Source organism: Pyrgilauda ruficollis, unplaced genomic scaffold, assembly GCF_017590135.1.
Source record: "Pyrgilauda ruficollis isolate IOZ18807 unplaced genomic scaffold, ASM1759013v1 scaffold14, whole genome shotgun sequence".
Lineage (NCBI taxonomy): Eukaryota > Metazoa > Chordata > Aves > Passeriformes > Passeridae > Pyrgilauda > Pyrgilauda ruficollis.
The window spans coordinates 7,602,193-7,744,778 of record NW_024512543.1 but is presented as its reverse complement, the minus strand read 5'-3'; the positions used below and the strand labels follow the sequence as shown (position 1 = coordinate 7,744,778).

The window sequence follows — 142,586 nt, the reverse complement described above, 5'->3', positions numbered from 1 at the left end:
GTGCTTACTGCTGCCCATCCCAGGAGAGAGTGTCAGGCTCCGCTGTGTTGTAAAATGGCTTATCTAGCTGTAGGTCTGAGAAGATGTGCTGTGCCACAAAGAACAAGCTTTTGACAATCATTATTTGTAAAGCCCTTTGGGGGCACCTACAAAGAAAGAAAACTTACAGTCGTTTTTTGCAGCGGACATCTTCACCTCAACTGACATTGAGGAGTTCCTGCGGGAGGCTGCCTGCATGAAGGAGTTTGACCACCCTCACGTCACCAAACTGATCGGTAAGACAGCACTGCTGCTCGTGCCACAGAGCACCTCCTGTTCCGGCATCATCCCACACAGCCTCACTCTCCCCAGCAGTGCTGGTGCAGCCTCCTCTGTGCTGCCTGGAGTCCTGCACAGGTCAGCACTGCTCCTTCCCGGGCCCCAGGGCGTTGGAGTGTGTGTAATGCTCCCCACACCTGCCCTCACACATCAGGAACAGCCATCTCCTATTTAAGCTGGTGCTTTGGTTCTTGCAAATGCACCAGGGAGACTTTGGCTGGCTGAGACGTGTCTGAACTGCTGTGAAGTGTGAACAGGTGGGCAGGTAGGCTATAAATAGGAGGAAGATTGTGCCTTTCCAAAATACTGAGTAAGAAGCAAGATATTCGTGGGTGGACACTTTGGAATGCAGGTATTTTCCAGAATGGGGAGATTGCTCTGCAAAGCCTGGGGTTGGGGCTGTCTGGTCTGGAGTGATCCTGGAAGCATTTATAGTTGGTCCTGCAAGAACAGCTGAGGCACTAGGCTCTTAGTACAGCCTCTGAAGCAAACAGGGTTAGAGGCATCTTACCACCTGGCATAAAGTCATAGAAGCTTGGAGCATGAAATCTACCTACCAAAACTTCACATTTTCCTCCAGATCTGTCAGAGGAAGGTGCAGCAGCCTGTAAGATTGCTCCTGGGAATAATCTGTTTGCTAACACCCCTTTTGTCTGTGTGTCCCCACCAGGAGTCAGTCTACGAAGCCGTCCCAAGGGCCGTCTCCCAATTCCCATGGTGATCCTGCCCTTCATGAAGCATGGAGACCTCCATGCTTTTCTGCTGATGTCAAGGATTGGGGAAAACCCATTTGTAAGTCTGTCTTAATGTAGAATTCCTTCTGGGAGGTTAGGGATTTTCAGAGAATATATTTGGAGCAGCTCAGGATTGGTCTCCCAAAGGCACTGGCAGGTGATTGGATTTTAATACCAGAGGAAGTTCTGAGATGTGGTCTTAAAGTATTTCATTCCATGCATGCTGGGGACCAGCTCCTCCATTCCATCCCATCCCCTCCCTGTATTCCCCATCCCTGCTCTGTAAAGTGGCAGCAAACCTTGCAGTTTTGTCATATGTGCTTGAAAACCTCTGGGAATAGAAGCTAAACTGTTATTTCTTACAGAACTTGCCTGTTCAGACACTGCTCAAGTTCATGATTGACATTGCCAGCGGGATGGAGTACTTGAGCTCAAAAAATTTCATACACAGGGACCTTGCAGCTCGGAACTGCATGTAAGTGATTCATGAGTTTTTAGAGAAAAGAAAGACCAGAGTGGGTGAGGGAGGGATGAAAAACCTTTTGCATGACAGAAGTGTGAGAGATCCTGTCTAAGAATGCTGATCCTTGCATTAAGTGACAATAGACATAGGGGAGTCATGGTCATTGTGGTGGGGTGTGTGGTGGTGCTGCTGGGAGCAGGGAGCAGCTCCTAAAGTTCCACTGATCTTTCAAACAGACCCTTTTTATAATGAACTTTTCTACCATTGGTTTGCAGATAGAGTTTCATAGAGTTCATTACAATACGTGTTTGTAATTAGCCACTCCAGTGGTTGTGTGTCAGCATAGGCTATTTGTTCCACAATATAAAGTAACCAGCAGGAGGGAATGGGTTTGGCTGTGTTAGGAGAAAAGAACTTCCATTGTATCATGAAGTCTGTATTTCTAGTATCTATTTTGAGGTCTTGATTATCACAATATAAGAATTGTAGTTTCCTTGAAAGCTTGTGGAGAATGCCTCTAAAAATATCTGCATGGTGAACACACTGTGTGATCCCACTTCACTGTTCTTGACACCAAACTACCTTGACTGCTTTGAAAGAAAGAAAAGTCCTTTTTTTATCCTTTCCACTCTGCTTCTTCCCTGAGAATGGAGTAAGGAACAGCTCATTGTGACAGCAGAACTCTGACCAAAACCACAACAACCAATAAAATCCACAATGAGACACAGATTTCCAAAGGCATTTCAGTGTCCAGATGTACAGTCAAGGAGCTTGATAGTTATGATGAAAAATGATGGGTTAGCCTGCTTTGGCATTTATGAGAAACCCATAGTGATTTTCTATTTTCGTAGACATCCTCCAGAGGAAGCTGAATGCCTATTTCAGCACATCTTCTGGGGGAAGCAGTGAGTTCTTTATGTGGCCTGGGAGCATGAAGTGTTTGTGGCCTTTACTTGGAGTGTCTGCCAACATGTGTAGGTTTAAGTGGGTGACAGAGCAATTCAGACGACTAATCAGGCCTGGAGAGATGTTGCAGATCTAGCAGTTCAAGCAGTTTTTACAGGCAGTCTAGGCAATCACCCTATGATTTTTTTGATTTCCAATATGGAGTGCAGGCCTTGGTGATAGCAGTGAGCACTGCAGATGTCCTATGATAATCTTGGAAACAAAAGTGTCTGAGTTTGCTTTGTGTAAGAGTCTAGACCATCTGAGCCTAGCCACTTCCTTACTTCCTTAGTCATGATTAGTTCCCTGTTAGTCTGAAGGAACTAGTTTGATACCGCTAAGCTATTTCACATTGGTCACCAAGTAGATGAAATCATTCTCCTTTTGTGTAATATTTGGTGAGCTATATACTTTTTTTTTTTGTTTTTTGCCTGAGTCAGCCAATAAATGCTTCCCTTTCCTCAACTGTGAAAACTTTCTCATAGGTTGGATGAGAACATGAACGTGAGTGTTGCAGACTTTGGACTTTCTAAGAAAATCTACAGTGGAGACTACTACCGCCAGGGCTGTGCCTCCAAGCTGCCAGTGAAGTGGCTGGCTCTGGAAAGTCTGGCAGATAATCTGTACACAACACACAGCGATGTGGTGAGGTTTGCTCCGGTACATTGGGGACCACTTGTATTCCTGCTGGAGTGGAGGAATCCCACTGAGCGTGGGAAAAGGCCCTGGTGATAGGAAAGGGAGTTTACCTTGCGTTTGAGGGATCATGTTAGAACTCAAGGCTAAAAAGATATGACAGTGGTTAATGGCAGAAGACATCAACCCTTTTCTTCTTGTTGTCCTTTTGTCCTATATTTTTCAGTGTTTATCCCCTTCCTCTTCTTCATCTTTCCCCTTCTCCTCTTCCTTTTCCTCTCTTTATGCAGTTTCTTCTCTCTCATTCTTTTTCCTTTCTCTTCTGCCTGAGAGTTTGAAGGTGACATTTGAAATGCATGTGACCCAAACACTTACATACAAGTACCATGCAGCAAAGGTGCTCTGTGCTGCAGAAGGCATTGGTGGAACTCCATAGATCTGAATACATCAGTGCTTAGACACTCCCCATACCTTTGCCCCTGGGGAGCAAGGCTAAACCCATTCATCTGAAATTGTTACTTATTTTCCTTTTGGGATTTTTTTTTCTGATACCATCTTCCCTCTTCCTTCCTGCCTTTTGATCTATTTTCATACCAGTTTTGTCCTTCAGTCCTGTGGTCTTGCCTTTCCAGCTATCCCTGTCACAATGTCCTTGAAGAGATAACCAAGAGTGCCCTGTAATGGGGCTGCTGTGTTGCCCAGCCATTGCTGCGTCCACTGAAGACAGCGTTTAATGATTGGTGATCACTAGTTCAGCCAGTTTACAACAAACATTGGACAGGGGTTTGCTTATAAAAATAATAATTTTTTGCACCTCACACACCTTGCAGTTTAGTTGAAAAGTACAAGTATGGCTGTGCAGCGTAGAGCAGAAATGAATGTGAGCCATACGTGTTGTGTTTGTTCCTTGCCCTGCCGATTGGCTAAATTCTGCCTTCACTTGTGCCTGTACATTACTAGAAACCCAGAATCCGGTTAAGTGAATTAAAATCTGATTTGTGAGCCCCAAACCAAAATCTTCTTCAGCTGAGAACCAAAAAATTGATACCACATACCTTAAAGAGCATAAGTAGGAAAGGTCTGCAGGTGGAAGACAGGAGTAGCTCCCAAATCTTCCCCTGCTCCACTGCAGGAAAGGGCTGGACAGGGCCTTCAGCTGTCTCCTAAGATGATGTGCCAGCACCAGCAGCATCTGGTGGGTCATTTCTGTTTTCTAGCTAGAGTTTGGATAGTCCTTGCATCGCTGCTGCTCAGATGACATTACCCAGCACAGTCTGAGCGTACTGAAACCAAGCCCAGCGAGCAGGGAACGGTCTGTTCACTCCTTCTGTGTGCTGTTCTCTTTCAGTGGGCGTTTGGGGTGACCATGTGGGAGATTGTGACCCGAGGGCAAACCCCTTATGCTGGCATTGAGAACGCAGAAATCTACAACTACCTCATCAGTGGGAACAGGCTGAAGCAGCCCCCGGAGTGCCTGGAAGATGTGTGAGTACTTCCTCACCCTGCTGACATGATTTTTTTGAGAAATTTGGCTCGCTGGAAGGAAACAGAGGCAGCTGGCTGGGATGCTGATCTGAATCTCTCCACTTTCCCGTACACAGAGCCATTCACTAGAAAGTCCCTGGGTTAGCTACTAGATATTCTTTGCTGGCAGAGCTCCCAGGAACCTGTGGTAACTACACAAGCAGCTAACTTGGCTCAATGGTTTCAACAGGGTCAACATCAGCAGCTCTTGGCTTTGAGGAAACTAATTGTGTTTCCAGAATCACTGAACCCTGCCTTCTCAGGCCAGCATCTGAGCAAAGGGATGAGTTCCATGGTGCACCCTGAAGGCTGAATAGAGAGGCAGTCTAGCAAGACTACAAGGAAACTGGATTGCAGAGGCAGTGGCCTGCATGTGTCTTTCAAAGCTTGGCCCAGTTTTCAAATTTTGATCTACTACTCCTCTCAGAAACAGCAGGCTGAAAGAGAAGAGAACAGATGGGACAAACTAAGGTTGTGTAGATCAGTGTCCCACCTTAAATTGTGTCTAGGAACAAATCCAGGACAATCTTGGAAGATTCTGCTTGCAGACATTTTCAGGCTTACAGGAAGGACCTAGATAGTCCATGCTGCAGCCTGTGCTCCTGCCTTAATCCTGCTGCCAAGGGATCACTCTTGGCCAACAGGTCACAGGAAATGTTTGCTCAGGAACTCTTCTTCTATGAGTGGTGGTTGGAGATCTCCTCACATGGGGCTGGGATCCCCCAGGGAGTGGCGCCATAACTTATCCCAAGGTAAAACTTGCCTTGCCTGGATAAGAAGAAATAATTTCACTGAGGGCCCAAGCAAGGCTCTGTTTTCTGTGTGTTGTGCCCAAAGCAAAATATAACTATAAGCACAAATTTTAGTGGTCTAAGAGCTCTTTCATCCCTCTTCCCTCCTGCTCTGATGGTGGATTATTTAATGTGGTTGCTTTCTCCTTTTCCTTTTTTCCTACATAGGGAATAATCTGTACTCATGTTACTAAATCTGAATACTTTTATCTTCTCAGCAGTTCATTGTAACTTTTACTGAGTATAAATGAAAACAGTTATATCACTGCTTAAATTAATTACATGTCTGCATCTTGACTGCTCTGAGGAGCTTTGGTTCCAAGTTGTGGAGCTTATGGCTGTAAGATGTTAGAGATGCAGAAGGTAGAGAAGAGACTCAAAAACCTACTAGATAGGCACTGGAGAAAAATCCGTCAAAAACTTTTGAAAAGGTACAACCATTGTTTTGTGAGGTGCTTGAGCTACAGGTTATTGAGACCTGAGAGAATATACCAGAAAGATCTCACTACATGCTCACCCTCAGCTTACATGCTTTCCCCAAATGTTGCTACTGGACTCTGTCAGGCACAGGGTACTGAGCCAAAGGGACCTTTGGGCCCTTCAAATGGATTACTCTCCATTTTCCTTCGAGTGGATTATTCAATGGACAGCAAAGGTAAAAAGCAAGTATTTAATTTGGTTGCACAGAATTAGAAGTTTCTGTTTTATCTGCAGCATTTATAATTATTTCTACTGTGAGGGATGTAAATGAGGATTAAGACAACTGAACCATAGAAGCTTTCTTCTAAAAGTAGTGTGAGATCAGAAACAGTCTTGTAAATCTGATCACAAGGAATACAAAAAGTAAAATAAAACCCATCATGAAATGCTTTATTTCCCAGTAAAGGCCATATCAGATTTTTTTCCATTTACAAGTTCAACTGAGGTTCATTTGTATGCAGTGCTTTTCAGTGCCAGCACTGTGCTTTGTTCCTGTTCCCTGCAAAACTGGCAACAATAACACCATAGGAATGCAGCTGCCAGTCTTGTGGGTGATGCACAAAGAGGAGCAGGACAATGGCTCTGGCCGTGCTCCAGCGCAGCGCTCCGGCCGCGGGCCTGGCCGGCGGGAGGGCGGCCAGCGCAGACACTGAGCTGCGAACGCAGGGCAGCAGGGCTCCTCTTCCTTTGCCCAAGCACGGGCCAGCAGAGCCAGTGATTGTCTCCTCGTGCTGGCTCTGGGGCAGCCAGAGCTGAGCTAGCTGGCGCTTGACCGCAGGAGGAAGGCTGTAGGATGGCACCTGCTAATGGCCCTAAATGTGTCTTCTGCACCGGGGTGGCACCTTTGTAGTTGAAAGGCCATTTCAGCATCCCTCTTCCAGCACTGAAGCTGTTGCCCATTCTTTAACAGCCCTCTAAACAAACCCAGCGTGCCTTTTTCCAGTCCTGTTGACAACCTGTCAGCAGCAACAGCAGCACACTTCTGTTACTCTGGGAGCTGAGTTAACATGGCATGAAAGAAAGGATGCTCTGGAAATAACATGCACCTCCCACAGTTTGATCTTTGTTTTCTTCCTGTGATTTATCTGCTCTTGAACTAGAATTTGGAGGAATGGCTTCAGCTGTGGCAGAGGTTTGTGAGGGTGCTATTTGTGAATAAATTCAGAAGCTAATACTAGGTGATGTCACACTCAAAATCCTATTCTAGCTCCCTAGAGACTGTGGAACTAGGGCTTTACCAGGAAATTCAGCATACTTTGACAGGGCTTTTGGGTTTTTGATGCCATCTAAATAACATTTTTGATCAAAGGGAGAATGCCCTTGAAAATGGGAAGAAACAAGAAATTAGATCCATAATGGCCATCCCTGCTGTGTCACCTGTGCAAGGCCAAAGCTGACAGGTTTTGGGGGAACTGTCTTTGTTTTTTAAGCTTCACTGCCCAGAGCCCCTGTTCAGAGGTGCAGGGCATGGCTGTTCCACTTCTCAGTGCTCTTGTCTCCCTGTGTTTTGCAGCTATGATCTCATGTGCAGATGTTGGCATCCTGAGCCCAAGCTACGGCCCAGCTTTGGAGTGCTCCGGTCTCAGCTGGAAATGATTCGCGGGAGGATGTCCACACTCTCTTCCAGTCAAGATCCTCTCTATGTCAACATTGGGAAGGACAAAGAGGCGTCTGCAAGTGACCCTGTCCTGCACGCCTCCTTTGGAAATATGGATGCTGAAGAGACTGTTGCTGGGGCAGCTGCTGCTGTCACAAGTGACTATCGCTATATTATGAGCCCCTTGTGCCTTGGAGATGATGCTGAGGGTGAAAGGCATTCAGATGGACAAGAAGGGGAGAACAAAAGCCTTCTGTATGAGCTAGAGACAGAAGGAGAGAAGAGTTGCTAGCCTGTACATAGCAGTGACACTCTGCTTCCCTGGGACTGGATGTGTGCAGCGTGGTGCTGTGTCTCCTGGGGCTCTGATGCCGGATCTGGAATGGCTTTGAGCAGCACTGGCCAGGGCTCTTGGGCAGCTTCTGTAGCTTTCACCACCCGTGTGGGCTGCAGTGGCAAATAGCTTGGAAGGACTGCAGCCCCAACAACCCCTCGGATTTGGGGAGGGAGGCAGTAGGGTTACAGGTTGACCACATCCTGCTGAAAGGAGTTCAGAGCTAAGGCAGCAGTCAGAGTCTGTGCTCTGCTTCTTCTCACTGAGTGCTGGAGCAGAGCTGAGTACACCTTCTGTTCAGTCAGTGCTTGCTCTTGTGTAGATGTTGTCTTCAATCCTGGCTGCGTGACTTTGGGACTGGTACCCCTGAAAACTCTAGTGGGTATTTATATTGTCATTCAGGACCAGAGGGCAAAATTCCCCTCGTGTTCACTCAGCAGTACTGCCTAGACTTGTTGCCTACCTCAGTGGTTCTCAAACTGATCAGCGGATCTGCTCCTACCCAGCACTGAATTTGAACATCTGGCTCATTTCTTGCAGTGACATTTGCCGCTTCCTCAGTCCAGAGCTCTTTTAAGAGTTTCAGACATTTTGGTGAGCAAAGAAATTAGAAAAAAAAAATGAAAATCCAGCATTCCTCTTCTCCCCATGTACCTTTTTTTATGTCTTTCTTTTTCTTCTGTTTGATGCCAGTTCAGGCCTGACTAGACTTGCAGCTGACATTAAAATGCAAAGGGAGGGAGAGCAGCTGGCTTGTGTGAGGGCAGAATCCAACTTCAAAGGAATGGAAAGGAAGCAGTGTAGAGAGGACTTTACAGCAGTATGGGGAAACAGTGTTAATTAATGCTAAGTGCTGCCCTCCAGGAGAGGAAGAAGACTGAGATAAAGAATGACAGACTTGCTCAGTTTCAGCAGGAGCAGGATTCAGTATTTGCTTCAAAGTTGGATTCTTTCAGTCATTCTCTTTATTAGTCCTATGTCTTCTTCAAATAATGAAGAACTGTAGCTGCTACAGTGACATGTGAAATCAATTTCAGGAAGATGTGTGTTGAGGGGAGGGATCAACTGGAAGATTTCTTTCTGAAGAGAGAGGCCTCATGATGAAAAAGCTTGAGAACCACTGGCCTTCCTATTTAGGAGGCTTTCTGGCATGCTGTAAAAGTCACATAAAACATGGAGTAGTATCACTACAGCCTTCCAGACAGGGCAAAATTAATGGGTTTGCTCTTTGGGTTTTGTTTTGTTTTCCAATCAGCATGTCTGACTCACTGTAACTGCAAGTGCTTGTGTGGTTTTTAATAATTTAATATTTTACTGTAAATCAGCATTTGTTTTGTGCAGTGATTCCCAGCAAGGAAGTGCAGTTACATCTTACTCTACTTATCCTAAATATTTGCTAGATCTTAATTTCTTTTATTTTCACTGCGCTGAAAAACTTGGCAGTATTTCTTAGGATTCCACATTGCACTTCCTCAAACTAATACCACAAATGTCAGCATTTACTGAGTTGGCAAAGGTGGGACCAAAAAGTCAAATGAGATTGCAGACTTGGTATCAGAACACTCCACCCTTCGATACCCAGTATTTGCTTATTGTAAGGTCGGGGTCTAAATATAAAATTCAGGTCAAGCTTCAGGCCTTATTAGAACTCTTCCTAGGGAAGGGGAATTTCAGCCTGGGACTTGAGCATGGGTCCTTTCTGTTAAGTTTCCTACTGAACAGAGATGTCCCAGAGGTGTCTCCAGAAATTCAGTATGGTTTCTCAGTCACAGATACAAATTCTACCATCTTACACTCCAGGCAGTACAGGGTTTTCTCTTCACTTAGCTGGAATGCTGTAAATGAAGGTGAGAAGATAACACCTAACAAAGGGTCACAAAAAAACCTGTGCAGTGCACTTTTGCAGTGAGGGCAGAAGGCTATGCTCCCTGCAGCTGCCTGGGAAGTGCAGATGTACATATAGACTCTAACTCTGGGAAGCATGTCTTTAGTTTTTATGCATTTTTTAATAATAAAACCTGTACTGTGTTTGAGTCCCAGCCTCTTAACTGCGGCAGAATGTGTGATGATGCTCACTAACTGTGAGGGGTCATAGTCAGCCTCAGCTGAAAGTCGTCTTTCTTCCTTCACCAAGCATGGCTGAGCTACTTCTTGGGGGCAGAACATGTTTGGCCTGCCCAGGTGACAGTTACCCTGCATTGCTCCAGCCTGCAGGGTATTATGAAGAGATTCGCAATTTGGAGATTGTGAAGGCCAAAATCTGATGGGCAGGGGCCAGTGGTTCCACAAAGAGAGGCTCTGTGGCCACCACTTTGCAGGAGCCTGGGGAAAAGCCCTTACTGGGACATGGTGCTTCCCACCCAGGAATGCAAGACCTGTGCGTCAGTTCCTCCCTGAAAATTGTCACGTGCGCCCATCCAGCTACTGGCAGTGCTCTCAGTGGAAAAGAGCTTTGGAGGAGGTGGGTAGAATTCAGCTCCTGACTCAAATGTTCCAAGCACAACATAAAAGAGCCCCTGGATTTCCAACTTGCAGAGAAGAAAAGGCGTACCTCGCGCTTTTATTCTTCACAAGCAAACAGCATGCTGCACGCCCTCTGCCTGCAGCTCACACAGAGAGGAAGAGTGATGGGAAACGGCACAAGCGCTCACCCCCCATCTGCAATGCAGGAAAAACGACTTCCAAAGCATGAAGCAGCTGATTTAGTTAATATTTTAAGGTTGCAGTGCCCAGTTATGTCCCTTAGATCTGTTTCAAATGATGATTTAATCCTTTTGCATAAAAGCCTGGAAAGACCAGGTACAAATGAGGCTGTGTTGTGGGTGGGAGAGGCAACACTAGAAGAAGAACTAGTGAAAAAAGAGGGAGGGAAGAAGATTTTAAAATGGGGACAGATGGGATGAGCTGTCAAGAGGGAGTCAGAAAGCAGAAATGTGAAATTTTATATATGACATACCAGAACAGAGATGGCATTGCCTCAGCTGGGACCGAGCAGGTATCTGAGGTAGGGGCTGGCTGTGTGTTTTGGTAAAGGATGAGGTGCTCTTTCTGGTCCAGCTCAGGTGCCCTGCAGTATTTTTTTGTCTCAAATCACACAGAGGCTTACAGAACTGGCCTGGCCCTGCATCTGCTTGGGGACAGCACTGTGATCCTGACCCCAGGGAAGCTCCAGCCTAACAGCTCTGATTTAGGCACCAGCCTGGTGCACTGTTTTCCTAGTTAAACAAAATGTTTCTCCCACAGCCACCCTTTTTTCCACCACCCAGTACAACAGTGCAGTCCCTCCCATCTTCCCAAGCAGCAGCGCTTGCCCGGTGTACTGGGGCAGTGGGATGTCCAACATGTGCGCATTTGTGCTGAAGCAACTTCTGTCCCATTCGGGTAAGCCTGACCACGCTCCTTCATCCACATCTCCCTGAGACAGGGAGAGACAGGGTCTCCTTCTTTTTAGCAGAGGCTCAGGCCACGTGGGGCAGTTACCAGCTAAGTGAGGCAGCATGACTCCACAGCACCTAGCAAGAGCACGGCAGAAGCTCACAGCACTGTCTGTGTTGCAGAGGAGTAGTCAGTGCAGGAGGACACATGCCCCTGTCGCCTCCAGTGCCAGGGCTGACTGATGAGCCTCAGCTGGGCTGTGCTGGCAGCTCAGCCTGCAGATCTGGGGATGCTCCAGCCTGATCCAGTACCTGGTCAGTGTGGGGAACGGTGTGTTCAGGGCTGGCAGCTCAACAGATGCTTGCAGAAAGTGCAGGGATATACCTTAGAGCTACTGCACAGCTACACTGGAACCAGCCACCTTTGTCCTTGACCTGTGTTTGGAGGGAAGTGTTGAAGTCTTAACTCTGTAAAAACACTCCCTAGAAGTGAAATGCAATTAATTTTGAGTAAAAATCTGAGTGTCGCTGACCAGTGAAAGCAACAATATTTGCACATAAATATTTTCCTGATTTGCATTCTATACATTGCTGGTAGTACTCATCCTCCCCTGATGCTCAGCAATCACCAACTTTTGAAAATTGTCTTATTTTTCACCAGGGATTTTTGTGAGGAACCTTCATAGACAGTCGTAATTTTTACTGATTTGTTATTTCACACCTGCTGCGCTCCCTTAAAATAGCAAGTTGTTCCACAAACACTGGTTTCCTGTGGCTTTGGATCCAATGGGTGTTTGCAGCCTCTGGGTGAAGCTTACCCCTAGTTACAAGACTTTTTCCCTTGGTGGGATCTCTAGCATCTGATACTCATTGAATTTCCATCTGCAGTGAAGGTACTGATGTGGAAGTAATAGGGTCTGCCACATGGAGACTTTTTTCAGAAAACTTGTAGGAACTTAATTATCCTTCAGACCTCAATCTTGCCATCACATTTGGCTGAAATAAAGCAGTGGATTCAAAAGCTATTAGGGCCAACATGTGCAGCTGGTGATCAGAGAGCCTTGTTACCATGGGAAACAGAGCTAGAAATCAATTACTTAGTCCAAGAACAGAAAGACTGATGGACATGGGTTTTGATTGCATTTTCTGTCATATAAAGGGAATTCAGTGTCAGTATGAATCAGACCTCAGTCACTGCACCGAGGTCTAGCAACAACAAAGATGATTGACTCCTCACTTCCTAATTACTCCATGGATCCTCCAGCTTGAGGCATGCCAAGCCAAGTCACTCCCAACTGCAGTTAGGGAAAATGGAACATCTTTTGGTTATATTTGACAGTAGGACTGAAATTAGGGAACAGGTAATTCAGCAGCACAAAAAGTATCTAAACAGCTTTTGTTTCCTCCAGTTTATTTCCACTGCCTTGAAATAGATCTGAAAGAAATGTGAGACCCCAGGAAATAGATGGCACTTGTTGATTTAAGCTTTGCTCAGTTCAGTATAGATTTTGTAGAACTGGACTAGTTTCCAGAAGAGTCTATAGGAGCTGGCTCTTGCCAGCATGTGGTGCAAGGAAGCACAAAATTGTGACAAGGAAAGAGGGCTTGCATGCATAAATGATCCAGCTGGGGTACAGGAGATTGCAGCACATACTGATAACCATACAGCACCAGTAAAGGTGACAGAAGGGGGGAGCTGACAGAAATGACGGGTCACTGGAGAGCAGCAGACTGCACACGGCAACATGGCAGTTATTGCAGCAAATTCAGAAGGTCTCTGCTCTCTTAGTTAATACATAAGACAACGATCCTGGCTGCTACCCTGTCATTACCTGAGCTGCGTGGGAGACTGCTGCTGCCTCTACTTCTGCCAATGAATGCCTCTGCAACAGCGACTTTTGCTTGTGTGACACAGTGCTAGCCAGAGCAGAGAGCCCTTTGGTCACTCATTGCTGCATCTCACTGTTCCTTCTTATCAAATTACCTTTAAAGAAGCTAAAAGCCCCCAAGGTTCCCACTGCTAGATGATGTAAAGCAGCGTGCCTCCCCAACGTCAGGCAAGGTTCAGAGCTAATTAATACATTTCCTGGTATTATTTGTCTACAGAATCCCTCTTCTTACACAAAGATACACAAAGAGAAAGAGGAGCAGAAATACTGTGCAGGTATGTGGCAGGGCATATGAGGATGGACTGAGCTTTAACAGCCTTTTGGTGACCATGAACCTTGTACCTGAGCTGCGGGCTGTAAGGGCAAAGGGAGATGCAGAGTTGGGGCTTATGCAGGGGACCTAAACTGCATTCCAGAAAGAAGCAGACACTTAGCTGTTGCTAGAAGCCCTGCAAAGTAAAAAAAACCTGTGTCAAATCTGAACTTCAAGCCTTAGCATTTCATCAGACAGCTGGGGCAGTTTAAGATGCTCTCCCCAATATTTGTTTGCTCCCTCTCTGCTGTAACTGGAGACCCCATCAGCCAGGGCCAGCAGTGCTGGTACTGCTGAGGGTAGTGAAGATATACCTGATGATGCACAGAAAAGGATGAAGCACAGGCACATGCTTCTACCAGCACTGCTGAGGGGGTGGAAATCTCTGGCAGAGCAAACAGCCGGTGACTTCTCACACTCCCTCCCCCCATCTGATTCACTCCAGCTTGTCTGCCAACACTCCCAATTATGCCAATGCACTTCCATTGAAACTGATATGCTGGGCTGTACCTGAGGCAATGATCAGGCTCACTATGGAAATCTTTCCCATATTTTCCACCTATTGATGAAGTCTCCCTGGGAAACCACTGAAACTGATCAGGGCAGCTGCCCTACCGACCAGTGGGTTTTTCTGCAGGCATCATCAGGCAAGGATCCAAATGAGAGGGGCTGAACTTATTAATTTATGGCAGAAATTAGCACAGCTCAGTATTGCTCTGTTTCCTTTCTTAATACTCCACAAAATATTGCCAGTCTGCTGAGCTCTGTCAAGATGTAGGGTAGGGAGCTGCAGTGCTGGAACTAAGACACAGTTGGCCCACAGAGACATTTTTTGGGGGATTTATGCTCACACACTTGACCATTTAGTCTCAGTGGAGCAGACCTCATCCCAGAGGCCCTCTGCACTGCAGGTCTGAACACCCATTGCTGATAGTGCTGTAAATCTGTGAGAAAGGCACTGAGATCATCAGATCAGATTTCTGGCATGAAAATGGCACAAGTGAGGGAAGGATGTGGTATGTAACCTGGAAATGCACCCAGTCTGCCTATATACCATGCCCTGACCTCTCCTGGGTGAAGATGATCTGCTGGAATGACGTTGGTTTTCTTCCTTGAGCTCATTCAGCTGCTGAAGCATTATGTGGCACTGCTGAGCCCTGATGCTGATCCCACAGCAGGGGCACTGCGCAGCAGCTCACGGAAGTCCAGGGGATGATGCCGTCACAAGGCTGGCAAGAATTCAACATCGTGCTTTGCAGCTTGCCTGTTTATCAGAAACCTGTGAATGTAGAAAATATGCACTTTCCTTTGTTCCAGGAAGGCTCTAAAATTTCATGAGAAATAATTAATGGATTTATTTCCTCAGTAAATATCTCACAGAACATCATTGACACTGAATTTGGCAAATAAAGAAAAAGCTGTTCTAAGCACAACATTAGTGCAAATGGGGATTAAATCTTAAAGAGGACAAGGCTTTCTGCGGTCCTGCCATACAGTAGCAGGATGAGGTGTATTTGTGTCTCTCCCACAACTCTTTTCCTGAATCTGCTAGCACAGATGGAAGCAAGGCACTGCCTTGTTTTCACCAGGTGTGGTTAAAGGGCACAACATGCCTTTCCCTCAGTGCAGATGAAACCACAGACAATGGCTTCTGTTATAGCAGTTTCTTCTCACTTGAGCTCTTGCTTGCAGGGAGGATGCTGGAAACAGGAGCAAGCCTTGGTGGTGGGATCCCTCATGCACAGAAGAGCCCAAGGCAGCCTGAAGTGAGTAATCCTGAGAAAGTTCAGGGATTGATTATGTTTTGTACCCCCAGGGCCAGCTGCTGAGGGCTGACCAGTGAGCCAGTGTTGGCTGCTCCAGAGAGAGCTCCGGGAGGGAAGAGGTGGGTTAATGTGCCAGTGGGGACATTTTGTAGTCTCTAACATGACATTTGTGTCTCAGAAATGCCAGTCTTCTCTCCTGCAGAATGAATTGGAGCTGATCTTGGGACTTGTATAACAGCAGACTTTGCTTGATTTTTAAAATCCCTCATATTCATTGCTTATAATCCTAAGAAATATGCCCATAAAGGCAGTTGAACATAGGCCCTTCAGAAAGCTGAAGTCATTTAATGATCTGCAAGTCTATAGGGGAAACCTTTCCCAGCAGGTTCTGTTTTCCCTGCAGCTCTCCCTGCTGCCTGCCCAGCCATGAAATCCTATTTTGCATCCCACAAATGCAATTTCAATACCTCCCTATGGCCACACACACTCTCCTTCCTGTCCCTGCCCCAACTCAGATTGAGAACAGTATCCTGCCTGGCTTGGGGCAGCCCCAGCACCACCAGCAGCCCCTGACACCGCTAGCACTTACACCCACAAGGATGCTGTGCATGGCCAGCCGGATCCTTCCCTTTGCTGACCAATTCAGGATCTTGTCACCATGCTACTGAACTGTTCTAAGGGTCCTTGGCAGCAGGCACATTTCTTGAGATGGCCTCAGTGCTTCACTCTGCTTAGTGACCTTGCTGGTGAACAGTGAAGGGTAATCCTGCTTATGTTTCTGAATGTTTTTTTATCATGGTTCAGTTGTCAAGAAGGAGTAGCAGATTGCTGAGTGAGAGAAAAATCTATATTCTAGCTCCATACAGGCTAAGATTTGGGAGATTTTCCTGGCCAGACTACCTCTGCTCAGTTATACCTATTGACTCCTGCAAAACTACAGGAAGCAACTGAAATGAGAATTTGGCCCCAAACTAGTAATTTTTTCTTGCATTGACATTCAGCATGTAAAACCTGATGAGGTTTCTGGATTTGGTGAGCTGCCCTATGAAGCAAGCTTGGGAGGGATGCAGAAACATCTTCAAGTGCCAGCTCTCAGACCATGCAGAGTTCATTGCTTGTTTGTGCCCTAAGCTGCTTGTGCAATTTTGTGATGTGGTTATGTTATTTATCAGCAGCATCTGTGATGAAACTCCATATTTGATAATTGCCTTGTCTGTGCCTTTTTAGTAGTTTCTCTGGAAACATTTCAGTGAAATACATAACATGAAAACGCTGACTTGAAGTGGACACCTTAGAATGTCCTGACAGTCAGTCCCTCCTCACACTGACTGGGGGAGTTTTTACTGGGGACAAGCTGGGAGATGGGCTGTGAGAAAGCATCCACTGCTCACAGGCTGCCCAAGGGCTGCCAGTTCCCAGACTGGTGAGGAGCTGGACTGAGGAAACCATCCTTGTCCAAATGGGTACAGCACAAGCCAAGGCTTTGGTCTGTGACCATGCTCTGACTGCACTGCTCACCGATGCAGCTGTAGCTTTTTGAGCAAGTTTCCTTGCCTCAGGCCAGACTCAGAGCTGGTGCTCTGCTGCCAGGTGTCTGAGCTGGTCTCTGCATGGCATGCCTGCCTCAGGAGGTTTATTTTTCCTTTGTATCAGCCTCAGAGGTAGGATGTGGGTAGCAGACAAGTGCTTAGGGCAGTAAGTTGCTTTGAATGGCAAAACTGTCCACCCTGCTGCTTAGTCCTGCCAGGGCAGCGCTGCTGGGGCTGGGAGAGGGGGAGGGGAGAGGGTGCCCTCATGCTCAAGTGGGACAGCTGATACCTTGGGCTCCCCTCACCTGCTGTGGACGGCTCAGACACCCTTGGGGAGGGCAAAAATTTTGCCAATGCATGGGAGCCTCTAGATGGTGTGCAACAGGCTAAGAATGGTTTCCAGCCCACCCAGAAAACCTGTGACCCCACTGCTCTGCTTCTGATCAGTACCCCAGTGCCTGACGCCTGCCTTGTCCCTTTCCCCTACTCCTCTCTCTCCCTTTTCCTCCCTCGCCTGTTACCCACCGGGTAGGTCTCCCAGTCTGGGGAAGGTCCAAGGCCGTGACCCCAGTATGCCACTGGCAGTCTGGGCTGCAGGGGCAGAGCTCTGCCTCTTGCGGGAGGGACGAGCTGTGCCTGCTTCATGTCTCCTTTCGCGGGGAGGGGCTGCAGGGCATGAGAAGAGTCTGTCTGTTAGATCTGTAATATCGTTTGGGGCTCTCAAAACTGCTTTAAATGAGGATGTTGCAGCATGAGGAGTACTGGCTTCACATATCTGAGAAATCACCACCACTTTCAGTTTAAAAGGAAATAATTCTAGAAGCCAGGGAGAGGCTTGGGTGCTGTCGGGCAGTTCAGTCAGGAGTGCTGGCATCGGGTGCCTCGGCGCCGCAGCTGCTTTCGCCCTGCAGCCGGCAGACGAGTGCGGGCGGTTTGCAGCTGGAGCTTCCTGCGGGGCTCCGGGACAGCTCCGCGCTCACGTGGATGACGAGCGACCGGCGTTCGGGTTCCCGTGTGCGGCGTGCCTGGGGCCGCGGAGGAGCGCCGGGCCGCGGGGACGAAGGCACCCGATGCCCGCGCCCGCCCGGGGGAGCCCGGGGAGCAGGGCAGCCCCCGGCCCCCCGCACGCCGTGCCCCGCACAGCACTCCAGGGCAGGGCAGGGCAGGGCAGGGCAGTGCCCCGGCCCCCGCCCCAGTGACCAGCGGGACTCGGGCCGGTGGCGCTGCGATAGCGACCTGAGCCGGGAGCCGCGCCGGCAGCCTCCTTCCTCGGGCCGTGCTGGGGCAAGGTTTAACCCCTCGCTGGCGGTGCCGCCCGTCACCGTGGGGAAGAGGTAGCCCAAGGCCTGGGGACGGTGGGTTTGAACCATTCGGGCAGGAAAGGGTTTGCTAGGCTGCGGTCTCTTCAAAACGGGAAAAGGAAGGAAAAAATACTGGGCTCGGCTAGGCTTGTGGCAGCCAAAACTGCGGCATACAAAGCAGTTGGGAAAGACAGCGAGGCTGGGAGAGCTCCGCCGGGGTGATCGGGGCTACTCCCTTCGGCGAGCGATGATCTTTGGCCAGATCCCAAAGGTACCTTGTGCCCGTAAGGACCTCGCCTGCAGCAAGAAAGCCAAATCCCAGCGTCTCATCACTGATGCATTCCCAGGGGGTTTCTGCGTTCAATAAACACCGTGCCGAGAGTAAACTGCAGAGAGACGCGCCGGCGCCAGCAGCTCCGCTCCTGTGGGTGCTGCCCAGGTCTCCCAGCTCTCCGTGCAAGGGCTGAGGCGAGGAGCTGAAGTGCAGCCCTGCGTCAGCCCTGCCTTCTCTGGGCTGGGGAAGGCAGCAGCTTGGGAATTCGGAGGTCGCAACTGTCCCTGGCCCTCGTGGAGGGAGGCTGGGACGACCCCCGAGAAAGAGAGGATTTAGCCACCTTGCAGTTTTCTGTAAAAGAGGGAGCAGAAGCCCAGGCTCAGAAGCACAGGCTCCTGCAAGTGTCCAGAGACAGGAAAACGTAAGAAGGAAGGCTGCAAGGGGGAGCAGCCTGGAGACCTCGATGAGGCCTTGGGGGGGCTTTATCACATCTGTGAAACAAAAACAGAAATAAAGTTAGGGGCATGTCTTCTGCTTTGCCTGCCATTTTTCCTTGTCGAATTATTTAAGAAAACCTGGACAGACGTTGCTCCACACCTTACCTCTCCAGTCCCAGCGGCTGATTCCTGGTCTCTGGCTTTGGAAAGAAGAACCTTTCTTGCTGTACAATTGCACTGTAATGCGCAGCTCTGGTGATCGGTATAAAGAGAAAGTTCAGGTTTAAATTGTGACGAAGATGCACAATAGCAGCAGCTCCAATGTAACCAAGGGAAACTCTTAGAAAGCAACCATCATCAATGAACCCTTTCCATGTATTAAGAAGGTCATTATTTGGAATGCAAAATCCATGCTGCAAAGCTAGTAAATGTCAGCTTCACAATTATCTCAGTGATCTTTATCTGGTTCCCATGTGTGTAATGCTGATTTCATTAAAAATTCACAAATTATTTTCTTCATATGATCCTGACTCGCTTAGTGCCCAGGAAGTTGCATCCTTAATCTGACATATTGCAGGCTTTGAGTGATTGATTAAAGCATTTACATAACATACTTCAAACATAAGGGTTGTGGTGGTTGTTAAATGCAATTATTGTCATTTAAAGGTAATTATTTTTACATTTTGATTAATTATAAATTGATATTATTGATGGGAGAACAAAATTTGTTTATAGGGGTTTGATTTCTACAGTCATCAGGAATAAATAGAGCAGGTAATGAGTTTGGCAATAAAATGCCAGCCTTAGGCACAGACCAGATTTAGCACCACCCTTTCTCTTTGTATCACACTTCCTTCCTCCCACAAACTCAGCCCACTCAAAACCTGCATAATTTCTTCTTATAAAAGGATGTGCCTGTTTCTGCTCAGTTTTTTAAAGCCTTTATTTCCTAAATATGCTCCTCGGTAGGAACACTCCTATTGGATTTCCAGGCCCATTTTATCACTCTTAATGGGATGGGTGGGGATGGAAGAACTGAAAAAGCTGGGTGTTGATTTCAAGTGAAGAGGCCCGCAGTGAACGACGTGTGAACAGGAGGGTGGAGAGAAATGGGATAGTGAGTGGGAACCCCTGGGTAAACAGATGATGTTGAAGAGCAGTGTGGTCCCCGGGCAAACACGCCCCTGGAAGAACAGGTACTGACTGCTCTTTCTCCACTTTCCCCTTTTAAAGGTTTTACTCAGAAGGGAAAGGAGGGGGAGAGGAGGGTAATTGTTTTTATTGCTTATTTAAGGTTCCTCAATCTCTAATGAACTTTAGTTTCCCAATACTTAGCTTTCAGAAAAAATAATTAGCCAACAAACTAAAGGCTTCTTTTTGCAAAACATCACTTGTAATTTGGGCACCTCTGCTGCAAATGATGAGTACATTTTTAAAGTTAAGATTTCCCAATCTAACTTGCATAGGAACTTCTTCAACACAGCAGCCACGGGATATACTTCTTTCCAATAAATGATATTTTTTGCACTTAGAGATCAAAATAACACTTTTTCTTTATGGGTTTTTTTTTTTTTTTTTTTTTTTTTTTTTTAGCTGCAACACGCAGTTGGCTCATTTCTGTGATATTCACAAGCATCATCAGGTTTCCTTCAAAACTACTCTGGTCATAATGTCTCTTCTCTCTGAGAAATTCTCAAAGACTTACTTCCCCTCCATGTGTTATCTTTTATTTTTCCAACGCCAATATCTTTGATTGCCTTGGCATTACTTCTTTATCCTTTTATATGTTTGCAACATTATTACAGTTAATGTCAAACAGTAAATTTTATTTGGGTGACGTTCCCTCGGTTTGGCCTATTAAGTAAAACAGATCCTGCAGCTGGGAATTGGGCACTTCACCCCTTACAGCAGCAGGAATTTCAAAGAAGCTATCCCTCAAACAGCCCAGAAATTCCAAAAAGACAGGTCCTAAGCCACCAGTGCTTTCTCCATTGACACCCAAACCCTTCTGAACTTAGGCTGTAAGATTGTAAAAGCCCAACAAAAGTTTATGTACCAGTTAATATACCTGTAACCTTTGTATACAGATTCCTCAAATATAATGTAAGACATGAGGGAAGATATCTTTGATCTTCTCAGTGACCTGAGAACCAGCCACTCAATTCAGTATCAATTCAACACAAAGTTCAATTTTGCAGAAATATGAATCTTTGTCTAATGAGACACTTCCCTTTTTACATCCCTCATGGACTCCCCAGCCATATTGTCACACACTCTCAGTAATATCACAATGCCTGGGGAACGCAGATTGCTGCAAAGACTGAGCACTTTTCGAGGCCAAGATCTCCAACACAGAAATTTCAGCCCAGGGCTACATTATGGTGCTGTTTGCCACCAGCTTTTATTTAAATTTTAAATTAGTTTCCATTACACGTGATCTGCCTTTACCTTAGTCAATTTGAAATTATTTTTCAAGACTGCACTGGAGGCGTGGCCTTCCTCATTGATGCAGCTACAATTGCCACACAACTCGGCCAACCCGCACACGTCCATGTTGCCCAGAGCTCATGGGGGTTTATATATATGTATTTTTTCCAACCAACATTTGTTCTTTACTTAATTGCATACCAAATACAGACTTGCTGGATAAGAGTCTCCAGAATCACCTTTTGCCTAACCACGCAGGACTGTTATATTCAGAGGTATTAGTGAATATATCCCTATGCTGACGGGCTTTTATTTAACTCTTTCGGCTCACAGGAAGCTTCCCGGTAACTCGGGGATTGGTGTGAGTGCAGTTCCGTGGGCGCTCTACAAACACTCCCGTTCCCGGGAGCCCTGCCGGGTCCAGATCCTTGTGCCAGCGGCAGCAGCACCCACAGCCTGGGAAATCCTGAACTCCAGCATCGCTCCGTCGGCGTTCGCTCGTAGCTGCAGCTACCGCCAGAACATCGCACCCCGCAGCACACGAGCCCCTCTTCCGTCATTTGCAAACGCGGAAGGCGGAGGAAGGACGAGGAGCGCCGGGAAGGCGCCGCAGGCGGCCGAAGCCAGCGCGGTGTGGCAGCAGGAGCGCGCCCGCGGGGCCGGGGCCGGGGCGCCCGTGGGAACGCGCTCGGGGCGCGCCCACCCCTCGGGAAGGGCGCGCACGCGGAGCGGCCACCGGAGGCGCTGCCGCGCGGCCCCACGCGCGAGCGGCGTGTTCTCCCTCGCGCACGGCAGGGGGAGGGGCGGGAAGGGCGTGGCCGGCGGCACCCTGGGAGCGGAACTGCGTCGGCGGGCGGCTCCGGCCAATCGGCGGCGCGCCGCTGGCGGGGCGTCGCGAGGCAGCTGCTCCGCGCGGCCGCCGCCGGTGCCCGGTGGCTCCCGCGCTCCGCCCGCACGGCCGCGCTCCGGCACCGGCCTCGCGGGGGCGGGAGAGGAGCCAGGGGAAGGGGCAGGGAGCGTGCGCAGCGCACGTGATAGACCGCGGCGGCCAATGAGGACGGCAGGAGGTCGCGCGTGGCGGGCGAGGGCCGCGTGGGCCGGGGCGCAGCCGGGCGGCGCGCGGAGTCAGGTAAGAGCCGTCCGCCCCCCCCTCCTTCTCCTTGGAAGTTTTTCACTCGAGGTGGCGCGAGGCGTGCGCGCATCACGTGAGCGCGGCGGCCGCCCAATCACGCGCGCGCGCGCCGCCTGCCCGCGCGTTGCCGCCGCGCCCGCGTTTGAGGCGAGGGGGTCGCGCGGGGGACGGGAACGGGACCGGCGGCCGCTCGCTCCCCTCGCGCGCCCCCGCGCCGCTCTGTCCAGGGGTGCGAGCGGGCGGGACCCGGGGGCGCGGGCAGTGGGTAGCGGCCGGCGGTCACCTGACCGGAGGGGTTGTTTAAAGGGACCGAGCGGCATCCGGGCGCTCCAGCCGGGAAGGGTCGGGTGAGGCCCGGCCCTGGGCAGCTGCCGCTGCTCCCCGAGCCATCGCGCTCCCAGGCACCGGGCCCCGGTGGGGGCGTGGCCGGTGCGCTCGGCGCCACCCATGAGACAGGGCCGGGGTGCTGGAGAGCCTCTCCCGGGGAGCGGCCCCGGTGCCCCCTGGGTGCCAGCGGGCGGCACGTCGCGGGGGGCGGCCGCGGGGGCGCGCGGGGCAGCGGTCGTTGGCCGCCCTCGGTACCCCTCGGTACCCCTCGGTACCGTCCTGTTTGGAACTGCTCGTACTGAGCTGATGAGTTTAGAAGGGAGTCGAAGCGCGAAGGCGAGCTCATCGAGGGAGTAGCTAGGCACGAGGGCCAGCGGCTGTTTCAGCAGCCCGGGGAGATGAGTGGCTTCCCATTATACGGTTGGAGCATCTTGCCTGACTCATTAAGATGTCAAATCTTGCACAACAGTCACGCTGCCTTGCTCCCGACATAAACTGTGTGAGGGCATGGGCCGTCTGTAATCGCAGTTGATGGGATGGGCTGGAGCCCCGAAGATTTGAAGTTGCTGCAGACTGAAAACCAAGGGCGGTTTAAAGAAGAGGGTAGGCTGAAGCTTTGGTCTTGTCCTTGCAGGTGTTCTGCCTGATGCAGCTGCGGCACGCTTTCAGTGCCCTCGGGCACAGTGCCTTGTGAATCTGCACAGAGAACTGGAAAGGGAAGTTGATTCTGCTTGAAAAGTGTTCCCATAGGTGAGCATTTTTGTACATCTTTTTTGTAGGGAAAAACCCCATATTTCTTAGGTTTGGTGGAGATGGGCAGCACTCGTTCACTTGTGCATTTCATCTAACAGCAGATGGCTGTTAACCTCACCCGTTGCTGGCTCAGTATTGGTGCAGATGCTGTTGTGCCTGCCGTGGGGGAAAACGTGCAACTGGAGGAAACCACTTGTGAATAAACTTGTTTGGTTACCTTCCAGGAAAAAAAAAAAAAGGAAATTCTTTCTCTTTGACTGTAGGCCACTTCTTAATTTATACACAAATCCACTAGATCATTTATTAAGTTTGTGGTTGTTTTTAAAACCTTTTAAAACCTTAATTTTCTTAAGAAATGAGCAGTCCAAGACATTTTCCTTACAAACACAATGAAATAGGTCTCTGTCTAGTGGAGTGAGAAAGAACTCTTCTCTATGAGGAGGAGGCTGTTGTCTGTTTGCTGTTTCATAGACAGCAGAGGATCTCCAAAAAACACTGAGCCGTGGCATGTGCGTAGGGAGCAGTGCCATTAGCTGCAGCGCCAGCAGGGCTTTCCTCTTGTCTTATTCTTCCATAACTAAGGATGTGTTGGTTTGCTTTTTTTTAACCTTTCTTAATACTGAGTAACCTTAGAACAAAGACTCAAGTTTTGATGGAGTGGAGTTGCTCTCTTCTTTCCCCACAAAGATGGAATGTGCTTTCACTGTTGGATTTTGGCTAGTTTTAGTACCTGGAATAAATCCTTTGCTGAACTGGATAAGAATGCAGTGAGAATGATACGTGTGAGAAGGATGATGAAGGTATGTCATAAGAAGAAAGCAACCAGAAGAAAGCTCTTTTATTTTTTTTTTTTAATCAAACCCAAAACAGAAAGGCATTAAAGGAATGTGAACAGCATAAAAGAGAGAAAATGAACGGGAACTAGATAAAACCTATCTACAATAAAAATGCATTCTTTGTTCCAGTCACAATCTTCAGGAAAATCCAATTTGGAGAATGACAAGACTGTGACCCAGTTACTGTTAAATAAATTCTTGGGATGTTGGAATTCTGCTGTTTTGCTAACTCTCATACAGTGCTTTATGTTGATTTGGTGTGGGCTGCCTTACCACACCAAAGTCAATAAACAGTAATGAAGATGGATATAAACCTGGAACACATTGCCAACAGTCTGGACTTTAATTAGTGTCACTTTTTTTTTCCCCCTTACTTAAAAGGGGAATACAAGTTCCTTGGCAGTTCTAACATGCTGAGCCATTAGTGGCTCTGTAGCTATGAGTATTGCTATAAAATAACTGGATGAGTAGGATAGTCCTGAGCTCAGGACTATTTGCCTCATTTTTCTTTTCTTCTATGATGTGGACAAGATCCCCAGCTGAAGATTCATGTATGTGATAAATGTTCCTCATGATGGCCATAAAGGGATTGAAATTCATCAAAATGATGCTATTCCTGCTGACTATGTCTGGTTTCTGCCAGTATTGCATGGCAAAAAGCCTAAAGCATTGCTTTATTGTTTTATTTTGTGATTTTTGGTAGTTGAAATAATATGTTAAAAAATACAGCATTCATTGAATGTATGAGTAATGGGCATATCAGTGACTGATGAAATATGAGAAGTAATGTAAAATACATTAACCTAAATATAACATGTTGTATACATGTTAAAAAAGATAAAAAAGAGCATTTATTATTAGTTAACTTTCGCTTTTCCCCCTGGCCTCTCACCAGTGGTTCATTCTTAACAGAAATCACAGAATCATTTAGGTTGGAAAAGACCTCTGAAATCATGGAATCCAACCTTTGACCCATCACCACCTGTCATCTAGACCATGGCACTGAGTGCCACATCCAGTTGGGTGCGTTTCCATTTTGCAATCTTCAGTGTTTGGGAAGTGTTTCCCAAAAGTTCAGGTAACTCTTGAGAAATGTAAAATACTGTACATTGTATGTTGCAGGATTAATGCTGTTTGACAAACTACTGACTTTATGGGGAGCTGGAAGTTCGGACTCTATGGCATGGTATGGCTGTTGGAGAGGGGAAGCAGGAGTTTCTCTCTTTCCTCCACCCTCCCAGGTATGTGCCTTCTTCCTCCAAAAGTAGCTGCTGCTCTTGCAGGCGTGTAGCTCTCAGTTGGTGAAACACTTTCTGAACTACCACCTATTCATCCTGCAATAGTCGGGACTCTTGAGTGTGATGTGAATTTGGTGTTAGTATAAAGCAAAGCTCTGGGCTGAAAGCTGGCAGTGCACAAGCTGTGTCAGACTTTTTGTGGGCATAAGTGCTTTCTGACTGCAGCTGTAGCATGTGTTTCTGCATGCTTGCATCAGCAAGAAAGCTAAAAAACGTTTTAAAAATGTCTGAAAAACATTTTTTCCTGCAACAGTCCATTTCTTTCAATTTTTTTTTTCTTAATCTCACTTTTTGTCTAGATTCTGCCACCACTTTTGTCTTTTATCTTCTTGGCACTGAAATATATTTCTTCACTAAAGCTAAGAAAATAATTTAAGCAAGTTTCCTATCAAAAATAACATTAGGTAAACTTTTCCTAAAGCAAATTTGCCCTGGTTCTGTTGCTTAAGGACAGAGGTCTGGAGCTGACATAGATGCTGCTAATTACTAGAGACATCTGTGTACAGCAAAAATTAAGCTCTGGGAGACTGCTGCTGGTCTGGAGAAGGAGTTGGAGGCCAGTGGGGCTGGTTATGGCATAGAAAATGGAACTAGATACCTTTCTGTATGCAGTTTATTCCAGAGTTTATGTTGGATTAAGAGAATTTCCTGTGGATTGCTACTGTTAATCATTCTCCAAAGTGGCAAAACGTTATCTAAAGAAAGAGTGTTTTTTGTATTTTAACTCTTCCAGTGTGCATATTGCTCAACCGTTCCGGCTGTAACATCACTAGGTTTTCAGCTCTTTAAATGCTTGTGGATTTTGGTTAATGTCCAAAACGTGGGATTTTTGAGCCCAGTCAGGGCTGTCTGGTTGTAGTTAGTGGTAAACTTTAGACTGCTGTAATAAACTGCTGACCGCTGCTGTGGGTGTGTGACACTGGCACAGCTGGTTTTGATAGCTGTTGTTTCCAGGTCATGAGTGTAGTTTCAGCTAGTGCTTGCTTTTAGCAAGTGAATTTAAGAGCTGAAAGCCTCCCTTATGCTCCAGTAATGCTCCTGTAGTAGTGTCTTTCACACTGTGCTCTGTGACAGAAATGTCCTGTCATGTATCTGCTTGTGTTGTAGCAATCTTTGTATTCAGGGGATTGTTAACAAAAAAATGTAATCGAGGCCTCTTGTGTGTTTTTCACAAGTTGGCAGCTGTTCTGTTTCGCCTAACTATGTATAGTTACATGTGTGTACACTCTACAAGGTGTGTTGTTCTCCTACATATACATCTCCAGTGAAGCCTGGGACCTGTGACCCTCCAGTTCCTGCTTTGTTACTGAATCTTTACCACCGGTTAAACATAAGAATGGCTGAAGAACAGTTTGTTGCTGCAGCTCTAACAGTCACAGTTTCTTATTAGTTGTGGCAGGTAGGCTTGAAGGGGTGCTTTATAGCGCCATGTAGGCGTTGCTGAAAACAGGAGTGTGATTTACTGGGTGCTGACATGCAGCTTGTAAAAACTGTAGTTCATACCTTCAAGGGAATATGCCTGAAAGAAGCATTTGGGGGAAGAGTGTATGTCTTGGTTGTGAACTCGAGCATTTCAAATACCTTATAGTAGCCAGTAATGGGATGGTTGTAACTCCCTCTGATCAGGGATTCAGTAGGTGCAAGCCAGTTCAATTCTGTGCTGCCAGTTCATGTTTAGCACAAACAAGTTCTTAGAACTGGTGTTCATAGTGATCTAAATGAGATGATGTTCTTTAGTGCAGCACTGCTGTTTCTTGTCAGCTTTAAGCTGCTTAGAACTGGATTACTTAAGCTGGTGGGAGTCTGTAGTGCTGCTGTGAGTTCTGCTGATGAATCTGTTCTCTTGATGAACCAGGGGTTCAGTTGTGGTGCAGGCAAGCATTTCTACCTGCTTTAGTAAAATTGTAGCAAAATCTCTGGCAATGTCAACAGTCTCTGGTTTGTTTCTTTTATCATGACTGGAACATGTGGCTTTTGGGCCGTGAACATGGGGCACTGTCTGTTCTTTAGTTCTGTGTCTGTTCTATTGTCAGTTGTACAAATTACTCTCTTGTTGAAAAAAACCCCACTTATTTCTGTATTGTCATTGTTCAAAAGCAAACTGTTTAATACAAAGTAGCATCTCTATCCTGTGGCCCTAAAACTTGATGACTGCTCCACAGAATATGTGATGACTGCAGGTATAAAATGACTGTCCCTGAAATTGGTGTAATTATTTCTGACTGGATTTGTTACAGGAAAAATACTATGCTGGGTCCAACACCTTGAGGCTGTTGTAGCTCTATGCCCCAAATATGACCAGTAATAAAGCTGAAAATATACTGCTGGTAGCTACAAGCCCATAGAACATATGCATACATGACATTTATGTGTAAACATGTCTGGCCACACCAATCAGGTAGACACAGCAGAGACAGCCATATCCTGCTCCCTTCCCTGTCTGAGCAGGAGGAGGTCATACACGTACATGTGTGTGTATATATCTACATATATATATATATTTGTATGTGTGGTAGATATCCTTCAGCAGCAGTTTAGACACTGTTGGTTCCTGAATCCCAGTCTCCCTGGTTGCTGGCATGTGGACACAGCAGCTCCTGAGGCCACAGCAGTGCCCTGCTCATGTATCAGCCCTCCACCCACAAGACCCTGCCCGTTAGAGACAGAGGTGTGCGTACACACAGAGCTGGTGGCATTCCTCTGGGCCTCCATACAGACCCTTCTCTATTAATGCTTTGATGCATGTTTGTCAAGTCTCTTAGAAATGTATTTTCCTTAGTTCTGTGCTTCTGAGATAATTTCCTGTAGCATAAACTTACGTTGCCAAGAAACCTCCACAGGGGTGCTGACCTTTTGTAATGTTGCTCTTCTTCTGCCCGTTTTCAAATAAGACAAAAAAACCACAACAGATTGAGGAGCAGTCCTGACAAAGTTACAGTTTGTGGTAGGCAATGGTCAGTGCAAAATTTGGGAGTATGGGTGAGCCTGGACCTTGATGTCACTACACTAACTGATGTCTTTACCTTCTAGCACCATGTGTAAGGCTCTTTTGTTTCATAGTGGGTAGATATGGTGTTGTAAAATAAATAACCTTAATGAGAAAAAGGGTGGGATGGAGGGCTTCATGGAGGTGTTTTTGCCTGCAGCTGTGATGCATTTTGGTGTGAATTCCCTTAACGTTCAGAATTCTGTTTTAGTGGGCTTATTGTCAGAAGTGCCAGGTTTATAACATGTAATTAATTCCCTTGGCGTCTGTGAACGCCTGCCAGGCTGGGCATGGGGTGGCAACTGCGCGGCGCCGTTCTGCGGGCGGGGGAGCTCTGTCGAGGCCGAGCCCGGGCTGCGCTGAGCCCGGGCTCTCCGTTTGTCAGCGGGTCGGTAACACCGCCCAGGGCCCGGCTCAGGGGGGCGGTGTGACAGGTCTGTGTCTGCCCTCCCAGAGGCACCGCAGCTGCGGCGGGCAGTCTGCGCCGCGCTTTGGCCGAGCTAGCTCAGACGATGGAAATACCGCTGACTGCGTTGCTTCCTCAGCCGAGGGTTTCCGCGGGAGGTGGACGGTTCCTGCGGGCGGCAGCGCTGCGAAGTGTGGAGAGGCGCGGTGCGCGTTGCCGGCGCAGAGAGCGGTGCTCCTTTCCCGGAGGAGGCGGCCGCCGCCCTGGGCACGGGGATGGCGGGGCGGCGCAGGCCCGCCGGGGGGCGCTGTGCGCCGCGGGCCTCGCGCGCACTCCTGGCTGGCAGGGAGGCGGAGCCGCGCGACCGGAGCTCCGGGGCCTTCGACGGCCGCCGGTGCGCGAGCGATGCGCGCGCGCGCCCGTTCGAGAAGCTTCCCCGCGCGCGCGGCGCTGCGCGGGCCGAGCCGGGCCGGGCACCGGGCCCTGCGCTCGGCGCGGGCACGTGACGGGCAGGCGGGAGGGAGGGGGATGCCGGCCCGCTGCGCGCCTGCGCGCGCTGCGGCGCCATGACGTCAGCACGGTGCGCACGCACGTTGTCCCCAGCTGGCGGACACACGGTCCGCGTGAGAAAGGAAGCGGGAGGCCGCGCGCGCTTCGCGCACGGTAACGACCGGGGAGCGGGGCCGCGCCGGGAGCAGCGGCCGCGTCGCGCGCGAACCCCGCGCGCCTCTGCGCGCGCCCTCCGCCTGCCGCCCGAACTGCGAAAATTGACACCAGGCGCGGGCACGGGGCAGCCCCGGGGCTCGCGCGCCGCCGTCGCTCCCCTTCCCACGGTGCCTCCCGGTGCCCGCCCCGGAGCGCCGTGCGCGGAGCCGCGTCTCGGTCGCCGCGTGGGGAATTGGGTTGGTTTGTTTATTTGAGAAGGACGCTTTCGCGTCTGATTGTCGTCCTGCTTTTGGCGGGTCTTAGTGCGCCTTGTGAGTGGTTTCGGCTGCTGCACCCTGCTTGGACTCTGCTTCTCAAATACAAGGTCTCTGTGTAGAGAGCGGAAATCTGACACTGTTCAGAACTTCAGCTTCCACAAATACACGTGTTTCCCCTGAAATACTGCATTAGAGTCTATGTGCTATAGTAAAACAGGCTCCTGTGTGTCACCAAATGTAATAAAATATATGAAATTGTTTTCTGGTAACAGACTGTGCTAGTGCTGAAATAACATAGATTTTGATTACTCTAATTGCCCATAATCACATTTTAACCACGCACGTCTTAGACTGACTTGATACTGTGCGTGGTGCTTGTGATAGAAATAGCTACTGCAGTACGACATAAGAACTTTGAGTGTTGGAGAACAGAAACTGTTACTCTGTAGGTCTTTATATGCATAGAACTTCTGCTGAATGCATGGTTGTTGAGCTTTTTTTGTAATTTTTTTTTCCGGTATGTCTTTAGTAAGATAATTTAGTCAAATAAATTTAAAGGAATCAAGTAAATGTAAAGCTGCAGGCATTCTGCATACGTTAAACCAGATCTGAAACCACTTTGATGGTGTGTTTCCTTTATGAGCCAGTAGAGTTTTGGTGCATACTGCACAGCATTAATGTGAACTCACTTTGTAGCTGTATGTTTACTATACATATAAATGTGTTACATGTGTATATGTAAAGTAAGTTGGTGGAAAATCATGTAGAACTTATGTGGTTCCTTTTTCACCACTCTGTATATCTGAGATTTATTTCTGTTCTTATAGGTGAATATGAAAACACTCGTTTCTTGGGGATAACCTTTTGCATTGCTGGGACTTGAGGTGTAATCTACTGAAAAAGCAGAGCAGTATACTTGAATTCATTTTGTATTCTGGACTCTGTTAAGGGGTCCTCAGTGGGTAGGTGGTTATGGGTATGTTTGTGGGGAAGAATTTCCTCTGCAAAGTTAAACTGAAAACCAGACCTTGTAACTTCACAGGTATCAAAACCTGTGCAGAACAGTTTTGGTTTATTTCCTCCAATTTAAGTTTTACATTACGTTTTAGAGTGTGATGTGTAAGGGGTAGAAATGGATCTCTCATATTTCCTAGCTGTTAAGAACATTTATCATGTAAATGATAAATGGGGTATAAATTGTCTCTTGAGCTTTGAGGTCATTTGCCACGTGCATGTGACAGCTTGTTAGCACAGAGGGGTTTTTCCTCCTACAGTACCCCAGTCCTAACAATACAAAGATGTCTTATTAAATATCTAGTTCATTTAAAACTTGTGAATTAAGAGTTAATTCTCTTGAAAGAGATATGGTTGTTTTCTAATCCATAGAATTATAGAATTGTTTTGATTGGAAGGGACCTTAAGGGACATCTAGATCCAGCCTTCCTGCCATGGACAGGGAGACCTTCTGCTAGACCAGGTTGCTAAAAACCCCATCTCCAGCCTGGTGTTGAACACTTCCAGTGTTGAGGCATCCAAAGTTTCTCTGGGTAACCTGTTTCAGTGCCTAACCACCCTTGTAATAAAGAATTTCTTCCTAACATCCAATCTAAATTTCTGTCTTTCATTTGAAGCCATTTCCCCTTTTTCTATTGCTGCCTTTGTAAAGGTCACTCTCCAGATTTGTTGTAGGTCGCCTTTAGGTGCTGAAAGGCTGCAATTATTATGTCTCCCCAGAGCCTCTTCCAGGCTGTACAATCCAACTGTCTCAGCCTGTCTTCACAGGAGAGGTGTTCAATCCTTCTCAACATCTTTGTGCCCTGTCTGTAGACTTGCTCCAAGAGGTCTGTGTCCTTCCTGTGCTGGAGACCCCAGAGCTGGATGCAGCACTCCAGGCGGGGTCTCAGCAGAGCAGAGGAGCAGAATCCCATCCCTTGCCCTGCTGGCCATGCTGCTTTGGATGCAACGCAGGATGTAATTGGTTTGCTGGACTGCAAGTGGCATGGGTGGGTTGTGTCCAGCCTCTCACCCACCAGCACCCCCAGCCCTTCTCAGCAGGACTACTCAATTTCTTCGTCCCCCAGCCTGTGGTTGATACTTGGGGTTGCCCCAAGTCAGGTGTATCACTTTGTGCTTGGACTTGTCAAATCTCTCATCAAGCTTATCCAGGTCCTTTTGGACATTCAGGCAGGTTAGCTTTGCTTACCTTGCCGGTACGGACCCATGAGGGACACCACTTGTGAACTGTTGATCACTACCCTCTGGATGGGACCATTGTACCAGTTTCCTGTCCACGGAACAGACCACCCATCAGATCCATTTCTCTCCAATTTAGAGAGAAGGAGGACTGTTTCAAAGGCTTTATGGCTGTCCGGAGAGATAACATCAGTAACTCTTCCACTGAACTCACTGTTGTAGAAAGCCACTGGGTTGGTCGGGCAGGACTTGTTCTTGGTGAAACTGTGCTGGCAAATCACCTTTGTTCTCTATGCACCTTAACATCGCTTCTAGGAGGATCTGTTCCATGATCTTCCCAGTCACAGAGGTGTGGTTGACAGGTCATTAGTTCCCAGAATACTACTGTCTACTCTTTTTTAAAAAATGGGTGCAGTATTTCCCTTTTGCAGTCACCTGGGACTTCACCAGACTGCCACAAATTCTTGAATATTAGGGAAAGTGGCTTGGCACATCAGCCAGTTCCCTCAGGACTCTGGTATGCATCTCAGCTTCTGATCTCCACCTCCCACCAACTAGGTATTTGATATAAGAATAAATAATTTTTTGTCAGTGTTGTGTTCCACATGCAATAAGGATCAAAATACAAACATCTGGATGTGGAAATAGGATTTCTGTGTTACCAGAAGTGCATATTATAAATTTTCACATAGAAAAATATACAGGATATTTGAAAAATGAACTAGTTTATGATCTTTTGTTACAGTGTTGACATAATCCTTAACCTGGGAGGTAGACACACAGAAGTGGAATTGTGTATATACAGATAAAAGTAACTTCTTTAGTTCCCTAAACAGTGATTATGCTAATCATAACAGTACAAATGTTTTCTTGTTTGGTTTAAATTATTTCCCTAATTGAGAAGATAAAGGAAGCTAAGGCTGCCAATGCTTCACATTCATCCATTTAATCTTAGCTGACTGGTCTTTTGGGGGTTAGTTTGTGTCTTTTTCCAGAGCTTATCCATTTGAAGTATTGTGTCCTTTCTTTTTCTCTCTGCCCTTGACAGACAGTTAGAAATTGCTGGGGCATGTAAGCAAAGAAATTCCAAACACACAAACTTTGACAATTTCAATAAAGAAATTAAGAGAAAATGTTTTTAACTATTCTTTTTTGTTTCCTCCTCTAAATTTTTGACAAGTTGTAGACCTCAGGGAACTCTTTCTTTCTGGCAGGACTTTTGTCTTTGTGTCAGAAATATGCTATTTGCTCTCCTGAAAACTTTTGCATGTTGTGCCTGATGTTAAGTGAATGATCTGCAGACTAGAGGGAGTGTCTGAACAAAGTGCTTAGAAATACCAAGCAAAGCAAGGAGTTCTGTTGGGGCAAACCCTGTATGGAAAAGCAATTTAAAGGTGTCATAGCCCCCATGTCTATAAGGTCAAAATTGTATACACACATGCAAACTTGATTTGTTACACCCTGGTTGTGCTGTTTTATGGTACTGCTTATCTTTTAAGTTTATAATGTGGAGAGCTATTGCAAAAAGGATGTCTCATGCTACTTAATTACTTTCTTAGACTGTATTGGAATAATTTTAGTAATAAATGTGTTTTCCTTTTCTTCCAGAATGGTGAACACACGTAGAAGATTATCAGAACTCTGTAGAATTGGCATTTGGTTTGAGAGCTTGTGAAAGTGCTCATCATGGAGAAACAGCAGATTGTCTTGGCTAGCCGGGACGGAGGGACTGTGTCTGGTGCAGCGCCTGCTTTCTTTGTCATCTTGAAACAACAGCAGGGAAATGGAAAAGCTGACCAAGGAATCCTAGTAGCAAACCGTGATGCTTGTGCTCTCGCCAGCAGTGTATCAACTCCAGTCAAACCCAGAGTCAAGACCTGCCTCCCAGCTGACTGTGTCTCAGGGGGCATCACTGTCACCCTAGATAACAACAGCATGTGGAATGAATTCTACCATCGCAACACAGAGATGATCCTGACGAAGCAGGGCAGGCGGATGTTTCCGTACTGCCGATACTGGATCACAGGGCTGAATTCCAGTCAGAAGTACATCCTAGTCATGGACATATCCCCCGTGGACAACCACCGATACAAATGGAATGGCCGTTGGTGGGAGCCCAGTGGGAAGGCAGAACCACATGTTCTAGGACGAGTGTTTATTCATCCAGAATCCCCTTCCACTGGTCAGTTCTGGATGCACCAGCCAGTATCCTTCTACAAGCTTAAACTTACCAACAATACCCTGGACCAGGAGGGTCATATAATTCTGCATTCTATGCACCGATATCTGCCACGACTTCACTTGGTGCCTGCAAACAAAGCCACAGAAGTCATTCAGCTGAACGGCCCTGATGTCCATACATTTACCTTTCCACAGACAGAGTTCTTTGCAGTTACAGCCTACCAGAACATCCAGATTACCCAGCTGAAAATAGATTACAATCCTTTCGCTAAAGGGTTCAGAGATGATGGGCTGAATAGTCGGCCTCAGCGTGATGTGAAACAGAACAACAACTTAGAATTGGAAGGAGGTGGTGATGTTTTTAGCACTCCTGGCTTTTGTGGTCACCCTGCTGAAGCTGATGCATTAGATGTGCATCAGAGAAGTTTAGATTCCTCATTCATTAGTCAAAATCCATCAGACACTGAGCTGGATAAAGAGTCCTTTAATGCTGAAGGAGACTTCTTGGGTCTCCTGGACAGTGACCTGTCTTCAGGTGTTATGCCAAAGCTAAAACAAGAAGTCTCTGAAAGGTGGGTTAACACTGCATTTTCAGTACAACCGGTGGTTAATTGGGATGTTTTGTGATTAAATAACAGGATGGTCAGTGTAGAGGCTTGCAGCTAAAGGTTGCATGACCTGAAATGGCAGAACAGTTAGTATTACTAAAAGCTTTTCTTTGCTCAGTCATGGTATCAGTTTTGACTTTCTGAGGTGTCTGGAGAATGCAAGAGTTCAGTATTGTTTTCTGTGTTGCTTTAGTTCATTGTTGAGAAGCATTGAGGGATTTCTCTTAACCCTCTTAGCATTTTAGAAGACTAAATTAATTTTTTCAGAGTTTCAGGCAGAGCACATTGCAGTCATCAAAACGCTGCCTTTGCTTTTAGGATTGCTCACCACATTGACATGCTGTCTATCTATAGCTTCAGTTTTCATTAGTGAAAGTGAATGGTGTGTGGGTATTTGGGTTGCATGTGTGTAGGGATTGCTGCAAGGCAGTTGTAATTGGCAGCCAGCCACTGTTTTGTCAATAACTGCTTGGTGTGAATTCTTTTATTCCACAAAGAAGTGTGAGGTAGCCTGCCTGTTGGTAGTCAGTTGCCTCATATTTGCTCTGAGGTGAGGGAAGTACTTCAGAACAACTTGGTTTTTCTAAAGCCAGCCTGGCAAAACCTATTGTTTTACTGCACTTTTGCTTAGTTTTGAAAATCCAAGCAGTAGTGCGGAGCAGTGAATAGTTAATGTCTATGTAGAGATACTTGGAATGAGAAGAAATCATTTTAAAAAACGTAGAGGTTTCTTTTCTGCCATGTTGGTTCATGTCAGTTTGTTAATACCAGGCTTAATCTGCCAAAGATTTAGTGACTAAAGCAGCCTTTGTAGACCAGTACACCAGAAAATTATTTAACTGCAGGATATCAGGATGATGTTAATGGTTAATGGTGAAATTGGAGGTCAGTCCTTATTGGAGAAAAGTTATATTTATGATGTAGTAATACAAAGGCTGTATTACTATACAACTGCAGTGTGTTTTAGAGAGGACAGAGGTTTCCTCTGTTTTTCTGTCTTGCAAGAAGGATCTCTTTGCCTTTTGAGCAACTGAAAAACTTTAAATTATAAAGTTATTCACACTTTGACACTTTATTTAATTTATTTGTAGTAATTCTTAAGAGTACTAGAATTGTTTGGAGATTTAGAGTGCCCAAACCTTTCTTTTGCAGTATTTTCATGTGTCAGTCTGTTAGAAAAAAGGTCTTCTAGACTTTGTTCTCAAAAAATGCTGTTCTAACCCAACTTAAATACTGAAAATACACCTATTACAGAAAATATGGGCTTTTTTTAGTTCCTAAGGGCATGGAGAAAAGTTTAGATAAGTTTGCATGTTTGAAGTAAAACTCAGAAAATAATTGACAGCTTTATTTTGCTTTCATAGTGGTACTCATTTGCCTGGAGAGGGTCATTGAAGCAGATTTAGTTGAGAATTGTTTATTCCCAAGGGATAAAAAATGTTTTAAGGACTCAGGGACCTTCCTTAAAAATAGGTGATGTGAATTGGCAGATATAATTTCTTTTGGTCCAGAGCGTGTTAGATTCCTTCTCTGGTCAAGGCAGGTGATCTCTGAAATATGCTGAAACCTGTGCAGACTAGAAAAGACTGCAAAGTTTTTGTTGTCTGGTTTGGAAGCACCTGTCATTGATGAATAAATGTTACCACTGTCCTAGAACCACTTTACAGCATTGGCCAGCTTTTTGTTACGTTTTTGTAATACGTGTGAAAAAGTCAAATTCTTTACTTGGAAAGAGAAAATTGATCTTATCCAAGAAATGGCAAAACTGTCTTCGTAAGTGCTGGAGTTTTCCAGAACATTAGTTCTCCTCCTTTATTCTGATCTGTTCACAGTGTTTCCATGCCATACAGTTGAGTTTCACTTGTCAGCTTTCAAGGACAACACTGAGAGTATGACATTTTTCTTAATCAAACCAAACACATTAATATTTACATATTAATGAAGACTGGGAAGTTGTGGTTTTTTTGTTTGTTTGGGGTATTTTGTTGTGTTGTTTTTTTGGGGTTTTTTCATGTGTTTTTTGTTTGTTTTGTTTTGTTTTTTGTTTTCGTGGTAGGCAAGCTCTTAGCAGGTAGTACTTGATAGGCACTATCTTGCATTTAGGCAGGGTAGTGATTTCTGCTGAGCTTAGATTTGAGAAGCAAGTTGGGAACTGCTACCTCTCAGATAATCCTCTGCAAAAGAAGTGTGGATTTCCTAGTGCTGTTGGGGGTGATACTTCCCACCCATACTCAATTCTTCTGACATTTTTGATAATAGCACCATGTAAAAGCTTGCATATATACCTAAGAGTAATTTTAATCCTGAGTTATTAGAGGACTTCAGGAATAAAGGACTGTTTTCTTTATCCAAGGTACTATGTGGGTTTTTTCCTTCTGCTTCTGTGGCCTGATAGTATGTTTAGTTTAATTAGGTGTGTTGTAAAGAAAAAAAGTGTTTGAGTTGTGGATACTTCAGTAGAAATGCTTATCCCTGGATGTACTCAGATGTTTAGGCCATGGAACAAACAAACTTTACTGGTTCTTAAGTTTTACAAGCTTAGGTACTTTCCTCCTCCTTTCCGAGGTCTTTTGAATTTCCTCCTTCAAGAATAAAAAATCTGTGGGATTTTTAATGCTCCATTAGTCTTGTTATTCTAATTTAGTTGTCTTGTGTTTAGTCTTGGTAGTTTGAGGTTTTTTCCTTTCTTGCCTTTCTTTTGGGGGAGAAAGGCAAGTGATTATCCTTCAAACCTCTGCCATAGATTGCTAGATTAATTCCACAAGAAATCAGATTCCCCCTCCAACTCCTTCCCAGTGTATTTTAAAATGATGTACCAAAAAAAAATTATATATCTTGGTACTTTCAAAAAATGAGCATCTTAATGTTTTTAATCTGGAAAAAGCCAAAAGGCAGTCTCTCTGCCTTTGTTGTTAATTGCAAGGGTGCCAAATAAATTACTTGGGCTATAAGAAAGTTGGTTTAAATATGCACTATTCCATATCAGGTAAAGAAAGAGCTTGTTAAGATACTATTTCACCATTTTTACTTGATCTCGGATTGAAGATTTTGAGAGGACAAACTTCCTTGATTCACCTTTCCATAATTAGAGGAGGAGAAGTTTCTGTGACTGCTTAATGTTGCATGTAACTTCAGAAATTAAGGCCAGATGAAATTGCTTCAGTGCTTAAAAGTAATTTTTTTATTCTTTGAGAATTTGGTTATTGAATCAAAATTTTAAAACAGGATTTTGTGCAAATTCTTCATCTTCTCATGCATATACATGCATGGGTCATACCTCACTCTTGTCACCACCTGCCTTATGGTTGCATTATCTGGAATAAAACAATATTTGGGTCTAGAAGTTTCAGTTTTACAGCAGGGCTTTTTAGTTCCAGATCCTAAATAGAATCAAATAGAAATTCTGGCCTGCAAGTTTGCTAGGGTTTTTGCCTTTTGATTTTTAAGAATTTTAAAGTAGCAGAGCAGATGAGTCTTAATAATATTCACTTTAATTGTGGATGAGCTGTGCTGAATCAAGCTCTTAGCTTAGTATTGTGGCAGGATTTTCAGCTGCCAGTAACTTACTAGTAGTCCTTTCTTTCACAGTAACTCACTGACCAAGAAAGGCTTTTTAATCTTACATTTCACATTATTAATTACATGAAAGATAGAAAATTTCTAATAGAAAGCTCATTGTCTGGAGAAAACAGTAGACAAAACAGACTGGTACTCCAGTCTCCTGCTGCCTGCTGTTCCCTCAGGAGTCATGTTTTTGCTTTAAGCTTAATGCTGGTTACTTACTGTCTTTAGGAGTTGCAACACATTTTCTAGGTAGCTTCTCTTTAGATTTTTATATGTAAATATATACATTTGTATCTTGACTGTGAGGTCCCTTTTTAATCCTGCATTGTTTTTTTATAAAAGGAATACTCCCAGCTCCATGTTGTGATTCTTGTGTGTCCCAGCTCATCTCCCTGAAGTATGTCCTCAGTCTACACAAGAAGGAAGCAGCTTCTTCTTCCACTTCTTTTTCCCTTTCTCAGTCCCAGCTGTGGGTTCAGCTGGGCTTAGCACTTCTTTAAAGGGGTAGGGATGGATAATATTAATGATAAAATAGACACACACACACACACATATATATATGCTTCCAGTATATGTAAAGCAGTATTTACTCTCTATATAATATATTAGTACTACAATTAAATTAAATTTTACTTGAAATTGTTGTCATCAACAAAAAAATTTACTCAATAACATTTTAATAACACAAAGTTGACAATAATAATTTAATTAAATTATACATAGTGTACCATATAATAAGTGTAAAGGTATTATTGGAATACTATGTGATATGTTGAGTAATTAAGTTCTGACTTTTTTTTCTGAGTTTTATTCTGGATATGAGTTTCTGGCTTCATACCTGAGCAGTTTTGTCTTATGACAAGGAGCCAGGTTGTGATACGCTAAAGAAAACTGATGACTGTAGTTCTTTGACTGTGTCTGGCCCTCAAAGAAGCCCATTATGAGCTGCCTGTACTGTTAGTCTTCAGTATCTAATGCATGGTATTTTTAATTCTGGTTAAGTTAGGATTCAGACCTAGTGGAAAATGCAGCAGAATTCAGTAGGATATTAGTATTCTGTAGGTGTTCAAACAACAGTTGAATTTAGGAATTGTCTGTATGTGGCTTCAGGGTGTGTTAACTAAAATTTTGGTGCTTTAAGGGCTCACTTGGCTTCTTATTTGCAAGCACAATGGCTTTAGTGTCTTAACGACATACACAACAAACTAAGGCCAGTTCTGAGCATTTCAAATATGACAGCTTAGCTTGAGTTCATGTTGAGTAAAAGAGGAAAATGTGCAAATGTCACCCTGATATTAGTAGGGAAGGAAGTTGTGCTGCTGCCTTCAGATAAGAAGTTGGATTGTTCTTAATAATGACAATTTCTTGGGGTTTCTTGAGTAGTTCTAAAAATGTACGCTTGTAAATATCAGCTTATTTAGCAGACTTATATCTGGGAGCATTTTAGAAGCTTTTTATATTATAACCTGTAATTATGGGAGGTGGTACAATTTTGGTTAAGCAGATTTGATAAAATAAAAATCTTAAGTGGTATTTTGGTTTTGTCCCCTCTCTTCCACCCCAGTCCCATTGCTAGCAGTTATGAAAGCACTTCCGGTGTGGCATCTCCATTGGACCCAAATGGACACTTTAATGTAGTCATTAAAGAGGAGCCAGTAGATGACTATGACTACGACTCAAATATTTGCACACAAGGAATAACTGTGAAACAGGAAGACACAGATGAAGAAACTGATGAATATTCCAACACTGACGATGATGATCCCGTTGTACAAAAACACCTAATGAGACGCCGTGAAACAGATGGACCTGATGGAGAGTTCACACCTAGGAAGCGTCTGCTAACCAGTCCTTCAGGTGTTGCCAAAGCGAAAATGTTAAAACTGGATAGTGGTAAGATGCCTGTGGTCTATTTGGAGCCTTGTACAGTCACAAAGAGCACAGTGAAGATATCTGAGCTGCCGCAGACCATGCTTTCCTCTTGCAAGAAGGATAAATCTCCTTTGAATGCAATCCTGGATTCCTTGCCCGTGTGTTTCGAAAGTCACAAAGACTCTTTCTCAGGCACAGTCACTGGGCCTGAGGAATTGGTTATGAAGAAAGAATCTCCTGGGAGTGAAATGTCACAGAAATGCTGTTCAATCAGAGAGACCCAGTGGGCTCTATCCAAATTACCTAATTTTAATCTCAGGGGCTCAGTAAGTTGTGACTTTCCGGATAAAGAGATCTGTGGCAGAAAAAGGCCTGGCATACTGAAGAACCCTATGTCCCTCAAAGGCTCTGGTAGCAATCAAAGCAACCTATCATCAGTTACAAATAAAAGAGGAAGGCCTCGGAAACTGAAAATTTCCAAGGCTGGTCGACCACCTAAAGGAATAGCGAAAAATGTAGTAGCCAATAAGAACACTTCTCTGGGACCTGGGAATATCCTTCCAGATGTGAAACCAGACCTTGAAGATGTTGATGGTGTTCTTTTTGTGTCCTTTGCATCAAAGGTAAAACCTCATTGTTGTGGAGTAAAACTCAGAAGCCTTGTAAAGCCTTTGTGCTTACAACTGAAGTAATATTTTCTTTTAAACTGAGTTTGGAGTTTTGTGACCTCTTTCCAAATCTCTTCTTATTTTGGCCCGGTATTCGTAACATGGTGTTACTTCTTGCAGCATAGGGAAAAGTAGAGGGATCTGGAGTTCTGTATAAAGGAATGCATGCTTGTTTATGAAACAGTCCCATGTTTCGAATAATTTGGTGATGTTTGATGTGGCCTACTTTGCATCTAAGTGTTTTAAGGTATCGTAACTTACTCAAGGTTCTTCATGTATGTAGGAAGCTCTTGACATTAACACTGTTGATAGAGCTGGTGGAGAAGAGTCACAGAATCTTCAGGCTCCCCTGTTGACTACAAGTGATTCAGGTACATTTTTCTGCCTTTTTTTTTTTTTTTTTTTTTTTTTTTTTTTTTTTTTTGTGAGTGGCTCTTTCCTGCAATAAGGGAATTTGTAAAGACACAGTGAAAAATGAATAATTAGGTCAGGTTTTTTGCATGGCAAATGTTTTTTATATGTTCTCTTATTTTTTGAGTAGATTGTCAAGCAAGAATACAAATACTGGAAAAGGAGTTGATGGAAGAGCTGAAGACCTTGAGGCATAAACAAGTAATACATCCTAGCCTTCAGGAAGGTAAGTGGTCATGTACATACTAATGAGCCTGATTGATCATTACACTTAGTCATACTCAGCTGATAATTTCCTACTGGTGCCAATACTGCGTATGCCTGATATGGCTGGGACCTGGCTTCTCACCTGCACACATGTTTGTGTTGCAAACTAGAAATTGTGGAGATGGCAAAAGGTGACTCCTGAATCTCCAACAGGAGAGCAGGAGTCTGCATGTTATGTGCCTCTTTGCAGAAGTTGCTGAGCCTTCTGATGTGTCTGTTTTTTAATGATCTAAACCTGATTGAAAGCAGAGTTGGTTTTACTCCTTTATAAAAGTAGGCATTTCTTGGTGAGTAGAAGAGCTAGAGATCCAGCAACACTTAACCAAGACTACATTTATTTATTTCTATGAGTCCTGTTCATCCAGTTCACTAGCCAGTTCACTAGCCATGTTAAAGGGCCAAAGCAAGGTACTTGTAGTTTGTGATCTTCTGTTTATATACAATGTTATCCTGAGGTAGATGGAGGAAAGTCAAGGATCCAGAGTGGAACTTCATGTTCTCTCTTCTGATGATGCTGAAAGACATCAGTGATAGTAGTCCTGAGACCAATGACATTACAGTAGGTATCTGAGCAGGTGATGAAATTATTGATACACATGGAAACATTGTACTGCATACTCCTGAGGTCGTAACCCTGAATGTTTCTAACACATAATAATAATGTAATACTGTAGGGACTGAGTCTGCAAATGCTGATCTTGGCTCTGATATGAGCTGTTCTGGGCCCTCACAGAACTTCTGTGGTGAAGAACATTGGACTGTCTTGAATAGTTTATGCATCTTGTATGATGAATGTATGTATGAGAACTATGTATGTATGAGAACTAGCAATGTTAAGCCATTTTAGGATTTTATTGTGGACCTCCTAGGTGTTACCTTTACCCAAAAAAAGTATAAAATTACAGTGTGTTGGCAACCATGTGGTACACTGGCAACTACAGCATTATGAGGGCTGTTTTACTCATGAGATGATCCTGCAACTTGGAACATGTACAACCCACATGCTTTTTCTCAGGCTGAAGTGTGAGGTGCTTCTGAAGGACTTTGAGCAGTTCACAGATACTACAAAATGGACAAGAAATGTCGAGCATTAGGTTAAGAAAAAGGCATCTGAAGAATTTCGATTTTCTTGAGTGGTTATGACCATCATTTCCAATGTTGGATGATAATCTGCTGAGCCTGTTAAATGGTGAAATTGCAATTCAGCAGTGGTGGAATGAACCACAGCTTCTAATTTTTAGAGGGAAGACACAGGAAAACTATTTGCAGTAAGAGCATTACTACAATAGATGCAATCTGATTGGGCTGTGAAGTGAATTACAGTATAAATACTGTTGTTGTTAGACTTCAGCTGCTGCATGTGAACAAGGAACCAGACTTTCTCCAGATTGCCGTCATCTTCGAGATAATTACAGATCTCTTGCCTTACAGACTTGAGATCCTGGAAGGAACAGACATAGCAGTTTTGATGTTAACTCTGGTTTTGATTCTCAACAGTGTAGTTGAGAAGTTTAAAATTTTATTTGAGATTCACTGATGAAATGTTGGAGCTGTACCTGAACCCTACAATTGCTCTTGATCTCTGAAGTTAATAACAGGGTGATGGAGGCTGTCTAGATTTTAGAGGCACCAGAATTACAGGGAAATGCTTCAGAAAGAAGGGAATCCAGCTTCAGTGTGTTAAAAGGAAAGCTCCCACTGGAGCACTGCAATGCTATGAGATGCTTCTTTTATCTGAGCTAATTTGAATCCCTGACTATATTCTTGAAAACTGAAGGTACTCTCGTCATGTTACGTGTTTCGGGTTAATCAGCTGCAGCTGATGGAGATGAGGACGTTCTTTATTGCTACTGTTTGTTTACAGCAACTGAAATTTAGCAATGCTCTGGAAGCGTTAGAAATTTTTAAAAGTAATTGTTCACCTTTGTGAGGTGTCTTAATTGGCATAATACTTAACTGTTACCATTTGTTCTCCTCTGGCTGCCTGCAGTCATTCCATGTTGCACTTGGGCTCATCCTCTTGGGTTTTGTCTTGGGTGTTTTTTTACTTCATGATCCTAAAATTAAAAAATAGATTTTGTGCATGTGTGATGTTCTTATTTTTGTTAAGTGTAAAACAAAGATAGGCTTGTTTTTGCACGTGGCAGAAAGGAGAGTAAAGAAAAATAAACTCGGTACTCTTTCAATTTTATTTGAATAGAAAAAAAAGAAATGGATGGCATCTTGACACTTGTCAGTCGACATATTTTTATACAAAACACCAGACTGACTTGCTTCTTATTTTCCCTATGTAGATATGAAAATTACATCTTACTAGATTGCCTGTGATAACAGTATCTGTTTAAATAACCATGCCTGAGATTTGTTTCATGTCAGTTGTTTTCAGGCTGCTAGTAGTCTGGTCCCTGTGTTTCCACTTGTGGACATAAATGTGTACGGCCAGCGCAAGGTTTCTGCTGTATGTGCAAATATGACTTTGTTTCTTGAGCCTTGTCAAGCATACATTTAGTGTACTCGTTTCAAACTTGTGGGCAACAGGAGCAACATTTGAAAGTTTCTATAGCTAAAAGTCACAATAGAAGTTCTCAGCTCCCAGCTGTGAGCTGAATTTTATTGACAGTGGTTTCTTGAATTCAGTGTAACAATATTTCCTGAAAAGGTGCAATATCAATTTTCCTAGCTTTTAATTTTCTCATCACTTCTGTATCTATATTTTTTTCTGCCATTGACAAAAATAGCTTTTATTATCAAGTAAATCTTTCAATTTGAGTATTGGGGGTTGTTAATGTAGGAACTTGTTGATGCTGCCACAAATGTTTCAGTGCCTTTAACAACACAGATTTAGTTTCTTTATAGCCATTTTTCCCCATTTCAGGACCAAATGAGTCCTGAAATTGCTGTTTAAACTCATATTTATATCATAACAGTCAAACACACATTCTTCAGAGCTAACATGTGGTTTGTTGTCTCTTACTGGTGGTTGAAGCTGATGTATGTGTGACATATGTTCTTGCACGAGTTTAGCTCAGTATAAAAGGGGATGTGTAAGTACTGCTGGCAGGTTTGGTAACTTAGGGATATGAAATATCAGTCAGCTGGGTTGGGTTCAGAGAGTAACTGTTGCCTTCAAAGATGTAAATGGTGCTGATTTATTCAGAAAAACAGAGGGTTTTATTATGGGATTGATTACAACACTGGCACAGTGGTTAATAAATTTCTGTGAAAACATCAGTAGCAGTCAAAAAAACCGATGAAAAGTAATTCAGTTTTTTTCTCAAATTCCCATTTGTGTAAAATGCTCTTTAATTTATACCTGCTATAAATCCAATGTAAGTAACAGTTCTGGCACTAATGCTTTTTTTCAAGTCTCTTAAAATGGTGGGGAAATGCCAGAAAAGCCCATGGTCACTCAACAGTTTATCTTTTAGTGAATATTTTGATTTTCTTTTTCCTAACATCTTGCTTCCTTGAGACATTTACTGTTACTTGTTTCTTGTAGTGGGACTGAAGTTGAATTCTGTGGACCCAACAATGAGCATTGACTTGAAATATTTGGGTGTACAACTTCCTCTTTCCTACTCAAATTACTCTCTGTGGAGCTATCCAGGTACCAACCCCAATTCTCCAGGTGGGTGGAATATGAATTTTCTGTAATCTCAAGTGTTGCCTTTTTGTTATCATGAAAATGATACTAAAATGACAAAATAGGAGAACTTCTGTAGATCATTTTGTGGTTACTGGGCAAGGAGTCCTGAGTAATTGTGGTTGGATTATTTTGAGGGTTCCTATTTTGTGATGGTTGTGATCCAGTAATGATATCTGTCTATTTTATACTGATATTTCAAATTGCTTAGAAAAAGATTAAACAATCTGAATTTGTCTGATGTTGCTCACATACCAAACAAAAAAAAGTCTTCCACAGAGCTGAGTATCAGAATTATCCAGAAGAAGCCCTTGAGATGCCACATGGAGGCTACCCTATATCTTAACAATAATGATTTATTACAAAAGTTGTGACTGATTGTTCTTTTTTTAATTTGCTTGCTATCCAAACAAGTGCATTTTTCATACTGTGCATCATATTGTGACTGTGGTTCTCATACTGTTGGTAGGTACTGTTTTCTGTAGTGAATGGATGGACAAGGTGTAGCTTATCTTATATGCTTATCTGTCTTCTGCTTAACTGTTTCTCCCACTGTAATATTCTGATTATGTCTTTCTTAATCTACTGCTTTTAGTAGCTGGTAGAAGCAGACATTGAATTTCAGATTGCTTACACTGCAGGAGAGGAAGATTCAGTTCAGAAGACCTGAGTCACCTTAGTGTCCAGTGCAATTTCTAGACTGTGTTAAACAGCCACACAGATCCCTGTTAATACCTTTGCATCTCTTAGCTCCCACAGTTGATGCATAACTTGACAGAATTTGCCTTTTGTGGTCATGCCCCTAACAGATACTCATCTGAATTTCTCAGAGCAGTGAACGTTAAATGAAGTTTCTACAGGTGTTATAAAAGTCATTGGCACAACTGAGGGGAGGGAGTCAAATTGCTCTTCTTGCTGAGTGAGGCTGTAGTATGAGCTCAAAACCTGCCCCTTCCATTTTACCCTGCTAGTTAGTTGATTGTCCCATTAGACTTCCGGAAGCAAAAACTCATTTGCTCATTGCCAAGGAGACTAAAACAGAAAAACAAGAAAACACTTTTTGTTTCCTTTTGTTTTTGTTTGTGGTATTGCAAATGCTCAGCCATAGAGCAGAACTCTAGAGGAAACTTGGCCTTCTTGTTAAGTATTCTGTTAATTAAAAAAAAAAATAGGAAAAACTTTTTATTTTGCTACTGTTCACCTAGCCCTGAAAAGGAATAAGCAGAGTTTGCTAAGATGCTGATGCTATTAAACTTGGTTCATAAACTGAGGGTAGCTTTCTTCTTTTCCAGATACTGGATTTTCTTTTGTTTCCAGGACAGGAAAGACAAATGATTTCACAAAAATCAAAGGCTGGCGAGGGAAACTTCATGGTGCTTCTAGAAATGAAGGTAAAAAACCATAAAAAGATATCAACATACATAGTTCCAACATGTGGCCATTTTCCTGACCTTTCACAGGCCTATTTGGTATTTGTGTCTGTCTTAATGCGAGATGTATTTTTTTATATTGAAACTGTTATGATTAAAGAATTTTTTACTACTGGTTCCATAGTCAGAATGGAGATTAATGAGGGAAGAGAGAAACTTTGAATAAAATAAAAATATGTGTTCTGTCCTACATAGAAGGCTGGAGTGAAGATCAAAGCTGTAATAGTCTTGGTTTTGTTTTTGAGTTTTGAGTTCATATAGAAGTATGGTAATACCAGAATTCTGTTGCCTCAGGGACCCTAATGAACCTTAGTAATTTTCATTTATATTTTTGTATTCTTAGCTCCAGGTAGAGCAGGTATTCCTCACCTGCCATACCTTAAATGGGTTATTGAAAATTTGTCAGTGTTTTACTTTAGATTAAATGTTTATATTGTATTGTAAACATCTGTACGTATCTGGAATATTCCAGATATGTTGTGCTATAGAAGGTAGGTCACGTGTTTAGGACAAATAAAGTAAGAATAGAAGCAGAGAAGGCCTGTAGTGTTTTTGTGAATGAATGCTGTGTGGGGTCTGGCTGAGCTGGAATTCATTTTCTCCACAGCAGTCCTCTCAGTGCTGTGCTGTGCACTGGCAGCTGGAAAGGTGTTGGTAACACACCAGTGTTTGGGCTACTGCTGAGCAGTGCTTGCAAGGCACCAAGGCTGCCTCTCAGCATTCCCCCCTCAGCAGCAGCCAGTGGGTGGACATGATCTTGGGAGGGGACATAGAACAGCTGACCCAAGCTGACTGAAGGGATAATCTCTACTGTATGTCTGCTCAGCAATAAAATCTTAAGAGTATGGACGAGGGAGGGTACTTGTTACTTATGTTGTTTGTCTTCTGGAGTAGCTGGAGTAGCCTCCCGAGAAGTGCCTGTACATCATCATCTGGACATAGAGGATAAATCTTTTATTTCCCTTTGCTTCCACACACAGCCTTTGCTTTTACTTTATTAAACTTCCTTTATGTTGACCATGAGGGTTTTTTTGAGCTTACTTTTTAACCCCCCCATTCTGCTGAGAATGTGAGCGATAGAGTGGCTTGGCAGGCGCCTGGAGTCCAGCCAAGGCCAATCCACCACAAATACATGTGTAAGATCTCCACAAAAACAGTTGTGCAGGCTGCTGACTCTATTTCAGAATGGATTATATTTGGTGTGCCTATATTATATACTGTTCTTGTGGAAGAGTGCATTTTTTAGAGATGTATTTACCTATCCTACCGTGTTTGATTATTATAAAATTTAACTCCAGCAGTTAAAGTACTCTCTATTTATTTAGGTGGCAGTTCAGAAGGTTCATTGAAGAATCGCTCAGCGTTCTGTAGTGACAAGCTGGATGAGTACCTGGAAAATGAAGGGAAATTGATGGAAACAAGTATGGGATTCTCTTCTAGCACTCCCACTTCTCCTGTGGTGTATCAGCTTCCCACAAAGAGCACTAGCTATGTTCGAACACTCGACAGTGTTTTAAAGAAGCAGTCCACTGTAATTCCATCAACATCTTACACATTGAAGCCTGTTCCTCCATCATCTACCTCTAGGAAAACAAAGACTCAAACCAGACAGACATCTGCAAACAGTAGAGTAAAATCATCTTACAAACCTATTTTGCCTTCACCTTTTCCTCCAAAGCAGAAACAGAACTCATCAGTGTCAGGAGAAAAGTCTGCTAAGTCTGCTGGCAGTTTGAGTAACCAAGCAGATGGTTTTGTGGTGCCAGCTGTGGATGAAAATACGTTTCCAAAACAGATCAGTTTGCGTCAAGCACCACAGCATCACCAAGCACCTCGTCCACCAGGTTTGTCTAAATCTCAAGTGAAGTTAATGGACTTGGAAGACTGTGCTCTCTGGGATGGGAAACCACGGACCTATATTACAGAGGAGCGAGCAGACATCTCTTTGGTAACCCTGCTTACAGCTCAGGTACATCTGTAATAGTTTCTTTTCTGTACTGTTGCTTTTCTTAATCTGCCCACTTATGGATGTTGCATAGTGGTGCAGAAAATAAGACCAAAGCTTCTAAGAATCATGACAAAGCATGAGATTCCTTTGTAGTATGTCTTTGCATGAAACTTGAGGAGTACTGACTTAGCAGTATGAGAAAAAGCTAATTGTGATATTAGGGTATTGATACAAATTATGGATTGTTTAAAATTCTTACCATTAAAATTTGGGTTAAAACAGTTCTTATTCAGTAACTGCATTTCCTTGCTATTTTCATTTTTATGTTTTCAGTTGAGCTAACTGCAAAAAAATCCTGGTCATGTAACCTGGTCGTCCCATGATAACTTTTGCTTTCTTCACATCCTGCTTATTACGAGAATGGTTTTGCTGTCTTCAGTTGCCTCTCAAAAGACTTCAAATCGAAACTGTTTTGTGGGGTTTTTTGGGTTTTTGTGGTATAGAGGACAAGTTTTTGTACATAAACAATGTAGCTCAAGGGGTTTCATTTCTAAATGAACTTTGAATAGCAGTTTTTGCATATGCTTGATTACATTTTACTAAAATACTCCCCTTACTAAAATTTGAAGTTTATGCTTCTTTAAAACTTTTTTTAGGCATCTCTTAAAAGCAAACCTATCCACAAGATAATAAGACGACGAGCACCTCCTTGCAACAATGATTTCTGCCGACTGGGTTGCATATGTGCCAGTCTGGCACTGGAGAAACGTCAGCCTACCCACTGCCGCAGGCCAGACTGCATGTTTGGGTGTACCTGCCTCAAGAGAAGGGTCTTGCTGGTGAAGGGAGGATCAAAACATAAGAAAATGATGAAAAAGGCTGTGCGTGGAAATCTTGTGCTGTTCGGAACACAAGGACAGCAGCAAGAGGATGAAGATGTGGAAGAAGAGGGTGATGGGGAAGAAGAGGAGATAAAGCAGAAGGATAGGAAGAAGAGAAAAAGGGTGGAATACAGTGAGTATTGGTGGAGATTACAATACAGCAAGCCACCAAACTTGGTGGGCATTTTTTCTTAGGACGTAGTAGTGATGCCATTTCTAAATCCAGCTTAGAGGAAATAACTTTTTTTTTTCTAATTGTTAATTACATGATCAACATTTTGGGCACTGTGTAGTTATTTATTGAATCAAATAGTTGGAGTTTCTTCTTGGTAATTTAAACTCTTGTTCAGCTCTCCAAATGTCTTTAAAGACTATGATGGATATGGGATAATTACTGCTGTCATTGTTGGTAATGTTCACTGTTACAGTGCTGTTATCTTTCCCTGTAAACAAGTCAATATCTAGAGCTGCATTTTCAGTTGCTGTACATAGCTGTAAGAGTTCATGGACTTCCGTGGAAATATGGTTATTTGTGGTAATTTCAGATCTGGCCTAAGGTGTGCTCAGAAAACCAAATTGGTAGAAACTGCCCGTGAATTTACATTTTCAGTTTCTTCCTAACAATATTCTACTGGAATAAATTAATTCTTCCATATATCTGCACTGTATAGGTCTGGGATTTTTTTTGGTTTGGTTTTTTTTTTTGGGGGGGGGGGGGTGTGGCGTTGTGTTTTGCAGTTTTTCAGTAAGCAGCATCAGTGGAAGTCACTAATTTTCAATGGTTTTTCAGATCTTCTATCACAGTAAAAGTGAGAAATAAGGATTAGTTTAGAAACATTTTAATTTTCATTTCTTCTTCCTTGTAGACAAATCCCAGTCATTTTTGACTAGAATTTGAAGCAAGAAAAGCATCCAGAAGTATTTTCTGGCAGTTTGGATTAGTGATTGCTGCATGGCTAGACCTCAAATTAAACAAAAAATTCTGTTACTGCTGTGTTAGATGGTGTTTTATTTGTAAGTAATCTTTTTTCTTTTTTTTTTTTTCCAGCTATCTGTGATTCAGAGCCAGAGCAACCTGTTAGGAATTGTCCATTGTGGGTGAGGGTGGAAGGTGAAGTAGATCCAGAGCCAATTTATGTCCCAACACCATCTGTTATTGAACCAGTTAAATCTATGGTACCGCCCAGCCCAGAGGTCTGGCTTCCTAGTAAGAGCAGATCTTCCAGTGGAACAAAACCAGGCAGAATGTACACTCCTAGACCCAATCCAGTGGTAAGAGAAAAAAAAAAAAAAAAGATGCATGTTTTTCCTTGTATTGAAAATTGAAACAAATACTGCCAAAATCTCTGTGCTAGGCAATTTTAGAGAAGTTTGAGGTGAAAGCCCAGGACTGACTGCCTATAGGTGTGTTGATAAGCTAGGATGGCTTGATTGGATATAGATCTGTACTATATCCATCTTCTGTTGAGAATTTATTATAGCAATATGGAGATGGTGGAAGGTGATTATGATTCATTAATAGCCTAGTTTAAAAATACAGTAATATATGCTATTTTTGTCAAAATTATTTTTAGTCCTGTAATGTTTGTAAAAGTTAATAGCTACATAAAGTAGCCTATCTAAGTATGAATTACTTGCAAAAATGTTGGGATACAGACACAGAATGTTCAGTGTAGCTCTGGAGTATTATTTTTGTTCTTTCTTGAGATTTCACTGCCAGTGTTCTAAGAATCTGGCTTTGCGTCTCCACTCACCTTAGTATCAGACAAAGGCAGCAGCAGCAGTAGAGGAAAAACAGCTGTAGAGTGGAGTGGAGTTATATCTGAAGAACAAACATACCAGAGTAGCTATTTAATGTATACCAGATAATGTTAGACAATGCATGACACTTAGGATTTGTTTCTCCACTTAGAAGAATATCTGAATGTGTTTGAATTTCAGGCAGCTGGTCATGGCTATGTGATGATACTGAGTAGGCAGATCTAGCTTTAAATGCTACACTTTTCTTTTGACTCTTACTATTGAAGCATTTATGTTGAAGTTTTTTTAGAAAGCAAAGCTGTTTTGTGAATCTGATGTGCATCCAGAACAAGAAAAGAGGGTTTTGTCTCTTTTTTTTTTTTCTCTTTTAGATTAGAGAGGAGGACAAGGATCCTGTCTACATGTACTTTGAAAGTTTAATGACTTGTGCAAGGGTGCGAGCCTATGAACACAGGAGAGAGGAGAAAAAGCAGCAAAAAGACAAAAGTGATTCACAGAATTGTAGTATAAAGGTAAGAAGTCACACTCTAACTAGTGTGTATTATAGAATAGGCAGAAACGTTGAAAATGGTTAAGTAATTTTTTCCCCAGAAACTCCTACATGACATGAGGGCTTGATTTGGCATTTGGTGGTGGTAGTGCTGTGGAAGGTGGAGCCTAAATCACTTTGCAGTGCTGGTGAACTTACCCTGTTATTGTGATATTACATTTTCTTGTCTGGGGAGATTCCTGTCTGCTGCAAGTGCATTATTATGTAAGGCTTAAATGTTCATTGTTAATAGAGCTCTTCTGAGATGAAGCCTGTAACACAAAGACGGCATATTTCTATGATTTGGGGTGACCTAGTTAATTCTGTGCTGTGATTTTTAGTGTGGGAGTAAGATATATAGGGTGAATATTTTCTTGCATTTCTTTCCTCCAGCAGGAGCATGAACCAGAGCTTCTGTCTCCTGAGAAGGCAACCTGTGAGGTAGACAAAGACGCATCAAGAGGTAAGAGCTGAGTCTGGAGTATAATTCCACTTCTTGGTAGTTACATGTTTTTGTGGTATTTATTTAAAAAGGTAGCTACTGATGAAACAGAAATGTGTTTGCTGGGGGAGTTGTTAATAAAAATCTTATGCATACAGTTTCCTGTTTTCTTAGCAGCTGGAGGGGGGCACATGGAGATACAGCAGACTAAACATCCAGTGCTTGCTGCTGCTCTAAGTGTAAAGTGACCAGTGCTGCCAGTAGTTTGTTTAGCAGTAAAGTATAAAACTGCACAGAAGACTTGTATTCAAGACAGATGATTAGATACTTGGAAAGGAATGGAGATGAATGGCTTTGCTTTGTCTGGGTATTTTTTCCTCCCACTTTTTTTCTTTACTATCACTTTGTAGTTACTGGAGAATTAAATATCCAAGTAGCACTGGGAGGATGGGATCCTTGTGTTCTTCACATAGAACTGGCTGGGACAAGGGAGTGCCTGTGTTTTATTTGGAATTGTTTGATGTTGAATTTGTTTATTTCAAGTTGAAAAATTGAAGTTTTGCTGTGTTAGTGATACTGGGTTTGAGTTTCTAGCTCATGAAGAAATAGGCTAGACATCCATGTTCTCTTTCCATCTGAAGCGGCCCAAACCATGTTACAAGCCTTAAATGAGACATACACTAGAGGCATTGTGTCATCCACTAATGAACCATATCTGCCTTTTTGAGCTGATCTTTTTACTGTTTAATGTATACAACAGCACATGCTACATTTAAGGATGGGAATGGAAAAATAATACAATTAGTTGAAAATGCTAGTGCATTGGTAGTTGAAATTAAAATGGCCAGGACACAGGGATCAACATCCTTAGTTATGCAAAAAGGGGCATTGTAGCTCTGATGACAACAAAAGGTCACGCTTCTGTTTACACATCTTCTGCAAAAGACAGTTCTGCTAGTGGCATGTCCCCTCATGCCATTGTAGGACACTAGTGCTTTTCTGACTGAAAGAGAAAAGTGCCACCTTGAATAACCAGTGATGCTTTCTACCATGTTGCTGTGTTTGGAGAATTTTCACCCATGTATTGAAACAACCCGGCTTTGTTTAGCTTGTGATGCAATGGGATACAACGTGACGTGGTATGGCTGCAGGGATTGAACTGTGAGAAATCATTACATTAGTTTTGCAGTGAGTTTTTGCTTGTTTGTGAAGCTCTGCAAGGGAAATGATGCTTTGAACAGTTCTTTTACTTGCTGTTGGCCAGCAGCGGAGCTGAGCTAAGGGTGGAGGTGTGGGCAGAATGAAATTGTTTGACTTCCAGGTGCTTAAAATGCCATAGTATTGCAGAAACCTATTTCAATTCTTTCTCAGAGAAAAGCTGGTGTTCTTCCCGTAGTGAGGGGGACTCTTTCTCCACCTCCTATGTTCATCACACCACTCAAGGTGAACCAACCAAACTTATCGAGATTATCTCTGACTGCAACTTGGAGGAAGATCACAATAAGATCTTGACCATCTTATCACAGCATATCAGCAGTAACGCGCCACAGTGCCTCAAAGTGGGTAGCTTCATTATTGAATTGGCATCGGAATACAAGGCCCAGGATGAGAACCATCCTTCTGTCTGCTCCTCCAGAGTGAAAATTTCAGTGCCGTCCTACCAGGACAAGGACGAGAAGCCCAAGATCCCTGTCTTGGAGACTCCTGATAGCACAGTGGCATCATGCAATAACTCAGAAAATGTAAAGGTCATGCGAGCAGACCCAGTGGAGAAAGCGCGGGAGAAGCTGCATGGGGGCAAAGGCTTGCCTTTCTATGCAGGGGTTTCTCCTGCAGGAAAGCTGGTTGTCTACAAATGCAATGCTAATACGAGCCCCTCGGGCTTGATTCAGGTGGGTCTCTCTGCCTTTACTGGGGAGATTAGACACAGTTTCATCCAGTACTGTCCCAGAACTCCTTGAAGGGGAGAACACTCTTTAATATGTCTTTTGCCTGTCCAGACAAGAGTTCTTGGTATCTGGTGGCATTCCTCTTCATAAGCTTATCCCTTTCAAGATTTACTCAATAACAGGAAATCTGATTGGAATCCTGAAATCTGACAATTTAACTTGTCTTTTTTGGCAGTTTGGGTCTTGTTGACCCAAGTGCAGAATCTCTTCCAAGATCTTTTTAATTCTTTGTGAAACCCCCTGAAGGTGCATTTGACACATAATGCTTCTAAATGAATGATTGTGAGTCCACAGAAAGACTATTTTCTGGGGAAGTATACACTGGGACAAAACTTTAAAATGAAAATGTAAACATTAAATTGCTTTTTGCTGCAGCTTACTGTTAATCTTCACTAACAGACTGAATCCTCTTTGTAGAATATATATTTTTCATAAAGAGACTTCATAATCCTAAATTCACAGGGTCTTTTCCCTGCAGTTTTATGTTGCTGACATAATGTTAAGAATTAGTGGTAGGAACTGCAGGATTAGGATGAAGATCTTTTTCTGCCATCATAGCTATTTGTAGTTATAGTAAAACCACTTTGAGGAAAATCATGTGAATTAGAAATGAGAGTGAAATGTGTTTTCATGACACTTTGCAGATATGACACCCTCAGAAAGAGAAGCTAGTGGGGAGAGAAAGATGAGGAGATTTCTTACCTTCAATAAAAGTTGATCAATAAAAACTACTATTTAGTAGTGTCTTAAATACATTTGGCTTTTAGAAGGTATTATCAAACAATATAAAAGCAAAATGCAGCACTACAAAAGTTCACATTGTCCACTAGGCATAAAGCCTGACATTCAGCAAGATGTTCTGCTTTTTTCCTGTGCAGTCCATTACGACTACAGCTTGGAATTTGAAGTTGGGGAACTCATCATACCTTAATTACAGTATCAGACAGCAGTGTGGATAAGGAAAAAGTTGATGCGGCTTTTACAAGCTCTTTAAAGTTTTGTCTCAATGTATATGTGATCAGTATTCTTCCTTTTGTGATACAAGGTCTTAATTAGGTTTGAGAATTTTATCCAAAATTGTCCTTCAATTAGGGAACCTTTTTTTATTCAGGACTACAGCTTAAGCATGGGAGAAGAAAAAAACAGGTGCTAGCTTCACTCTTACCTAATTTCAGCGATTTCCTTGGACTCTCTGTTTTATGCGAGAGTCTGAGCAGCATTTAGAAGCTGTATTACAAAGATAAAACAGGAGATGTTTGAAGTTCTCCTGAGCAATGAGGAAATTAGGAATTCCCATTCAGAACTGCAATGGTTTTTTGAAAAGGACATTTAGAAGTCCCACAGAATGAAACACTTCTCCAGAAGTGGTGAATTAGCGTTCTTTTCACAAAGTTTCCCTTTTCCCCTTTTTTCAGGTTAATGATAAAAGGTATCCTCAGGCCAAACTGCTTTTGGGACAGATGGGGGCATTACATCCTGCCAATCGGCTAGCAGCTTATATCACAGGCAGGCTGCAGCCCACAGTACTTGATATCGCAGCCCTCAGTAATGTGATCTCCAAGGTAGCACCCAGTGCTAAAACTCCTGCTTCTGGGACACCATCAGTCCAGGGGCCCACAACATCAGCTCCTAAAACTACATCTTCCACCAGCAGTACTTCAACCCCCACTGTGACGACTCTGAAAACCCATGTCCCAGCACAGAGACAGATAGGTAGGTTGGAACTTATTACTGTGTTTTAAATTGCGTGAAGCTGAAGTACAGAGTGAGTGTACAGCATTAATGTTGATTTCTGTGCAACAGTGCATGCTGCCTTTGGCTGCATTGCCTACCTAAGATGCCTCTGCAATAAATAACCTCCTCAAAGCAGAAAGTTTTATTTTGACTTCAGAGTGAGATTACAGATGTTGACTATTAGTTGTTTTATTAATGCTACTAGAACATATTTTCAGGAGACAAGAGTGGATGGAGACTCTCCAGATATAAACTGGAATTTTTGTTTGGCGTTTCGTTACTGTAATTTTTAATTGCTTTTCATCAAACACAGATTAACTTCAAATGAGTGAAGTACCACTAATAACGTGGTTCTTCACTGATTAGATTTTCTGGTGATGATGCCCTCATAATTCTTGTGACCGCCAAAGATGTGTGAAACAGCAGTGAAAGACAAGATGGTCCAAATCTGGATTAGTGGAACAACAGGTGTGCAGCCAATAACCACGCCAGTCTCTAATCTCATTGGATTTCACAAGCTAAACAGGGTTGGATTTAGACAGCACTTTGAGTTTAAAGAAAAACCCAACAAAACTGGAAGATTCATGAGTCACTTGTGTATCTGAGTTGGTACTGGAATGGTTACCCCAGTGTGGCAAGAGAGGAAGTTGCCCTTAAATATTACATTTTGCATAGTTTAAAAAGAGAAGTCTAGTACCCATCCACATAATCCCACACATTATTTAAAGATCTGAAGCTTTGCAAGGGAAAAGGATGTTACCTGTGTCCTGGAAAAACTTTAATTTCTGATTGATTATCTATTATTCTTTCTGCCTAAATTTTCTTTGCTGTGTAAATGGGTGTGTTATTTTTCTTGTCCTGTAATAAAACTTGTTGTTTTGTGTGTTTATGTAGTGTGGAAGAGCTGGCTGTGTTTCATTGATGGGTGAAGTCATTGCAACATTTGTGATTTAAGTAAAAAGTACCAGTTCTGGCATAGTCTGGGTTAAGAATGCTGTATGCATAAATAACTGCAGTGTTTAAGTTGGTCTTGGTCCACGATCTGTGTGCTGTAGGCATCTGGGGTGATGTAAATGCAGTATTCTGGTCCCTTGGAGAGTAAGGGATGAGGTAAAGGATCTTCCTAACAGTGACTGATTTCCGTTGGTTAAATTTGTTCCATCTAGTCTGCAGGTGTATGAATGTCAGTGCGGAAACTCTGTATCTTTCCCATCCCTTTCCCCTGTGCCTGTGTAAAATGAATACAGTAGAAGGGGGATGAAATTCAAGAACCAGTAAAAACCGTAAGATGGCACAAGCTGTTACACAAAGAATTTGATGTTTAGAAAATAGTTGGAGCCCATTTTTTTACTTAGATGTTTGTTTTCCTGCACTGTTAGTTAGGATTGTCCATAGTTTCACCGTGAAGAACAACCCTTCAAAAGCTGATTCTTTTGTGTGTCTGGGAAGAAATGCAGTAAAAAGCTACAGTAGTGGAATAAGGCATATCCAGGACTGCCATAAAGGTTTTGATTTAATTACGAGGTACATTGAAAAAGGAGGCTCAAAGTCACACTGAAATTACAGTTGTAGCACCTCATGAAAGGCAAAGAGGAACTCTACTGAAATTTTGACCTGCAAGTTTTTATTTGCAGCTGCCCGACCCTCACCTGGTGGTGTGTTTGCCCAGTTTGTGATAAACAAAGCAGGAGCTCTACAGCAGAAGATTCCCGGAGCGAGCACACGCCAGGCTGCCTCAGGGCGACAGTTTCTCAGTATCAAGCCTACACCAATCACGGTTATTGCTCCCGTGGTTCCTTCAGTGCCATCTCCAGCTCCGTGCACAGTCACTTCTGCAGTCACTGCAGCCACCACCACTTCTCCAGTTACTGTGGAAAGTACCAGTGTAGCAGCATCTACTGTGACCACTTCTTGCCAGACAAAAGCCAGTGAACCTCCCTGCTCTCCTCCTGCGATTGCAGTTACAGCTGCTCCTGCTACACCTGGAATCAGCACCTGTACTGCTCCATCCACCACTCCTCCTGCTACTGTGAACACAGCAAAAGCAACAGGGATTGTCGCAGCAGTAGCAGCTACGCCATTCCCAAAACCTGTAGTAACACCACCAGCTGTTACTTGTGCTGTTGTCACAACATGCACTTCCACAGTTGTACTGACAACAGCTGCAGCAGCTACGCCTGTGGTGACCACACTGACTTCCTCTGCTGTCTCTGTTCCAGTGATACTATCAGGAGTTAATTCAAGTCCTCAAAAAAGAGGTAATGCTTAGGTGTTTTGGGTTATTACTGAAAACACTTGTTTTTTTTTAATTCTGCTTCTTTTCACAGCTCTAATACACTCTTCATCTGGTTTCAGTTTAAATATGGATTCTCTTGCCTTGCCCCACTTTCCAAAACAGGATAAAAAATCCTATTCATCACCCTAATGTCATCTCTTAAGTTGCTTTTTGTATTCCAGCCTGAACTGGTAGAGATAGGAAAAAAGGTAACTATCTGGTCAGTTACTGCTGTGAAGTGAGCTGGAAGCCTCACATCATCCCTTGACCTATAGAAATATATAGCACAGATATGACTGCTAGAATTTTATGGTTGGCACAGAGTTCAGGAATTAGATAGGGAATTACTGTCCTGTGTCATGGTTGAAAAATGTCAGTGGAGCTACACAGAAAAAACCCAAAACTGTTCCATTCTGACCTGGTTGGTTCCATGCATTCTGTGGATAAAAAGAGGAAAACTTGCTTTGAAATAAATTTAAAAGAGATGGAGTTGTTTCCAAAATATTTGCACTTGCATTTATTAAGAATAATGACTGATTTGTAGGCAGTCTCTTAAAGTGATTTTTTTTCTACCTTGTTCAAATATTTCAGAAGATGCTGTTCCACAAGCTGCAAGTAAGACTCCCCCAAAGATAGCTCCTGGAACAGACAAACGTGTTGGACCTCGATTGCTGCTGATTCCGGTGCACCAGACAGCCTCTGCTCTGCGACCGCTGAACACGCAGGTGGCACAGAGGCAGAAGATGGTCCTTCAGCCCCTGAGGAGCCCTGGGGCTGTGAACCTGTTCAGACATCCCAATGGGCAGATCATTCAGCTTGTTCCCCTGCAGCAGGTTCGGACTGCGGGTGCTCAGCCCAGCGTGCAGCCAGTGATGCTCCGCAATCCAGGTACCAAGTCCAGTGCTTCTCTCGTGACCGACCGGTGTGTTACACAGAAATGAACAATGAGATAAAGGTCTCTGTGATGCTCTCACCTGCTGAAAGTAATTGAGCAGGGTCTAATTTGGTTCTGTGTGAGTAGTTGAAGAACATAGTGTAATTATTCAGGTACAATGCAACTTAAATACCATGTGTATAATACTCAGAAAGTGCAGTTAATAGCTAAGTCAACAGATTATGGGAGCAAGTAAAAGAGCCTATGTGTATGTGTGGCAGTGGAGCCATGTCCATTGTACTGTCACAACTTGCAAGACTTGACCTGGTGATTCAAAAACACTTCTTGCTGGAGATTCTCTTAAAGAGAGTGATCTGTTAACCATGTTTCATTGGATGTGCTGCTCTGTTTTTGCTAGGTTTCCAGGTTGGTTCGTGTGTTTACAGAAGGTATTCAGATGAAATGTTATGCTACAGTATGAAATTGCCAGTTTTTTTCCTCCTTAAGAGTGTGAGAAGAAAAATAAGTGCGATTTTCAGCTATTTCTCTAATACACAGTTGAAGACAGGATTGGAAGAGTTAGAAATTGCAGGTTGGGTATGCTGTTGTACGTATTTGTAAATTCTAACCCAAATGTACTTTAAATGCAGGTTTGCTCTGTAGTAGGACCTTTTCTTCTGTTCTCCATGTTTCAAAACACACCTCAAAGAGAGGGAGACAGAGTGGGGTGGAAGGGAGAGCAGAAGCAAGCATAGTAGATAAAACTGTGAGGAGAAGAGCAAACAATGCTGAGCTTTAGTTGAGGTTTGAGCATGAGGGGTAGTAAAGAATCAGTCAACAAGTTTATTTAATTTCTTTCTGTTTTGAGGCTCTTGCTGAACAAGAGAAACTAGTTACCAGTTGGTAATATTTTTCCTCCTTGTTTATGGAGTGTTCAAATGCTGCAGAAGAGTTCATAAAGGTAAAAAAAGATGGTGGTATAACTGTGTAATTTTGACGTATTTTTTTTTCTCCTTGGAAGTCTTTTTCCGAGAGAAAAACAAAAATATTTTAAAATTAAATACTATTTTTTACTTTCCTTTTTTCTTTGAAAAACCCCAATGTCCTCATTTTCTAATAAATGTAAAATGGGAAAGAAAAATGCAAGACTTTCAATGCTATGTATTTTTTGATCAAAAAGCTTGATGCTAGAACTTAACATTAAGTCTTTTAGTTTTAGAGTGGCCAATTCATGTGTTTTATTGTGGTGTTACTTAAAAAAAATCAAGTTTATATGTCTTTATGCAGGACCCATTTTTCCACTGAGAACTTGTGGTCAAACACCTGATTCCATTATGGTCCTTGAGAGTGGAGTCTGCTTCTAGTACAGCATCAAATACTAAAACTGGAAAGCTGCTTTGAGAAAGTCTCAGTTGATGTTTTGTTTTCCTCACAGGTTCTATTGTAGGAATTCGGTTGCCTGCACCTTCCAAGCCTCCTGAATCACCTGTTTCTCCCACTTCCTCTGTGTCTTCCACTTCTCCTGCTGCAAATTCAGCTGTACAAACTGCAGTACCCAAGTTATCCCCCCCATCCAACCCAGCCACTCAAGCATCTTCTCTTCTTCCTTCAGTAACAAGTTTTGTATCACAGGCAGGGACTCTGACTCTGAGGATCTCTTCCTCTGCTGTCAGCAATGTCACAAACCAAACAACCTCGGAGTCTAAAATAACCTGCAGCTCGGGTGGTCTGTCAGCCACCACTGCTAATCTCATACCTTTACAGTCTGGAAGTTTTGCTTTACTTCAGCTCCCAGGACAAAAGACTGTGCCAAACTCTATTCTTCACCATTTTGCGTCTCTTCAGATGAAGAAGGATTACAGGAAAATATGCAAGAAAGAGGACTCAGGTGCTGCTCAGCAGAAGGAGAATGGGAAGGCAGGTGACACGGAAGTTACAGAGTCTGATGTCACAGTGCCACATGGGAAACAAGAAGAAAATGAGTTGTCAATTAACCAGTCAAATGCTGTTGAAGGGTCAGCATCTGGCACGGTCACACCTAGCCGTGATAGGAATTCCACTACATTAGAGATAGCGGAGAAGAACTCAAAGGTGCTAGAGAGTTCTTGTGATGACAGCTTTTCTTCTCAGCATGATGTTTCTGCAGATGTCATATCGTCTGACCATTCGTACATCAGTGAGAAGCCAAATGATGAGGAAGAAAAAGGAGCTTCTGAAGAGAAAGAGGATTCTGTCAGTTCTGAAACTGTTGTGGAGGCAGTTTCAGCTAGCTCTGTTTGTGGGTCATCAGATGAGTCTTCAGTTGCTCCTCTGGATGGTGGACATTCACAGAGCCTTGAGAATCAGGAGGCTGCACAGAACCATGGGAAGGAACAAACACATGCTGAATGGGAGGAGAAAGCAGTAAAAGAGGAAGAAGAAGATGCACGGATAGAGATGGACAAGGACAACAGAACAAGTTCTGGGCAGTTACACAGTCAACAAGAGCAAGATATAGAGGTGAAGATCAAGGAGGAAGAAAGTGAGACTGAACTGTTTGAGAACAAACAAGAATTCCAGGGTGATGCTGCACAGCCAGATATGGAAAGCGGGGAGTACAAGGGCTCTATAGAAGTGGAAAACATAGGAGAGAAAACAAGAAGTAGGTCTGAAATTGGTTCTGCAAAAGAACAGGATAATGCTTCAGGAGAAGAGCATGGAGTTGATCTGGAGGAAAGCAAAGGAAACATAGCTAGGCAGGAAGGCAGCAAACAACAAGGTGCTTGTGATTCTCTAGAAGAAATGAAAACAGGCCATGATATTCTAACACATGTTAACAGTTCTTGGAGCAAAATATCTAGCATTGTACCCCCTTTAGAAAATAGGAGTGAAGTAGATAACAAAGCTGATACATCAGAGAAAAGTGACTTCCTGACAGCACCAGAACAGAGGGCACACAAAAAGGATTACATGCCCACTATTGATATAACTGCTGATGATATGGAAGAGGATGAAGAGGAAGATGAGGAGGAGGAAGAAGAGGATGAAAAAACTGATGATTCTGCTGATGAGATGCTGGATGGTGGTTCTGACTTCCCAAGTGAAGAGGAAATAGATGTTGAAAAAGTGGTAAGCATTTAACTATTTATGAAAGGATATTTTTTCTTTTTATTTTTTTCTTTAATTGACCAACTAACATGTCATAACCCATGGATTTGAAAGACAGAGTGTGATGTTTGTGTTTTGGACTTCACTTTCTTTAGGAAGTGTAAATGGGCTTCCAAGTGGAAATATCTTCTGTTTCTTAGTTGCATGCTTTTTTTTAGGTAGCAGTGTAATGGCCTTGTAGAAATTGCCTGTTTTTCAGGTAACAGGAGTTATATTGAACAATTTGTAATAGAACTGTTGCAGGTTGTCTTCCTCCAGTATTTACTCAAATAATTTGCTTACTTGTAATGGGGCTTCTTGATCCAAAAATGTAGTGGCCAGTCTAGTATTTCTGTTATTTTAAGATGTTTTCTTCTATTTAGTTTTTGTAGCCTTAGTTAACATTTATTTCTGGAAGGAGTATTTGAATCCATTCTTGAATTCCTTTTTTAAGTTAATAATACATTTAAATAGTATGTGAGAGCTGTAATTCCTTATTTGATAGAAAACAAATTGCTCCAAAAGTCACAGAAAAGGGTAAAACATTGTGGTTAGTGTAGTTAAGATACATTTAGATTTTAATGCTCATAAAATTCCCATCAAATATAACCCAAAAATTGAAATAAAATAATCCAGTGTGTAATTCCTTTACTTCTTACATATCACTACATGACTTAAGAAACAGTGCATTGTTACTTAAAATTATGAAGGTGTTGTTTTATGAGTCAGTTTAATGGACATATGAATTAAGATAGCCTTTTCTTGGAATGAGATACAAGTGAAGAGAGGTTAAACTGGAGAAGAGTTGAAAAACAGACAAATAAAAAATAGGAGAGATAATGGTTGTATCTTCAGGATAGAATTCTTCTAGTCCTTTTGTGTTAATGTAATCCTCTTGCAGTTGAAAATCAGACTAGAGTATTTTGGTACAAACAGGTCTAGAGGATTCCTAGAACACCTGGGCAATAACTTCTTGGTACAGGTACTACAGGAGCCAGCGAGGAAAGGTGCCCTCCTTGAACTGCTGCTTGGTAACAGAGAGGCTTGTGAATGAAACGGCAGTTGGCTGCTGTCTTGACCACAGCAGCCATGAAACAATCGAGTTCAAATCTCTGGTGACAGGAGAAAAAGTGCCAGCAAGACTTCAGCCCTGGATATGAGGAGAGCAGACATTGGGCTGCTTGAGAAATGAGTTAGGAAGGTCCCTGAGGTTTCCCATCTAGCTGACTGGTGACAGTTGATTCAATCTTTTTGGATTTCAGTAAAGCTTTTGATACTTTATCCCACAAGATCCTTCTGGACAAAATGTCCAGCACTCATCAGGATAAACACATCAAGTGACGAGTGAGCAGCTGGATCATGGGTCAGGCATGAAGGGTGATAGTGAATGGGGCGGCATCAGACTGGTGACTGGTCGCTAGTGGGGTTCTGCAGGGGTCCATCCTCAGGTCTGTGCTCTTCAGCATCTTCATAAATCACTTGGAGGCAGGACTGGAAGGGATGCTATGTAAGTTTGCCAGAGATGCAAAACGGAAGGAGCTGTTGACTCTCAAAGGTGGAGAGGCCCTGCAGAGAGGCCAACAATGTGAAGTTTAACAAGGGCAGGTGCCAGATTCTGCACCTGAGATGGGGCAACCCTGGGTGTATAAACAGCCTGGGGAGTGAAAGGCTGGAGAGCAGTGGCGTGGAAAAGGACCCAGGGGTCCTGGCGTGTGGCAAGTTGGATGTGAGCCAGCAGTGCCCTGGCAGCCAGGGAGGCCAAGTGTGTCCTGGGGGGCGTCAGGGACAGCATGGCCAGCGGGCATGGGAGGGGATTGTCCTGCTCATCCCAGAGCTGATCTTGGGAATTAACTCACAACCCCACTAGATATCAGAAACCTTGAGCTTAGAGATATTAAGTCTATAATAACTCCTAACCTTCATGGCTCATACCAATAAATCTTCATATTCATCAGGTTATAAATTAACCCTTTCTCCATTTCACCTTTGAGATACCTGCTTAACTTCTTACTCTCTCTCACATACTATCTCCTCTTTCATGTATACCATCTTTCATTTTAAAACCAATTTATGTACAGATACTATTTCTCTCAATACTTGCTCAAATTGATATTTAGCTTTCCACTTACTGGTTCTGTTTTAGAACAGAAACAGGTTTTAATGTGCCCAAAAATTTATCTAATCTTTCTATCTGTACCAGCTGGTGAGAGCAAGGTACTAATACACCCTGGGGAACAAGATGCTGGAAAGCAGTGCCACAGGAAAGGTACATGGGCATCCTGGTCTGTGGCAAGTTGGATGTGAGCCAGCAGTGCCCTGGCAGCCAGGGAGGCCAAGTGTGTCCTGGGGGGCGTCAGGGACAGCATGGCCAGCGGGCATGGGAGGGGATTGTCCTGCTCTGCTTGGCACTGGGGTGGCCTCACCTTGAGCCGTGTGTGGGTCTTAGAGTGCCACAATATATAAAGGACATTAAGCTGTTGGAAAGCATCCAAAGGAGGGCTGTGAGGGTGGCAAAGGGCCTCACAGGAGGGAGGAGGAGCTCTATGAGTGTATGAGATCATTTGGTCTGTTCAGCCTGGAGCAGACTGAGGGGAGACCTCATCACAGTCTGCAATGTCCTCGTGAGGGGAAAAGGAGTGGCAGGCACTGATCTCTCCTGTGGTAACCAGTGACAGAACCCACGGGAATGGAATGAAGTTGGGTTGGGGGAGGTTTAGGTTGCATATTAGGAAAGGGTTCTTCAGCCAGAGGGTGGTTGGGCACTGGAACAGGCTCCCCAGGGGAGGGGTCACAGCACCAGCCTGACAGAGTTCAAGAAAAGTTTGGACAATGTTCTCAGGCACATGGTGAGATTGCTGTGCAGGGCCAAGAGATGGACTTCAGTGATCCTTTTGGGTGTCTTCTAACTCAGGATACTCTATTATTCCATGATAGCCAAGTGAACAGCTCTGGCTTTCAGAGAATCTCTTCAACTTGCAGAAAAATTGACTAATCAGTTCATATTCCAGCTCGCTTTTCTCAAACAAGATGATAGCATCTCAGCTGCATGAAGGTGAAAAAACTGAATACAGATGTTATTTTTGGAAGTTCTTTTAAGTGGAAATCTGAATTGTTGCTGCCTTGTCTTCAGTTGGGTGGTGGCAGTTTCATACGTCCTATATCCTTTAATAACTTGAGCAGAGTTATCATCAAGTTTTGAGAACCACTTAATTCATTCCTGATGCCAGATAAACTTCCCTGACATGGTAGTCTTAGGAATTTGTTGGTAAACCAACAATAGTGTCTAGGTCACAGAGTAGTCTTTTATCAAGGTTGATGTTTGAAAACTGTTTTCTTTCATCCTGCAAAAGGACGATGAAGCAAGTGAGTAATATTGGAGATTATAAGAAATGTTTGTTTTGGAAGAAACATATTGCACAGGTTTTGACTGATATGGTTTGGAAAGCCATCTAAGGGTATGTCTTCACTGCAAGCTCACCTGAATACAATAAGCTAGCTTGGTTCTAGAGCAGTAAAGCTGAGGAATGACATCTCATGGGACTGTAAAAACCTGTCTGGAATTTAGATTTGTTAATTGCTGTTGCTGGCAAGTTGAGTGAGCACATCAGTGCCTAATGGAGAAATCAGTTTTGGATTTCAACTTGTTATTTTTCACTGGGAGGTACTCTTCTCTCATCATAGTGCTTACAAGACAGGCTGCACTGGTATTGTTTGTCAGACTGGACAAAGTCAGATCACGTAAACAGACTAGTAGAGGATGTTTATCTGCTTCATTAAACTAGTGGAAGCAGAAGCAAAGAGTGTATGCATGTCCACTAACAGTTTTGTTTAGTGGAAATAGTTAAGAAAACTCTTCTGTTAGTTCGGAATGTGGTTTTGGTTGCTCAGCAAATGGCCATTTAAACCTTAGAGAACTCCAGTGAGAGTCAGGAAGATTGCTGCCTACCTGTAGTAGTGTTTATTTTTTAGCACTTTTTCCCACACTGGTTAATTGTTCTTAGTTTTGCATATCAATGCCCTTCAGATTACCTTCTTACCTTGTGCTGACTCTGTGTCCCTGATGTAGAGACTATTCTAGTCTCTGGAAAACAGAAAGAAGGTTGTTGAGGTGGTATCTTTGCCCTTTTGAATTTCCTACCCTGAGTTGCATCAAGACAAGCTTAGGATGACTAATCATTGTGGGTTTGGTGATACGAATAAAACTTTCTGGGAATATCTGTAGAAGCAGACTAATGAGTATCGGGACCTGCTGTCTGAACAAATTCAAGTGGGATGGTTTGGGAGGTGATGTTAAACTCTCTATCTCCAAGGCGTGATGACTGCACACAGAGTTCCTCCTGCGAAGGACTGCTTGGCCTGGGCTATGTCACAGGCTGTGGCTCCTAATTGTTCACAAGTCCTTGTTGGCATACGCCAAGACCATGCCGGGGGTTGTTCTGGGATTGTAATGCTACAGATAAGAGTCCCATGGTTCAGCTTGCTAGTCTAAAAACAGCTTCTGTGTCTGGCAAGATACTGCATTGTAAGTGCTGTTTAAAAGGGTTTGTCAGTAATTCTTTTTCTGAGCCAGACATTGAAATTATAAGGACTGTTATCAATTATTATAAAACTGTGAGCTTAATACAAAGTGCAAGTGATAGATTTTGTGGGCAATAAAAATTTTAATAATCTCTTGCATGTTGTCGGCTTTTAGTTCAGAGCATGTGTGAAACCTGCAGACATTGTAGCATAGAAGGCAGCTCTAGATAGTTCAGAGCATGTGTGAAACGTGCAGACGTAGCATAGAAGGCAGCTCTAGATACTACACATTTACTTGGGTAGTGTGTAATGACATCTGCTGTCATGTAACCTTCTCCCTCAGCACTGTTGCTGAGGATCCTCTACCATCAGGCAATTTGCACTTTAGTATCAGCAGTAGAGGTTTAGGCTGCCTGGAACAGACAAAAATCAGAGGAGAGGGCTTAGAAGCAGGCATCGAAATGAAGAGAGGGAAAAATGCTGCAATTTCCATAACAACTTCAGAGCTCTGTTGTAGAGTGGTATTGCTCCTCATGGTCTTAATTCCATGAGGTATTTCACCCTTACTCAAAGGCATTTAGAATTTATGTAACTACAGGAAGTCGTTTGGAAAGACTGAAAGTAGTATGGATTGAGTGATGCTAGAAAGGCAGGGCTTCCACAAGCATCTTCAAGAATCATGCTGGGCTATGGATAAGGTTCAGCCTATGGCAGGTGGACAGTACTTCTATAGGAACAGCTGTTCTTAACGTCAGAACTGCTTACTTCTGATGATCTTTGATTGTGACATTTTCCTGTTGCTAGGAATTCAAGAATCAAAAAATTAATTACTTCTGTTTTTCATATGCCCACATTCCGAATGTGTAAACTTAAAGATGTTAAGTTCTTGGTGGACAATGGAGTTTTCTACTTCTGTGGGGTTTTTTTGTTTTTTGTTTTTTTTTTTTTTTTTTTTGTTGTTTTTTTTTTTTGCCCGTGTTTCATGAAAAAGATACCACATACTGGGTTTTGAATACCATTTTTCTAATATGATAGTGTACAGACTGTTGCAATTCTAGAGCAGCTCTAGCAATTTCCTGGGGTCCTTTTCCTCTTTATCTCTGCATTGTAACATCTTTTTTGAACTACCATGCCTGACCAGTATCCATCTCTTGCATGTAAGAGTCACAGGACCAGTACTGTATAAAGTGGAAAAGCTTAGAGAAAGTATCAGGAGACTTTCTTCAGCATCAAGATGGATTTATGAATGACCCAGAAGAGCAGGCAAGAGTGAAGTGCTCTTTGTATAAAGAAATAGATCAATGTTGCCCCTAGTGGCAACATTGTACATGCAGTATTTTCAACATAATAGCTGCTCAGTAGTTCTGTTATTTAAATAGTATCTTTCTTTGAATAGTTTTTGTTTAGTCAGGGTAGTTCAGGGAACTGGGTGAAATAGAGTAGAAAATGGAAGTGTAATTACATTTTCTTGCTTAAGGAGAAAGAGTTCTTTGTTCTTTGTTGTAATCAGACCAAAGATTATAATGTAAAAAACTTCACTAAAAACTGTAATACAAAACAATAGGTTGAATAGGTATGTTTTCTTGAGAGACGGGTATCACCTGGACTTACAGATGGCCACAAGATTGATATTTTACTCTTTTTGTTGCTGCAGAACTGCAGTTGTTCCTTGTCTCTCTCTTCACAAAATAGCAAGTTTTCTTGGTCAGGCGAGCATGGAGAAAACATACTCTTCAGAATATAATAAATACATAAAATGATTGGGCAGCATTTTGGAAAGAGCCAGTCTTACTCTTCATCATGTAAGCAGTTTACTATGTGATCCAAAGAAGCCTGACTGTATGACATCATGACTTTTGCTGTCTTAGGTATGAGAGACCATTACTAAGGTGATATCTATTTCAAATTCTGTAAAAGAAGTCAATTAGCAAGAGTCTATGGTATTAGGTTGTAAAGGCAGTTTAATCTTACTTGAAAATGGAGGCAGGAAAATTCTGCCTTGTGAAAGCTTTTGTCTCAGCCATAATAAGAGCATTAAGGACAGAGATTGGTTCTGCCCTTATCAAAATGCATTTTACAGAGTTGCTAGTGTGAGGAATTCCTGGAGGTGGCAGTTAAAGTAACCCCCTGCGTAGCACTGTTTACTGGCCAGTGTAGCTGGAGATGTGGATTCCTTGATGGTTCTAAATGTTGTAATGTAATCTCATTTGAGACTGAGGTGAAACTGTTTTGGCCTGAGCGCTGTTGCTGAGTAGATACTCGTTTTAAAAAACCAAAACAAAACCTGTTCCAGGATGCGTGTGAATACAGAGAGGATGACGAGCAGGTGGACATTGAGACCGTGGAGGAGCTTTCAGAGAAGATTAACATTGCCCGTCTGAAGGCCACAGCTGCTCATATCGAACCCTCCGACCCGAAGTAAGCACCCCTGGAGAGCACCTGTGTATTCCCTGTGTATCCTGCTGCTGGGCTGGCGTGGAGTGATCCCATTAAACAACAGGTGTCATGTGATGGCAAGATAAAGCAAGGCTTCTGCCATGCCTTCCTCAGCACTGGTGCTTCCCAGTGTCTGTGAGGATGGTGCTGGCAGCACTAAGAGTAGTATCAAGGTGGCTTAGCCTTTTTGTTTTTCCCCTCTGATTAATTCATTTATGGGGATGTATCTTGTAATGTAAAATTATTGAGTGAATAGCCTCCCTTCCTGCAAAGTGAAAATTAGCAGGGTTGTCTTTGTTTTACATGTGGTTTTGTAAGCTTTGTTTATTCATCCTGGTGGACTTCTGGGCAGGAACAGTCATTAGGTTAGTCCCTGACACTGTAAATGAAAGATTTGTCTTTGGGACCATTGCCCCAGCAAAGAAAGTATTTTCTTATTGACATATAGTCTGCCATGGTTGGATAGCTTGGCTTAATTTTTTTGCTTGGTTTGTTTTTGTTACTGTTGCTGCCTTTGCATTTTAATGACAAAGGCAAAATAAAAATATGGCTTACTGGAGGAATGTAATGATAGTTGTGGCTGTTTCTCAGTTGCATCAAACAAAAAAATGGGGAACATTGCATCTATCATTATTTTTGCTTGAAGATTTTATTTTTAGAAACTTTGAAAAAACTGTCTGGTGCTATTATATGTCTACCAGATGGTTACCTCTTTTTTCCTCCCCTTTAAGGATAACAGCTCAACTTTTATCCTAAGGTGATGACTTCGCTTTAAATTTTGAAAGTTTTTCAGTGAGAGAGAAAAACAGATGTTATGTTTTGTAAAAAATAATTTTCAAATGTATGTTTTCTTTGTTTTGTTGCAGCTCCTGAGATATGAGGAAGCTGCGGTTATTATTTATTAGGATAGTAATAAATGTGAGGATTTTGGTTGGTGTTTCTTGGTGGGGGAGGGATTGCTCTGCCATCTATATTAAATCTGTGTTTATTAAAAAGAGAACCAAAACATAATTTAAAAAGATACTTTGTGCAGCTAACAGTCACAAGTTGAATTTATTCTTTTTGTCATATAGTGAAATAGTTTGTCTTTTCCACTCTGAGATAATTTCACAGCTTTCAGAACAGTTCAGTTATTTCCAGGATGATGGCATTAGAGATAAGAGTTCACTTTCTTGAGAAAACTCAAGAGTATCCTGCTTTTAGGCAGTTACACAAGAAAAGTTAATTTCAAGGCATAAAAATGAGCAATTCTAGACTGTTGGAATGTAGTTAATGAGGATAGAGTGTATGAGACGAGTAGCATTGGGAAAAACTTTTTGCCTTTCTTCCAGATACCATCCTCCTAATTCTTCGGATGAAACATTATCAGAAAAACATTCAAAGGTATATGTTTGCTCTCCTCTTTCCTTTTAGTATCACACCTCCATTTTAAAGATAAACTTTCATCTCACATGCAGCTCTTAATATGATTCATCTGCCTTGCAGATACTTGTGATTAAATGCAAGAAACCGAATGTGCTGGGGGGGGGGAATTGCTCAGTCCAAATTTCCTTAAGGCAAAAGGGCTGGTGCTGGCATCAGTGGGTTTCAGATTCAGCTTTAGCTATGGGAGGAAGATCTGCCTTTTATTTATGGCTGCGTTTGCTTAGGTTTTGTATTCTTGGCATGAATAATTTTTACAGTACGCTTAAAATAATAAACGGGTAAAATGTTCATGTGTTGGAGAAGACTGTAGAATTATAGAGGCACAGCACTGGATGAAGGATTTCTAAAAACAGAAGTTTGAATATATGTTTAGGCAAGTTAAAGATATCACAGAATCCTTTCAAACCAAAACTCACTGCAGTCCTTCAGAATCTTGTGCTGTATTTTTGGGTGGCTCTGAAGCCAGTTTCTCTGTCCATAACTTTCTGTGATACACTTGACGTCAGCTCTAGGGCTTCCTCCTGTGGTGGGATGGGGCCTTGAGTGCAGTTGGAAACTGGTGTATTTCTTAGCTACAGCAGGATGGGATGTATGCCTTTGCCTGAGACCCCTGGATGGGGTCCAGGATGCTCTGTGTGCCTCACCTTTTCCATGTGTCCTCCTCTCTGCCCTTGAATTTAGGTTGTAAGGCCCTCGCTTGACAGGAACCCATGGCCAACATGGGAGCAGTTGCAGCTGTACTGTGCTCAAGTCTGCATGTGAGAGCAAAATGGCTCTCAAGAGCCAGATTTTGGGAGACAAATCTTTGGATTCCTCCTAGTCCAGCAGGCTCAGAAATAGTATCACTAAATCTGAGGAGTCTTTCCGCTCATGCTCTGGGGTTTGAAGCAGACCTAAAATTATACAAAAAACTGTGTTAATTACTTCCCTATTAAATAAATAGCATAGCTGTACAAAACCTGGAAGAGTAATGATGAGACAAAAAACTTTTGAATCTGTGGAGATCAGTAGTTTTTCTTATTGTCTGGCAGTTGTTTTAGAAACTTAAATTCAAAACCAGAGGCTCTTGGCTGCATTCTGTTTGTTGGTGGATGTCTGGGGTGATAAACGTCAATACCATCTTTCACATTCTGACTTACAGTATCTCTTTGGCACCAACCCATAATGAAGCTATGAAAGAAAATGGAAATCAAACTAGTTTAACTCCAGGGAAAGATTCAAGTCCCCTGTATTTGATGTAATTATTTCATTCATTAGTAGACTTTCTTGACAAGCAAACAAAAAGTACTTGGCTCAAACATACGTGATTTTGTTGTAATGTTGTGATTTTATCTAAGTAGCCTTGTGTTGTAAAAAATACAAGCTTATGAACTGGAGGGACTCATGCTCTTTTGCGGTAGGGTTGATGTGATTATGTTGGTCTCTTCTTTGGTCAGCATTTCATTTCTTACTGTGTGTCCTTCTGATTCTGAACTTTCAGGAAGATTTAGTAGCCGGATAGCATGACATGGAATCTTCAGGTGTCTGTAGAAAGGCTGTAAATCTCATGTGCATTTGAACATTGTCTGCCATTCCATTGCCTTCTTTACTTAAACTGGTCAATCTGGTTGCTCCTCCTGCAGAAGCATCAGACCTGGAAAAGAAAGCTGAAGTCCCAGGCTGAAGCCTTTGCTCATTACCGCCAGACACACACGGCAAACGAGCGTCGGCGACGTAATGAAATGAGAGGTCTCTTTGACAAGCTGAAGAAAGTTTTGGGGCTACTGAACCTTCCCAAGGTCTCCAAATGCTACATTCTCAAGCAGGTAGGTATTTTGGAGCTTAAGTGAGGAGGAGAATCATTTAATCTGGACAGTAATTATGCTAGTATGAACTCTTCAGGTGAGTCCCAGTGTAGAGGGGACTTCTGTCATCTCTGCTGGACTCTCTAGAACAAAACAATACCTGAAAGAATCTGTATTCCAAAAAGCATAATCTTGATGACATGAACATATGTTTTTGGATTGGGCCTCCCCTCATATTCTTCCTGAATCGTGGAATGTTATGTCTTAATTATTTAGTGGTTTACTGTGCACATAAGGAAATTTTTTAATCCATTAAATCAATTACTTTTTTAATGCTTGAGAAGATGGCATTTATACAGACATTAAAAGCTTAATTATAAAGATGTAAATGACAGGAAACTAAACATGAGTGGTAGATATGTAATTATGCTTATCTACTGTACCTAGAAACTGGAAGATAAAAGTTTGGGGTTTTTCCTAAAAATGGCTGACCTTTGGAAGAAGGGCAAACAAGATGTTTATCACTCTTCAACCAGCGTTTAGGGAAAGCTGGCATTCATGGTACTTCACATGCTGTCTCTCAATCCTATTTTCTCAAGATTACAGAAATTTGAAAATAAATTTTGTAAAGGTTTCTGGGAAAGAAAATTATTTGTGTATCACTGGTTTATAAATCAGTTCCCTGATACTATTTTAGGCCTTTGAGGAAATCCAAGGACTGACAGATCAGGCAGATAAGTTTATTGGACAGAAGACGTTACTGACACGCAAACGAGATGGTCTGATCCGAAAAGTATCCACGCTTTCAGGTGAGACTGGTTTTGGATGCAAACTAGCTGTAATAATGAAAGATGAAGGAAAAGGCTTTTAGGAGTGAGAATGTGTGGACTAATCGGTGGATCCAGGTGTGTCATTGCTTCGCATAAAATTCAGACTTGTGATACTAAACAAAGTTGTGCTAAGCTGTGACTCAGTGATAGGCTCATCATGCTGGTAGAAATGGCTTTTGTTCTCCTTCATGCCTAAAGGAAGTGTGGAACACTCTCTGTGCTGGGAGCCATGGGCTTGGGTTCCTTTGGAGAGGCTGGGTGATGGTGATGGTGTTACTTCATTCTGTCACTGGTCACTTCCTGAAATGCCTTTTCTGCTCAGCCCTTCACAGTCACACACAGCTCTCTGGTCAGTACTGGTCAGTACTGAAACCTCCAACTCCTTGCAGAGCTTTGCAAATGACTCTTTGTCCTGCTTTCTCAAGAACCAGTGCTCCTATGGGCTAGAACATGTCAGCTCTGTACACAGAACAAAAAACTGAAGTAGATCATAAGCTGCTGCTCATCCAGACATTACATCTTGTACTTACTATGTCTTTCTGTGCCATTTGGAAGGGTAGGAAAGCTGTGACACATTTTCAACCAGTGTCAAAATGTGTGATCAAACAAAATATTATTCTAATCTTGCAGTCTGGGACTATAAACAGTGAAATACTTGTAAAGTAGAAATGAAAGATGCTTAAATCTTTTGTATTTACATTAATCCATTCATGCATATATAAGGTAGTTGATTTATAAAAAGTAAAAGGTGTTGTAGTGAAGTCTAGTAATCTAGAAATGTATGACAGGCCTTTTGAGCAGAGAATGAAAGCAAATAACTTCACAAAGTAGTTATCTGATCTTTTGCATTCCTAGTGAGACCTCAAATTTTGTGAGGAAATAGTCCTGTCTCAGGACAATTAGTTAAAGATATACCATGATGTTAGACTGTAAACACTAAGCAGAAAACAAGCTAGTACAGTCACTTGAACTTGGATCATATAAAGTTGTGTGTATATGCAGAAAACAAATTATTTATGAAGTCTGTGTGTTTATCCAAGGCTAGAATTTTCATGGCAATGGTAAACTGTATGTGAGTTTACATTCAAATGTCACTTGAGTAACAGGGTCCATTAGTCCAAGAAATTTCATTCCAGGTAAAGGTAACATTTTATCCAGTAAGTCGCATGTTTATCATTAGGAGATGTGGCAGGATTTTTTTTATAGCTGTGGGTGTTTTCTACTAGTCTTTGTTCAGCAAGAGCTTGTGCTTGTCCAGGCTAATTTCTGCTTATCAAAGTGGCAGATAAATTCTAACATGTGTGGATGTTTCTGAAGGGAAAAAAAAAAAAATCTGAATAAATGGGTAATTGCTGCACTCTGGTATTAAGTATACTATTTACTTGGTGGGCATGGATGGTGGTTATCTGTTTTATAGTAATTGAATAATGTCATCCTAACACATTATTAGTTCTATCTTCAGCATTTTAGTTTTGGAAAGAGAGTTTGAAAGTAGGCTGACAATCTGATAATTTTTCTGTAGGAAAGACAGAGGAGGTGGTCCTGAAGAAGCTGGAATATATTTATGCTAAACAAAAAGCAATAGAAGCACAAAAAAAGAAGAAAGAACCTGAGCCACAGAAATCAGCTGCACCCTCCACTGCTAGCACCCAGCAAGAAGGATCCTCTGCTGCCCCCAGAGAGCCAACCCCGATAGCGATGACAAACAGAAGGGGCAAGCCATTGATCCTTGCCAGGAGAGGAGTCCGGGCCACAGGTGGGCTGCAAGTGGTGCATGTCCTGCATCAAGGGGAGACAGCCATTGAAGCTGCACCCTGTGGGAAGGCAAAATGCCAGCTGGCTTGTGCAGGCAGCCTCACTCCTGAAACAGAATTGTGCATAGGACCGGGAAATGTCCATATGATAGGTGTGGAAACCACTTGCTTTCAGTAAGGATGAGACCAGTACGACTGAGGTCTTCAGGTGAACATGACTTCAGAGTTTCAGAATGATGGGAAGTAAATTCTTAGTAAGTTGTCCTTTAATTTCATGGAGTTTCACTGCAATCCAGCAGTAATTTGTAAGAGTTGAAGGTGGTTCTTTTTCTGCTGACTCAAAACCTGAAGTTCAACCCCCCAGAATGCTGGGATTGCTACAACAGACTCTTTAAAACCTCCCTTCTCAAAATGCTAGCTCTCAACGTGGTGGAAGTTTGCTCTTAAATGGCAGAGTTGTCAGACGTTGGAGAGTATTTTTCTGTAGCTGGGGATTTGTAGAGAAGCGTTCAACATTTGTGGAGACCTTCACATCATATATGTGGGAAGGAACAAAAGAATGGCCCCTTCCAGAGCTGTACCTAATCCTGGCTTGCAGGGTGATGTGCCAGAATAAATGAGTGTTTTACTTACCTCTTTTCTTGCAGAGGACTCCTCAGCCTCTCTCACACTCACGGCTGCAAGCGTAGTGATGACTCCACAGGGGCAGGTGCTTACGCTGAAGAGCCCCCTGGTCCCAGGGCAGGTGGCAGCTGTTCCTTCCACGCTGCTGCAGGCTGAGCTAAAGCCTCGAGGGGTTGGTACTGCCATGACAACACAGCCAGGTAGGATCACATGGGATGATAGTAATCAGTATAACGCTGTTCATAGATCTGCAGCACAGTTTTTGAAGTTAGTAAATTTTGCTTTAATATTTTGGATTTTTTTAAAACTTGACTGAGGTAGAACTTGGTGCTGATAAGAGAGATTACATGTCATTAACTCAAGCTATCAGTTTATCAACAGGTTAGTAAAATGTGTTAAAATTTTGCTATTCAGAAATTAGGGAAACATAGGGAAGAATTCCTAATCACATAACCACTCTGCATTTCTGTTTTTAATACTTTGTTATTGAAGTCTTGCCTTGAAGTGCACTGCTCCTGTTTTCCAGGAGTATCTGAAGTGTATTAAAGTACTGTATCTGAGTATCTGAAAGGCTTTTGTTTCCACTTCATCCCCTGTTTCGCTTTTCTTGGATAGGTGTTACTTCTGTGATGATTCAGCTGCCAGGATCAACAGTTCCTGTCCAAGTAAAAGGAATCCTTGCTAACTCTACCATTCCTATTACACTGTCAACTGTTGCTGGGAATCCAGCACCCTCAACAGTGGTATCAACTACACCACCCCACTCAGGTATGCTCTTTGTTTTTCATGGATCTTTGTGCTTGCATGTAGGGAACATCATCCTTGCAAAGCTGAAGGTTAATTGTTTTCTCTCTTAGGGTGTAATCGTAAGTGTTATTTTCTGGGTATTCAAAGAAAATCATGATTAAATGTTTTGAACAGTTTACTAGGAGATTATGGATTAGAGCTTTTTAACTTTCCTTCATCTCACTGAGCCTGCTTGCCATCAGGAAAGTCAGGATAATGTAATGCATCCTCCTGGGGAAGCTTCAGTTCAGAGTGATGGTGGGGCTGCTGAAAACCTTTGCCTGTAACATCAAGACTCTTACTGTGGCACAGCCCCTTCCCATACCCTGCCAGCTCTGCTGCCCATGGGAGGGCTGTTTTTCAGGGCCTCATGCTGTACATTGGATCTAGGTGTGGGGTGGTTCCTGCCAGCAGGGTTCTGCTTGCCATCTGTTGTGCTGAAAGCAAGCCACTCACTTTCTGCTTCCTTGTAGTCGTTCAGTCATAATGAAAAAGGAAAGTTTACTTCAGATTTAGGGTTGGGAAAATCTGAGTGCTATTAACAGGGAACAGCTAGGAGGCAGAAAATAGGTAATCATTTAGTCCCTGGAATGTCTCTGTTGTGCAGAAAACCATAACTGCAAGATGTGGTCATAAAAACAAAGTATAAAAAACCAGTAAGAGGGAAAATTCTCATTTTGTTTGCCTTGTGCATCACCATCTGAACTGTAAGCATTGCAGGTGGTTGCACTGGAGCTTGCTGTTGTTCTACAAGTCGAAAATTAAGCTGTTGGTGTGTTAGAGCTTCAGTTGACCAGAGTTGTGTAATCAGTCTAAATTGCAGTTTGCTTGAGGAAGACCTGAAAGTGAGCTAATTACACTTACTTAGGAATTACCTTGCAGTTAACACATACCCTAATGGATGCTGCTTTGTGTGGTTTTGCAGAAAGCGAAGATTCATTTATGATGCCAAAGATTGTTAATGTAACATCACTGGCTGCTGAAGCAGGCATGAATCTAAACCTGAACCGAAACAAAAATTCAAATGCAACAGCAGCTGCAGGTACTCCAGCTTCTGAGCAATCCTTGGCTGTAGCACCCCTTGAAACTACGAATAGTGACAACATCCTTTCAGAAGAAAAAGCCAAACCATGTCTGGGAGGCAGTGGTGGAGATGGAGGAAATACCACAGGTCCAAAGAAAGTTTTCTTTGAAAATAAAGATGTCCTTCCACAACTCTGGAACGTGTCATGTACAAAAGAACCTCCAGAGTCCTTCAGCAAAAAACTCTGCATTGGTGAGTTTGTAGGAAGCCAAACCAGGAGGAAAGATGGTGATTCTGGAGGGGAAAGATTAAAATCCAAAGAATTGTCATTCCGCAAGCTGCAGATCAAAGATTCCAGGATAGAAATGGAATTGAGGAAAGTAGCTTCGGCAATGGAGGAAGCAGACCTGGATACAAGTGAGATACTGAGCAGCATTGAGGAGAGCGATGACACCGATGAAACCCTCACTTCGCTGCTCAATGAGATCGCCTTCCTCAACCAGCAGCTGAACGATGATGCCTCAGCCATGTCTGAGCTGCCTAGTGCCCTCAGGTCAGATTTCTCTCATAAAGATGCAGAAGCTCGTCGGGGAACAGCCAGTGATCTCTCCGCTGCAGATGACTCTTCCTTCCAGTTTGGCCATTTGGGAGGCAGTTTTAAGGACCTTTCTGAAGTTCCAGGAGGTGGTGGCTCTTTAAGCCCCCTCCTGCTGCACCTGGAAGATGATGACCTTAGTGATGGGGACAAGAACTCCGGGGAGCCTTCATCTGAGGCAGATGTCTTAAAGATAGTGATAGGTACTGAAATGAAGAATCCGCTTTCCAATCTGTCTGTAACCAGTGGTGGGAATGGCAAAACAGTAACAACCTTGTCAGATGCCACTAACGTGACTCCGCCAGTTTTGCAGATGAAGACTAATCCAGAAGCCGGTAATGCTGACAAGTCGTGGAGGCCCATGCCGAAGCTAGCACCACTTGGTTTGAAAGTGGCAAGTCTGCCGGTGGACTCAGAGGGGCAGAGTAATAAAGTGATGCCTTTACTGGCACCTATAGTCGCAAAACTGGCTCCTAGTGGGGTAAAAAATTCATTACCTGCCACTCTTCAAGAAGGACAGGATAACAAAATGCCCGCATTAGCACCTCTGGTTGCGAAGTTGAATACTACTGGGACCTTGCCTTCAAGTTCAGCAGGCAAATAAGTGCAGATGTTTTTTATCAGACTGGAAGAGAGATCTAGAGTGGTGGCCAGTGTCGTTGTTCAGCAGCCTCCATTGTCTGCAACACTTGTTTTCTGCATAGCATCAGTACTGTGTTCATCTGAGGGGCAGGCCCCAAATTGTCAAGTGTTAGGAAACTTTAAGCATGTTGATCTACTTTTACCTCACTGTTGTGTTCTGGGTGTTCTCCTTCCCCTTCTCAAGACAACAGAGATGATGTATAACCATTGCTGGGCACATGGTATCCTTCCAAAATTGGGTTCTTCACAGGAATAGTTATCGAGGGACTGAGAAACTGAAGCTGTTGAAAGAGATTTGTTTTCTCTCCCCAGCAGGGAGGCAGCTGTCATGTTGGGAAAAAAAATAAATTGGATTATCTGGTTTTGTACCAGGCAAATTATCTATGCAGAAATGGCATTGTTCATATTTGCTTGTTTTAATATTTGCAGAATATGATAAATATGCAGAAATCAGGTTGTAGTTACTCTCAAAGTTGATACCTAGAGCAGCAGAAGGGAAATCTGAGACTGCAGAGGGCTGAAATGAAAAGGTTTTTTCTTTGGTGCTAGATAGTTCTCTAGCAGAGACTTTTTAAGAGCTTATGCACAGAAAATTTTAATAAACACTTATAACTCTCACTGCTGGGGAAGAAAAACACATTTCCACATTTCCCAATGTAATTAGAAGGAGGACAGTATGTTAACTTTAATAATACTGTCATCACTCTCACCTCCTGCCCCCACACAAATACTTCCCCTTTTGATGCTTAGGACATCTGTAAGGAAAAATTGCAGAGAGTTGAAAGAAAATGTGGCCACCCTATTGCTACGTCATTAAATACATTGCTGAAGTAGCTAGAGTGTTTTCCCAGGTCCTATTTTCTTTCCTTCTGTCATTTTTCAAGATGTATGTGGTGGCTGGGAATGTTCACACGAAGTATTGCTTTATGAAAATACAGAATGCTTTCAGGAGTCTTGTAGCCTGGCATAAGTGAGCGAGGTGTACATGTGAGTGTAAATATGAAAATATGTGTATAGCTTTCCAAACCTTTCATTTCTTTATAAATTCAGGAAAGGTACTCAGAGGTTTCTCACTGCATTTGCACAAGCTGTGTATAGCAAAAAAGTCAACAAAAATGCTCATTACCAGGGAAATAGGGCAGTATTGAATCACAAGATGTATTTTTTATTCTTCTCTGCCACTGCTTACTCAATAACCTGTAGATGCTCTTCACTGTTCAGCTGTTGAACTGTGACGGGCCTGCAGACTGTAAAGATATTTATATTTTTGTACACAATTTCTGTTTTCATAGTTTTCTTGACAAATGAAGTTTTCAGCCTCGGAGAGATGATTTGTTAATGAGTATACACAATCTTTTCCTATCAAGTTTGTAAATATAAGTTACGGTGCGCTTGGGGGGCTTCTTAACTGTTCCAAAAAGGTAAAAACTGTTGCCGTGAAAATTGAAAACCATACAGAATTTCGATGGTGCATTTTGTTTTATGTTTAGGAATGTAATTCCATGTTTTAACTGTTCCAGCAACAGCAGCCGGGATTACCCCCTGCCATCCAAATTGCCCATCTTTGTTAGTGCAGTAATCCAGGAATTTCATCCTTCCAGCACTGAGGTTGTGCAGGTGTTGCGAGCGATGTTCTGCCACAGTGAGGGAGCACTGTTTGTACAACCATAGCCCTGTTCAGTACGCTGCATCTTCTGGATCCATGTCTAGGTTAGATTCATCAGGGAATGAACATACCTTGGGTGTTTCCTCAGCGTTTTTATTATTTATTTTATGCCACAGAGGAGAGAAGCCCTTCAAGCTCTGTGTGTGTAAAGTTACTCCAGAGACTACATTAAAAAAGATTTTTCACCTGGGCATTCTAAACTGTGTTTTAAAATAGTTACATACAACTCTTTTGCCTTTTGCATATTTACTATTCTAATATTTCATACAAGTCTAGTATTAGTGATTTGAAAAAGAGAGTTTAGGTCATTATGAGAGTCCTGCAGGGTCTTACAGTTGTCACTTAATGCCTTAGGAAAGGGGATTTACAGTCCCAGTAAGTAATTAGACAGATGTTGCTATGTTGCTTCTTATTGAGGATTTTAACCTTATTTTAAACTAGTAGAAAGAAATGCTGCTTCTCATTAAGGATTTAAACCTTATTTTAAATTAGTAGAAACATGTTGCTTCTTATTAATGATTTTAACCTTATTTTAAACTAGTAGAAAGAAATGCTGCTTCTCATTAAGGATTTAAACCTTATTTTAAACTAGTGGAAACAATGTTTCTTCTCATTAAGGATTTAAACCTTATTTTAAACTAGTAGAAATCTGGAGTAACTAAATTACTTTACTAGCACTACATCAGACTCAAATTTATTTACCTGGGAATCTGGTTCTGACTATTTCTAATAGGCTGAGGTTGCTTATTGTTTTAACTTGTAGTAATTTGTTTTTCCAGTAGATTTCATTCCTCCTGTGTGAGAAACAGCAGCAAGACTTGTGCTGTGATCACTTTTAAATTCCTAATCACTAACCCTTGTTTCTGCACCTCACTTTTTTGTGGTTCCAACAGCCAGTTTTAATTAGCACACAGAAGTGTGTGTTCTCTGTGGGACAGAGAGGCTGTAACATGATAACCGATCACACGTGATCTAAAAGAAATAATGTACTTTTCAGGATGTTCTGTTTATTATCGGGGAGTATAAAATTTATGTATGTGAATTTACTGTTTGACACTGGGCAGAAAAAAAAAATTACTGCAGTAAAAATGTAATGATGTCAAGATGACAGCAAAACCTTTTGGTCCCTAAATGTTACTAGAAAATTAACTAAGAACAGCCCCCCAGTCTGGCTGTAAAAGGTGGCATTTGGTGTGGTTCTGAGGAAGATCTTTGATGGGTTCTACCACCCAACAAAGCATGTTTGAAATGCTCTTGGGTTTTGCTCGTTTCACTGTCTTGTATCTGCAGCACATTATTTTGCTATGAATTTAAATGCTGACTCTTTGCTCTTCCCTTAAGCTCCCAAACATTTTAAAAGTTACATATGCTGTCATTTGAGGCAATAATCATAGAATATAACACTTTATGAGAAGATTCTGGAAACAGGAGAAACAAGGAAACCCCTGCAAGGCGCACGTTCTTGCTTGACCAAGACACCTGGAGATTTTCTTTGTTTTTTTACACATCTGTAAATAGACTGGAATGTTTTTAAGAATATAATGAAATGTCAGATTTAGCTTTTTTCCTTTTATATATTAAAATATATCTTTCCCTCTTTTTTGCTTTTGAAAAATTGATATTTTTGTAGAAATCTAACAGTACAAGACTCTTAACTGTATGTGAGGGACAAAGTGTAAAACTAAAATAAACCAATCAAGTTCAACTAGAAACTGGCTCTGCAAGTTTGTTACAGGGAGAGAGGGGGAGCAGAAATGAGGTGGTGGTGGGCTGTTGGTGACACGTGGCATTGGACCTGAGCAAGTGCTACATGAATGCTTTGAGGCCCGAGCTTTGGCAGCGCAAACACTGGGTTTTGGTTCAAGGGATCAGATAACTCAGAGATTTCTCCCTTCAGTCTTAGCAGTATGCAGGAAATGTCATCCCTTGTAAGAGGGGATTTTGACTTGCTGAGTGCAGAAAAGGCACCGAAGGGACTTTCTTTTCTGCGAGATGTACCCTGAGCAGGAAGCCAAGGGGGTTAACATTTGGTCATGGCACAAAAAGAAACAGAACTGAGAGCTGAGAGATGAAGCCCACAGAAAAGCTTAGATTTCCTTACCCCAACGCCAAGCCTGGGTTTGTCCTTTGTATCTGTGTCCTTTAGAGAAGTTGAACACAAGAGCTGTCCTACTGGGAACAGGTTTGCAGATCTGCCTTTATGCGAAGTGTCAGAGGAGAAATGCTTCTTAAAAAGAAATGGATAAAATGCCCATAACAAGTAGCTGTCTATGGCTGCCACATGCAGTAATTGGAAAGTGAGTGGGGGTTATTTTGTGTGGGTTGGTTTTTTTTTTGGTGGGTTGGTTGGTTAGGGGGCTTTTTGTGTTGGTTTTTTTTTGTTGTTGTTTGGTTGGTTTTGTTTGGTTTTTTCCCTTTTTTTGGTGGTATTTTTTTCTTCATTATGTAGTACATTTCTACAAATGAGAAGTTAGCCTTACAGACCTGAGAAAAGAAAATACAATGAGGAGAAGAGTTACACATGAGGGTAAGCAATTGACTGGAGAAGACATGTCAGAGAATTTATTTTTATTTAAAGCATAACATCAGACCTTACAGGCATAAATTAATAAAAATGGTTGACACAGTCGACATATTTTCTGAAATTTCTCATTAAACCCTTCAACAAGGTCTCATCCTCTTACTCCTTTTTTTCAGGGCTAAAGTTGCTTCTTGGAATAGAAAGAAATATAAGCATGAAGTATATCCAGTCAGCCTTGCAATGGAAAGAACTTTCTAATAGAGGCCAACAATCTGTGCTGGGGATCTGTGTTTTCCAGCATATTCATCGTGTTCTTGGAGATGCAGATGGTGGTACAAATAAACTCTGTTGACAATACAGTTACAGGGAGTCTGTGCAGTAACTGATGCTACAGCCAGATTTGAGCCTGTAAATCCAAAAACGTTCAGGACCAGTTTGTCCATAATTGGCAGTGAATAGAATCTAAATTAATAACTGTCATTTGGGGTCATGGTAGTGGAGGAATTTTAATGCCATTTGTTGTCTCTTGAGCTCAGTGCTGCATCTCTTTGCCCTTTTAACTGCTGCTGCACACCAAGAAGGCATCGTTACACCACAGTGCACTTGGCTGTTCCTGTTCATTTGGAGTTTGTGGTGCCTCAGCTCGCGCTTTAGTTGTCCATCTTGTGTCTCCTGGGAGTTGGAGGTGTCTGACCAGGTGAGAGCTCTTCTGGAGGTGTCCCTGTCTTCATTCTCTTAATAGAGTTCTACCCCTAGGAGGATTTAGTCTCCACTTGTCTGGGTCTTTCTGATGAAGAGGAAAGCCTCTGTGTCCTGACCAGCTGCCTGGGCCTCGCAGGCAGCCAGCACGAACTCCGTGCAGTGTTTCAGGCAGCTGGAGAGCCCTTTGCCTCAGGCTTCCAGCCGCCTCCTGCACGCTCATCAGTGCGAGCACATCCCACATCCCGGTGCCAGGGAAGCCTTTGGGACCTATGGCTGTGTTTGTCTAATCCAATTATGCATCCAGCCCAGCAGCCAGGTGTGTCTCACCTGTCCAGGTGTGTTTGGGAATGTCCCCTCTGTCCCCTGTTTTGGTGGGGCTGCCCTTTAGCACCTCTCTGCTGCCAGCAGAGCTGCTGTGACACAGAGCGCAAAGGCCTGTCCTTGCCGTAATGGTGGTCACTTACTTGGTACATCTTGCTCTTGTGAGGGTTCCCTGTTTTCTGTAGGGCTGCCAGCATACGGGACTGTGGTTCTTCGGGGGTACAGCTGTTGGCCCTGGCTCTCTAATGTAAGGTAGATGCTGGAAAACAGAGTGGGGAGGCTTCAACCCGAAGGCAGCATTTTGCCTTAGCTGTCTCAGCTCTCAGCATGGGAGTAGCTGCTGGGGACCAGGATCCCTGCCTGTGTAAGATGTGGATGTGATGGGGGGTGCATCAAGGGGCAGCCACAGCTACGTGGGCGTGAGCAGGCAGGCTGCTGTGCTGTAGGAGCAGGGCTGTCTGTGCCAGCCTGCTGGGACCAGCTCTGAGGAGGAGAAAGGCTTTTCTGCTGCCTTTGACTTCCTTTCCCATTCCTGCCAAGCACAGGGCTCCCTGTAGTTCCCCTGTGTGACGCAGAGCGGTGCCCCTGGCAAGTGCCCGTGCTGTGCCTCGTGGGCTGAAACCAGGCAATTAAATAGCAGCTAAAAAAAGATATGCAGACATAAGCTGTGTGCCATTTTTAGCAGCTTTCAGCACCGATTAACTCCTTAGACAGCAGCTGTATGAAACAGCCTGCCCAGATCCTCCTGGTCTGTCCCAACCCCAGGCCTGCTGGGGCAGGGCTGTGGCTGCCCACAGCGGAGCAGCAAAACCTGTGGGTGTGCAGCTCTTCCCTGGCTTCTCCAGGACATGGGGCTGTGCGGGCACGAAGCCTCTGGGCAAGGTCTGTAGGCTCGTGTGGATCTGCAGAGCTTACCCGAGCAATGAGCTCCAGTTAGCAGCTGAGGCTACTGAACACTGCAAGGATATAAAACTCTTCATGCCTCTGAGGTGCCACTCGATCTGGAAGATGGACTTTGGTCCCCTGGACTTTCAGATCCAGTGATCTGTGATTATTTTTAAGCAAAAAATGTAAAGTAACCATTGTATTAATACTAATCATCTTAAAAAAAGAGGCCAGAATTTGTTTTTGAAATTGTGCTGGACCCAATCTACATGAAAAACCAAATTGGAAGATGAATGCATGACACAAGCTCACTGGTTTATGGAACAGTAACAGTGTATTTTCAGGCCATGGGGATGGGATGACTGATGACCACCTCCCCTTGCAGAGTGAAAGTATGATCAAGACTTGTTTGATTTGTAGCAGCTTGACTGTTCTGTTTAACAAGAAGCCCATTAGCAGGGCAATAAGGGCTTTACAGGTGTTTTCAGAAAAGCACACCATTGTCTGCTGAAGGCAGTTGTAGCAGCATGTGCCTCCATTTCAGTGCCTGTCTGGGATTTCCTGCAGCAGTGAGAGGAGAAGGGTGGGTCTGCACTGGAGCTGACTTTGGCAGAAGCAGCTGGGGAAGCTGCTGCCAGCTCTTGCACCACCCATCCCTTGCTGCCTTCACAGTGCCCTGTGTGCCAGAGCCCCTTGCAGGAGCTGCACAAGCTGCTCTTGGCCTGAGGGGCAGGTGCTCCTCTTTCTCCCCTCTTTCCACCAGTCCTTCTGCCTGCTCAGGCCTGGACCTCTGAGCCCCATCCTCTGTGTAAGGAAAAGGGGCTGAGACCCTGCTGATTCCCACACTGCTCCCTGGCCTGCCATGACACACACACCAGCACCTCAAAGCCCAGGCCTGTGGCTACCATCGCCTTTTGGCACCAAGTCAACTGCTAAGCATGTGCTGGGTCCTCTCTTCTGAAGAGCAGCAGTGTCATGCCAATCCCTCTGCCCTCTTCTGCTTCCCTCTGGCTCACCCTGCCCTCTGCATGGCTGAGGCCTTGCCAGCTATATTCTTTTTAGTCACAAAACATGTTCCAACCTAAGGTGTCCTAAAACAGCAGTAAAAATTTTTGAAGGGATCCTGGAATTCCTTGCTGAGTTTCTTTTCTCCTGAAGGAAAAACCTCAGTGGAGACAAGGTGTCTGGTTTCTTTTGGTATCCAGTGAAGGCTGGAACTGTTTGTGTAAACAGCAGCTAAAGGTGCCTCTTCCTGCAGGAGCTGTTGCTTGGCGTGGGTGAAGCTGTGCTGTCCTCGGCCACGAGCCCTTGGCCCCCATGGCCCTTGTCTGTCCCTGCCTAAGCCGGAGGCACGGGCAGTGCTGAGCTTTGAAAAGGTGTGAACTAATGCTGTGCCTTATTTTGGAGACGTGCTGGACCTGGACGTTACTATAAAACGTTATGTAGCTAGAGTAAAACATGGTTTGATCAACCTTTAGTGTCCCTCTGGGGCCTGGCTGGAGCCATGTTTGTATGCTCAGCCTTGGAAAGGCAGCAGGCCTGGAAAAGGTCCCCCTGCCTGGGCAGCCCTGTGTGGGGTTGGATGGGGACGGATGGGGGTCGGTGGAGCCCCATGTGTGCCCCTCGGATTCAGGGTGGGGGCAGCTGCTGGCTTGGCTGGGGCTGGCTGGGTCTGGGCTGTGTGGGAGTGGTGGTGTGGCCTCTCCTGGGGGACAGGTTATGGGGCTGGATAACTTCAGATGGGCCAAGCTTCAGCAAACTTCAAGCACGTGTGAAGGTTTTTGCATATGAGATGGATAACACAGCTGCTCTGGTTATTTTGATACCTTTTTTAATGGCGTAGGTCTGATGTGATCGTGTTTTAACTTCTGTTAAGGTGACTGGCTACAAAACCATGACAGGAAAAGGAGGTGCTGGCAAACCTTTTGCAAGGACAATGATTAACTCCTGCTCCCCAGCTGGTGTCTGCACTTCTAGATTACAACGGCTTCTTGGTTTTAAAAAATGGCTCAAACAGACTTGCAGCTCATGAGTGCTTTTGCAAAGTTTTGAATTTGCTTCCTTAGCTTTTGAATGCCCATGGCAAAAAAAATCTCACCCCACAAATGTTTTATGGCTCTGACATGTGAGGCAATCAACTTGAACCGGGAGGCTTAGTCTTCAAGAAAAAATTTTAATAAATGGCTCCCACCAGGCGAGCTGAACTGATGGCAGCCACAGTGGGAATTGTTACTACTGTGCTCCAGTGTAGACAAGGCCTCATTGTCTGGCTTTGATGGGGAAAATGTCCAGTTTTGCAAAGTTTGCTGAGCAAGGGAGAAAATAATTATATTGCAGATCAGCTTACAAGGGGCACATTCATGTTTGAAAGAAAACTCGATTTTCATAGAGTGAGGAAGAAAAGCATAACTGCCAAAGGAAAAAGCCAGCGGCATTGGTGACCTACTAAAATTGCCTCAAGTCAGAAGTTATTCCTGGCTGAAGGTGAGTCCCAGGGGGCTGGATCCTTGGCTCTGGCTGAGAGGCAGACAGTGCAAGTGGGAAGCGTGCAGGAAACCAAGCTCTCCTCTGCCTCTGAGGGTGCTCTGTGCTGCCGGCACCCGGGTGCGAGGCGGACGTGGCAGAGAGCAGAGCCCTTGTGTGGCTGCTGCTGCTGCGTTGCCTCAGGCCCCAGTGCTCCCGTGTCCCCAGGCTCCCCCATGGGCATTGCCAGGGCAGAAGCTGTGGCAGCAGAGTCCCACACCCCCATCCTCTGCCTGCAGCCTCAGGAGCCCACAGGGGCTTCGGGCAGGCCAGCACCCCCCAGGTCACACAACCCTAGCACCACCCCGGGTGTGTGACCGGCCACAGCAGCACCACTGCCTCGGGTCTGCCCAGCCCCCAGTTTTCAACTCCTGTTGCTGCAGCTGAGATTTCATTTGCATTATTTGAACAAAACATTGGAAGCGTTTCGCTTCATGTGCTTCTATTTAGGAAGACCACAGGGCAAATGGTGAAGGAAAATGCTTTACAGCACTGAGCTGGCTGTGCTGAGCCACATGCAGCTGGCCCTGGCTGCTGACCGGCTGCCTCCCACTGGCACTGGGAGTATTTGCTGAAGCCATTTTGGTTGTCTCCCCAAGGGGGAGGATGTAATTATCTTCTTTTTGCAAGATTGCATGTAATTTTCTCTTCACTATCTTAAAAAAAAAAAAAAGAAAATTGAAACAAGCAGAAATGAACTGTGCAACAAGCTGATACCTATTAATTCTTTCATTAGATTGAAAGTAAAGCTCCAGTGAATCTAGTGCTATAAATCTTGGGGGGTTTGTGAGCATTTCTCTCAAGGAAGCTACAGGAAGCTGCTTCTCTTTGCAGGAAGCTGCAACACCAGCAGAAATCCAGTTTGTTGTCATGGCAATGTCAGTAGTTGCCTTCTCTGTATGCCAAATCACAGGCACTCATAGGATCACAGAAAAATTCACATAGGAAAGGCCCTCTGGAGATCTATAGTCCAGCCTCCTGCCCAGGGCAGGGGCAGTCATGAGATTAAATCAGGCTGGTCAGGTCTTTCTCCATCAAGGACTTAAAAACCTCAAGGGATGGAGATAGTGCCTCTTCCTGGGCAACATTTCCAGGCTGTTGCTCCCTGCCTTCTAGCCTTCCTAATTCTAGTAATTCTGAGAATAATATTTGGGTTTGCCATGACTTTGGTATTTAGTCACTTATGTTTTTTTTCTTTCACACTTTTTCTCTCACTCCATGAGAGTGTGATCTGGCTATACTTTTATATTTCCCTCTCAGTCATTTGTCCTGCCAGATGACTAATGGGCTGTGTGCAATTTTCTTGTATTTGACATTTGTTTTCTGCCCACACTGGCACTGCTTAAGGAAAGCATCCCTAGTCAGACCTGTATTTGTACATTAGCAAAGGGAACAAATGCATCCATCCATACAAATTGAATGTGCACTTGGGTGCTCTTCAGATAGACTTGCAAGCATGCAAAAGTTGCCATTAATTCCAGTCCTTCCTATTTGTTGTCATCTATATAAAGCGTGCTGGACTAAAGAAAGGGGAGAGCGTATGCGTTTGTGTGTGCCCTTGTCCTGAAGGGCACCCACTTGCCAACTCTCTTTTAACAGGATTGTTTCACAAGTTTTGTGTTTCACTCTCCTCCTGCTGGTATCGTATTTAGTATACCATGTCCTGTCCAAGGACCAACTGCTGTCCAAGGTTTGTCTTGTTTAATTGAATTATTCTTGCCATGGGGAGTGGAAAGTTCAAATTTCTTTCTGCATGGTGAATTTTGCAAGCCAAGGTATATTACAAAGAAAGGGGGAAACCTGGATCTCAAAATCTGTGTCAAAGAGCAAGAGGTTAAATGGAGGGGATTTTAAAAGAGGTTTGTGGTAATTTGTTGCCCTAGTTCCCAAGGAAATTAAGTTAGAGTTGGGTACAAAATTTATTTGAACCCAAAAGGCTTATTGGAAAACCCCGGTTCCACAACCTTATGCCGCAGCTCTTTGTGTGCCTATCTTCATGTCATCTCTTGGCTTGCTGGGTAGAGTCTACCCTGGGACCGAGTTGTGCTTTGCGTCTGACACCTATTAAAGTGCTCTCAGAGTCTTTCTAGAGAACCAAGCACAAGCAAAGGGACATATATTGACTGCATACTGCTAGGTAGGATACTGGCAATGCATCAGGAAAACTACAAATAGATGCAGTGCCAGCATTTCTGGTATTTGGTTTCTGAACAGCATGACATGTAGTTTGCATTTCATTCCCTGTGCCTTCCTCCAGCACCTCTAAAGTGAGAAGCTGGAGCTTGGTGTTCAGAGACACCACAGTGCTAAGCCCTCCACAGGCTCTGTGACTCCTATGGGCCTCGGTACTGACCTCTGTGCCAACCTGACATACAGACCCCACACGGCTCTGCCTGCAGGAGGGGGACACAGAGACGGGCACCCCTGTGGGAAGCAGCAGAACATCTCTGCAGGAGGGTCTGGAACACAACAGGAAGTTTTGTGAAAAGCTCTCTTGCAAGGTTTTGTTTTGATGTTTACTTTTGTCTTTTAAGGATGTGAGAGGCAAAAAGTAGTGCAAATAAAGGAAACATTAATGAGATGTTCCTCTCCAAGCAGGAGTTCATGAGAACAGATGGGAAAACTGAGGCAAAAAGCAGTGCCTGAAACCCATCCAGCTGGGTATTGCTCAACAGCATGAGAGATTTAGTGGGATAACTTCCATGCTCTGTTGCATTTGATTTTCCATCATTCACACTTCAGGCATCATGGGGAGGACAGGGTTGTGACATGAGAGGAAATTTAGAACATCATCACTGTGCTAAGTGTGATTGTGGGAGCAAAGTGAGCAGTTTTGAAAACTGATACACATGGGTGGTTTTCATAGCTTGCAATATAACTCTTGGACATCACTTGTTATTGGAGGGATTTCTTATTTGCTTGCTCACTTACAGTTTTGCTCTAGTTCTTTCATTTTGCTAACAGAAGTAACAATAAAAGGCATCTGTAGAGGCCATACAAGTCAAGCTGTAAGATCCATCATGCTGTCTTTTTCTCAGGGCAAAATCCAAAGCTGCCTGAGTTCTGGTTTACATTGTCAGCTTGCTGGTGAACACCAAGTGCAGGACTAACTCCAGCCAGGGCACTGCCTGCTTTGGGCTTGCAGAAGATATTCATGCTGCATCATTCTTATTAATTACAGCTCTCTGGAAACATAAGGCATGGGATGGAGGAAAATGAAACAAACAGGCTTATTTAGGTCAATTACAAAAGTACGGGCTAATTGCAAACAAAGTGGCAAAACAGGAACGGTCTAGGCTCAGAGGAAAACAATGTGAACAGTGACCTACATTCTCCTGGGGACTGGGGGGAGGTTAGACAGCAGGCCATTGGGAACACCAGCTCAGCAGAGAGGGGTTTGCAAGCATCTCTCCTTTCAGGTCCCTGGGCCAGGGCCAGCCCCTGTGCTGAGTGCCATCCATGCAGTCTGTGCAGAGCTGGCCTAAACACATAAGAACATTCAGGCAGACATCAGCCAAGTGATGCAGTGGCATTGTTCCTGTCTGATGTTTAGCCCCATAGAAAGCTGCAAGGCCTCTTCTGTGAGGGCAGAACCTGGAAAATAACAGCTCCCTGCTTTCAATTGTAGAAGAGTCAGGGAGTGAAGATGGTTAGTTTGTATGCTCTTGCTTATGCTGCCAGAGGAAGGACAAGTGAAGGACAATCAGTTGTTTAGACACATGCTGGAAAACCTATTTTGTGATCCCTTTCTGTGCCTGTAGCAGTAAGGAGCTCTCTCTAACCTAACCTGGTCCAACATAACATAGCTCAACCCAACCTTTCTACAGTGAACCAGCCTCAGGTGATCTTAGAGCAGTCAAGCAGCATTTTCAGCCTCTGCTCAGTGAGCCCTTGCAAGTATTTTTAGGACATTTGTGAAAAGTAGCTCTTCTTGGCTACCTTTCACAAACACCTTAAACCCACAGCCAACAAGATGAAGTGTGTAGATATCTGAAGCCCCACTCACTGGAAAAAGTTTATGGGCCCAAAACTGGGAAAGGTATAAAGTCATTGCTCTAAGGGAGGCCTTTATCCCTCCTCACAGAGTTCAATGATAATTTCATCCTGTGGTAGGTATTTCCAGAGAGCAGTAATTAGGGAGAACAATGGAACACAAATAACTCCTACAAACAAGAACAAGGATTTGGCATCCCCTATTTAAGTACCAGTTCAGTCAAATGCTTTCCTATCATGTGGTTTTCAGATCTGGACTCCTTTTGCAAGTAGGAGTATCCAACATCCAGTCTCTGTGTGCCTGCCAGCCCTGGCACCTGTCATCAATGGGAGACATCCTTCTCCTATTTGCATGGTGCTGCTCTTGCCTCTACCCACACCTAAGATCCCAGATAACTACAGTCTAAAAGTGACAGAGTTCATGCAACACTGCAGTCCCACTGAGGGCTTTTGAGACTGTCAAATCATTTGGTCCTGTGTGTAAATGGGGCCAGACTCTGCTAGATCTAAGCTTGAGAGGACCCCTGTGGATTAACCTGGGTACCATGTCATGGTTTGTCTGACCAGACAAAGCTGTGATGGTGGTGAGTTCACTGGCCCAGGTAGTGTCCGAGCTGAGTTTTGCCTCATACTTGATGTTTATCCTCCCTCATAACTTCCACACAGGCAGCAGGAAACACAACATATTTACATTCAGCAGCTACCGCATAGCATTCTCATCCCCTGCCACTGAGAAATGGACAACAAAGACAGGTTCTGCTTCTGGTGGAAATTTAATAGGGCTGTAACATCATTTATCTCCCTCCACAAGCTGGCTAATGCACAAATGTGTGGGCCGGGCCACAGCTAGTGGGGATAGCTGCTCACACAACTAGTGCTGTACTAGTGGAGAGGCTGGAACAGGAGCAGTGGGGGCTGTGGCCTTGCTCTTAGGGAGCCCCTGGCCCCTGCAGTGCCCTGCCAGGCTTGTCTGCCCCCGCAGCACTCAGGGACTGCTGAGGCTCTCCTGAGCACTACTCACCACTGTGCTGCCCAAGGTGGCTGTGGGAAGTCCAGCAGCCACTCCTCCAGGCTTCAGTCACACAGCACAGATTTTTTTTTTATCAATCACATCTGCCACACCACAGCAGGCTTGAAAGCACACCTGACTGCACACCGGATGCACATGTGCCTCGGGCACCAGGTGAGTCAGAACATGGCCTTGCTTTGACAGCTGAATGGGCACTTGTGCGCACTTTGTTAATTATGTTAAAAATAGTTTTAATTGAGGGCATGGGTTTTGCTGATCCCTTGAAATACAGGAGTGAGACATAAGTAGACTAGTTCACCTACTGTTACAATAGCAGAGTAAAAATTGAAAGGAATTTGTAATTTTTTCCTTCAGTTTAGGGGACATTCTTCTACTTCAGAAAAAAAATGAGTGTAGCTGTGCCTGGGATTTACAAGTACATCTCTACACATTTTGTCTTATTCCAGAAACTATCAGTCCTTAGTGGAGACAAGCCTTTTCTAAGCAGTAACTTTATGTCTTCAGCTGGACTTTCTATACTACACATTTTGTTTGCATTCCCCATGGTTTCTCTTTATCAGCACAATTTCCTAGCAACCACCCATGGCACTCATCCATGTATATTTTTCTTCTTTTAAAGCACGGGTCTATGATATAAGCATATTCTCCCTGGATGCATTATGAACCATAGATGTCTACATGACTTTTCCATGGGAACACATGAAGAAAGGATCCTGTGTAACTGCTGGCAGGATTCTAAACATTTTAAGTCAGGTATCAGGAGCCTGATAAAAAGGCTTAAGCTATGGTTGGAAACAATTTCCAGAAACTCATTCTGCTTATCCCTTGTAGCTGTGGCAATAAATGAGAGAGAGGAAGGGACAAAGCTCACTGCCATCAAACAAGGCAACAAAAGCAACTAACTCTGCTTGGGTTTCGTCACCTGACACATTGAGCTTTGGAGACCTCTGTATGTCCAGAAAAGAACTGTTGGTGCCTTTTGCCAGGGCAAATTCATATTAATTAAGAGGTTAATAATGAAATTATTATTAAGTTCACAGTAATTTTCATAATTGGAGAAAAGTTAAACATGAAATGCCTTCTGTATACTTCCTGGTAGCAGCTTTTCTTCCCTTACACTTTACCTGTCTAGTTTCTCATATATTGTACTTATATGTTATTTTTATTCTGGACTAGACCAAAGCTGTTTGTCTTTCCTCCTCCACCCTCTCTCCGCATCTGAGTGCCTGCTGTTCACTGCTCTAACAAGAAGTCAACATGAGGAAAAAGCCATAATGACCCTGCTGAATCAACATCCTGTGAGGCTGAAATGTCATTATCCTAGCTGGAAAGCAGCGCTGTGGTCCTTTGGAGGTTGGAGGGTAGGCAGCTCTTACAGAAGAAGCCCAAATGCTTTTCTTACTCAGAGATTAAAGCTTGTGGGAAAAAATATGTTCTTTGCTCTTCACTCGGCCTGAAAACTGCTCAGGAACATAGCAGTGAGGGTGTGGAGTAAAATGTCTGTCCCCACTATTTCTGCAGGTACACGTGAAGGTGATCAACCCATCCTCTAAGCTGTGTGGGAGCTATGAATCTGCATGAGTGTGATGCTGCTCCCTGACTAACTCACCTGGTCTCTGAGCTGGCCTCAATTGCTCGTGCTGGCTGCCTCAGCTTCCAGTTTGGAGCTCCCTCTAGTACCAGAGAGCAGGTCAGCTCCAGCACACTGGTGTCTGAAAAAATGAAAACCTTTCTCAGATCTGTTTCTCTGATAAAGAAAACAAATTTAAAATGGCAAAACCCCAAGCTGAGCAAGCTACCACCCGGGGCCTTGGCTGTGACATGGTATCAGGATTTCAGAGGTACAGAGCACCTTGCAGCCCCATCACACAGAGAGTGTGGAAAGCACTCAGTGTGTCCAGTCATGGGACTACGTCTGCTCTCAGCGTGTCAGCACAGCTGCCTGGAGACTCACCCCATGCTCCCTGCCTGGCCACAGGTAGTGAGAAGAGCTTTGTAAGGAGAACAAGCTCAAGAAAAGGTTTAATATCACACTGAGAGGGCTCATGTAGCACTTCTGCTCTGTTACTTTGTGTCTTCTTTTATGTGCTCTTATTTTATCACCATATTCTTAACTAGGAAAGTAGCTGTTTTTTTTTTTTTTTTTAAATCACATCCAAAATGTTCCTTTTGCTCGGAGCCCTACAGGATTACAGAACTATTGCAAAATGCTATTTCTTAGAAAAGCACAGAGGATTTCTGCAACAGAGAAAAACATTTTCACATACTTCATTACCTAGTGCTTAAAAAGATGGCATTTAATTTGTTGAGGCATCTGTTCTTTCATTATTTAAGGCATCTCTAAGAAAGATTTCTCTGAGAACACATAATTCAAGAGCAAATGCTGGAAACGTCAAAGATAAATGACATAATTTATTCATGGTACATTATCCCTTCTGTCAAGGAAGAATTCATGACTCTAGAGTGAAGCTGAAAGTCCTGTTGCTTTTGGTTATCATTAACTGATCTCAGTCAAGGCACTGCCCTGTGGAGATGGACCCTACAGGAACATACTGTCAAAACACAAGCCTTGTTCAGAAATAAAGGTAATGTCTGGCAATAGTCAGGAGGCAATAATGGTACAACAAAAGAAACAGCAGCAAGCGCTGGGGTGAGTGAGCACAGAGTGAAGCACTTGCCCCAGCACAAGCCACACATGCACCTTTAATGAGCTTTGACACAATGACTGGCCAGCAGATTACCAGCTTGACTGCTGCCATAGGAAAGCTTAATTTGGACACCACGAGCAAGAGCAACATCAGGAAGCTTGTCATGGAGCAGCAGGTTTACCAATTGCTTCTAGTCATGCCACTGGATGAAAAGCAGTTTCTCCATTTCAAGTGGGTTGGTATTTCTTGGAGGATAAGGCTGGGAGAACAGAAGCTACGCAAGACAGCATCATCTGCTCTGGTTTCACTCCAGCTAAAGCTCCAGTGGTTGTAGAGTCAGTGCAAGTATTTTACACTAACCTTTCATAAATTTGATATTACAATTGGAAAATCGTATACCTCTAACAATGAAACAGGTGTGTGGTAAGATTGTACTGCAAAACTGAGAGGAAACTGGTGTTTCCTGCCTGTTTCCCTTTTGTATTATTGAGATCAAAGAAAAAAAGAGCAAGTGTTTTTATTAATGAAACTATATAAAAAGTTTATTTAAAAACCACTGGCAAGATCTTTCTCTTTAGGGCAAACTGAAGAAACTGACATTTCATGCTGCTTCAAAAATAACTAGAAAGGTAGTATGCTTTAGTCTGAAAATCAGAAACATCTGTTCCCTGTCCCAGTTCCTTTTCAGTGAATTTAGAAGTCCAGTAATGTTTCAGAGTTAGCCTGTCTCTTCAGCCACTTCACAGACACAAAGAATTGTAATCACAAATCACATTATGCTGTGCTCAGCTTCCAACAAAAGAGGAACAATTCTACTTGCATTTAAACAGCGTCTCCCCAGCATACATCTCAGCTGTCCCTTGTTTTCAAAGACATCCCTCAGTTCTTTCTCAAATGTATGCATGTTTCTCCCAAATGTGATGACTGTGATGTTTTAGTGTTGAACAGCAGAAATTTAAGAACTATTGACAACATTTCTTTTCCTGTGCAGTGCCAGGTCCCAGTCCTGTACAGGCTGGTGCCCTTTTCAAACTCCATATCCACTGTGAGTAGTTCCACTCACTAGAACTGATAGCCTGCATTAAGCTAACCATATGTGTAGATCTTCCTGGAAGAGGGATTTTATTTTTGCTGCAACAGCAGGCCTGGTTTTCTTCATGAGTTTCTCCTCACCCTTAGCATAAAGACACCGTTGTTGAGCAATAGGACAAGAGGTTTGGTAGGAATGGACAATATTCACATTTTCTAAAATAATCCTTTTCTTATGTGCCACCTCTCAGGTTGTAGACTATGTCTGGGGCTGAAAGCTAAGACACCCATATGATTCCATGATTCTACATATACACTCTTAGCTCCATGGACATCAATTACTTCCATTTTAGAAAAAATTGCAATGTTACCAACTCTTGCAATTTTATTGTACATCCCACAAAATTTGATATCTTTCAAAAAGCCATAGTTCCCAGAACCTTACAACATTTTGACGCAGCAACAAGCATGGATTTCTCTCTGGCACATGTACCAAAGCAAAAGCTATCAAAGGTTAGACACTGACATTTTAAATTCACTTCCTGCAAGTTACTGGTAGAGATTAGAAGCATGCCCTATGGGTGTTTTCATCAATTTATGCAGGTTTCTGACCAGATAAACATTAAGATCCTAGCCCTGCAAGCCCTTATGCCTGCTCAGAATCCCACCTGGAAAGCAAACAAACTTTTCCTGAAATTCTGGTGGTGCAGGTTCACACAGTCACAAGCTGTGATGCTGGCAGTGTGCTGGCTACCATGGGGAAGACCATGTGGATCGTTTGTCATTGCAAATCTCTGCCTGAACTCCAGCAAATTTTCCCAGCCTGTATTTTTTGAAGGATCGTCTTCAATTGCCATGAATAGTCTGGGTTTGAGTTAGTCACTGAAGACAGGACAGTCACCAAAGACAGGAAAGGGAGCAGGTCACCCACAGTAGGCAACAGGGAGCCAGAAAGATACTCCAAGGATGTAGGACAAATTGCAGTAAATGGTAGGGCACGTTAAGGAAGAGGGAGCTAACAGGACTTTTCCATGCTAGGAAAGGCTGGTTTCCTTCCCCCCTTAGGGCTGTGGTGTGACTAGTGTTGACACAGGCAATCTCTTCGGGCTGAGAGAGCTACATCCTAAATGTATGCCCTCTGACAGCAATTCAGGCTTGCTGGCTTGTGAAATCTGCCTCCCCACCTCCTCTCATGTGGTTAGTAGCTGCCATGGCATGGTAGGGCAGCTGTTTCTCTTCCCACTTGGGAAGCAAAGGAATTAGCATAGTGGCTGCTGAACTCTTCCCTTGGGAATGGGTATTAGACAGCTCCAGGACAAAACCCTCTTGCTGGCCTGATGTGTATTTTCTTCTAGGCTCTCACCTGCTAGGAGCCAGCACACAAGTGTCCAAATTTTTGACTCCATGGGGTATCTTGATGTGCCAGTGGGCTGCTAGACTCCCAACAAGAACTTTGAAGAGCTGAGGGGAGTAGGAACTCCAGGACTTCTTCATAGTTGGGAACCTATGCAGTGGGGCCCTACCATGCCATTGGTGATTGTGGGCTCCCGTGCTCATCCAGGAATACCCAGCTCAGCTGCCAGGGTGTGGCTTTGCCAGCAGCCTCCACACCACCTCTGTGAACATCGTAGCCTCGGTAAAAGATCCACACACCAGACGTGAAGTGTCAGCCTGTCCACACTATGGGGGCACAAGGTGGAATCCTCTGTCCCCTCTCCCACCCCAGAGCAGCAGGGTGACATGGTCTCATGCTCCCCTTCCCTGTCATTCCTCAGGAGGCTCCTGTTGTGGCACAGGCAGGATGTGCTGACCAGCCAGGAATGACCAGGCAGGTGTGTGGGGCAGTCAGGTCACTGTGACACCCCCAGCGACAGCAACACCCATGGTGTGCCGACCCACTCTGCAGGGGAAGGAAGCACCAAAAATTTGTAAATGCTTCTGTTCGAAAGGAGCAACTACAGTCAGAGGGCTGGCAAACAGCGCAGTTGAACTGCAGAGACACTAATTTTCACCAACAATTCAAGCCATTTGAGAGACCAAGATGGGTTACATGACATCTGCGGTTGTCCTACCTCTTGTATTATGTATGGGCCAATTTTCCAAATTTCTGGTGTCACTGTTCAAGGGATCCTCCATATACGCTTAGCTGTTGTTGGCAAGTGTAGTTTGGTTTTTTGGGAACTACCATATTAAGTTTGGAAGTTAAGCCAACCCGTGTTCCATTTTGCCAGAGACACTACGGTAACAGGTTCAATCAGGAAAAGATGGACAGGGTGACAGGGCACGGTGGGGGCGGAGGGCGCAGCCATGGCTCCTGAGGGGCGGCGGGCACGGCAGAACGGGCCTCTAGCGCGTCTTTGACCTTCCCCCGGGTCTCACTTGGCTCTTGCGTGGCAGATGCACCCTCGGATCCCCATTAGAGCGCGCAGCAGCTCGACCAGCGCCGCCGGCCTCCCCACACAGCCCGGGCACGGCCCGGCACGGGCGCACTGCGGAGCCGCCCCCTCGCTGCCGCCCCCTCGCTGCCGCCACCGCCCAGGGTACGGCCCCCGCCCCGCCCGCGGGGGCGGCCCGCACCGCGGCCCCTCCTCGGGGCAGGCCGGCTGCATGGGCAGGCGCTGCGGGGCACCGTGGGCGCCGGGATTGCCGTTCCTGGGCGCCAGGTAGGAGAGGTTCTACGCGGCGGGGCGGGCTGGGGCGGAGGGAGGAGGCGCGGCCCCTCACCCGCAGTGCTGCCGCCGCAGGGAGGAGGCTGCCGGCTGCGCTGGCTTGGACGTTTCTCTCTTCCTCTCTTCTGTCTCCCCTTCTCTCTGTCTCGCTCTTTCTTCCCCCCGCCCCCATTTTGCACAGAAGTCGGGAGGATAATTCACTGCAGGCTCTGACTGCATCACTCTTCCCCCCGGCCACCGCGGGCTACTTCGGGAAAGGTGAAGGTGTTGGCCGGGGGTCTGTAACCCTTGGCAGCAGCTACAGTGCCTCCTTGATTCACTTTATAAATTGGGGTGAGGGGACGTGGAAACATCAAATGCCTTTATTATCTAGTATCACACACTATGTAATTGTGTGGACTTAAAACAGAGATAGATTTGTGAGAGTTAAAAACTCCCCCGTGTGTATTCTCGGGGTTTTTCTGCGACTCGGCGTTTAATAGTCAAGTACAGCATTGTGCTTTCCAGGCTGTGAAGCATAAGGTGGAATGGACGTGTATGGAGCTAAAGCAAGGGGTGGGAATTTTTGTCTTTGTCGTAAGATGATATTGAAGTGCAAAATCTAAATTTTGGATTTGGGAATTGGTGTAGATGTGTTGATTGATACTAAATGAATGATAATTTGTGTGGAAACCTCTGAAAATAGTAATGCTGCCTCCATCCCTATAAGCGCTTGCGTTTATATTTCTTGCAAAGAATGAGGCTAGAATTCAATTTACTGACTATCGTATTGACTCACGGTGCATCTTTCTGTTTAGATTGCTGCTGATTTGATCCTCTGGAATCTGCAAAAGGAAAGTCTGCCAGCCTCTGTGAATAGCTTTGCAGTGTAACAGGAGTGGAGTTCCCGAGCAGAATTGCTGAGAGATATGTGAATGCGTGGGAGCCAAGCTGAGCGCATCGGTGTTTCTGCCTCAAACCTGGGCTCGTTCCCCAGGCACAGCCTGTGTGTGGGGTGAACACCACCGTGCACCTGGAGATGATGTCAGTCGAAGGGTCCACGATAACAAGTCGGATCAAAAATCTACTTCGCTCCCCTTCCATTAAGCTGAGGAGAAGCAAGCCTGGGAACAAGCGAGAAGATATAGGCAGCAAGGTGAGTGCTGCGTGCTGCAGCAGCATGCTTTAACTTTGTTGTCTAAGTTTCCGTCTGTTCTGATAATGCTGCTTTGGGCGACTTGGTATAACTGTAGAGTGATGCAGAGGAACTAACTGATCCGTGACTGGTCTGTTTTTCAGTTGAGATCTTTGCTCTGCTGCAGATCCTTTCTGAAGCTTGTGCCCCTCTATTGAAGCATTCTTTTTGCTTGCGTGATATTAACGTTGTTTGTATCAGAAAGCTTTTGGGATTTCCCACACGGTGGTGTGTGGAGTTGTTACAATGACTGACAGGAGAAATGCAGTGCTGCCTCTTCCTCCATGTTGCCAGCTGCTAACCTGCATTACTGGGAGCTGAGGATACAGAAACACCTCTTGTGTGTAAGCAGTTGCTCTCACCCTGCAAAGGAGAGTTCTGTGAGCATGTGGGGAAGGGAAGGATGATATGAAAGATGTGAAACATGTCTTGGAGATACCTGTTCACATAGAGTCTGTGTTCCACAGTTTGGGATGTGCTTTCCTCTGTGTGCCTCAGACCTCCTTTCCTTGGGGTTATCTTCTGTTGGGTATAATTGGTTCTTAAAGTCCATCATTCTTCTTGGTGTTTTGGAGAATTCCTGACAGGCACTCACTGACTGGGAATTGACTGGTGTCATGAGGAGAGGATGACTTAAGCTTGGCTTCAGGGAGTACAAGAGCTGGGTGGCATTGCCTTGTGCTGACAGCAGGTGCCTCTGAGTCAGGGTACCTTGTTCTGTCCCTACCACTGATTTACCTGTAACCCTGGGCAAATCACTCAGCCTTTGTGTCCTCTGTCTCCATAAATAGAAAACTCAATCCCTCCCCTTTTGTGAAGACTTGCTAATAAATAAGAAATGCTTGTAATACATGTCTGAAAAGTGTATTCATTGGTCTTAAAACAGTAATGCTTCAAAATTGAAGACTGTATATAAAATTTCAGGGGAAGTAAATGACAGTATACCTAAAAAAGGTCTTTCCCCAGCATGACATCCTATTCTCAGAACTCTGGTTCAGGTCAGTTTCCCTTAGATGGCTGATGGCTCTTTAATACCAAGGAACACAGTATTCTTCTCTTGCCAAGCAAGAGAAAAACCTGCCTGGCTTCCTCAAAGTTGTCTAGGGGAAAGTCCTTGGTGCTTGTGCTTGACCTCATTGTGTGCATGTGCATGTATGTACATTTCATGCAGCCTGTGGACTGCCAGTGAAACGTGCTTTGTTGGTGTTTGTTGTTCTGTATTCTGCAGTGACTTCTACTGGAAGAGAAAAAAGCCACTTGTGCCCACCCATATGGTGAGCATTTGATTTTGGCTCTGTGGTCTGCACACTTCTTTTCAGGGCTGGGACCTGCTGCTACATACCCTGGGCATTCTGTGTTACATGTTTCATTTTGCTTTCCTTACACGTGCCTTTTGGGAGAGCTCCATTTTATCTTTCATGCTGTCTCCCAGTGTGCAGCCAGGGCTGTCTGAACCCCTGGGGAGGGATATCATGGATTCATTCTGCACCATCAAATTAGGGTTTCAGGGCTGGATTTTGTCTATCTTATTAGTGAGAGCGGTTAATCAGTGAGGTGCAAAGGAACTGGTGGGGAGTTTGCTGGTAGAATCAGTTTGCTGGCAGAATCAATTTGGCATTATGAGGAGTTAGGTGCAGGTCTTGGTTTCCTGCAGTGATCTGCTCTGAATTCGCTCAGATGAGTTAGGGTCTGCCATCAGTGGGCCAGCTGGAAGGGGCAAGGTGAAAAGGAGTGGGCCCTTTATCAAAGATCTTACAGATGTTTGGTGTCTGTGGAGACACTCCCTCTGCTATATGTGTGCTCCTCTGCTTTCCAAGGTGAGAAGCAGTTCTGTTTTCCTAAAATAGCAGAAACAGAGGTTTCAGTCTGCTATTTGGTGTGTGTCAAAACCCCTGGGATTAACGGTGACCATCATACACATCATTCCTGAAGAATCTTTTGTGACCTGCAGAAAGGAGACTTTGAGGCATCTTTGTCTCTTGGACTTTATGAGAGAGAAATAACTGCTCCAAGAGCTATATGAAACTGGTCAGGTGGAAGCATGGAAGGGCCAATGAAGTTGGTCATCTCAGCTGGACGCTGCTTGGTTACCTAGGATGGAATTGGACTGTTGCCCTAAATTAATGCCTGGAAGATGATATTGTGCTTTACATGTGCAGATGTAGGTGAAGACCCAGCCCACAACAGGCCTTTGAGTCCCTCAACTTTTTATTGTAACCAGGTGCTCCGTTTAAGGTGGATAAGCACCCTCAGTGGCACTGCTTAAACTTCCATGAGCTGTGGTGATTGGGGCTTTTTCCCCTGCAGTGGGAAGTGTCCTGGCTCTTTCCTAAAGAACCCTTTGGGCATTTGAGGCTTGCCAGGCTGTCTCAGTGGTTAGGGCCAGACCCCTGGGGCAGTTTGTTGTGCTGAAGAGAAGGCCTATGAAATTGCCTCCTTTCAGTGAAGCAGCCGTGTACTGCTGGGCTGGCCGTGGGCAGTCTGTGGGAGGCTGGCTCTGCAGAGACCTGTTTGTGCATTGCTGTGGAAGGGGGAGTGTGGGTAAGTAGAGATGTTTTGCATGATGGCTACACAGGACATGCAATGTGCTACTTGGGATCTGTGCGAGACAGAACTTGTTTTGTGACTTCCACTAGGACTAATTTCTTGCTGTAATTAATGCATGGTTTTACTGTAGAGCTCCAGGAGATCTCTACAGAAGTAAAACTAAGGAGCCAATAGATAACCATGGACATTTAAAAAAAGGAAAAGGGGGGGAAGGAATGGGAGCTCTAAGTAAAACTTGTTGACAAATGGGATGTAGTGTTTGGTTTTGTTACTGCTTTTTGAAAACAGCTTTTGTTTAGTGGGAGTCCTGATTTTTGTTGCTGCCTGACTAGTTTTGTGTTTAGACTTCTTTTTTTTTTTTTTGTGTTTCTTCTCATGTTCACGGCTTGAATCCAGTTTTGCTGTGCTCTCCAGATCTCTATTTTTTATGTTGAACCAATATAGACCTAGAGTACCGTGACTTAAGTCTAAGGCTTGTTGACTGTTGGGATTTGTAATGTATTGGTGTGGCGGTTGGAAGCTAAAATTTCCTCAGATAAGTTGATTGGCTTGCATTCAATTTCTAGAGGATTACTAGCCCTGCCAGAAATCCAGCCGTGCATCTGGTCACCGTGCTTGTGATTCCAGTAGAGACACGGGGTTAAAAGCTGGGCACTAAGTGCTTTTGAATCACCCTGCAGAGCAACACCATCAGGACAGAGGGGAAGCTCAGGCCTGACCCATCTCCCACTGTTAAAATGTCCTGGTTGCTGTGGTACCCTGCTCACAGAAGTAATGTACCTAAGCAAGTACAGTTCCTGCAGGGGTTGTTTGTATTGTTGAGCTCTACACTTGTAAATATAAACCTTTTTTTAACTAATGTAGCAGTGACTGTTTCAAGAGGGATGGTGTGTGTGGGTATCCTTAGTCAAATCAGATTGCGAATGTCAATGTAGAAACAAATTGCTACAAAACCTGCTACAGGCTTTCCCTGAAACAGGAAGCCAATGAATCAAAGAAACACATTTGGAATTTGCTGTTGCTTTCTTTGATCTCTGCTGTTTTTTTCTAAGCCAGAAATATTTCAAGTTGTCTGTTTAAAAGAGTGCTTTGACTAAAACCTGGATTCCTCAGCAGGAAGTCATTCAGCAGAGAGTTGTTGTGTTGTGGTCTCTCCCCTCTCCAAGTGGCATGCAAAAATGTGCAGCTGGAGTGCCTGTTCCTGCCCCATGATGCTACGTTGGACTGGGTGGCTCTGCAAAACCTTCTTGAGAGCTTTTGTTCTGAAAATGAGCCCTGACTAAGTTGCTCCTAGTGGGACAGAATTTCCTGTCCTCCTTTGGTGAGGCATGGTCTGTTCTTATTGCCAGCCAGTAGAAACAAGTACTTCTGTGTACTTCTGTGTACTGCCAGTGAGCTTGCACAGATTTAAGAGGAAAGCAGATCCATGGAAGCTTCAGACCCCTCCTGTCTTGTCATTCCCAACAAAGTTCTCCAGCTTCTTCATCCCCTGAGAAGCTGGAGGGCTCAGCAGGGACCACAGGCTGTCCTGTACACAGGAGAATGGAGTCATGTTTCTGGCCTGACTGTAGCTTCTTGCCTTCAGCACACAGTCCTTTTTGTTTGAAAATATCGTGGCATCCAGCATGAATTGGTGTCAGACCACTGCTGGTCTTAACTGGATCAGCTGAGAATTGCTGAACCTGAACTGTAACAGAACCAAAAAACAGACAAGTTTGGTTCACTGATATAAATGCATAAAAAATCATCACCTCTTATTAAATCACTTCAGGTGCAGCTGAGGCTTGTTGCAGAGTAAGACCTTGGGAACAACTTGGTCCTGCAGCAGCAGAACCTGCTGGGTTCCCAGGGAGCTGGATGTGGGGCTGAGCAGCCTGACTGTGAGGCTGAGGTAGCGAGCAACCTGTCTGATGATGACATAAGCTTTTATTTTGGCAGCATTTGGAAGGGTCCTCTACAAAATGATGGCACTTTTGAGGAGCTAGTCAGTGCAGTATTGCCCCATACACCCTTTTTGTTCCTCTGCAGTGAACAGTGCTCAGCCCGTCTCTGGGACCAGTGCAGCCAGGGGCACAGCAGAGGGAATGCCTGTAACCTTGGTCTGGATGTCTGCTACTGTGCCTGTTCTGCTTTCAGTGTCCATGAATATTGCTTGACTCCAGGTAGTAGCTAGGGATCTCTCACAGCTCTGCACTGCTCAGTCTAAATGCAGCCAATTGCCTCCACAACTTAGGACCTGCTGTTCAGACATAGAAGGGATTTCATGTCTGTCTCTGGTCTGGCTTATAACAGTGTCCCTTAAAGCACAGGACAAAGGGTGGTTGGGTTCTCCATAGCACAGACACTGTGCATTTCAGTGGTGTGTCTGTATCTTAGAGTCAGTGGAACAAGTGAGAGTGTCATAGCTCAGGGGTTGAATGCTTCACTGCTTGGTTCCCTGCTCTGGTCCCCCCTATTCCATCCTTGGATGTGTGGTGCTCAGGGTGCCTCTGTGTTTTGAATAGTTTAACACACAACATTTTCTTGATCCAATCTTCAATCTGTGAATGATATGCCTTGTCCTGAAAATACAAGGTGATCTGGCTAGCTCTCTTGGTCTAAACATGAGTGTTAATTGTGACTTAGATTCACAGAGCATATCAAAGCCAGAGTTTTTCTGCTGGTGAACTACAGTGCCAGTTGACTTTGAGTCTTGAAGTATAATGGATGTAAAAGCATAAAACAATTCAACGTATTTGGTCTTGTCGCCTGCGGTTGTATCCATAAAACAGTGATACTTTTTGCCAATCTTGAGGCAAGATTGCTGGCAAGATCCATTCTTCTAGCCACCTCTAAGTCATGTGCTGTCTTGACTGTGAAAGACAGCAGGAAGACATCTCCATGGCAGGAGGAGCATGATGATGTGCTGGGGTGAAGTCAGCATAAATAACACAAACCAGGTCATTTGCCTCATGGGTTTTAATAGTTCTTGCTTCCTGTGGTTGGTGCTTATCTTCCTTCTTATCTGGATAACCTTTCAGAGCTGCTGTGGTCCTGCCTTGAATATTGTTCTTCACCTCCTTCAGATGAGCTGGGTCCTCTGAGAGAGCAGAGAGGACTTGGCTAACCTGGCTGGAGAGGCTCATAAGCAGTTTTCACACTGCTCTCCCTGCTGTGCTGGGTGAGCTGTGCACGGAATCTCCCCTTTTGTCCATGGGCTGTGAAGCATGTAGTGTTTGCCAAAGACCTGTCTGGGACTAAGATGGCAGAGATCAGGGCTGTTAAAGGAGTTGCAGGTGGTACATTTGATGCTTGATAGTCAGAGCTGTTGTTCACTGTGGTGCTGATGGGGCTGGTGGAGAAAGGCATCCTCAGACACAGTGGAAAGAGACCTCCTTCAGAGTGTACCACCTGTTTCACTAGCTGCATGCTTAGCTCTTCCTGTGGTGTATCACCTCATGTGTTTCAGAAGGGCAGAACAATTGAAGTGTTGGTTGGGACTCAGACCAGGCTGGGCCAGCATTTGATTTTCCATCATTAAGGATCTGTAAGCACCTGTAAAATGACTTGTATATTATTTTAATGTCCTCTCTGTCTAGTGGAAAGTAACTACAGGGCACCACCTCCATTTCTGGCTGAGAAAGTGGTGGTCAGCATTTTGATGGCCTGGAAAATTGAAGTAGATATTTTGTTTCCTGTTGATCAGGTCTTGGGGAGAAATTGCTTGATTAACCTTGGTACAATTTTCTCTGTGAGTGCAAGCAAACAACATATACTAGCTACTCTTTGGCTTTTTTCAAAGGTTTTGATGTTTGGTGCCAGGAATGGTGCTTACATGGCACTCAAACAGTGCTTAGCCCTGACATTAATGCTGAGTGATCCCAGCTAAAGGCTGAATAATTAACTATCACCGAGCCCAGTTTCAGTTACTTCAGGCTTGTGTTTGTGCCTGACATACCTGCCTCCGCATAGCTGGAAGTTTCTGAGGGCTCTGGTATGTGCGCAGCAGGGTTGCGGCACGCTCGCTGCTCTGGTTCCCAGCTCCAGATGTGGGCTGGTCCCTGTGCCTGAAACCCTGCAGGCTCTGCTGAGGCTGTACCCACCAAAGGGTGGCTACTGCAATTCAGAAAACCCTCCTACTATTTCCCTTCACCACAGGGCTGCTTATCCTTGCCCTGAGCACGTTCGTGTGTTGTGCAAGGAAAATGCAACTGAGGCCTGCAGCTGTTGTAATCAGCTGTGCTGTGTGATCTGTATTCAAAAATATCAATGCAAAGGTGACTCGTTGCTAATAGTTGTATGACCATAGGGTGCAGGAACATCCCATCTCTCTACCTTGCTTTGCAGAGCACTGAACAGATGAGATAAAGTAGACCCAGACCAGAGGAGCTTCAGGCTTAAAAAACTAAAGGGATGGAGGGAATGGAACTTGCTTTTTCTATAAAGACATGGTTCCAAACTCCCACAGGAAGTCTGAGGCAGACCTAGAAATTGAATCTCGATTCTCTAAGGCCAAGTCCTAGCCTTAGTCACAAAGCCCAACCTCTTGGAGATTACCAGGGATGTTTCTCACCTCTCCCATGTGAGGGGCACTTGTGTTCATTTAAGATTATTTGTTTAAAAGTCCACAAACTGTGCTGTTGTAAATGCTGACTTGGTCCCATTGTCACTAATGATTTCAGTAACTCTGGTGATGATGACTTTCCAACAAGTTCAAGCAGATTAAGCAGCATAAGAATCAGAGCTGTGGAAACCCCACAGCTTAAGCCTTGTAAATTTGCTAGTGTCCCATGAGACCAGTACTGTTGTTAGTTACTGTGAGGAAACTGGTTGAAAATACTACTGTGGAGGACTATGAACTGCTGGTGTATTCAGAGTTTCCAAGTCAATACCAATAAAAGTCAGACCTGCTTGTTCTCCCAAATACAGTATTAAAATTCACAGTTGGTCAAGATAGCTAATGTGATATAACAACTAATATGAGGTTTCTTACCCAATGAAATTTTAACAATGGCATTCCTTCTGTGCAGTGATGCTTCTTTAATTTCTGCATCTTCCTGACACTTTGCACAGTTAGTCTGAAATTTCTCTCATCATGGATCTAGAGAGACTCTTTCTCAGGAAAAAGGTAGATTATCTGAAGTTGCATCATAGTAAAGTCATAACATTAGCAAATGTCTTGAGAGCAGGCAGATCGAGGAGTTTCTGAAAGGAGAAAGCAACTATAAGGCAGTGCCCATGGATTCAAGGATATAGAGTTGTAAAGCTTTCTGCTCCTGTTTTTTCTCCCAAAGTAGGCACTGTGAAAAGCAGTGCTGCCTCTGCAGAAACCCTTCCCTATTGACAGACAGGCCCAGCACAGGGCAGCTGTTTGAAGTGCCAGTATTGAAGTGTTAGCTACCTCTCCTGTGCTCAGAGTGGTAGCCTTTGAGGTCTCCCAAGGGCTTTGAAATTGGCTCCTCACCTTTGAGTAGCACATAAGGGGCTGCTTGCCTTTGAAGACTTGTTTGTTCTAGGGATGCTTTCATTTAAAAAAAAAAAAAAGGCACCATTGCTCAGGCCAGTCTTTGCACCAAAGGAGCTTGAGTTCATTGCACAGTCCCTAATGCAATCTAGATGCTGGAGGTGCTGAAACATTGAATGAGAGTGAGGGTGAAAGAAGTGTCTGCAAGACCTGTCTCCTTATTTGGTGGTAGGTCTTGGTGTTCAGAACTTGCTGCGCTCTGTGCTTTGGCCATGGTCATGGTGTGACTGGAACCATGAGGGGATAGGGATGGTGTCAGAGGTATCCTGAAGGGGCATGAGTGTCAGAGTGTACTTGGTTAAGCACTTGCCTGTGCTAGAAAGAATTGGCAAGCTGAGATCCAAAACCAAGCTGTCTTTATGGTAACACAGTATCAAAAGGGTCTATTGAATGACCCTGTCCCACAGAGAAACAGGCTGTATCAGTGAAAGGACTTCTTTCTGCCAGTTATGTTTCAATACTAGTCTTTTCTGCAAGAGCTTTGTGTGGGCTAAGACTGATGTTTTTCATGCACTTAACCAGTGCTTCTTTGCTGCTGAATTGTATAAAGGTAGAGTGAACCTTGAAATAGAGCTGTGTAATTTTCTTTTAAAATGAAGTTAAAGATTTTGGGTTCTGTGCTCTGCTCTTTAGACTGTCTCTTTCCCTCAGTGTAAAACAGACAGGGATACTTTTCCACCTTCTGCAAAGCATCTCAGTGTCCAGGGCTTTAAAACAGCTGCAAAGCTCCTTGTGTTTGGCTTATCTCCCAGTGTTGAACTGGATATAGTGGTTCTGAGCACAGTTGTTTCAAACCTCCTTTGAGGGTGTCATCCTTCTCAAGCAGCTGGGTCCAAAAGCATTGCTGACTGAAAAATTTGGGATCTGCTTTTTTTGCTTAAGCCCATCTTGTCCCAACTCATCTAGTTTTCTTAGACTGAATCATGGCCAGATAGACTTTAGATATGGTTCTGTGTACCTTTCCAAACTACGAGGGCTGGGAGGAGAGTGTTGCACAGTGTATGCCCCAAACTCTGCTATGGGAGTGGTGGTTGAGTGGAATGGATACAAGATGACAAAGTGTTCTTAATGAAATGCATGAAAAATTATTTCTGAGTTTGTGGTAGGCCTCAATGAACATAGCTGTTTCTAGAAGCCTGAGCAGCTTTTGAGGCTGGAATTGGGATTCTACTGTCCTCTGCACTGGGAGGATAATCTTCCTGCCTGATAATCCGTGGTTCATGCTGCCTGTCTCTGCAGGCTTCCCGAGCTAGGCTGTGGAGATGTATTAACGCGCAATCAGCAGCGTGAATAACTGGTGCTGGGGGAGGATGAGGGTGACAGGCAGCTTTCTTCAGCTTCCTTGCCACTGCTTGCTTTGGCTGTAACTCCTGAAAAAACAAGTTGTGGTTCCTGCATCACCGTTGTGGTGAGTGGCTTATGGACACTTGCTTTGTGAAGTTCTTGGCCCATTTTGTGTAGCAGGCTGCAAATAAGCTTTATGTGTGAGACCTGCAAAAAATAGTTTACTAATGGAGCCATTGGTGGAAAAATGAGTGTTGTGCTGGGGGAGAAGGTGCAGTGCCTGGACTACCTCTGCTGCGTGTTGAAACTGCTCCAGGCCCTTGGAATTAACATCTCTGCCCAGGAGTGTCAGTGTGTAAACACGGCTGTTAATAAAATGGCCAGGGGGCTGACTAATGAATTTCTGCATGGCCGGCTGGAGCTGGGGTGAGAGCCAGTGGGCTGCACAGCACCCAGGCCACAATTTCATGGCCTGGTCTGCCTGCCTACCAGCAACTTCACAGCTTCTGCCCTGGCTTCTTCCAGGTGCTGCAGCCTCCCATGCCTGTGGACATGCTGTGGTGCGCTTGGGAAGGGGCACTGTGACCCTGCCTATGGCTCTGTGGGTATCTGGTGCCTGGAGAGGGCCCTGCACTGCATGGGCCCTGTGGCCCTTGGTAAGCCTGCAAAGCTTAGTTTAAACATATGCTTGGGAAAAGGAGACAGCCAAGCTCCCAGTCTATAATACAATAACCCTCTATAATATGCTTGGAGTCTGTGTTGTTCCAGACAGTGCCTGGACCTTCATGTTGGAACTCTGGCGACCAAAGTTCCCGGCTGACCAGCAAGGATGGGAAAGGCCACCAGGTTGCTGTGTGTAGTAACATTGCCCTCCATGGCAGGGGATATAGTGCACTGGGTAGCTTCTGGCTTTGCATATCTGCCAGGGAAACTGAATTGTCTCATTAGTTTGGAAAAATCTGCCTCTTTGGTGAAAGACAAGTGTTTACAGGGAACCTGGTTACCTCTGAGGTTACCAGGGGTTGAGAAATACTGCTTGCTGTGGGCAGTCACCTGATGTTCCCCTGGGAAAAGAAGAGTGCTTGTTGCAATAAGGCATTTAGTTTTGCTGTCAGTATTTTTCCCAATCGTTTAGAACGATTGGGAACACTCATCACCTACTGCCTAAAGGTTTGTTGGCAAGCAAAATAATCTCTTTCTTTCTCCTCCTAGTTTTTTCTGGCACTTAGGGCTTGTTGTACTGGGAAGAGCAACCCGTCCCTCCTTAGCCGGCAGCCCTGGATCAGGAGAGGAGGAGGCTGTGTAAAGAGTACTATAACTGTCCAGACAAAGATGAGCTGGTATTCCTGCCCTGGATTGAGGGGAGGAGCTTTGTGGGCCTGAAACATATTTGTGTAGCCTTTGGGATTAGTTGAGTTCAGGAGCTCTCATACTGAGGAGATGGCAGAACTATAAATCATTAGTGATCTCTATAGCTGCAGAAGCAGTTAGGACAGAAAGAAGGGCTTAGAAACAAAATCCATCATAGAATGTCTAAGTGGGTGGTTTCCTTTGCTGGGGAGAGGGTCTTGTCTCTGGACAGCAGAGGGAATGCTGCCTGTGCATTGCAGCCATCGCTCTGGAAGAAGAATTTGCTTCCAGGTCTGCTGCCTGTCTTTTGTCCCATGTCCTGCTTTCCCACTCTCTACTGTGATTTCATTCGGATGCTTTTCTCAGATCCCCAGAAAGGAAAGTACTGTAAAGAGCTGCCAAGCAGGGTTTTGCCTCATAGAGTGTACTTAAATGCTGAGGCCTGGTTGGATGATGGTATGATCATGTTTCTATTTTTCTGTATATGTGTGTTTAATACGAAGACCATGCTCTGTTGAGTGTATGTTACTTTTCTTAGTGTGCCTGTTAGTACTGTAACTTACAGCCTGCTCTTTTCCCCTGCTTGTAAAGTGGTGGTGGTATTATGTTGCAGCTGTAATGTACACAGTCTTACACAACTCTTTGTAGCTTTTTTAGAGTCATGATGACCTTGAAAGGTTTAAAAGAAAACTGAATGTAAACTCTGGCACCATTCCTGTGGGTGCTTCAGCATGTGCTTAATTTTGTGTGGTGAGGTAGTATGCGTGTGAGTGGTTCATTTTACCCAATGGATGTAAAGATAAGTGTCTCTGTGGCCGATTGCAAGATCAGAGTCTCTGTGTGATGATTCATTTAATGCACTTAACTGTATCTGTGTGCATGCCTTATATGTATATCATACAGTTGTCTTCATCATGTTTTGACCAGCTCAGCTGCACTTTGTCCAAAAATCCATATTTCCTGAATGTGTTGCTTACCAGTCCAGTGAAACATGAAATGGAGACTTTATCTTTCCTTGTTTCACATCCTCCAAATAAGCAGTTGACCAGAGAAATTCCATTTTTATTTTACCCCTGAAATTGGTTTCCCTTTTTCTCCCCATCTAGAACCTCTCTGACAGAGTGACAGAGCCTCCTCTGATCTAAGCAAGATGCTGACCTGGCATGTTCAGGAAGGGCAGTTCCATCCATAAGCTACAAACAGGTTTATGCAGGATAAAGCTGGGTTATTTATACCCCAGAAGAAGAGACGCCTGTCTCTTCAGAGGGCTGAGATGGTAGTTATTAACTTTTCCACTTCCCATAACCAAAGGTGCTGTGCCTTTTTAGATACTTCTGAAGTGTTGATTATGCTTTCCTCCTCTTTAAAGCTCAGTCCCATTGGGTTCAGGCAAAAGAAAGGCAAGCTTTTTTAAAAAACATGTTGATTGCATATCTGTCCCCCCGTCCACCCTCCCAGTATTTAGCTGTTGCAAAGAAAAATGAAAATGAAAGGTTGTTTTTATGTGTGTTGGGAAGAGTGACAGGGCTATGTTTGAAGCCTGTGAGAGGGACAGTCTGGTGAAAGGGATGGTAATTATCACCTCTTGCTTTTCTGCATGTGGGCTGCTGTTTGCAGCTTGGCTCACCTGAGGTTGTGTCAAAGCCTAGGCTCAGCACTGCCATTAGTAACCTGCGAAGCTTTCTAGCAAGTGTCTAAGTGTCACTGAGACCCCTGCAACCAGTGCTGAGGTAACTACCCTTCAGGTGTTGGGCCAGGGCTCCTGCTCCTTGACATTCTTGTTTCTTTTCAGTGTGTGAGCTTATGCGTACTGGATTCAAGTCAGATTCATTAAAATATAGTAGCACTGCTGGTATTTTCAGTAGAGGGTTTGCAAACAGAGCTGTGCACGTCTAATTATCTTCTGTTTGTCCACTCTTAAGTTTGCACATGCAAGTGAATACTGGCAGATGCTCTGTGTATTGCATGCCTGCCCTTATGCTGGCCCACACCCTGGTCACCTCCATGTGGTGTCTTGGCAGTCAGACACTGTATCTTGATGTGACAAGAGCTGGCTGTTAACTTACAGCTATAAATCTGTTGGGGCTACAGTGGAGGTCTGTCAGTGCTGTGCAGGTGGCAACTGGTTTATTTAGCTTCTGGGTGGATAACTTTTAATTTTTTTTCCTATCATGGTTTGTGTTTCTGCAGTTGTAGAGCCTGTTCTGGTTACAGTGGATCAGCAGTTAACAGAGTTTATGGGACATTGTTTCCAATTGCTGTGGTCTAAACATATGTACACCAGCATTGAGTTACTTCTGCCTGGAAATAAGCCACAGAGCTATATATAAAATATGTTTGAACTGGTGGAGTAATGTTGTTGGTATAAATAGAAGAAAGTGGTAGACCCAGGGCTTCCCTTCCTTACAGCTGATTCAAGAAGACTTTCCAGATATTCTATCTCCAGTGGAAAAGGCTGTGGAAGGTGGCTGAAAGCAACAACAGAATGCCATATGGAATGCCTTCAGGGAAGAGCATAAGTACTTGGGTCTGGAGCATTGGCTTCCTGCTTGAAGATTGCTCGGCTCTTTTCTCTTGTGGTGAAACATCCTGTTAGAAATCCCATAGGATTCAGTTTGCAGCAACTTGGTGGCCCAACACCACAGAGTTTGGTCTGTGACAATCTTAGTTTTTTTCTGACTCCAGAACTGTTGCCGAGTTTGCTTGAACTGTCAGACATTTTCCTCCTCAAACTGTTAGGTAGTGTGGGTACTTGTGGAACTGCCTTGATCATCATGATGTCACACATGGTAAGGAGCAGTATTTTGGAATGGCTTCATCTGCGATTTCACAGGTGCATTGGAATGCTGCTTTCATCTTTTGAACCATGGGGAGTGTGCATAGGACTTCTCCCAGGCAGTGCTTGTGAACATAACTCTTGCAATTTAAAAGTAGCTTTCTGGTTCTTTGTCAAGATTGTTTAGTGCACGTATTTGCTCAGTCAACTTGGCTGCTGTGGCAGATAGGACCACAGAAATTGGCACAATCTGTCACTAATAGATTTGTATCTCACCTAAAGGAAGTGTAGGAAATGAGCTCTGTAGAAATAGCAGAAAGTACTGATAAGCGCTGAGCAGCCAGTTTTAGTCTTTGCTTGTGGATGGTGTTAATTCAGTCTTTAAACTCTAAATACTTCTTTTGTCTTTGGCTAATTTTTAAACAGAGACAATAACACAGTATTGTCTCCTAAGAGCTCTATTGCAGGTATCAACCTGCAGACACATTTGCAGGTGGAGGTATTGTCTTTCCTTAAACAGGCTGATGCAATTCGAAGAAGGGAGACAAGACTGTGTACAAGTGGGAACGTTTTTGGGTTTCAGTGCTCCACAAAAAATTCTACAGTAATTTCTTTCTGCATTTTTGTTTAAGAGTCCAAATCATCAGCTGCGTTCATTCAGTTCTGACAGGCCATCAGCTCTGTTTCATCCAACACCTCTTGTCTGGTTGGTGATGGGAATTGCAGCCTGGCTTCATGCAGGAGCCAGTTCTGGTGCAGGGGTGACACCAAAACTTGTATCCAGCAGTTGCCTCTCTGTCAGTGCACCACAGCAGGGAGTGGACACAAGCTGCATAGAAGCTTTACAGCTCTCTTTTTACTGGAGAAAAATACAGTTTGACCAGGGTTAGCGTGGTGGTTCAGCACAAATGTCAGTCAACAGGGATGTTCTCTCTTGTGTTGCTTTGCTCTTCAAGTGTTTGCCTGGTTATTATTTCCCTTGTTTAAACTGCAGAAATGTACTTAGTTCAGGTATATCTGAACTATATGTGTCACTCAAAGTTTTTTCTGATCCAGACAGATTCTGCTAAATGCTTCTAAGTAGGTGAATGTGTCTAAAGCTATTTATCAGGAAATTAGGAGGGTTGCCTCTCTGCTGAAGACTGGAGTTCCATAATCTCTACTTTTGCATTCTGCTTTTTACAACAGCAATTTTTGCTAAGAACTAAGAATGTAAAAGCAGCAGTGCTTTGTGAAGTGTTAAAGCAACGAAAGTTGGTTGTGCCCTGGATCTAGGGCTTTCTGAATTTCTAAACAAGAGCAGTAAAAAAATGGTGGTTATTACAAAGGTTTGCTTTCTTGAAATGTGACAGAAACCACATGGTAACAAAACCAAGGGTTTTTAAAGTATGTGGATAAAAATTGTTTCCTCTGAGTATGGTTTTACTTCCTCAGTTCTCGCATTTGGTAATTCTACCCATGCTCCTGAACCTAAATGCAAGTTAGAGGAGACTTCTTTTCCAGAGATACTCCCTCTTTTAGGGTTTTAAGAGACTTAGATGTTTTTAGTTTTTTTTTCTGTTAAGTCACTTTAACAGCTACTCAAATATGTCATCTTGTCTTGGACTACTGTACCCCTTGTTTACAGACTTTGTTTCCTTCAGGAAAATAAACTGAAAAGGTGCTTGGGAAAAATCACAGAAAGAAGTGATTTAAGGGCAGAGTAAGTGAAGAATGAAAGCAAGTTGAATGAATGACTTAATGAGTTTGTTTATGATTGCTTTGTAGTTATCTTTATAACCTTTTGTCTCTCAGTGGTTTATTGTCTAGTGGTGGTTTCCGCTGTGTGTGTGCAGAAGTGTGAGAATTTATGGTGTTTCTTGCTGCTGACTTAGAGGAAGAGCATTCAGGTCTTTGGGATGCTGGGTCTATGTCATAAAGCTTGTAAGAAATTTTAATTATTTGGAAAAGACTAAACTGAATTCTGCATTTGCTGTGACTGTTGGATCATGATTGCTTCTCCTGGAGTACCATTTTGCCTCTTTGCAGCAGAAAGATGGCTCAATGGTATGTACCTGAGTGAGCACATATGGGTTTGCTGGAGTTGTCTGTGCTGAGCAGCAAGGGCACGTGACAGGGACACTGTGTGGTACAGGTGGAGGGCTTTCCCCTGTACTGGCTGTCTGTGCTGGTGGCTGAGCAGCAGGGGCACGTGACAGGGACACTGTGTGGTACAGGTGGAGGGCTTTCCCCTGTACTGGAACAGGAGGGGAAGTGGCAGCAGGGTTGTTGAGGAGATGATGGAAGTCAATGCTTGTGCTGTTCTCGTCAGTTTGCTTTCTCAATCTTTGGCCCATGTTCCTATGTATCAATTCCCCTGGGGGATGTGGTCTCCTTTCTGACTAACAGGACAAATCTCTTGGGTACTCAGTATGCATGTTGATGGACAGATGTGAAGAGCTTCGTAATTCCAGGATGCACAAAGGGCAAGATGCTGATAAAGTCTATTCTTTAAGAAGCTTATTCTTTTGGGGCAGAGGGCAGGGAAGAGTGCAAGAAGGGATTGCCTAGATTGCTTCAGGCAGGAAGCTTGAATGTCTCCTTCTGTACATTCTGGTTGGCTTGGGCAAAAGAGAGAAGTCTCTTATACTTTTTTTTTATTAATTTTTAAGCATTCTTTAAAAATACTGTCCTTGGCCTCAAGCAGGAGAGAGGTACAGCAGTGGGGCAGCATGATCTATGCAGTAGATAGCTGATGAAACTTGTGAGGGAGTAAGTTTATTCCCAGTTCTGTTGCTAATTTGTTGCATGTTCAAGACATTTAACCTCAGTGTTTGTGTGGTATTGCCACCTAGTCCTCTTACACTTGGTTGTAGATTGTCAGCTGTGTGAGAATACATGTTGCTGCCTGCTGTAAGTACAGGAGGCCTTTGTGTTTGTTGGGACTTCTTGCAAGTACTGTGAAACAAATAATAAATAGTTCAGACAATGTTTAGGGAGAGATGGAATACTAATCTCTTTACCTCCTGCCTCCTTCCATAGGGATGTTGTCTGTGTGATAAATGCTTTGCTCTTACTCCGTCATTCCTGTTGTATTTATTCTCATCTTAGCATGTTTTAAATTGCTGATATATAATTTTTTAACATAATTTAAATCAGCTTATAACAAAACCATTTTCTCATTCCCTGAGGATGCAAGTATGTGCTTTCCCCCATAACATCACTGAAATCTTAGGGAGATGCATGCATGGGAGGACAAGGTGTCTTGTCCTGGAGCAGTTCAGGTGTTACAGGCATGATCCTTCAGGTGACAGGAGAGGTGAGCTCTGAAATACCTGCTCTGTATAAGGAATCTGGGCATGAAAATGTGGGGCTTTTACATACAGAGTCTCTTTAAGACATTATTTACAGTCTCTTTAAGACTTCCTACAACTATGCTCTTCTCTAGAAGGCATAGTTGCTTTCATGACGATGTGGGGTGGATAAGGTAGGGATGAGATATGGCAGTTGAAGACTTTTAGGGCAGAATGGCTGTGTAAATCACTGGTGAAGGATGAAAATTAATTGATTTGGCATGGGGTCATGGGTGAATAAAGAAATCACAAACGAATTATGTGTGTTGCCTCAGGCAGGCTGATCAAAAGGTTTTTCTTCCTCCTGCATAGCTCTGTGTGTTTCTTCTCTTGGACTCAAGATGAACCACTAAGTTCCCCCTCAGTCTTGTCAAACAGTTCACAGATCCGTTTATACCAAAAATAAGCCCCAGAGAAGAAATTAAGGGGAAGGAGATTGTAACATGAAGCTTTTCTTGAAGTGCTGAGATGTGGCTTTCCTTCTGTGGCTCCCCTCAGCAGGGTTGACTGTGGGGAAGGCTTTCTACTCCCTCTCTTTCTTCCCTGTGTCCAAGTTTAGCTTGAATGTATGTGTTGTTTATAGAGTTCAGCAGAAGGTGATTTAGGAGGGAGCTCCTTGCCATGACGGTATCAGTGTTAGCAGTGCTGCGTTATGGCCCCTGTGTTTGACTGTGTTTGAGTCAAGAATTATGTGGTGCTGCCACGGTTTCCTTGGAGCGTATGCCTGAGAAGCTGTGGACTTTTAACCGTTGCCTGTTTGCATTTAGGAGCAGGCTGAGCTCAGGGCTGGGACCAAGAGGAGGGGTTTCAGCAGAGCCACAGAGGGAGCAACCTTGCCAGCCTATGCCCACATTCCTATTTGGCTCTTTTTCTTGTCTCTTGGTTTTTGTGAGTGTTAAAGCCTGGGCAAAACAAAGGGGAAGGAGCCTTTCCTATCTGGGAAGTGATGATTAATGATGATGAACAGTGACCCGTATGCTGAGAGAACCGTTTGTTCCTGCTTGATTTCAAACCCTTATATGAGTAACTGAAACTCTGCCCAAGGGATTTTTTTTTTTTTTTTTGCTATTTCTTCTCACTGAAGCACTTTCTTTGCCTATATTCAGGCCCCTGTGCATGGATTTGGAGGAGACCAGTATGTAAGACTGCCAGAAAGTCAGAAGTTGCTTCCACTGATCTCCAGTGTTGCAAGTTCGCATTTGTACCTAAAACTTGAATAGGCAATTCTTGATGCAGGGGAAGGTGAATTGGCTTCATCTTCTACTACAAAGAAAAAAAAAATCACTGGACAAATTGCATATGTAGGAGGGCAAAAGCATATCCTATATAAAGTCTGGTATCTTGTCTGCTCTCTTTCCTTGCAAAAGAGTAATGCACATTTGCAAAGTGAAAAAATCTGGTTCTTGTGAAGGAGTGATCCTGCAGAATTCCAGGTCCCAAGAGCTCAAGGAAGGGTTTCTTTGAAGCCTGCCCACACAGAGGTGTCTCTGCTGTGTTCCGTGGGGTTTAACTGCCTGTGGAGCTGGTCCGATTGACTCTGTGTGCAGATGCTTAGTCTGGAACAAGTCAGGATTGACTCTTTATATACCAGGAATACCTGTAGCCTGTTTGATGTCAGTTTTTCTTTTTGCATTCATTTAATGCATTCATCACACAGTCTTCACAAATTTTGTTTATATCAGCAAAAAAGAATTTCCCACGTGAAAGTCAAAATAGCATCATGACAACACTGACAATGGTGGATAATTTACACATGCTTTTTCCCCTGTCTCTTCACCACACTTGTATCTCTGAAGCTCAGATTTTCTGAAAGTTTTGTGAAACCTCAAAGTCTTAGTTGGTGTTGATTTTACAGTGAGAATGATGACTGAATGGTAGAAGGAGGAGAAAATGCTGCTTGTCATGCCTTTAGCTGGAGTTGGTAAGGTTACATGGACCTCTCCTTAGCCCTGCAGTAATTAGGAAGAAATGGAACTTAGTGTGGGGGTGGGGAAGAGAAAATTGGTGGTCCAGTCTGTTGTGAAATGAAGAAATGAAGATTATTGAATGATGGCTAGGTTGTGTTGCAGAAGCTGGTAGGAAATTAATCCTCTACATGTCCTGTTTGAAGGCTGCAGGAACACTTGCAGGTGTGTTCTACTGTCAGTTCTAAGTTCCCTCACTAAGGTTGCTTGTGGAAGTGCTTTTAATAGCCTCCCACCCACTCCCCGGGGCTGTGCAATGGTATTTATGGCCTGCCCGGGACTGCCTTTCTTCAGGTGCATGAAGAAGAAGGCAAAGTGCAGATTCAGCACGTAGCCTCTGACAGCTGGGGCTGATGGGTCAGGAATGCAGCCCTGACAGCTGGAATTGGACTGAAGGCGGCCAGCACGGTGAGGAGGCCAGGAGGGGAGAGCAGGCAAGAGAGGCTCTCTGGAGAGATGGACAAATGCACGCACATTGTGGAAAGACAGCCTGTGGGGACCCTGGGTTGCTTGTGTTCCATTTCTCCCACCTTCATCCCTGATTTGTTCAGTTTGTCCAAATGTCTGGATAATTTTTAATAAATGTGTGCACACCCCTGTTGCAACCCCTGTGCAACACACCTGGCAGAGCCATTAGAGCTGAGGCTCAGCACTTCCATTGGAATACCCCCCCATCCCACCACTGCTTTTATGCAGGTTTACAAATGTAATGTAATGCTCCCAGTAACTCAGTGATTCAAAACCTTCCAGCAAGTTAGTTTCTGCTCTTGCCACTCTCGTGCCAAGGAGTGCCATTTGTAACTTGTGTTGTGGGAGATTGTTCCTTGATGATCTTAAAGTGGTTATCTTGAAATCAAATTGCAGCAAATTGGCAACTGCTTGTGTCATACTATGATGATCTGGTCAGGTGTTTTTCTGTTTTGTTTTGCTTTGTGGTTTTTTTTCCTCTTTCACTTTATTTTTTTAAATTGGTTAATTGTGAGGGCTTGCTCATAGCTCTCAATTCTTTTTCCCATGAATAGTGCTTTAAACTGGGCATTGGCTGGAGACACCTTAAGTATCAGAACATATCTGTGTAGTGGATTGCATGAAACCAATTTCATGGTCTTGCAGTAGTTCCTGGAGGGTCAATTGAGGAGTTCGTGTGGGTGTGCAATGGTGCTTGTGGCAAGGCTTAGAGGCTTACAGCAAGAGAAATGGAGGCTGCTCTGTCAGCCAGAGACCTCCTGAATGGGTCGTGTGTTGGAGCTTGGCTTGCTACTGTGTTGCCTTTTGCAGGTGGAATATTTTCAGTCTCCAGGCTTGTCAAGACATTACTCTTTCCTAGCACTGGTTGCTGAAGGAAGAAAGACTGGCTGGAGAAGAGGGAGAGGATAGAAAAACCTCTTTAAAAAATATAAAATACATATATGTAAAAGAAATTTAGACGTGCATATTCTGTATGCATATACAAAAGCAGGGGGGCACATTGGGTAGGTGAGGGGCAGAAATTCAACTATGGAGCTGAGTGGTTTTGTTGTTTGTGTGCTTTTGAAAGTCAAACACCTCCTGCAGTTAATTCCATCCACCCATCTTCAGCCCTTTCTCTGCCAGACCAACAATAAAAACCCTGACTCCCCCACCCCCCCCAAAAAAAAAAAAAAAAAAAATCAGGCAGGGGAACCTGGTCCAAAGCCAGACCTTTGCATGTTAAGCTGAAGTGCAAAATGAATATTTCACAGCTGTGTTATAAAGCCCTGAAATGAAGGCTTTGCAGTGGAAATGCTGACAGCCCCTTAAGTAGAACAGTATGCTGTAATTAGTGCTCTGTGTTTTATGTGCCAAACGAAGCTCAGCAGAACTAAATGTAAAACTTCAAGCCTTTGTTTTTCTGCAGCAGTAACAGGACATCAGACAGTGTGTTCAGACGATGGATTAGTGCCTACAACGTGTGCACTGCTCCCTGGAGGCTGGACGTGCTTTTTTGCGGTGGGGCTCGGGGGCAGCAGCAGAGATGTACAAGCAGGGCCAGCTGTGAGATTTGGCGCTCAGTATCGAATTTCACTTATGTAAGATAGACAGCTATTTCTTAAATGCTGACGCTGACAATGTACAGCTACATTTTCAGCATTTTCACGTATTGGATGCCAGAGTGCATTGATACATCTTTGCTGTGTAGCAGCATGGAAAACACATTGGAGTGCATGCAGAGGTGCTGAAAACTCTGGGAGCAGAGTGTAGAGAGACAGATGCACAAACCATGGTGCTGTTGTGAAACTCAGGCCTGATGTTGGAGCTCCCTGTGTCAGTGTATTGGACCAAGGAGCATTGGGGTCTCAAATTGATCAGTAAAGGCTTTTTTTTTTTTTTTTTAAGGCTAAAGAACAGGTGATTATGTAGCCACTCCCCTCCCTTCCCTCCCCCCTGCGAGATTGTTACTTAGTTACAACTGATTACTTGATGTGCTAGGGAAGGCTTTTCCAGGTAACCCTCATGGGTCATGTATCTTAGGGATTTCTGTGTCCTTTGCTTTTTCAGGAGCACGTGCCTTTGCACATGCATTGTTAATATACCTACTTTCAAGCAGGAAAGAGGGATGAGGACCAGGCACATTGTGCAGTGGATGGTAGATGAACTCTGATGGATGCTGTCTTGTCATGCTAACTCGATGCCGCACTTAATTAAATGGGTTAGAATGTTAACTGTGTTATACACAGGCCCATGGGAAGGCTTTTAAAGTAGAACTTGTCTGCTTGTGGACATTTACTGAAGTAGCTATTCTGGACTGGATTAGAATAGCTGTGCTGCAAGAACTCTCTCTGAGGATGCTCTTGATCATAAATGCTCACAACAGCTTGGGGAAAAAGGACACATTGAAATCAAACTATTAATCCAAGAATAGCATTTCCCATTCCATAGGGCAGCAGACAGGACAGAATGGGGGATAAGTTTCCAAATGCAAAGCAGCAGCAGGTCTTATCTGTGACTTTGTTGAGCAGGGTGACCTCTTTGTTGCTCTCTGTGAATGATCTTAGATGTCAGAGAGCCAGATTGAGAGTAAGGTATTAATGGGGAAAAATGGAAAACAAAACAGACTGTATTATTGTGCTCTGTAAACACTTGCTGTGGCCGTGCCTGGAAAGCTGCATGTGGTCTTGGTGTTTCCCCTTCATCTCAGGAAGAATGTAGGGGACATGGAAGAGGCTTCACAGAATAGCTGATAAAGGATATGAAGTGGCTTTCAGAGAGCCATAAAGTGACTTTGAGAAGACTCTTGTACTTGGAACACAGGTGACTTGAGGTGATAGTATAGCTCCTTACAAAATCATGAACCGCCTAAAGGTGGTGGATGGAGACTGACTGTTCACTGTCTCTTCCCATACAAAGATTGAGGTATGTCAAATAAAACTATTAGAAGTGAGATTTTAAACAAATAATGAAAAATGGTCATCTTGCAGTACACCAGACTGGTGGAGTTCCTTACCAAATATGTGGTGAATGTTAAGCTTTTCTAGACAGAGTGGATATGCTCATGATTGAGAATTCTACTGAAATAAGTTAAAAATGGAGAATATCTATTTTGAAGACTGGAAGAGTGACAGGAGGTGAGAAAGAATCACATTTGTTTTCCTTGATCTTAACCTTTATCCATACATTTGTTTATGCCATTCATTCTGACTTTCCTGCTTTGCCTTTGGCTGCAAATGAAAGGAGAAACCAGGGCTAGATATTGGTCTCTGATCAAAGGTGGCCGATCTCGTGAAGTCTGGAACAGACATACCTGCTTGCTGGACATGGTTTTCTTGGGCTGTAGCCTCCTGCTTAATGCTGTAGGTACTGGAGTGTGTGGGCAGCCTTGTACAGTAACATCAGTTTTCTCCACTTGGTTGTCATTTTGAGCACTGGAGAGTAGCACAGATCCTTTCAAATGCTTTGGGTTTTTTTATTTCCATGCTTAAATAAATTGTGCTTGTAGTGAATGATGAGATTTTTGGGCCTGAAAGAGAATGAAGATAGCATAAGAAGGCAGGAGGTGAGATAATCAAGTCAGAAAACACTAATTTCTTTAGCATGTGAATGTGAGGATGAGGAGCTGAAATATTGTTGAATTCCTACTTAGTCTTTTGCTGGCCTGGGGAGAATGGTGGGGTGAGTGGCAGCAGGCTATTCAGCCTACAGTCAAAATTCTTTGGGGGATGCCTTGTTGTAGTGTGCTTTTATACTTTGTAATACTTTGTAATAGTTCCTGGTGGCCTAAAGCCTAAAGATGGCTTTCTCTTGAAAATGTCTCTTTCTCTCTTTCTTTTAAGATGAAGGCAGACCTCAGAAATCTGCTGGTGTGCAAACAGGCACAGATACATGAGCTCCCACCCAGGGGTTCAGTAGTGAAACAGTGCAGCTGTAGGCAGAGTGCCTGTGACAGGTCAGGCAGGACTGTCAGTGTGGCGAGATTGTCCCTTTTGGCACCAGTTCTGGTGGAAATTAGTGCTGTGCTGGGTGTGTTTACTACTGCTTTCTAACAGAGTCCTGGCTGGATGTGCAGGCCACAGTGCTCCTGTACTCCTGTGGCTTTGCAAGTGTAGATGGTCCCAAAGGAATGCAAATGATGGGAAAGAGGAAAGTGTTTGTGGGTGGGGGTTAAGTTGGGCTGATCCTTCAAGGATTTCTGTGTTGTCCTTACAGCATGTGGAAGAAATTGTTTGTGATAACTTTCTCAAAACAACAGAAAGAGCTCACGCAAGTACGAAACTCAATCTGCAACCTGGGTGCAGCTGGTCAGACATCGAGTTTTCTGAAAAGCCAGATGTGGCTGGCTGGGCTGTTCAGATCAGTCTTTCTGAAAGGATTATCTGCACCTCAATAGGATGGCAGAGATGGCATGGCTTCTTCCCCCAAGCATGGGCTTGCTCTGTGCACTGTGTGGAACTGTGCCTGATGGAAGTAAGGGCTGCTATCAGATATGCCCTTTGACTTCCAGGTGGGATTGGGCTGCAGTGAGACCCCTCTTTCTGGGAAGGCCCAGCTGCTGTGAATACCTGTTCACACCTTGAGTCCTGCAATTCAGGACTCTGCTGGTTTGGTCCTACCTATCTGATGGTGCTGGGATTTGATGTGGAAGGAACAGGGTAAGGGATCTGCTTAGGCACAAAAATTTCTTTACATACATTTGTGCAGTTCCAAGTCACCAAATTTAGATTTAAGCCTGTAAAATGGCCGAATATCAGATTTTGCAAGACAGGTGTTAGCTGCACAGGTTTTGGTGCCTAAGAGTGTATATTGAGCATTGGAATTTGAGTAAAAGTTGACCTTAAAGGAAAGGAGATGGGATAGTTTCAGATAGCAAAGTGGCAGTGCAAGACGAGCTGCTGAAATGTTTTGTGTGTGGATCAATTCAACAACTCTCGTAAGTCGCGTAGGGAACCTTGACTGAAAGTGCCAAATACTATTAATAGAAAGCTTCAAGATGAAGTAACAAGTGCAGCTTGTCAGCCTCCTCTCCTGCCTCTAATTTAGGTACAAATGACAGGTTTAATCATGCAGTTGTTTCCAGGTTTGGATGAGGGGGTTGAGGTGCTGAAGGCCTGAGCAAGCAGTGACATGTCTGACAACTGTAGGATTCAAACTGGGCAAACACAGGAGCTATTGGGGATGAACAGTGTCTCAGATCTGCAGGGAAACTCTCCAGGTCCTGTGGTTAGCTCAGATCAGACTTGGGAAGGTGTGCAAAATAATGTATTTCAGACTGGGATGTGCTGAAGCGCTACTTGGGAGACTCGTATGAATGGCAGTATTTATGGCTGTGTAGGACTGGGAGACTGCCCTTACCACAGGAGGAAGTGGTAACTTCAAAGGTGGGATAATGCAGACCTGTATTGACTGATCTGCCCTTTGCTGACAAATCTTAATTCCAGATTAGGAAGTTAAAGTTGATTGTTTATGCCCTAATTAAACATATCAAGAATTAATTTGTTTTAGCTGGCAAATTGAGAAGAATCCAGTCTTGAGAAGAACCCAACGCAGAATAGGTGTTGTTACCTATTGTTTTATCTCTCTGAAATATTTTTCATTCTCAAGTTTTGTGACAAAGTGACTGTCTCTTGCCCCTATGTCACCTAGTCTGGAAGCTGTTCATGGAGAAAAAACGGTGGTATATTTTGGGTAGGTTGATAGAAGTGGAGCTCACAAGTCTCATAAGATCGCATTTGGTTACATTTTAAATTTATATGCATCCTTTTTGATGCAAGTTTATTTTTATACTCAAGTATTATCAAGTGGAGGTGCTGCTGTGGGGTAGGCTTTGTGGGATTGCCTTTCAAGTTCTTTACACTAGAAGTTACAACTGGGAGCAAAAGTGGGGAAGCCTTTTTTAGAAAGTTAGTTATGAATCTTTAGTCTAGAGAGTTATCTGTTTCTGTAGCACTTTTTCTGTTAATAGCAGAGGTATGGCCTTGACAGTTGCCTTTTTCTAAAGGAACAGATGGTCTGTTGGAGGCCAGAAGATACTCACTGGCAGTAAAATAATTAGACTGGAAGATTGAGCTACTCTTTTTATGTCAAGCTGTGTGCTGACCATAGGAGAAAGGTAGACTTTCCATATCCTAGCATTGCTACAAAAAGTCTCTTGGCAAAGCAGCAGGGGACCTCTACTGACTTTAAAGTGAGCAAGGAGGCTGGAATAAGGGTGACATTTTGATATTGGTGAGGGGAGGGTGTTAAGACAAATCAGGTAGTGCTCCTGTTTGGTTTCTCTTCTTCTTGAAGACTTTGAGGGGTCAGATTGGGGTTTGGATGTGCAGCTAGATTCATCCAGTTGCCAGGGAAAAGGGTACGTTTGTTTTGGGTTTTTTTTCCCTGAATTTGGTCTTTCTGTGGTTTTTCCCAGACTGGCAAACAGAAAACAAACAGAAAATTACAACTAGAACATAGTTTTCTGCTGGTTTGGCCTTCTGGACGTGTAATTGCCGTGCCAGGGCTGTCTGGAGTTAGGGAAATTAAGTGGGATGTGTAGGATGAGGGAGGAACTGTCCCCTCCAAGACGGGCTGCTGTAAGATCAACTCAGCTGTGATGTAAGACTGCACACTGAGAGGCTCAGTAAATGTCCTTGCAGAGCAAAAATATACCTGTTGGTGAAAGTAGGTTGCAGAATATCTGCATAGCCAAGGTCAAGCAGTGCCTTTTAGGATAGTGGCAATTACAGCCAGACTGAGCTAAAGCCTGCACAGAGCAGTGTAATCACAGCATTGCTAAATTGATGTTTGCTGACAGCATCAAGTAATTGGTGCCTTATCTAGATGGAACTACTTGAATGGCACATGTCTCTTCTACTTCCTCCTTTCCTGTCAAGAATGCATTTTCTGTAGGAATTCAAACCTATTCTAGTTTGGGAACTGCTGATATTAGCCAGAATTTTAGCAGCAGAAGCAGTGAGTTCTTTCTGCGTGTTTTTGAACTGCTTTAAAACAATTTATTTTGAAGTATTGTTAACAAGTCTAGAAGAGTAGATATCCTCCTGGCCTTTCCCACTCCTCTCCCCAGCCTTGTTTCCATATTAAGTTGAAACAAAACAAGTTCCTTTCTTTATCAATGGATTTGTAACTGCATTTTTATTTGCATGTTCTTTCTTAACAAAAATCCTGTGGAGTTCTGTAAAAGCCAAACAGAGATTGTCAGTTTGCAAAGGAAGGGGAGAACTTGGTGGTTTCTCATAATGTCTTAAAATACCTGGGGCATATTATTAATAAGAGGGGAAAAATGACCAAGTTGTTCCAGAGACTGGAAAATTAAATCTTCCACTTTCCATGTCACTGTTTGAAGGCAGGTAAAATTTGGACTAACTGAAAGCATGGATGGTTCATGTTAAGTGGTGGCACCTCAGCCCTGTTTTACCTGCTCAATCAAGGTGGTTCTCTGTGTGGCGTTATTTCTGGCCCCTTACCTAGTAACCTGAGCCTTGAGCTCAGTGAGACCTTGTGTCTCACCCTGCAGCCACACTCCTCAGGTCTGGTAAGGTGTGTGGTCAGGGTGGCGTGGGAAACCTGCCCCGCCCCTGCCTTTTGTGCTCCACCTCGGTATAAATGCAAGATGTTCGTCTTCAGGGCAGCTATTAAAGTCAGTAGTAATTATTACAATAGTAACTTCTGATGCTGTGTCCATGCCCCTAAGGCCTTAACCAAATATGACTTAGATGATGATAATTAAAAACAGAAGACTGTGACCCAGTAAAATCCTTGAGTTTGGCACAGACAGCAATGCTGAGGAGGAATGTTTGCATCAAATATATAATAAATAAAATGAAGCTGTGCAAATGTAAAGGAAAGAGAATAATTTTGTGTCGGTCAAAATAACCCTAGGGCTGAGAACTGCTTTGTGCTCGGAGGTAGAGTCCTTTCACACCACAAGCCAGATTTTGTGTAGTGTAATCCCACTGCAGCCTTTTGCTTTGGGGTAATTGCTGAATCTCGCTGGCCTTCTCTGCCAGGGACTGCTCCCCGAAACATTGTGTCATTTCCATTTTTCACTCCATCCCTTCAATGTCCTTCCCATTTTGGGTTTTTTTTTGCTTTTATCAACTTCTTACCACAGAGGCCTTTATATCTTCCAAGTAGCTTTTCCCAGTTGCATTTCTTTTCTTTTCCTAAAAATAGTGGAGATGTTTGCCTGAGGGGAGTGTGGGGACATCTAGATAACAGTCTCTTGCAAGGGTCATTGGTATGCAGCAGGCTTGTGAATGTTTATGGTGCTCTGTCTCACCACTCCTGGCAAGGGATGCCTCGACCACTAGTAGTGATTTCCACCTCCAGCGCCACAGGAAAAATGTACTAATCAGTTCCTAGGAATATGAGGCTGAGACCAGGCTGAACCACTTACTTCTGGATGGAGGCAAGAAAGAGAATGTGTCAACCTGGAAACTGTTTTCAGGAAAGAGCCAAGCTCTAGAGACAGTGGTATGTTGTTCTTACTGGAAGGATGGGAATCAGTGGCCAATGAATGTGCATCCCAGCTTTTCACCATACTATTTGCTGCTTACAACCCTCTGTTTGCAATGCTCTGGCATAGAGAAAGTAATAAGTTGATAACTCCTTCTCGGTACCCCAGCAGTATTTTCCTATGCCTATACTGAAAGTTGAATGGGGTTACTTTTGTACCTGGTGCTTCTCAGTGGATTTCTAGGAACCAGGGAGCCAGTGTGAACCAGACCATCAGCATCTGTGTTATGGGTCTATTTGAACTGCACTCACATTTCATGGTACTTCCTGTTTTCTTTCTTGTGTGCTCTAGGTGACTTTGGAGAAGGTGTTGGGCATAACTGTGTCAGGAGGCAGAGGACTGGCCTGCGACCCCAGAACTGGCCTCGTTGCTTATCCAGCAGGGTGAGTCACTAACCACATTCCTCAAAGCTAAAATAAACCATGACTGATGCATTAACATAAAGATTCAGGGTGTTTCCACTGTCATCTTCTATAGGAAACCTATTTAGTGCTCTTTAAACACCAGAGAATGATGAGACTCAGCACTATTAGTTTAATTGGCAAGGGAGAGGGGTTGCATTATCAAATATTAATGAGATCCCTTTTAGTGGAACTACTTTCATTCCTCTTGCTCTTAGCTGGGAGTTAAATACATTTTGTGGACTTTTCACTGTCTTTTGTAGTGTGATGAACATAGGCATAACTCAATGTGATTCTCAATCCAATAAATACCTAATGGAGCAAATGAGCCTTCCAATGAATTGACAGAAGCCTTCTTGTAGATGCCTTGCAGTTTATGACTTGCTATGTTCCTCAGCAAAATATGAGGAAAGATTTCAGGCTTACAGCTTGAACCTGCTTATATGTGGGTTCTTTGGAGTGAAACACATCTGTCAATTGTATTCTAAGTTCAAATAGATGTATCCAGAAGGAGACTCTGATGGAAAGCAAAAGAGCTATCTATGGGGACATGGGTAGGGCTGGAGAGGTCTGCTGTGATGCAGGAATCAATATGAGTTTGTCTCTCCTTTGAGCTTGTTCTGCTGGTCAGCAAGCTAAAAGAGAAGACAAAGGACACTATCTCCAAGTCATATTGCATGGACATACTCTTAAGACATGAAAGCTGGAATTAGAAGACAAGAACTTCCAAATCAGTTGTGGATGATGTTTTCAAGGGTACCATAAATGTGCTAGCAGCATTTAAAATTTCTGTGTTTGTGGCTAAAATGAAAGATGGAGTCAGTGAAACTGGCTAGAAATTTTTGTCTGTCCTGGAGATATCCTAGTTCACCAAATCACAGCATTGCTGTGGTTGGGGGAGCCTCTTGAGATCATCTACTCAACCTTGTACTCAATCAGGGTCACCTCTAGCAGGTTGCCCAGGACTATGGCCAGACAGCTTTTGAATGTCTCCAGAGATGGAAATGCCACCATCCCTAGGCATCGTGTTCCAGTGTTTGACTACTCTCACAGTAATACAAACAAAATAAAAACATAAAAATAAAGGGTTTTAAAAAAATTTATGCTTCAGTTTATGCCTATTGCCTCTTTTTCTGTCAGTGGACAGTCTGTTAATCTGCAGACAATTTGAGGTCCACATCAGTGTTCAACAGCATCTGTTATGCTTGAACTCTTTGGAGCCGGGCAAATATATTCTGGTGTGTTTTGCCTCTTCCTGTGTATCTTTTCTGATCTTGAATATGTTCACACTTGAGGTCAGCAAAGAGAGAGAGAAGAAAATGAGTGCAGTAAACAGGTATTTTGGGCTCTTGCTGAAGGTAGGTTAGTTTTGTTAATAGCAATGTCCTTTGATGAGCATGCCTGACATTGATTTAATCAAGTGTGAGTACACCTGGGGTTTCTTTTGGCTAATTAAAAGGTAATGTGGTTCCTTAGGGCTTTATAGGGGAATTCTTGTCCTTACTTGTTGGTGGTAACATTTCATGGCCTAGACAGGAATATACTAGATGTCTGTTCTAAAACTTTAAAGGCTTGTATGACTTGATGCTTTTGTGCCATGGCTGGCCTGATAGTGTTGTGATTTGCTGTAGTCATACAGTCTCAAGCTAACAATCTAATAATCTTGTTCAGTTTGGGTTCTGTTGGTTTTTGTGGGATATTTTAGTTTGGTTGGTTGTTTTGTGGGGTTTTATTTCCCATTCTGATTTGCAGTGGATGTCTCTTGATTTGGAAGGATCCTGGCCTTTCTGGTACACTGGCTTCATTTTGTATATTTTTGTTTCTATTTGAATTAGACAGACTCACAGAATAGGTAGGGCTGGAAGGGACCACACTGGGTCATTCAGTGCAACCTCCCTGCTCAAGCAGGGTCATCCTAGTGCACGTGGAATGGGATTACATCCAGATGGTTCTTGAATATCCCCAGTGAGGGTGACTCCACAGCCTCTCTGGGCAACCTGTTCATTAAAGAGCTGAACTGTCACCCTCACAGTGAAAAAGCTTTTCCTCATATTCAGGTGGAACTTCCTGTGCATCAGTTTCTGCCCTTTGCCTCTTGTCCTGTTGCTTGACACCCCTGCACAGAGCCTGGCTCCATCCTCTGACACCCTCCCTTGAGACACTGATAGACTAGTGAACAAGTTAAACAACACTGGGCCCAGTACTGAACCTTTGGGGACACCACTGGTGACAGGACTCCAACCAGACCCTGTGACAGTGGTTATGACCATCTGGGTTCCGTTGCTCAGACAGAACTGTGCATTTACTGGACACCAAACTACTTACCTGAGTCTGATGTAGCGGACTGGGCATGGCTCATGCACAGTTGTTTCATGACCTGTGCATGCAACTTGGTCATCCTCAGTTGTAGTCCAGTGATTTCCCCATCCTACTGCTCAGGTATGGAGGTTTTGCAATGCTGACACGCAGATGCTTTGCTCCTCCAGTCCTACCCCCAAAAGCTGAATTTACGTAACAGCGCTGTATTTTCCTAAGAACACTTTCAACATACCTAGATTGATTTGGTTGAGATCAAAACAGTTGCCCCAGGCATCGCAACTTCATCCACGTCAGGTATACAAGCAACTATGTGAATGAGGACTTGTGCATAAGAAACTTTGGCATTCTTTGAGCATAATCTTAATTTAGGTCTCTCTGGTTTGCCTAAAATAGTTTCTTTTTAAAAAATGTGATTGTTTTTCTGAGTTTTCTCTTTCCTGGAGTTTCTGAATCTCCTGGGAAGTTTCTTAAACTGATGAAAGAAGCAATTCCCAATGCAACAAAACTTATTCCAACTTCACTGTTGTGCCAAAGAGCTGAGTGTTACATTTTTTCCTTTTCTTCCCAATGGCTTTTGCACATATTATCGTTTTTTCTCCTTTGACCCTAATGGGGCTCCCTCTCTGGCAGTGTGAGACAGCAGCTGTGCTGATCCTGGTATGTTTCTTGTGGGATGCTTGTGTTACCTTTTCTTCATGACAGTGGTAAAGGGCTAAAGGCGCTGAGTGCTGCAGATATTCCAGACTACCACTTTGGTGTAAAGATCTTGTCTTGGGAGATAAGACAACATAAGAGAGAAAATTGTATCCTCTGCAAAGGTCTTGCGTCTACTGCCTGCATTCACCTGTTTTTATATTGTCAAGTGAAATAAACCCAAAGTTGCTTAATTGCATCTTTGTTTGGGTTTTGCAGTAACAAAGTTGTTCTTGTGAGGGGAGTACAGAAATTTATCAAATTTTTTACCTCTTGTGGTAGGACCATTGCTCTGGCCTTCTTTTGTTTCAATTCCCCTGCTTTACATTTTCCCTGCTCTTCTCAGTTTATTCTCTTTTGAGTTTTTTGTTTTGGTTTGTTTTGGTTTGGTTTGTTTTTGTTTTTTGGTTTTTTTTCAGTAGCTAGTTGAATCTGTGTTTCCTAGAAACAAGAAACAAAACTGAGAAAATCCTCTGAGGATGACTAACATTAAAAAGGAAAAAATGGGTGTGTGAAATGTCTGTCATTCAAATTCGAGACCAGCTGCTAAGATAGCTTTAGTCAGCTTATCTGGTTTTGGTGTTTTGTTTACTGTTGAGTTTTAAGCCTTGTAGGTCGGTGTGACTGATTGATTGATTTTACTTCTCATTGTTCTTCTTTTCTTTGCTCTCAGCTGATCATGATAATTGGTTGGGAACCTGATCTTCTGGTAAGGCTCTTGCCTGCTTGAGGAAGCATCCTGTGCTTTTTCTTGTGAGGAGCAGGAATGTAGCACTTTGTATCTTTAGTGTGCAATGCCTTTTAAACACTATGCTGTCATGCTCTGGTCAGTTTAAGCATCCCTCTAGCTCTGCTCATCGATTTGGAGCCACTCTGATAGATTTTAGGGATTTTTTACATTAGTGTTCCTTACTGGGAAAACTGATATTTGATACATAGCACATGTGCTGAGTTGATCAATCTCAACCTGCATATTCTTTTATTCTTTCCTCCTTTCAGCTCTTGAATAGTTCTTTATATACAGCAGGTCCTGCTAAAGGCAGATATGTGTTTAATATAGAGAATTCTCTCTGAGACATAGTAAAATGAGTTTCTCTAGCTTTCTCTCAGAAATTACTGTAGACAGTATAGACACAGGGCCCTGGCTAGCTTTGCGTATGTGCACAGTACATTTGCTGAACACATGATTTGGATGGCCCTGTATTCTGACCCATTTCAGAATGAATCATCCTTATTTGTAGATAGGAAGGGAAGGACAATAGAAGATGAATGATCAAAGTTAAAATGAAGATACTGAGTCCTTTTTCCTGCTACTTTTTGCTGCATCATCTGGTTGAAGAGTTAGACTTATTCCTTCTTTAGCTTTATCACCTTGGGGTTTTCATTTGTTTTTGTTTTGTTTTGGTTTTTTTGGAGATAGGAAAAGTAATATTCCAAAGCAAATAATTATATGAGTGTTCAAATCAGAAAACTGCACAGTTGTCTGGGTCAAATTTTATTTTACTGCAATTGTGCTGTGCATGCTGCATGTCAGTGCAGCAGCTTCTCGTGTGCCAACCTGCACTGCAGCAACATCCAGCCACAGTCTCATCTCTTTTCACTGTGTCTTCCCCTGTTGCACCCCTCATCCTCAGCTGATTCACTGTATGCAGTGGAAGCCACTTAACTGCTCAGCCCTTCTGAGTCATACCCCTCCTGGCTGTCAGGCCCTGCACTGACCGGCAGTGATGATGGTCTCCATCACAGCAAAGGGAGGAAGGGCATGAACAGGAAATGAGTGAATTGGTTTTAATCCATCTAGGAGCCTGCTCAACACATGTGTAGCTGTCTCACATAGCTGAGTGGTAAATCCTTCTGGAAGCTGATAGAATGGAGATTTTTCTTTTCCAGAAGTAGTTGTTGGTTTGCTCTCAAATACTTCTTTCCAGTTCCAGTAGATAGGCTGAGTGGTTTCCAGCCCATCCATATGTGGATGGAAAACTTTCTCTTGGAAAGTTTTAGTTGCAATTTTCCATCATTATATAGATAGATTACTGCACAAGGTAATAAATTATCAGTTTAGAACAATTTCCCTTTAACTTAAGCTGCATATAACCCACAATGGAAGAATAACACTTAGGATAAACATTGTGTAACTTGAGCAGGTATGATGTTGTCTTGCTAATTCTTTCATCCTTAAAGTGGAAAGTTTTGGTCAGTGAGGTACAGTAACAAATTTTGAGAGGGAAATCTAACAGGTGACTGATGGTGAATGAGGCAAAATGCTCTTCTGAACTGGGATATTTCCAAGACTTATGACCATTTTGGCCAGGTTAGAATTAGTGGGGACATGGGCAATGAAATCCTAATTTTTAAGTCAATAAGTATTCCTGCCTTATGTTAGTGCCTGTTTTTATTAACTAATTGATCACATTGCTTGGGTGTCACAATGGTAGTTGCCTTTACAAAACTCTAGGTGCACAGAAGTAATCCACTTCCTTATAGAGCTAGTACATGGTACATGTGCAGTTTGAGCACAGCTCTACTGCTCTGTGAAGGTACAATTCTTCACTAAATTTTGCTTAGCATAAGCACTAATGCTATTGGGCTGTATCCCAAATGCAGCCTGAATTGGTACAGGGATTTTGAAATAATTGAGCTGCTGGGTTGCCAGTAGATAAATCCACTTCTACCAGTGCTGTCTCCTTCAAGTTTACTTACCAAAAGCTCTGAAGAAGTTCTATGGTTTCTTTTTATGATCTTTACATTGTAAAGGAGAACCCTGTGGTGTTGTAAAGATGTAGAAACCTACTATAAACTGAAGAAAAGTTCTTGTGTATGCTTCAAAGCAAATTTCAGCATTTTTGGTCACATCAGAGGCAGCTTGCTTTGTCCTCTTTGAAACAGGACAGTTGCCTTCCAAGAGTTAGACCTCTTTCCCTTCATCATCTCCTAGGAATCTGGAGTGTTGTTAATACCTTTCTTCAGTGAGGCTACTGTGCCATCTGGGGAGATTTTCCAGCTGGCACAATGTGATGATGGGCTCAGAGATGAAGATAAGAAAATCCCCTTTAAGTGAGATCGTTAAATATAATTAGAATCTGTACTACAGAATGGTTTGAGTGGGACCACTACAACCAAACCAAGCAAAACTTTGTGTCAAAAGTGAGCAACACTGCGTTTCAAAAAGATGTGTCCAAAAAGATGATAAAAAGTAGCCAAGCCCTTCGTTTCCTTTTCTTTCCCAGCAATAGCAGATTTCTCAGGAAGAAGCAGTGATACTTTGTGTCTCAAATCTCCCTCTGTTAAATACCCACTGGAGAGAAAGGAACGGATCTGCGCTGAGGCATGAAGACCGAGGTGTAACAAGACTTTGTTCACTACTTGCCTTTATTAATGTAGATTGGAAGGAAGGGAGGGTTTAGCTGAAGAAATAGCTATAGAGAAGAAGGGTGGGCCAAAGAAGGCTGATGCAGTCTTAGTTTCTGGCAAGAGAGTGGGACAAAACAATGGAGATATGCTTTGCAACAGTGCTTTATTCTCAGGCCAAATAATTGTAACTGATATTTTAATTATCAGAGGTGGCTTTAAGGGGGCTATGGCGTCTCCTCTGTTCACTTGCAGTTGAGCCATGACATTCACAAGTAACACTCATGCAGTTTGGACTAATTGCCCTGCTCCTAGCAGCTGGATCCAGTTCTGAATCCCCATCAATGCACTTCAGACAGAAAAGGTCCTGCCTGCTGGGGTAGGGGTGATCTTTCTTGTGTGAGCTGGCTCCACATGTCCATAACAGCTAGAGAGGAATTTTTACATTGTTTTTTTTCTTGGTCTACCTTTTTGGTCTCTCCTTCCTTGGTCTCTCCAGTGAGTACTGGAGACTCTTCCACACTGAATCCATGTCTCTAATAAAACTGCACCTAAAGAGTAGAATTGTTTGGTGAACAGTTGGTTATTGATCAGTTCAGCTGTAACCTTGCTTGGTTTGGCAGAAGAGGAGACAAATAAGCAAACAAAGCAGTACTAGCAGTGACCTGGAGCTGCAAGGGAAACTCCCCTGGTTTAAGACTTTACCAGAACTGGAGTCAAACCTGTTAAATTGACTTCCAGACAGTTTTCATCAGCCAGTCCCCTAGTGTGTGTATTTGGCTGCTTTTGATCTCTTGCCTAATTAATTAAAATTCTTTACCTTTGACAACCAGCGGAGGACATAACATTTGGTAGAATCTTAAATAATGAGACAACTGTAGACCTGCAGCAAACCTGTTGCCCAGCGGTAAAGGGAGAAAAATAGGACAAAACCTCAAAACAGCTGGGCAGAAAAGCTTCTTACTAAACTGGAGGGAGACTTAGTCAAGTCTGCCAAAAGTGCTGCAGCATACATTGTGACTGCAGCACTGGGGTGCTGTCAGACAGCTGGAGGGAATATGTTGGGAACTGAGGCCCTGACACTCTGAGAGCTCAGCTGCTGGATGGGGAGTTGGTTAATGCCATCTTTGCCAGCTTGTGGAGTAGCTCTTGTGGTGGACAGTGGGAACTTTGTGGAATGCTTGGCTTCAGACCTTGTATGACTTCTACATTGTGTCACTCTGTCTTGAAAGATGAGTCAGGGCAGTGCTGATGTTTGGTGTTGGCAGGTCCCTTTGAGACAAGCTGCTGTTGTACTGTACACAGAGTGCTGTTCCCCTGTGCACAGAGCTTCTGGGTCCTTGTCCTGAGTGCCACATGCTAATCCAGCCTTCAGGTTACAAGGGGTGGGTCGCTGCTCTGTAGCCAGCCGCTACAGCTTGGGACAGATAGAGATGTAACGTGATGCTTTATCCTACAGTTACTATTTGAGGATCTGGCATCAGCAATAGGTCTGATATGGCACCCTCCTTCAAGCCTCCAGGTACCAGTGTATCTGTTTATTCCCTGTCTTTCAAGAGAAGCCATGGGATATGAGCCCTGTCTCCCAAAAATTTCTTTGTGTACCCCATGCTATCTGGGATCAGCCTGTGCTCATCCATGCTTTTGTAATTCCTTCTTTCTGTCAGGCACCTGGAAAAGGCTGGACTTTGCAGCTGAGCTCAATGTAGGAGGACATTGCTGCCTCCCTGTCTGGCTACAGAACCTCCTGTCCCAGAAGGAGCACAGTCTGTGTCCCCTCTTGCAGCCCTTCCAGTGCCAGGACCTGTGACAGGCAGTACCCACTCTCTGCACTCAGAAGTGGAAGTCTGGTGGCCCTGGGTAAAAGTTTGCTGCTATTTATAAAAACAAAACCATGCAAGCCAGAAATCCTCAACCAACCCCAACCAGACCCCCAAAAGCCACAACAGGGAGCCTTGACTTGTTTAGACTGGCAGATGGTTTTTGATACCTAGATTTAATTGAGAATTCTTCAAGGGAACGGTCCAACCACAATGAAGCATTCTGGGATGTGTTTCACAAATTTGTTCATAGGAAATCTGTGGAGAAAGGGAATATATGAGAGGAAGCAGATGCCTTTCCCCGGAAAGAGCAGTCTGAGGATCTTCTTAGGATGTGGGAACCCTGCTTTGAGTTGAACAGAAAGCTGAGTTCAGTTCAGAGGTGAGCTGGTAACTCTATTCTTCCTTCCCATTCTCACCTTCAAATATGCAGGGTTGGGTCCAGGAAAGTCATAGAATGATAGAATTTGGGTTGAAAAGGGACCTTTTAGAGGCCATCTAGTCCAACCCCCCCTGCAGGGACATCTTCAACTAAACCAGTTTGCTCATCTATCACCCCTCTGGACAACCTGTTTCAGTGCTTCACCACATTACTTCTTTTGTAAAAAAAAAATCTAATTTGGATCTATTCTCTTTTAGCTTAAAGCCATTTCCCCCATTTCCTATTACAACAGGCTCTACTAAAAAGTTTGTCCCCATCTTTCTTGTAAGTCACTGTTAAGTATTGAAAAGCCACAGTAAGGTTTCCTGGAGCCTTTTTGACTCTAGGCTCAGCTCTCAGCCTGTCCTCACATGAGAGGTGTTCCACTCCTCTGGTCATTTTTGTGTTTTTTGTCTGGACCTGCTCTAACAGGTCCATGCCTTTCCTGTCCTGAGGATTCCACACCTGGATGCAATACCGCAGGTGGGGTCTCACTAGAAGTGTGTTGTTCTGTATTCTTTATGTTGTTCTATATTTGGAATGATACTGAGGGTTTGTCCAAAGGACAGGATGACTTTTCTGAAAAAAGCCAGCAGTAGGGAAGAGCCAGTGTATTGTAGGGCATGGGGAACAGACTTCTTTTCTTTGTGTTTATGGTCTGTCACAGGACTGGATGGTAAAGAAAAATCATTTTGTTTCTCTCAGCTTGCACCATTTCCTAAAAAGAAAAGTAACAGTTATCTATTTTCTCTCTTATGGATAGTAGGAGTTGTGTATTAAATAATGACTATATTAAAAAAGGGGGGAAAAAAGGGATAATGGGAAAGATGCTGTGTTGTACACCAATCCTTCCCTGTGCTAGTTTGGACACTTTTCTCCTAAGACCACACACTAACCTTCCCTCAAGGCGGTAAAGCCCACAAAGACGTGCTGCCTTTCAGAGCCTCTGCAGTGTGATGCTCCTGCTCCAAGTCCCACAGCTGGTTCCATGAATGGGACATGAGCCCAGCTGATGCTGCAGTGCCTGCACACATACAAAGTTAAGGACATGATTATGGCAAAAACCACCAGATGCTACTGGCTCCACTCCTTCTGTGTCCTTGTTTTCACCTGTTCTAAGTGCTGAGCAAGCCTGGTTCTTAGAGAGAGGATACAAAACGGGGCAGTGGTGGAAAGGCTCTCAGAATGGTTTTTGGAAGGAAATGGGATGGAGTTTGTGTAAGCATCCCTTCAGTTGTGAGTTTTACATTTTCTGTTTTTTTTTTTTTTTAACATCAGAATACTTTTACGTGCAAATTCTTTGATTACTAATTACCTTTGGATTCTAACCCTTCAGTACCACAGCATGACACGCAATTGAACTATAAGAAACTTTTGAGCTTAACTGATGGTGGGGTTTGGGATGTTTTTAGTGTAAGAATGAATTGCAGGACTCTTATTATGGGCCAAAGAAGGCTCCTTGCTTGCTCTGTCTATGTAGGCAGTGTGCATGTGCTCTTCCCACCAGTGATGGAAAATCTTGGAGAGGGGTTTTGTTCTGTATGTGATGCTGCAGTGGTGTGAGTGAGCTGCAAATGAAGTTGAGTACAGTGGGTAGGGCAAGTAGTTAGTTAGATAGCTTCTGTCCCACACAACTGGTGTGGCAGGTCCAGGCACTGCCTGTGCAATGTTTCTTGGGGGCCAAAAGTATTAGTTGAGTCCTCAAGAATATTAATGTTAGTGTGGATTCTTGCTGTTGCCAAAAATGTTAGTGATGAAGAAAGTGAGAACAAGGAAATGGGAATGCTGTTATCTTTGCAAGCCTGCAATGAAAATTCTTGTCACAGCAAAAACACTTAACTTGAAAGTTAAATTGTCCTTGAAATTTCCCTGTGCTGGATTCCTGAGGCTGTGAGCAGGGAAAGGTAGGGCTTTTTGGAGGAGTCCTGCAAGTTTGTTGCTGTTTGGGTTGCCTGACAAACCATATTAAGGAAAACTACATAGTACATGCTTTTCACTGCTGCTGTCCTAGTTCCAGGGCAAATATACCAGTTCCCTCAAAAGGAAAGTGCCATCATGACTGTCACAATATCTACAGCAGTTGCTGTTTTAATGATTGCATTGGTCATTTCTGATTTTAACCTGTCCTCAATCCTAGAGTGTGTCAATTGGATTTTTAAACTGGGAGACAAGCTGGTAATAATCCCATGTAGATGGCTGGTTTGTTACTTTGTGCTTTGATCTCATTAACCAGCATGTGAACTAAAGGTAAGTTGCTATTGAAAAGAAAAAAACCAAAAAAATGGAGGAGAGGAGGAGGCTGGGGAAGCAGTCCCGTGGTGAGGGTCATAAACTTGGCAGTTTATGTGCAAAGAAATGGAAGCAAGAGAATAAGCATGAGTGCTTTATTTGATAACAGAACTAAACACTCAGGTAGAGCTCTGCAAGTGGGAATTTTTGACAGCTTTGGAAAGCTATTGCATGCTAGTGAAATAGGGAAGAGGAGTGTTGCAAAGCTCTCAGTACCTCAGCTATTTTGGAACATGTAGGCCTTTTCTCAGCTTGAAGCTCTGCAACCTGCTGGAGTTTGCCCATTAGCTGAGAAAGGAGGGGGACAGCAGAGAGCACGAGTGCCCAAAAGCCTGTGTACCTGCAGGTAGCAGCCTGCTCTCTGCTCTACCTGCTCTGCATCTCTGCAGTTACACCTCCTAGCAACCAGTGCCTTGGTGCAGCAACACCACTGGCCTGTGAGCCAAGTCCTCAGCTTGCATAAGAGCAAGGGGGGGGAGTGGGGACTGAATAGCAAAGTCTGGGATGAAAATGAGATACCAGCCGCCTCAGCTGAGCTCCACCCTTTCTAAGAATCTCAAAACAGGCACTGTGTCTCCTGGCAACCTTGACACAAATCACAGAGTTTAAGTTAAAAGAAGTACATACAGTCCAAAGGACAAATCCCATCACCAGGTGTGAACAACAGGGAGTCACTCCTTTTCCTCTATGTGGAAGACCTGGCATTGTATATGATCTTGGGTCTCAGTGTCAGAAGGCAGTGAGTTAAAGGTGAAAGAGCATCGTGTTAGGATAGCTAAGGAGTGCCAAGAAAATGGTGTATTTTGTTTATTGTTAGCATGCCCTGACTATTGCTTAGGAACCAGACGTAGGACTTGGCTCCCCTCCCTGCTGCACTGGAAGATGTGCCCTGTAACGCATGCTCACATGGGCCTGTTGTGCACCTGAACCTGGTTCTTTCACCTGGCAGCCAAGGACTGACAGAGCTGATACTAGCCAATTTCCTGCCTTTGGAGTTAGTTGTTATGCTTTTGCAATGCTGACCTAATACTTTTTAGGAAGTACTCTTGGTCTTGAACTCTAACCTGACAACATTTCTCTGTGACAAGAGATATATAAAAAGCAAAACTGAGTTTTAGCATGATTTCTTCTCCTTCCAGGGAAGTTGTCTTTTCAGATCTCCCGACAACTGATGCTCATTAACTACTCTGAATAAAAATTGCAGTGCATTTAAAATGCTATGTATTATGCTGAGATAGAAGTAAAGCAGAAGTAAATGTTCATCTTTTGTGAAAGGCAGGGCTGTCACAAAGCTTCTAAAAAGATAATATGTGCAGAATTTAACTTTGCCAATCTGGCAATGTCTGAGCTTTTCCTTCTGTGAGAAGTGGCAAGGCTCAGAGAGGGAACTGGCATGAGCTGTGGATGTTTGGGCCTGGGAGCTGCAGCAGGCTTCCTGTGCATTGTGGTGTGGACAGCTGTAGGGAGAAGCAGGCCCCCCCTGCCCCTTCTTTCAGCATCTGCCAGCCTGACCTTGTACGGTGCTGAGTAGGCAAGGCTGGCAGGAGGCTTTAGCGCCTTTTTGTGGATCTGGCAGCCTGCTGCCCAAGGCCATTGAAAGCTTTGCCCGTGCCTAGAGTAGTGGAAAACAACTGGCTATTTGAGCAAGTGATTCTTTAACTTCATGCTTTCCAAGAAGCATTCTTTTTCTCTGTGTGTGTGTGTTTGGTGTGGTTTTGTTTTGTTGTTGGGATTTTTTTTTGGTGTTTTTGTTTTGTTTTGGTTTTTTTTGTTTGTTGTGGTGGGTTTTTGTTTAGTTGGTTGGTTTTTATTAATTTTTTTTGATTGACACTCTTGCAGAGATATGGCCTGGATTATGCTTACTGAAGCATTCAAGGGGAAAAGCTGCTCCAGTTTCTTTGCCGCAGAGGGGGCTTTTGCTGCCTGCTCTGGAATGCAGGAGAGCTCAATAATGGGTCAATGGACCCTGGAGGGGTCTGCCAGTACCTTACCCCAGGTGTAACCATCCCAGGAGATGGTAGTGGAGAGGGGGCTGGCAGACAGGGTTAAATTTCATTGCTTTTTTGTTTTGCTCCTTTGAATGATGCCATTTTAATATTGATACACTTCTACTCATGGTAAAACAGTTAAAGCCCTGAGGCATCAGCCATGAGCTGTCATGTTGGTCTGCCCCAGATGATTAGTTTGATGTATGGATCTTTCTCCCTGCTCTTGAGTTGCTCAGGCACAATGAGGGAATACTCTGGCTGTGCATGCTGCTGGAAACAGAGGTGTTAGCCAATTACTTGAAAGCAGGATATATTTTTCCTTTGGGACTTGGTTTTAAAGGAAGGCACACATTCAGTTCTTGAGGCTTCATGGCATGGTGCCAACTGCTCTTGCAGGGAAGTTGGTGCAAACCTGAGCCAGATTTCTCTGTGCAATCCCAGCTGGGTCTGCAAATCTCTGCAAGGAGCTGCTTGATCCCAGGAGGGTACCTTCCGAGAGCTCCCATCTTCTCTTGTTATACTGTTGGGCTTGAAAGCTGAATTTGCTCAGCACGTGATGGCAGATTTGATTATTCTGCAGTAATTTTATTGTAAACTCTGCTTCTCTTTATCTTTTTCTTGCCTTTCCCTCTAAACTACTCTTTGTCTGTTTTTTAAATTTTTTAGATTTTTTTTTCTTAAACTTGTCTTTCGTTGCTTTCTCTTCCCCTGTATGTGAGTCTTTTCTCTGAGGCATTTGCTTGGGCTTTGTTGTTCATGGGCAAAGAGGAAGCACCCCTTACATACAGGCTGTGTATGTGCATAAATTAAAAAAAAGCAGGAATTTATTGTTGGTATAACTGAATTCATAACACTCTAAATCATTAATCATTTTACCACTAATTATGACAAAAAAAGAAGGACTAGGATTACCCTAATGCATTCTAGACTATTAGGGTAATCCTATTTAAAAATGTCTCAATAATTGCGATAGTGCAATTAAAACTGTAATACATTTCTTTGTTTCTGTTTGGTTTTCCTGGTGTTGTGCTCACCCTTATGTTGCTCTTCTGGATCTTAAAGTCAGTTGTTGAGGGTAAATCTTCAGCTTTGTAGCCGTTCTCTGGGAAGAGTATGATGTAGGTTTTACTGGATTCTTCCTTACTCCAGGGTTCATCTGGGTAATTTTTAATATGTTTGCTAATACACTTGCACATCTTGCACTTGTACAACTCCACAATACTTCTAGAATTCACTATATATGATGTCTTTAATGCATGTTGGATATTTTTCTTTGTTTTATTTACTACCCCTAAAAGCTGGTTTTTTTCAGCTCCAGGTCTGTGTGGTTTTTAACAGACCGTGTGTGAATTGTTTGCAGCGGTTTGGTCTCCAATGGCAAGCATGTGCCTCCTCTCTTATCATCCCATTCCTGTACTCCTCTGCACTGCATCCTGCTTCTCCACTTCTCAAGGCCTCTGCTCTCATACCATGCCTGCATTTTTCTTCACTATGCAGTCATTAATTGTAAATATCTCAGGCTACATAAAATAGCTGTTGGTCAACGTTATTTATATAAAACTATGGTTGTACTCCACAAAAGATAAACAGAAGTAAAACAAATCATCTATAGACACCTGGTCAGTTACAGAAATTGCTGTCACAGCTCAACCAAGTAAAACAGAGCTACAAGCAGGTCAAGAAAAGTTCAGAGCATGCAAACCCAGGCAGCCCAAGGCCTTTGGGACTCAGTAAAAAGTTTGTGGCCTGTTGCTGAAAACGGCAAATCTGGGGCTGTCAGCCAGATACTGATTGAAGAGGGACTGGATCTTGAGAGCAAGTGGAGGGGTGGAGCACAACTGGGGAGCAAGAGATC

General features: G+C 43.7%; 3 protein-coding genes across 14 annotated transcripts in view; all 3 read left to right on the top strand.

Moving 5' to 3' along the window:
- Nucleotides 1–9,855, top strand: part of TYRO3 (TYRO3 protein tyrosine kinase) — a 41,642-nt gene extending 31,787 nt beyond the window's left edge. For both annotated transcript variants that reach the window (XM_041460029.1, XM_041460028.1), the window contains 6 exons: nt 183–275; nt 989–1,110; nt 1,418–1,527; nt 2,946–3,105; nt 4,445–4,581; nt 7,405–9,855. In XM_041460029.1, coding sequence (XP_041315963.1) covers nt 183–275; nt 989–1,110; nt 1,418–1,527; nt 2,946–3,105; nt 4,445–4,581; nt 7,405–7,780 — 998 coding nt within the window. In that variant the 3' untranslated portion in view covers nt 7,781–9,855. The remainder of the gene's footprint in view (nt 1–182; nt 276–988; nt 1,111–1,417; nt 1,528–2,945; nt 3,106–4,444; nt 4,582–7,404) is intronic.
- Nucleotides 9,856–22,016: 12,161 nt separating this feature from the next.
- On the top strand, nt 22,017–81,943 carry MGA (MAX dimerization protein MGA). Of its 9 annotated transcripts, XM_041459729.1 has the most exons (28): nt 22,017–22,261; nt 23,226–23,341; nt 25,093–25,203; nt 25,303–25,421; nt 33,595–34,739; nt 39,904–40,834; nt 41,163–41,250; nt 41,421–41,516; nt 45,057–45,185; nt 46,493–46,591; nt 47,956–48,599; nt 49,235–49,592; nt 50,508–50,731; nt 51,592–51,732; nt 52,143–52,212; nt 53,563–54,083; nt 55,556–55,853; nt 57,509–58,132; nt 58,741–59,037; nt 60,459–62,131; nt 68,961–69,085; nt 70,435–70,486; nt 72,151–72,333; nt 73,010–73,121; nt 74,665–74,898; nt 75,544–75,720; nt 76,136–76,288; nt 77,232–81,943. In XM_041459729.1, exons 5-28 carry the CDS (start codon nt 33,673–33,675, stop codon nt 78,527–78,529), a joined length of 9,594 nt encoding a protein of 3,197 aa, XP_041315663.1. In that variant the 5' UTR covers nt 22,017–22,261; nt 23,226–23,341; nt 25,093–25,203; nt 25,303–25,421; nt 33,595–33,672; the 3' UTR covers nt 78,530–81,943. The 9 variants fall into 9 exon arrangements, with proteins under 9 accessions (XP_041315663.1, XP_041315668.1, XP_041315667.1 ...); XM_041459734.1 differs by lacking the exon at nt 25,093–25,203 and having other exon boundaries at nt 52,146–52,212; XM_041459733.1 differs by lacking the exon at nt 25,093–25,203 and having other exon boundaries at nt 58,744–59,037.
- A 16,451-nt stretch (nt 81,944–98,394) lies between these two features.
- Nucleotides 98,395–142,586, top strand: part of MAPKBP1 (mitogen-activated protein kinase binding protein 1) — a 100,256-nt gene continuing 56,064 nt past the window's right edge. For all 3 annotated transcript variants that reach the window (XM_041459850.1, XM_041459849.1, XM_041459848.1), the window contains exons 1-3: nt 98,395–98,548; nt 99,352–99,689; nt 127,744–127,835. In XM_041459850.1, the coding sequence (XP_041315784.1) occupies nt 99,573–99,689; nt 127,744–127,835 (209 nt within the window). In that variant the 5' untranslated portion in view covers nt 98,395–98,548; nt 99,352–99,572. The remainder of the gene's footprint in view (nt 98,549–99,351; nt 99,690–127,743; nt 127,836–142,586) is intronic.

Excerpts from the sequence above, each read along its gene's own strand:
- MGA (XM_041459728.1), top strand. The coding sequence starts at position 33,673 with ATGGAGAAACAGCAGATTGTCTTGGCTAGCCGGGACGGAGGGACTGTG. Across the intron at positions 41,517-45,056 it reads ACATCCTAGCCTTCAGGAAG|TGGGACTGAAGTTGAATTCT; the intron begins GTAAGTGGTCAT and ends TGTTTCTTGTAG. Across the intron at positions 62,132-68,960 it reads AAATAGATGTTGAAAAAGTG|GATGCGTGTGAATACAGAGA; the intron begins GTAAGCATTTAA and ends AACCTGTTCCAG.